General features: G+C 39.0%; 10 protein-coding genes and 2 long non-coding RNA genes across 16 annotated transcripts; 11 read left to right on the top strand and 1 right to left on the bottom strand.

Annotated features, from left to right (window-relative positions):
* The first annotated feature begins 6,263 nt into the window (after positions 1 to 6,263).
* On the top strand, positions 6,264 to 11,311 carry LOC146688081 (uncharacterized). 2 transcript variants are annotated; one of them, XM_085439716.1, is made up of 4 exons: positions 6,264 to 6,611; positions 7,081 to 7,351; positions 8,242 to 8,379; positions 8,971 to 11,311. In XM_085439716.1, exons 1-4 carry the CDS (start codon positions 6,412 to 6,414, stop codon positions 9,238 to 9,240), a joined length of 879 nt encoding a protein of 292 aa, XP_085295842.1. In that variant the 5' UTR covers positions 6,264 to 6,411; the 3' UTR covers positions 9,241 to 11,311. The 2 variants fall into 2 exon arrangements, with proteins under 2 accessions (XP_085295842.1, XP_085295843.1); XM_085439717.1 differs by lacking the exon at positions 8,242 to 8,379.
* Positions 11,312 to 13,570: 2,259 nt separating this feature from the next.
* On the top strand, positions 13,571 to 20,328 carry ro60 (Ro60, Y RNA binding protein). 4 transcript variants are annotated; one of them, XM_085439431.1, is made up of 9 exons: positions 13,571 to 13,698; positions 14,635 to 15,223; positions 15,462 to 15,682; positions 17,551 to 17,697; positions 17,790 to 17,927; positions 18,030 to 18,146; positions 18,417 to 18,533; positions 18,787 to 18,933; positions 19,197 to 20,328. In XM_085439431.1, the coding sequence occupies exons 1-9, from the start codon at positions 13,696 to 13,698 to the stop codon at positions 19,347 to 19,349; spliced, it is 1,632 nt and encodes a 543-aa protein (XP_085295557.1). In that variant the 5' UTR covers positions 13,571 to 13,695; the 3' UTR covers positions 19,350 to 20,328. The 4 variants fall into 4 exon arrangements, with proteins under 4 accessions (XP_085295557.1, XP_085295554.1, XP_085295555.1 ...); XM_085439428.1 differs by having other exon boundaries at positions 18,736 to 18,933; XM_085439429.1 differs by lacking the exon at positions 13,571 to 13,698 and adding an exon at positions 13,836 to 14,150 and having other exon boundaries at positions 18,736 to 18,933.
* Positions 20,329 to 21,288: 960 nt separating this feature from the next.
* LOC146688078 (parafibromin-like) lies at positions 21,289 to 33,177 on the top strand. The gene is made up of 11 exons (XM_085439434.1): positions 21,289 to 21,523; positions 22,057 to 22,162; positions 22,337 to 22,406; positions 22,525 to 22,587; positions 30,256 to 30,308; positions 30,433 to 30,563; positions 31,090 to 31,195; positions 31,370 to 31,439; positions 31,558 to 31,620; positions 31,763 to 31,816; positions 32,052 to 33,177. The coding sequence occupies exons 1-10, from the start codon at positions 21,393 to 21,395 to the stop codon at positions 31,813 to 31,815; spliced, it is 846 nt and encodes a 281-aa protein (XP_085295560.1). The 5' UTR covers positions 21,289 to 21,392; the 3' UTR covers position 31,816; positions 32,052 to 33,177.
* Positions 23,109 to 26,614, top strand: LOC146688079 (uncharacterized). The gene has a single exon (XM_085439426.1). The coding sequence runs from the start codon at positions 24,072 to 24,074 to the stop codon at positions 26,307 to 26,309; it is 2,238 nt and encodes a 745-aa protein (XP_085295552.1). The 5' UTR covers positions 23,109 to 24,071; the 3' UTR covers positions 26,310 to 26,614.
* Positions 33,178 to 33,287: 110 nt separating the features above from the next.
* On the top strand, positions 33,288 to 53,090 carry cdc73 (cell division cycle 73, Paf1/RNA polymerase II complex component, homolog (S. cerevisiae)). Its single transcript, XM_085439433.1, has 17 exons — positions 33,288 to 33,473; positions 34,146 to 34,251; positions 34,425 to 34,494; positions 34,637 to 34,699; positions 34,970 to 35,022; positions 35,482 to 35,570; positions 35,664 to 35,877; positions 38,874 to 38,972; positions 39,409 to 39,487; positions 40,229 to 40,293; positions 46,771 to 46,828; positions 48,621 to 48,656; positions 48,754 to 48,841; positions 49,204 to 49,365; positions 50,466 to 50,566; positions 51,955 to 52,096; positions 52,245 to 53,090. The coding sequence occupies exons 1-17, from the start codon at positions 33,343 to 33,345 to the stop codon at positions 52,279 to 52,281; spliced, it is 1,593 nt and encodes a 530-aa protein (XP_085295559.1). The 5' UTR covers positions 33,288 to 33,342; the 3' UTR covers positions 52,282 to 53,090.
* LOC146688077 (beta-1,3-galactosyltransferase 2-like) lies at positions 39,415 to 42,336 on the bottom strand. Its single transcript, XM_085439432.1, has one exon. It carries the CDS (start codon positions 42,277 to 42,279, stop codon positions 41,005 to 41,007), a length of 1,275 nt encoding a protein of 424 aa, XP_085295558.1. The 5' UTR covers positions 42,280 to 42,336; the 3' UTR covers positions 39,415 to 41,004.
* Positions 53,091 to 58,001: 4,911 nt separating the features above from the next.
* LOC146688075 (complement factor H-related protein 2-like) lies at positions 58,002 to 64,173 on the top strand. Its single transcript, XM_085440416.1, has 9 exons — positions 58,002 to 58,111; positions 58,213 to 58,401; positions 58,913 to 59,089; positions 59,179 to 59,355; positions 60,098 to 60,160; positions 62,664 to 62,686; positions 62,952 to 63,186; positions 63,796 to 63,824; positions 63,932 to 64,173. Exons 1-9 carry the CDS (start codon positions 58,054 to 58,056, stop codon positions 63,974 to 63,976), a joined length of 996 nt encoding a protein of 331 aa, XP_085296542.1. The 5' UTR covers positions 58,002 to 58,053; the 3' UTR covers positions 63,977 to 64,173.
* Positions 64,174 to 67,189: 3,016 nt separating this feature from the next.
* Positions 67,190 to 70,661, top strand: LOC146688074 (complement factor H-like). Its single transcript, XM_085438895.1, has 8 exons — positions 67,190 to 67,313; positions 67,395 to 67,586; positions 68,233 to 68,421; positions 68,933 to 68,974; positions 69,095 to 69,256; positions 69,345 to 69,515; positions 70,263 to 70,288; positions 70,413 to 70,661. The coding sequence occupies exons 1-8, from the start codon at positions 67,259 to 67,261 to the stop codon at positions 70,431 to 70,433; spliced, it is 858 nt and encodes a 285-aa protein (XP_085295021.1). The 5' UTR covers positions 67,190 to 67,258; the 3' UTR covers positions 70,434 to 70,661.
* A 4,921-nt stretch (positions 70,662 to 75,582) lies between these two features.
* LOC146688073 (complement factor H-like) lies at positions 75,583 to 86,872 on the top strand. The gene is made up of 16 exons (XM_085440415.1): positions 75,583 to 75,711; positions 75,793 to 75,972; positions 76,423 to 76,602; positions 76,684 to 76,860; positions 77,989 to 78,030; positions 78,740 to 78,901; positions 79,515 to 79,543; positions 79,644 to 79,674; positions 82,208 to 82,417; positions 82,499 to 82,690; positions 83,337 to 83,525; positions 84,666 to 84,722; positions 84,982 to 85,143; positions 85,237 to 85,398; positions 86,181 to 86,206; positions 86,325 to 86,872. Exons 1-16 carry the CDS (start codon positions 75,657 to 75,659, stop codon positions 86,355 to 86,357), a joined length of 1,887 nt encoding a protein of 628 aa, XP_085296541.1. The 5' UTR covers positions 75,583 to 75,656; the 3' UTR covers positions 86,358 to 86,872.
* A 4,624-nt stretch (positions 86,873 to 91,496) lies between these two features.
* On the top strand, positions 91,497 to 96,962 carry LOC146688072 (uncharacterized). The gene is made up of 4 exons (XR_014916444.1): positions 91,497 to 91,667; positions 93,635 to 93,666; positions 94,490 to 94,515; positions 95,762 to 96,962. It is a non-coding gene; the product is annotated as an uncharacterized LOC146688072 (long non-coding RNA).
* A 2,889-nt stretch (positions 96,963 to 99,851) lies between these two features.
* On the top strand, positions 99,852 to 104,463 carry LOC146688071 (uncharacterized). The gene is made up of 2 exons (XM_085439681.1): positions 99,852 to 103,682; positions 103,843 to 104,463. Exons 1-2 carry the CDS (start codon positions 99,879 to 99,881, stop codon positions 103,951 to 103,953), a joined length of 3,915 nt encoding a protein of 1,304 aa, XP_085295807.1. The 5' UTR covers positions 99,852 to 99,878; the 3' UTR covers positions 103,954 to 104,463.
* Positions 104,464 to 105,305: 842 nt separating this feature from the next.
* Positions 105,306 to 108,925, top strand: LOC146688070 (uncharacterized). The gene is made up of 3 exons (XR_014916512.1): positions 105,306 to 105,694; positions 105,876 to 106,012; positions 106,099 to 108,925. It is a non-coding gene; the product is annotated as an uncharacterized LOC146688070 (long non-coding RNA).
* Positions 108,926 to 118,613: the final 9,688 nt, after the last annotated feature.

Raw genomic sequence — 118,613 nt, 5'->3', positions numbered from 1 at the left:
ACTTTAACTCTGTTAAATTTCATATATTCTGTTTTCATGGATGCCTGGATGTTACACCTGGTAGAGCCACACTGATCATTTTATTAAAGATGAAAGAATTTAGACAGTTTGTAACTCTCAGTGATGCCGCAGAGTTCCTTTGGCTTTGGGACCTGCAGCGGAGTTTGGACCTGGAAATGGCTAATGACATCAAACTTAATGGCAGGATAGCATTTCTATTGCTTATTGCATAATTGTGTTGTGAATATTCATCCTTAATCTGTGAAAAAGCATAAGGTTCAGAAAAATTATAGTAATTACAAAATGGTACATTTCAGGCTAAAATAGCAAAGGGGAACCTGTCAGTAGAGGAACGAAAGAGAAGGAACAGGAATGATCGAAAAAGAAGGAGAGAAAAATTAACAGCCAGCCTGAGTTGAAGAAAGAGTTTCTCATAAAGGGAAGGGAAAGATGGAGAAATAGAGTGAAAGAGGGAAAAATAAAGAACACCAGTGATCTGAAAGAAAGAGAAAAAAGGCAAAAGAGAAGGTTTTGGAAGAAAGCACAGAGAGACAAAAGGAGAGAAAGTCCAGCAGGGTCTAAACACACAACCACAGAGAACTTTAGGAATCAAGGAGTAGTAGGCAGCTACTTGCTGGTGAACTATTAAGATGTAGAACCTGAAATGTGCAAAAACAGAATTGTTATGATGTGTCTTGTGATATTACATAAGGTGTTAAGGTTAAATGGTCATTTTGAAAGAAATAATATCTTGTTTTCTACTAGTGCGTCACCACCGTCAGACTTGCGTCACCACCGTTAGCACCTTGTCAACTCCATAATATGGAGTTTTGGTTTATTTTTCTCTTTTGGAGAACCATATAGTTTCCTCCCTCATGATCTTCCAATAAAAATGTAATTTTCTCAATAAATTTGTAATTTGCATGCTCCTAATTATGAATGTTTCTTATAGAGATTAAATACAAGCTTCTGAAAATATGTATGACTGTAACTTTAATAATAAAAAGCCAAAACAATCTTACTTTTAAATGTGGTATAATTACTTTGAAAACATATGTGCATAAACAATTGAACAGAGAAGCTGCTAATAGTCAAAATAGCTGAAACAACTTATTTAAAATATAAATTTTTGCATTTCTTTGTGTCTGACGGTGTTGATAAAAACCTTGCACTTCTCCAGCAAAAACTTTGTGTAACAATTATATGTAAATATGTTTTTGAAAAATCAAAAAATATATTTTAGAAAATTAAAACCTGTTTTGTCCCTAATCTCAGGAATCACTGCTCAATCACCTGGATCACCTGTTGAGAGAAAAAAAAGAGAAAACAAGAAAAAAAGAGAGCAATATAATAAACAAGATCATCACGATAACCTATGTGAATATAACAGTAAATACTAAATATTGAATATTATTGTGCAGCACGTAGGATCAACAGCGCACAGTGTGCTTTGAGGTAGCAGCCAAAAGAGGTGTACAGGGTGGACCATTTATATGGATACAACGTAATAACATGGCAATTGTTGGTGATATTAAAGTCCTGTTTGTGACACATTAGTATATGTGAGGGGGCAAACTCCTCAAGATGGGTGGTGACCATGGTGGCCATTTAGAAGTCGGCCATCTTGGATACAACTTTTGTTTTTTCAATAGGAAGAGGGCCATGTGACACATCAAACTTATTGGTAATGTCACAAGAAAAACAATGGTGTGCTTGGTTTCAACGTAACTTTATTCTTTCATGAGTTATTTACAAGTTTCTCTTTGTTCACAGCCATTGACATTTCGAAGAGGTTAACACGTGAGGAGCGGATCGAAATTGTGTTGATATCTGTTGAACGCAGTAACCCGGTCATTGCAGCAGATTTCAATGCAAGACACCCTACGAAACCACCCATCTACCATGCTACAGTTAGCAAACTGCTTGCTAAGTTTCGTGAAACTGGTTCAGTGTTGGATTTGCCAAAATGTGGACGCAAGAAAACTGTTATTAATGAAGAAACATCAGTGGCTGTCCTAGCTTCATTCAGCAAGAGCCCACAGCGTAGCACTCGTCGCATGTCACTGGAGAGTGGCATTAGTCGAACGTCCCTTTGGCGGATATTAGCTACTCACAAATGGCACCCTTACAAACTCCAGCTACTGCAGCATCTCAACGAGGATGACCCAGATCGGCGCACAGAATTTGCAGAATGGGCAAAACAAAAATTGGAACAGGACCCTCAGTTCACGCAGAAGATTTTGTTCAGTGATGAGGCAAACTTTTATGTGAATGGTGAAGTTAACAAACAAAACCACCGCTGACACTAACCCACATTGGATGGATCCCTCCAAGACTGTTGGAACAACAAAAGTGATGGTTTGGTGTGGTATGTGGGGTACAACGATAGTGGGTCCATTCTTCATCAATGGAAACCTCAAGGCCACTTGATATTTGAAATTGCTACATGATGATGTGTTTCCCTCTTTATGCACTGAAGCTGGCACGTTCCCTGAGTTTTCCAGCAAGATGGTGCACCACCACATTATGGGTGCCAGGTCCGAGCATTCCTAGATGAACAGTTTCCTGGAAAGTGGATTGGTCGTTGTTGGCCAGCTGAATACCGCCCAAGGTCTCCCGATCTGACCCCCTTAGACTTTTATCTTTGGGGTCATCTGAAGGCAATTGTCTATGGTGTGAAAATACGAGATGTGCAGCACCTGAAACTACGGATACTGGATGCCTGTGCTGGCATTTCTCCTGCTGTGTTGCTATCAGTGTGTGAAGAGTGGGAGAAGAGGGTTAGAAGAGGGTTGCATTGACAATCCAACACAATGGGCAGCACATTGAACACATTTTATAAGTGGTCAGAAATCCCTATCTCCGCCAGGTCAGAGGATGTTTGGACTTATTGGCCAATTTGCATGAAGCCCGGGAGGCGGCGCAAGCTCGGAAAATAACGGACAGACAATGGCCACCCCGGAGCAGCCGCGTCAGCCTCACTTGCCGGATGTGGTTTTGCCCGGCTCGTCTGAGCCATCTGCGGGGAGGAAACCAACCATTCCCATTTTATTACGGTGTATCCATATAAATGGCCCACCCTGTAGTTTGTGTCTGTGAGCACCCGTGTGTACACCTGTGAGCATGAGCGCGCTTCATGTAACAATCTGCTAGAGGGTGTGGGGAGCCATAGCCCCGCCCCCCAGGGCATGAGGCAGGTATGGAGGAGATCCAGGCTCTAGACATCCAGAGACCCCCAGAGTGCAAGAGTCCAACGAAAACCAACTGCGGGGCAACCGTGCCACTCTCTCGGAAAGAGCTGAGGAGAGCCCCAGATGAAGGGTCACCCAGCAGCTGCGGAGCTGAATCCAGAGCGCCGGACACCAAGAACCACCAATGCACCGATGTCTGACGGCGTCAGCCACTGGCAGGGGGAGTGGTGGGGGGAGATAGGCCTCCATACCTTGGGGGGCCTGAGATGTCCCTAGAGAAGTGACGTCTGATACCCAACCTGACATATAGACACAGACAAACAGGCACACACAGATACAAACATCCATTCCCACCCTCATGCTCTCATATCAAAGTCAAGTCAAAGTCAAAGTCAACTTTATTTGTCAATTCTGCCACATGTACAGGACATACAGAGAATAATTTCGTTACTCTCAAACCCTAGATGAAATAGCAAATGAACATTTAAATATAAGAGAGTGATTAAAAAATGCAAATAAAATAATTAAAAAGTAAAAATTTTAATAAATACAATACAATTTAACAAGAAAGCTATGCAATATACAATATACAATATTCAGGTAAGGGTAAATGACATTGAGTGTAAACCAGGCAGAGTAGTGCAAATAGGCAAATAGTGCAAATGGAGATTTAGTAGTGTACGGTAAGAGATAGTATAACAACAAAGTCTTATGAGGTAATGGCAGTCCAATGCTCCAATGGCAGTCCAATTTGCTATGCAAATACTCAGCACTCACCCAACGTGAAGACAGAGATAAATAGACACTGTACACACAATCACACTCCCCAAACGTACTCTATGCCCCAGGTCTAGGTACCTTTGCCCCTAGAGGGGGAAACTGCACCCAGACCCATGTCATTATAGAGCTTGCTTTGAAAAACTGGTGCGCAGTCATGTTGGAACAGAAAGGAACCATCCTCAAACTGTTCCCACACAGTTGGGGGCATGAAATTGCCCAAAATGTCATGGTAAACTGAAGCATTTACAGTTCCTTTCACTGGAACTAAGGGCTCACACTATAACCCCCCCCTAACCAAACTTTACGCATGCAACAGTGCAGTCAGACATGTACTGTTCTCCTGTCAACAACCAAAACCAGACTCGTGGGTTTTTTGTCAGTGGATTACATCTTTAACAGAAAATTTGCAAAACATGACAAAAGAACCCACAAAATCTGTTAAAAGACTGTGATGTGGTCATTTTCTGTGCTATAGAATAAAAATAAAGATGAGCTAAAGTTAATCTTAACCAGGTCAAAGTAAACAAAGTGGTTGTTTTGCATCAATCCTAGATTACCAGAAGAAGAACAGGAAAAGATGGTGGAACGGGCTATTTGTCCTTATGACTTTCTGCTCAAAGCGTTAGAAAGACTAAGAAAGGTAAAGGTTGGAAGAAAAGACTAAAGTGGACTCTAGTAATCCATTAAAAATACTCTCTGCTACAATTTAATGTACATATGTGCATAAAATTAAGTTTAGGGATATTGTGCTCACAAAATAGTTTTGGACGTTAAATCCTTTTGCACATCTGATGGAAAATCCAGTTCTTCCCTTCTCTGTTTTAAGTTGACCTACCTAAGTGAATGGCTCCATAGACTCATGTTTGTCTTTATCTCTATTGACTTTTTCTATTTAATCCTCTATTAAAAGATATTTAATGCAGTTTACCAAATGCCAATGGACACTTCTCCCATTCTTGTCTTTCTTCTTACACCTTTCCCCCTCTCCGAGTGAAGCTATCTCACAGTCTTTTCTTTGTGAAATGAAACACACCAGTAGGCTTTTAGCCAGCAGCAGACTGTGTGGCCAACATACAAACAGTTTATATGTTTGCTGATGTTTGCTGAGCTGATAGAAACGCTGTATTTGTTCCTGCCACTTTATGCAACATTTAATCACGACCAACCGCAGCATCGCACACAGTGCAAGAGTGATGACTTCAGCACTTGTGATGCAGTTTGCTTTATCCTCATCTTCCATGTCACCAGCTGCACCATACAGTGGTTGTGGTTTCAGTTTTAATTGCCTCCCCTGCATTTCTCAGCTTTTGTTACAAGCAAACCTCAGAGCGACTGCAGATTTCCCCCAGCCTTGCAAACCGTAACATTTCCATTACAATCTCTCTATAAAATTTGTAATGTGAGTAATAACTTTATGGTTTGAAACTGTTTTGTGTAACACATCTTTAACTTCATTGACTCTATGTGTCATGGTCCGGAGTCTGTGACTCCGTGTTTATGTTTAGTTTATTATTATTCTGTGGTTTTGTTTATCTTGGGTTTTTGTACTCTTCTGTTTCACGTTTCATGTGCCGATATAGGTGTCCTCCAGTCTGTGTTCAGTCGGTGTGTTTCCTGTTTTACTTTGAAGGTCTCTGTCTGATGTCAGTGTGTTCTGTTTACGTTTCCCCTGCCTCGTCAGCTGTTATGTCTCCCAGGTGTGTTTCCCTCCTGTTTCCCATCCCCTGATTACTGGTGAGTGTATTTATAGTGTGTGTTCCCTCGTCCTCGTTGCTGGTTCGTCTGTGTTGTTCCCCTCCATCTTCCTGCGTATCCATCTCTGTCCATCTCTGGGTTTGGTTTTCGGTTTGTTTTGTTAGCTGTTCCAGTTTCGTTTCTTCTCGCCATGCCGTTTCTGTTTGTATGTCATCCTCCTTACTAAATAAAGTTCACTCTCATCACAAGCCGCATCTTGGGTCCTTATCTACAACTCCACACGTCTGCCACGCTAGACGTGACACTATGGCTTTTTTCATTTTTGATACATTACTTATCTTAAAAATACAAATGTAGGGTGGAGGAGAGAGACTTTGTAACACCCAGCAAGTAAGTGCTGGCAGAGGCTCCAGTACCCCTGCCAATAGATAAGAAATTGCATGAGTGGATAGAAATGAAAGTATAAGTCAGACCAAAGTATAAATGTTTATGTGGAAACTCGTTTTTATTTAAAGAAAATTGATTTTTTTGATGTTTAACTTTCACAGGGCATATAAGAAGAAATAAATAATGGTATAAAGAAATGTGACTCAGAGTTTAGAAACACTTCCTCTTCAGCAACAGAGATGACTCCATACACATACACATAGCTGTTTGCTATGTACCAGAAGTGAAAGTACAAGATACAAGCTTTTGTTCTTTACATCAAAGCAAAGCACTGCAACATCAAGACAACATCGCCAAGATGATTGACAACGACATCGCACTTGAAGCACTGGGGGTGATCTGCAATGCTAAGATAACTTCTGTTCAACAAAAACAAGGAGAAGTTGGCATCGGTTCTGGTCTTCTCGAAGCTTTCAAAAATTTGTTTTTCACAGCTCCTGCTACGCAGCTGCCTGTTACGCAGCTCATTTCTACAGTTGTGGATGGAGATCAAACTTGGTAAATGTTATACTAAACCTCTGATAACAACTACTTTAAATGTCATTACTGAAACAGGATTGTAGGTTTTTAAAAGGATTAGGCTTTAGAATAGAATTACTGGTGCAAAAAATGTTTCAAAAATAATTTAGATGACACTAGTAAAACTGTGACTGTGCCGAGACTCAAAGTCAGGTTGTAGTTTCGAAAACCCAAAGAAGTTTAATCGTTTCACAACAGGATAGAAAAATATGTGTGCTCATTTTTACCTGCATTTCACTTTATATAGTGTAAAAAAAAAAGTCCAATTAAAATCCACCATTTTCATTTTCAACAGCTAAAATTTCAGATTGTTCAGACTTCTGAGACATAACTCATTAACTTTTGTAAAACAGCATGACCTATAAGCCATGCATAATCTGATTTAAAATATATTTAAGTCGATGACATGAAAAGACAGCTGATCTGCTTTGGAACTTTATGCTTACAGCTCGGTGTCACAAAGCAGCTTGATGAGGATTGATGGGCACGTGTCTTCTGGATTGCCCGGGAATATAGGTATTAAAGGTTTTCCAGCAAATAAACATGTATCAAAATTTGAAATAGAGGAAAGAAATGGAAGGCGTTTCATCATCAACGAGGAAGAATTCTTTGACCCCAGATTTCACTACGACTTTACTGGAATGAAAGACACAGATACCTTTTACAGAGGTGACGAAGAGTACTGGCGTCCCTATGGTTGGCAGCGTTTTGCTATCAAGGTAAGTATCCCTTTGAAGCAGCCATGTTATTCATGTTCAGCATTTAAACTGCTATAACTGGTCCTTAAACACTATCAAGCACTGGATGATACTGATACTCACTGAAAAAGATGCATTATGAATTCAATGATACCACCGTAAAAGTTACTTATAAAAAATGAAGTGTATAATGAAATGAAGCATATAGTATATGAAATATATAGTAGAATAAAATCAAAAGATGGTTCACAATGTTATTAATAGATCATTTAGAAGCATTACAATGACATTGATATCAAAATATAGAGTTGGTTTTGTTTTCTGTTGCTGGCTTTATTAGAAACTTTCAACTAGCGGCTGTGATGAACAAATAAAATGCAGACTTTTTTCTCTTGGTAGATACAGTGGAAGGAGGGCTGTGACTTCAATAGATTGTCAAAAGAATTTATATTATATTTCATGGGAAATCAGAATAATGACAATAATAATTTTACTTTTACTTTTATTTGACTTTTTAAAATTTGTGTGTAAAACACGTGTTTAACTTTTGCAAAGATAATCTATGGACTGTCTGAAACAAACAAAAGCAGTTTTGATGACCTCAGACCGACAGACTGTGTCTTCGTACTCGAGCTGCGCCCTCTAGATAGCATCCTCTGCTCTTATGTCCCACTGCCCCATCCATTCCAGCCTCTAGATACAAAACAAACAAACAGATGCAGAAATAACTACAGATAAAGAGATAACTTTTGGCTCTTTGACCTATCAAAAGCGATAGTTTTTTTGTTGTTGTTTTTTTTTTTGACTGTGTTCTGCTATGAGTTGTGCCCCTCAGCTTACGTAACTCTATGAAGCTATCATCTGTTATAACATCATAACAGATTTTCTTGCATGAAAACATTTGATCACAGGTCCTGGATAAGTATGATGGAAATGAATGGCTCGGCACAGCAGGCTATCGCACTCGGTCAGTGTCAGGGGAGTGGCCTGTGTCCTACCATGGGACATCTTATGACTCTGCTTGTGACATCATCAAAGGACGTTTCAAGGTTTGATTACATCATCTCTGGTACTGCAGTATTTTAACCAGTGAAAATATGATACGATGCTTTAATATGGCAATACTTTTTTACATGCCTAGTAAGCCTCCTCTGTCAGGAAGTCTGTGTCTCCATCATCTCCATGATGACTTCCCATGATGCAATGAGCATTTCATCTCCACTCCAATTGCTGTATAGTTATTTGACACAATATCTTAAAATATTTCATGAATGTTTATCTTCTGTCTGTCTGTGTTTTTGTCCTCTTGTTGTTTGTTGGTCTTTCTCTGCTTCTCTTTCCCTCAGCCCCTGATCAGTATCTACTGAAATTTCAATAGATTTCATCTTCAGTAGAAGCAGAACATAACAGAAAAACACAATACGTGTTAACAAAGACTGTGATGTGCTCATTCCCTATGCTGTAGAATAGAAACGTGATCTACTGTTAGTTATTGTACATCTTTAACTAAATAAATAAATAAAATGGTTAAAAATGACTTAAAGTTTATCTTATTCAGGTCAAAGTAAATAAACTGTAACATTCTCTAAATTATCTAAATCTCTAAATTAATTTCTAATTCCTCTCACTTTATTTAACAGCCAGGTCACCGTGACGTCTATGGTAGAGGGGTTTATTCTACACCTGACATCGAAGTGGCCCTCAAATACTGTAAAGATTTCAAGTCCAAAAAAAACGGCAAGACGTACAAAGTGATTCTGCAGAATCGGATCAACCCCAGATACAGAGAGAAACACCACAATGATAAGTACTGGCTGGTTCCCATCAATGATAGAGTATCAAAAGAAGAAGAGGAAAAGATGGTGGCGCGTGCCATTCGTCCCTATGGCCTTCTGTTGAAAGAGTTCTAAAAGACCAAAACGGTCACTAGAGGTCGCAGAAAAGCCAAATAAAGACTAAAGCAGACTCTAGTAATGCTCTGTGCTGCAATGTAATGTGTAGTAAACCCTAAAAATTTTTATTTACCCGCATGCATAAAAATGTTTGTGGAAAGAGAAGTGAAGTTAAGGGGTTATTATTATGCTCACAAAACTGTTCTCACTAAGAAATTCAGGTAGACGTTCAATCCTTCTTTGTTCTTATGAGCTCTGAAGAACTGGTGGATGATTTGTAATTCCTTGATGAGATCTATTACCAGTGTTAGTCAAGTTACTTGAAAAAAGTAATTAGTAACTAATTACTGATTAATACTCCATAAAAGTAATCCATGATACACAACCTGAATAAATAATAGCAACAGACCTTTCAGCCCAATTCTACTTTTTCTGCATAATCCATCAAATAAAATTGAATCTTTTAAAAACTTGTTTTATCAGTTTTAATCTTTTAATTTTATGCACATTGCATTAAGCAAAAATGAAATTATATTCAACAGTCTTTGACTTGAAGAAATTTGTTTAACATTTAAACCTATTTTCTGCATATTCCCACATATAAAATAAAATAATTTTTTGTGTTTACACTCACTCTTTCAAATAGATGCAAGTAAAACACGGCAAAAAATAAATAGAATCAACGCTCAGAGTCACTAAGTCCTGTCGTTCTTAAATCTATTTTCACCTGTTAAGCAGGAGTGGGGCGGGTGGAGGTTTGCCCGGTGCCACAGTAGTCATGTCAGTGGGGGTATCCGGGGGTTTCTCTGTGAATTTCACATTCCTGTGGCAGCGTGCTCGGTGCTTGCTCAGATTTCAAGTTAAATTTTTCGCTGTAGAAAGACATTTTCTTCCCACGCAGAGTGTACAGCGGATGCTCATATTTTAGTCACTTTTTACCGACTAAAGTAATGTAAGTACGTCCAAGCTTTAAATGCTGCATAGTCGTACTCTGTCCTGCACTCCATACTATCCATTGTTGATCTACACAAGTCTGTTGCTGCCACAGGTGTCGCACGTGCTTATGTCATTGTCATGAGACACTCTCACAAACAAAATCACGGTTTAGTAACGCAGTAAAGCGGCGTGCTTACTGGAAAGTAACAGTAATCTATTTACTTTTTTTGCGATAGTAATCCCTTATATTACTCATTACTTGAAAAAAGTAATCGGATTACAGTAACACATTACTGCTGTTAATTCCAGTTCTTTGAATTCTTAGGGCCAAGAAAGACACGGCTCAAAAGTGGTCCTTTTACTTTAAAAATGATCTTTAATTAACATATCCTGGATATGGAGACCTGAACACACGGACACACAAGCTCAGGTCTGAAGCACAAAACAGGAAGCCTAGTCATTTATATACTTGCTCTCTACATCATACCACACTTTAAGTTTCAATCAAACAGCCTAGTTGGTTTCACTTTCACTTCATTCTAGCTGCAAAAGCAGGCTTCTGCAAAAGCATGTAATTTCCTGTCAGTCCTGTCGGCACAAACTGTACTAAGAGTTGGGCCTCTCTTATCCAGAAAAAATATAATAGCAGATAAGCCGATTATATTTTTAAATTCCAACACTGCCCATCTCTGTCTATAATAGCTCTTAATTGCACACGATCACACATTTTTACCAAAATATGTATATATCTAGTTGACCTGCTCCTTTTTTCTCATTTCTCATTTTCACAATTTAAATGCATTAAAAATGAAAAAAAACTCCCCATCATTTATAATATTGCACTTTGATTCATGCTAATTTTATAAATAATGTGTTCCTTTGCTTTACTCTTTTTGAAGTGTGAAAAAAAGCATCTCCAGAAATTATTGTTTGTACTTTTTGCTGCAAAAGTGTTTCTTTGATGCTTGTTGTTCTTGCATGAGGGGAGAGAAAATCTAAAGTGTAAAAATTGTTTAAGATGAAATTATGTACGTTTAAATGAAATGCAAGCTTAGAGCAGAAAATTGTAAAAGGTTTGATATTTGTGCAATTTTACTTCTCAGATTTTGAAGATTTTAGATGTTTGTCACTAGTAAATATGCTTTTAACTATGTATATTGAGTTCCTTTAAATGTCCCAACATTCTAATCAGTCTAATTTGTAAGTGGGAAGTTACTGAGCTCTTTTTTGTCACAATATCTATATAAATATCCAGTAAGCAGGAGTTCACTGGGTAAAAACAGCTTGAGCTAGAGGTCAGAGAAGAATTGCCAAACTGCTTCATGATGATAGGAAGGTCATAGTCCCAAGTGAGAGTGTGTCAGGAAGCGTGTCCTGTGTGATATCTTAAGTAAGTCAAACATGTAGATCATCGAGAAGAACATTTCGATAACGGATTAGTCAGATCTGTGGACAACACCAACAACCTCTGATGCTGTTGAAAGGCATGTTCAGAGGCATCAAGAAAGACGGAAAGGCAAGGATGTAAGGAGAGGTAGAGACCAGGTGAAAGGGGAGCAAAGCCAGGCGCTACTAATGCTCTAGTCCGCTGTCGCTAGGAAGAGAGATAGAGCAGGTGTCATCTTGAAGGAAAAACTTGTGTTTTGGAGGTGAAGAAAACAGAGGTGAAGAGGAGGTGTTGGTAGGTATGATGTTAAGGAGAACAATGCTGAAGAACAGAAGGTAGTGGATCTTGTGAAAAAGATGGAAATGGCCGTGATTAACACTGATGGGGTTTGCAGAATGTACTCCACCATACAAAATACACTGAATCCTGGCAAAGGTACTTCTTGACACTGGGCTGTTAGAAAAATGCTACATTTTCATTAGAATTTCTTGCTTTGTACAAACTAAATATAAAAGTGAAAAACAAGTACATTTTTGCCACCCGCTGGGAAACTAGTCAGGTTTTTAATATATAATTTGGTTACTAGATTGTTACTAAATTTGTTAGTAGATAATTGATGAGATACTAGATTATTAATAGACAGTCAAACACCTTCTCCATATACAGATTAGTATTACAGAAAAAATATAACATTTTAAAATATAAACAATATACTATTAATATATTTATATTAACAATATATATTAGCAGTAGATGTGCAGGGAATGGGAGGGAAGGTGCACGAAAAGCAAAAACATGTCATCGTTTCTGTCACTCACAAACAGGTGAAATATAAATTTAAAAAAAGAAATATCTGCAGGGTGAAAGGTATCGGATTTACAGAAATGTTACCAAGAGACAATGGGAAGGAAAGAAAATGCCTTAAGCCTAGGATAGAACAAGTTTGGAAAGTTGGAAAAGTGTCCCGTTTCTGTGGCCCTTTTGGATACATTGAAGGTCAGTTTGGAATTGATGGACGAAAGTGTGTTTGTTTTTTGAAAAGTGAAAATATGTGATGGTAAATCTATCTGGAAGATTGGCTATATGTTTTAATAGCATTCTTCTCATCTGATAGAAATCAAAATCATCCAAATGTATGATTTATTCCTCATGACATAGACATAGACACATAGCACTCCACTCTTTTTGGCCTCAGGCTTGGAGGTGCTGATTCTCGTTCCTGCTGCTTCACGTTAGGCTGCAAACCTCTCTAGTGTGAGCTGGAGGCCACCACCTGATGAAGTCAATGGAACCACATCATCTGCAAAAAGCAGAAAGCTATTCTGAGGCCAACAAAGTGGAGGCTTTCTGCCATCTGGCTATGCCTAGAAATTCTGTCCATAAAAATTATGAACAGGAGTGACAAGGACAGCCCTTTGTTCCCATTTATTCTACCTGAAACTATTAAAATTGCCATAAACATTCCTAACAGCCTGAAAGAAGATTTGAAACAAGGAGAAAATTTCATGAGAACGCTGGGCTTAAAATCTGTTGAAACAGGTCTTATGGATTGATGATTCAAAAGTTTTTGATTTAAATCAATGTAAGTATGTACGGAGGAGGTTAGAAGAAAGGTACAACAGTTTTTATACCCATCCAATAACCATGGTGTATGTCACAGTTTGTGGCTGGAACCTGGAGCCTGGAGAACTATTCCTAAAGACATTAAAGAAAAAATTACAAGCTTGTAAAACAGAGTTCAGGCTGTGCTGAAAAATAAAGATGGCCATACCAAATATTGACTTTGAAGCTCAATAGAATAGTTTTTGCCTTTTACTGTACATGTGTATTCCCACCTATGTTTGCGCATGTTTCAATAAATCACTGCACTTATTTTCCGTTTTACTGGCAAAATATAGAAAAAAGAAAGGAGGCTCAAGTCTTTTTCAGTGGATTGTGAACCACTAAAAAAAGTGAATGTGAACGTACGGAGAGAAAGCGAGAGGACCCTGGGTGAACGTGCCTGTGTGATTTTACTCCATATCCCGGCATCCACCGCGGCACCGCCCTGTTATCTCATTGACGGTCAGCGGGGAGGCCTTTCCACATCTAGCTACATTAAAAAAAAACCAACAACAACCCAAAAAACTTGAGCACTGTGTACATACCTGATGGTAAGTGGATATCTATGTCATGTTATTTCAACTCGCAAACAGTATATGTGTTGAGTAAAACCAACACAGTTTTGTTAGGGTTAGCGTATGTTAGTAGCAAGCTGCTCATCCTGGACTAGCTGTATCAAAGTGCTTTCCGGTGTCCCAGCCAGAGCGGAGCTCAGATTGGGGAGTTGATAGTTTTGTGCTGACGGCTAACATTAATATCATTACTATGCAGCCAAGTCACGGCTGGGGAAACCGAGGAGACTTGGTCTGGCTATGAGTTGCTACATGATTGGTCATATTCCTAACTTTATTGTTAAATGATTAAAACCGCGTAACTTAATTCACCTTGCCCAGACCGCCCTCCTTTGCTAGCTTAACTAGTTAACTTAGCAAACGAATCTCTACCGGGAGTGTTAGCTAAGGCTGACTAGCTCATTCCGCAGCTAACTTAAAATGACGTGCAGGTAACTTCTCGTACCATCTCCTGTTAACAGACCAGCGTGTCTTCTCTGTCTTATGCGTATGATCGTCTTCTGTAATCGGCTTTAAGCTATTTCTGACAGCGCTCTGAGGCAATGAGTAAGTCATGTTTGCTTGCGAAGTTAACATTTTCATGCTTGCTGGCTGGCCTTGAACTCGAGAGGCTGTTGCAGGGACTCAAACATTTTAATGTGCATTTTAACAACGTAGCTGGATAATATATGTTCAAAGTAAGGTGTGCTAAGCGCCACCTTAGCAAACGCTGGGTGGTTTATTAACACTTGCGTAATCCTGTCAAATCCGAACCATGGTTTGATTAACACTGGGGACGCTTTACGTCCCATTAGTGTTGGTAGTTAGCTTTTATTTCATTTCCACTATACTATAAGATAAAATACCACAATCAAATTACAGTGCCATTTCATTATAAAGTTTACAATTGCTTCATTTTACTACAATCTGTTTCAGGACACCTCAAGTGTTTCAATGGAGCTATCAGGAAGTACCACTAGCAACCATACCCTGAACTCAACAGGTGGTGGTTCATGGGAGATCAGTGACAAGGCCAAGCTTTGTCGCTTCCTCTGCTATGGCTCAGAGGGAGCCTTGTACAGTACCAGAGAGAATGGTCACATCAGCGTGGAGAAGACTGGAGCCCTGCAGTCCATGCTGCAGGAGAAACAAGGCGCTGAGGTGTTGGAGGAAATAAAAAGGTTCGCTCAGGATGGGCAAGCTGTCAGACTAGAGCCCTCCATTTTTGCCTTGGCTTTGTGCTCCCAAAACCCAGATGTGAACACCAAACAGGCAGCGTTCAAAGCCCTGAAGGATGTTTGTCGTGAGCCTGCCCATCTGTTTTCTTTCATCAAGTACAAGAAGGAATTAAAAGAGCACATGAAATGTGGGATATGGGGGCGTGCCCTGAGGAGAGCACTGTCTGACTGGTACAATGAGCAAGATGCCATGAGTCTAGCTGCTGCAGTGACCAAATGTAAGCAGAGAGAGGGCTGGTCACACCAGGATCTGCTCAGACTCTCCCACACTAAACCAGCTAGAGATGGTAAGTATAGAGGCCCACGTCATTTAGCCTGCAAAATGTTATTAGTAATCAGTTGAATAAACGTCTGCAGTTATCCAACTTTCTTCTTTGGGGTTTTATTGGATGTTCTCTTTTCTGAGCATATATGTGCATATTTATAAACTCCCCATGCTGAATTTTAATCAGTACAGTGTAAGTTTTTATTTTGTTTCACTTTAGTCAGTGCTAACATGCAACGCCCATCTCTTTGTGTTTTCAGCTATTGCCTTGATCAGCAAATATGTAACAAAGGGGTGGAAAGAGGTCCAGGTTGCTCATGAAAACAAAGAGAACGCCGAAGAGGTTATCAGGGTGCTTTCATATCTTGAAGTGGTGGAAAAGGTAAAGCACAGTCGGGATGAAACTGAGGTCGTCACTTTAATAGAGGAACACAAGCTTGAGAGGGAACAGCTGCTGACCGAGCATCTGAAGTTTAAACAGGCGAGTCTGTTAAATCATTTTAACCTGGTTGCTGTTTATAACATAGACCGTAGTGATAATTGATGAGATGAATCAGTTTTTACACTTGGGATCTTATTAAAATTAGAAATGCACACGAAATAAGAAGATTTTCAGTGTTCTCAGCCCAAACTGGTGACTGACTGGGCTGAGAACACGTAAAGCAGCGCACACTCATAACCACAGTTTGACAAGTGGGGAAACTGCTCACACTGAGTGACTAGACCAGTGTCCAACGCAGAAAACCACGGGGAGATGACCACAAAAATGTTTAACAACAAATCTAATCACTTAAATCACTTTCACCCAGCTGAACATACGAAGCTAGAAAAGGCAAAGTGGCTAAAGGAATACAGAACTCAGAGAAGGTACAAGCTAGCAGCGTCTGTATGAGCAATCAAAGCTTAAAAATGATTATGAGGAAAATTATGAAGGCAAGTGAAAAACAGATAGGGCTTGTGAAGTTCAAAACAAACTGGGTAGTAATGAAAGCAACTCGTATAGTTTTGTTAAATAAATATATTGTACCTGCTGTTGTTTGGTAAAGTAAAATATGCCATGTAAAGGGGGGTGTACAGCAATTTATTTTCAGTTTAGTTTTTAATCTGTACCTCCTTCCAGTGGTGGCTGTAGAGCAGGTCACTGATCAGAAGGTTGGTGGTTCGATTCCTGGCTTCCCCTAGTCTATATGCCAAATATCCTTGGGCAAGATACTAACCCAAAATTGCTCTCCGATGCATCCATCAGAGTATGAATGTGTGTGAATGTTAGCTATAAAACACTTAGAAAGATGTGGTTGTGCGAATGTGTGTGAATGGGTGAATGCACAAGTTGTGTAAAGCGCTTTGAGTGCTCAGATGAGTAGAAAAGCGCTATATAAGAACCAGTCCAGTAGCAGCACAAATGATAGAAAAGTTTATTTTTTCAGTTCTCAGAAGCTTGTAATCAGCAAAAATCTCCCTCAGCAGTTCACACTAAAAAAAATAAGAAAATTGCATCTTTAATTCAAACAGAGCATTTAGAACAGGGGTGTCAAACATGAGGCTCGAGACCCTGGAAGAGCCTGGCAAAAAGTCCAATCCGGCCCACTGGATGTCTTTGACCCACTGGACTTCCACCTGTATTTTCATAAATTTTACAGCTTGTCCTGCTGATGAAGCCCTCCTACTCAGTCTTACACACTACATCAGATTATTAAATGAACAGAAAAGTTCCTTTTTTCTTTTTGGGTTTTCAGTACTGATAAAAGAATTCCTGTTTTTTACAGTGTGTCCACAGTAAAATAAATAAAACAACAAAACTTTCTGCTTTATAATTACAGGACAGTCTGGTAAATGAGCTACCAGAATTTCTTTATCATGTAGTAAAACTGAGATGCCCTGTTGAAATTGCACCTCTTTATTTATATTGAAATATTGGAGGGATTAAATGTGCAGCTACACGTAGTTACACTGACAGAAAGGGGACTTTCCTAGGTCTGGCCCACTTAGGATTAAAGTTCTGTTTATCTGGCCCCTGATATAAAATAAGTTAAACATCCCTGGTTTAAAAAGTAACTGCTTTCTTGTTTACTACCTAAACACCAAATATCATAAATGATCTTTACTATCTCACGTCCTGAACTGCTAGGACTTTTTTTTTTTTTTTTTTTTTTTCCAGTTTTTGGCGGTTGGGGTGAGCCCCTTGTAAGTTCCTGCTCACTGCGGAAAAGTGTTCCCTGGAGGGGGAAAAAATCAAAACATTTCTTATCTGTAAAACTGCAATGTTCAGGTAGACTGAAGCCTAATGTAAAGAATGTGGGAATGTATTTTTCTACATCTAACAGGATGTGTGGTGGTTGTTTTCTGCAGGTATGGAGCGCTTTGTTGAAGGAAATGCCTCTCCATTCGGTGGTAAAGATGTTAGGTAGGCTGACATCTGGCAAAGTTCTTGAACCGGGAAGCTCAGAAACACAGTTTTTATGTGACAGAATTCAAAGTGAGACGGCACTAAAACAGGTAAGGCTCACAACTTCTACCAGAAATGTTATTTTGTTTTTAATTATGCAGAGTTCAATATTTAGGAATTAAATGTCTCCTAAAATCACCAGGCAAAGATCCACCCTTTCAGTATACTTTTGGCTACAGAAAACTACAAAAAAGGCCATGGCTATCAGGGTAAACCGAAATGGGAAGCAGACCGCAACATCCTTAAAGCTATGGACTCTGCCTTTTACAAGAGCTTTATGGTATGTTGTTGTAATTTTCAAAACTTTCTCCAGTTGTTGCAGAAGATGTCAGCAGCAGTTCTTTAACGTGAATGTCCTGTTCTGCTGTAACTCTGTCCTCAGAATGTGGAGCCTGTGGGTAAATGCTTTGTTGTGGCAGTAGATATGAGCGGGTCACCGAGCAGCATTGTCCCAGGAACGTCGATCAGCACTGCTGCTGCTGCAGCCGCTATTGCCATGGTAAGACTGTACTACAGCCAGATGATGCTATCTGGTTAGTTGGAACAGCTGCATCTTCAAACAGGGCTCAGGCTGCCCCATCTTTAGAGAGATCCTGGGTGATGGCATGGGACTATTGACGCATACTGTGAATTCCCTGAAAATTCCTTTCTCAGTATGTTAGCGCATAGGCCCTAACAGTGGTGTACTGTGTGTGAATGTGCATGCAGGATAAAGGCATTTTAGTCAGGGTAACTAAATGGCTTTCTTTTGACCTTGGCTTTGACACAGATTTTTGCAAGGACGGAGGCTGACACACATGTGCTTGTCTACTCTGAAGAGGCTATGGTACCATTCTCTATTTCTGCTGATATGACTCTCAAAGAAGCAACCGATGAACTGGTTAAGGTAAGGCTTTACAGAACATTAAAGGTGACGAGATAATACGAGCGACTGAACAGTTCCTTTCAGGAATATACAATACAATATTTGTTGCAGACGAGCAACTAGAGGCATTTTTTTTCTTCTTCTTCTTCCACCTTCACATCAAAGTACTGCAAAGCAGTGCTGGTTAGCTCAACTACCACCTGTTTATTGTCCTCTCACATAGAGCACGAGAGAAAGGGGTGCACAGCCATCAGGTAGTGCCTTTATGTTGCAGTTCCAGAGTGAGAGCAGAGACTGCACCGTTCCCATTCAATGGGCCACGGAGAACAGGAAAGCTGTAGATGTGTTCGTCACTTTGAGCAACAACCCACTGTGGACGCTTACTGCCAGCCTGGTGGAGTCTCTGAAGAAGCACAGAGAAGTATGTTTGTTTTTTCACATCTGGGGTTGAATTAAATAATGGCCTTGTGTGGTAAAGATTGTTTTTGATTAACGGGATGGGGTTGTTGTGCTATTTTTATTCACATTGTTCCATAGATGGCTGATAGGGCACAGTTAATTTTACAGCATTAAAAGTTCTCCTTTAAACTCCTTTATCTAAAAGGTTACTTAAAATATGTACTAAGTGACGATGACAAATGTAACATTTTTACAATAAACATGGTTTGTGTATATTCTCAACAGACATCAGGAGCTAATTCGAAGCTGGTGATGTGTATCCTGACTAACATTGGAATTGCCATCCCAGACACAGAAGACCGGGGTTTGCTGACCATCTCTGGCTTCGACCTTGGAGCTTTTAGTGTCATTCGTAATTTGGCCCAAGATCTGATCTGATAAGATTTCTGGGACTTTTCTTGAGAAATGTAATGAGTGTAGAATATGAAGGCAAAGAGTGGACCAATGAGGCTCATTTAGCATGTAGAGTGTCCCAAAACAGCACTAATCCAAAAGATGCTGACAATTTCAATTCCAGTTTTTCTTTGTTTTCTCTTGCTCACCATTCAGTCGACAAAGTGTCCAGCAGGCTGGACAACACTTTGGAAATGTAAAATGCATCTATATTTTGTGAAAATTGAATAGGAAGTGATTAAGACATGGTATGTGTTTGCATATCATGTTTTTAAGAGTCTCTATATGATCAGCTGTTCAGTACTTTGGTGGATTTTGATGGATCGTGATTTAAGTGGGGGAAAAATGAACCAATTCAACATTTGTAGCAAGAGGTTGGCAGGTTAAGGGGAACACTGCAAGAGTCAGTCATAGGGTGTTTGCAGATGTAGGTTTACTTCGGGGGGATTACCTGTAGTTTTCAACATGCATGCAGCAACATGCAGTTAGCAGGTTTGATGTAGAGATACTTAACATCAATGAAAGAGAAACCTGACACAAAGCACACAAAGTCAATGGTAAAACTTGGAGTTGCTTTTTATTCTGTTAATTTCACAGATTTCTTAGATCAGAAAAGTGTTTTTCAAGTATTAACATCTTGGATTCCTTTTACACAGTCTTTGCTTTAGCTTAGCCACAAATTTTAGTTGTTCTAACATTTGTTTGACCCTAAGCCCAGTTTATTGTTTTAAAGCTGAGTTTTCTGTTTTCTTCTCGTGAGGTTATACTTTAAAAGAAATGTGGTGACACTTTTTAGAAAGTAAATTTGGATTCAGTTTTAACAACGCACTAATGCCAATGTTTGGGATTTTTTTTGTTTTTGTTTTTGTTTTTTTTGAAAAGTTTGTGTTTCAGTCTAAATTCTATGCATCAGAATTTACATTTTACTGTAATAAAGTATCTGGAAAGGACCAATCATAGCTCTCTGATACCCGTTACCTTATCTTTAATGTGACATTGTTCGTTCTGAAAACTGCTACCTTTCCAGAAAACTTGATATGAATGAATTATTGTGAAAATTATTTGAATGTACTTTTATAAAACCTGTAATGGTCAATTTAAAAAACGTTTTATATTTCTCCAGACACAGAATAAACGTGCACAGCTTAGAGAGTTTTAGAGACAGGGCCTGTTAATTTTTGAGGAAATGTAAACAAATGATTACAGTGGTGCTTTTCGTTTTAGTCAACAGTAATAATTACTGAGAATATTCAGTAAGCTTTACTTATCACGGTGTCATTTAGTCTTCATAGAATTAAAAGAAAAATACACACTGACCATGTAACTGTGAAGGATGTTTGTCCCAACATGCTGATCTTTTCATTTTTAATTTTAAAGCAACATCCACAGTCTTTTTGGTCAACATATAAAATATTTATAACATGACTGTTGACACAGCGTTTTAGGAGATGGACATGAGATTTGGTCGTTCTCAAGTGTTTCACAACCATTCTGTTGTATCTGTCCTGCTTAACATGTACCTACTGTAGCGGCGATGTAAAGCCCTTCCTAATAAACAACTTGCTGCTCTGGAAATGCGCTTTCATTTTACCAATAACTGCCTGAGTTGTTGAACTGATACATGTGATCAAAGTAAAGTTTACAGTTTAACCTCCTAAGACCCCGAACTCTTCCACGGCATGCATCTTTCATATTTGGGCATATTGGGGCCCAATGAATGTAAAAACAAAGAATTACCAGATTTTTTTTTTTGTTTGTTTTTTAACAAAAATAAGAGCCACATATGAGGATATTCATTAAAATTTCGATAGAACAGTAGCAGTATTATGTCCTTGTAAGTGGATATCAGGCCCTTGTAGAGCAAAATTGAATATTTTGGTCTAAATACCCCAAAATGTGCCGTCCACACATGTGGACGCCAGGTCCTAGGAGGTTAAAGCGGGTCAAGATCAGGCATCTAGAGAGGCCGCACGACGTTGATAACTAGGGGCCTCGCAAACACACTGCTCTACACACATACAACTGAAGATGGCGGATGTGTTGAGTGTTCTTCGTCAGTATAACATCCAGAAAAAGGAGATTGTTGCTAAAGGAGATGAAGTTATATTTGGGGAGTTCTCCTGGCCGAAGAATGTCAAGACCAACTACATAATCTCGGGGTATGTCACGAAGCACCTTATTAATTATTATTAGTGCAACAGGGAGGTCTCTTCCATAGACTATAGAGCCAATTTTACTAGCTTTCATGAAAGTTAATGTATGTCCTTTAAACTTAGCTCGAGAGAGGAAAAGCCAAACTTGTAGTATTGTGTAATGCTAATTAATCATGGACGTAGCTCAGAGTTGTTTCACGGAGTCAGAAATCCAAAGAGTCGAGTTGAAACACCTGTGTGTTTGTTTTTCCTCTTTTAGTCCCTACAGTCATGACTATAAACGTCTTTCTTCACCGTGCAAAAACCAAACTTTGTGCATGTGACGCAGAAACTGAAGTTGCAAGGAGCAGTGCTTTAGCTAGCAGGAGAACCGTTGACAGTGGTTGATAAAGTGACTTTGGCTTTATATTCAAGCCTTAATGCGGTTCACATCAAACCACCTTAAGTGTGCATCACGCAGTAATTCACTTAAAGTTTGTTAGTTGTAAAACTGGACGCCTGCATGCGTTTTAATGTATTTTGCTTCTTTTGATCTTTAGTACTGGTAAAGAGGGGCAGCCCAAAGAGTACTATACCTTGGACTCTATCTTGTTCTTTCTCAACAATGTGCACCTGCCGCATCCATCCTATGTGCAAAGAGCTGCAGTAAGTGCTCTGGAGTTCATATGAAACAGCCCAGAATCTGTCAGTATCAATCCTTCATTGCTTACCAACGTGTTGTTTGAGGACAATCCTGATTCCAGCCCACATTTTGTCATACATGCAGCATCTTGTAAACTTTAAAGAGTGTTGACTTTTATGATTGTGTGTTGTTTATAGACAGAGAACATCCGTGCTGTCAGACGACCTGATCGAAAGGACTTGCGTACATATCTTAATGGCGAGAGCTGTAAGTAGCGCTTGGGCGCTGAGGAGGGGGCTTTCTGTGGCATCTAGTACAGGTGTTGTCATTCCTGGTTTTGGTTCGCTGAAAATTTGCTTCAAATGTTGTTTTTGTCCATTTGCAGCCACGTCAACGAGCATCGACAGAAGTGCGCCCATAGAAATAGGTCTGCAAAGCCGGACACAAGGTAAAGTTACAGCATTTTTACAACATGATGTGGAATTACTACCGTATTTTCATGACCATAAGGCGCACTGTGCTAAAAGGCGCAGTCTCAGTTATGTGTGCCCTTACTGTATTTAACACACACATAAGGCGCACTGGATTATAGGGCGCATACAAGTACCGTATGCGTATTTAAAAATAAAGCGGGAGCAAACCTGAATTCGGTACCTTACTCACATTTCTATTGCCGGTAATCGTCACATCAACAACACACAAGCATACAAGTGTGCAGGGACGTTTTATTTAGCTGGATTTAAAAAAATATTACTCATGATATAACATTGTGCAGACATGGCTGGTAAGGACATGAGGAGGAGGAGGAAACAGTAGGAGCTGTATGAGGCTACTAAAGGCAGGGCTATAACATTTTGCTGTCATCATTTTATTATAGATTAAGTGCAAGAGTTGTTAGGTGTGGATAATTAGATTATAGTTTATTGCAATAGCAAGTTGTGCAATAGCAAGTTGTGCCTTGTTCTCAGATAGACAGCAAGTGGAGAGTGATATATGAAATGATGGGAAGGAAGGAAGAAGAGAAGCAAAGAGTGATTCACAGGCAGAGCCGAGTTTATGTCACAGTTTTTCGTTGCCTTATGGTTCCAAGCGCTGTCACCAATCTTTGCATTTTGTTATTATCTCATGAAACTTGTTTAATCAGCTACCATCTCTCCTGTGGACTTTTTAATGTCTACAGTCTCAGATCAACACAGCCCTGCCCTTCCCATATTAGATTCTTGATGAATGTGTGTTGTTGTTATTCAGCATGGTTCAATGTGCCCCTTTTTAACTTTGAGCACCCGCCCCTTTAAACCTCTCTGCACGTCCCTGATAGAGACAGGTTTTAAAGACTAGAAATGAAAACATGTGAGTCCTGTCTTTAAATAAAAATATATAATTCCCTATATTCCTATCTATTCTTGACATTGAAGCTTTACTCTTCTTGATATTGTGACAAAATACTCTTGGGTTAACCACGAGCTTTCTAAAAACTTGCATATAACAATTGTGCACCATTCATTCCTCATCTTTGCTGCCCATCATTACAACTTTGCTAATGATGGGCAGCAGGTTAGTGTCATGATGTCACCTCAGACATAGTTAAAAGCCCTGTTAACGTAGCTGCTTCTCGCCGGGTGCGGTGGCGCGTGCCTGTAATCCAAGCTACCGGGAGGCTGAGGTTGGAGGATCGTTTGAGCTCACGAGCTCTGAGCTGCAGCAGGCTATGTCGATTAACACAAAATAATTATCCTCATTCAAAAGTCATGTAAGAACCTCATTGGCTTACGGAATGTTGATGTTATTTAAAAAATTCATACAAAAACATGACCTCATTCTAGAATGTCATGTGACAACCTCATTGGCTTATGGAATTGTGATGTCACAGGCTTCTGAATCCATAAATAGGGGTGAGGAGGTACAACTTTCAGTCCGTTATTTGCAGCACTTATGTTAGCAGCATTCAAACGTTCACCAGTAAAGCATTTTCAAACATCTGGATACTTTTCGTACTCACGGTATACAGACTCCAACATGTCTCAGAAAGAGCAAGAAAGACAAGAAGCTGACCCCAGCTCTATTCCATGGTATGAGTCCCTAGACCCTTACATCAGCTCTCTTCCTTGGGATGAACAGGTGGAATTAGAGGAAAAGCGATTGGAAGAAATGGAGAAGGAAAATCTCATGAACAGAGAAAAGATTAAGATCCTGACAGAAGAAAATGAGAGAAAGAGCGCTGAATTAGAAAAATTATCCGACCAGCTTCAGGAAAGGGAAGGTATTATTGAGGAGAAACAATGGGCTCTCCAAGATAAGAAGAATCACGAGCTCCAAGAAAAGCTTGATGAAGCTCTAGAAAAAATTAAAGATCTGCTCCAAAATGAGAAAAAAGAGAGCATTAAAGGGGATAAAATGCTCAAGAAGAATCAGGAGCTCCAAGAAAAGCTTGATGGAGCTCTGGAAAAAAATAAAGATCTGCTCCAAAAGGAGAAAAAAGAGAGCATAAAACAGGAAAACATGGTCAAGAAGAATCAGGAGCTCCAAGAGAAGCTTGACGAAGCTCTGGAAAAACTGAAGGAAATCCACCAAGAAGAGAAGCAACAGTCCACACAGCAGAGAGACATGCAGAGCAAACTCCAAGCCATGGAGGAAAAATACAAAGCTCTGCATGTGAAACATGACAAAACTCTGCACAAAAGTCAACAGTTGCTTCAAGACAAGAAGCAAATGGAAATGAAACAGAAGGAAATTGACTCCAAGCTTGACGAGATGGAGGAAAAACACAGATCGCTCCAAATCAAGCTTGAGAAAACAGTGCACAGAAATAAAGAGTTCATTCAAGAGAGAGAGCAACAAGAAATGCTGGAGAAAGAAACAGACTCCCAGCTTGAAGTCTTGGAGGAAAAACTGAAAATGCTGCAACTAACTCTTGAGGAAACACAGCTCAAAAATAAAGAGCTGCTTCAAGAAAAAGACCAACAGAAAATACATCAGGAAGAAATGGATTGCAAGCTGAGGAACATCGAGAAACAAAATGAAGGCTTGCAAGTGATGCTTGATGAAGCTCTGGAGAGAAATAAAGAGTTTCTGCACGAGAAAGACCAACAGAAAATAAAAAAAGAAGAAATGGATTGCAAGCTGAGGCACATCAAGAAACAGAATGAAGGCTTGCAAGTGATGCTTGATGAAGCTCTGGAGAGAAATAAAGAGTTTCTTCACAAGATAGACCAACAGAAAATAAAAAAGGAAGAAATGGATTGCAAGCTGAGGAACATTGAGAAACAAAATGAAGGCTTGCGAGTAATGCTTGATGAAGCTCTGGAGAGAAATAAGGAGAACCTCCAAGAAAAGAAACAAGAGCCCGTAGAGCAGAGAGACCTGCAGAGCAAACTCCAAGCCATGGAGGAAAAATACAAAGCGCTGCAGGTGAAACATGACAAAACTCTGCACAAAAGTCAACAGTTGCTTCAAAACAAGAAGCAAATGGAAATGAAACAGAAGGAAATGGACTCCAAGCTTGACGAGATGGAGGAAAAACACAGATCGCTCCAAATCAGGCTTGATAAAAAAGTGCACGGAAATAAAGAGCTTCTTCAAGAAAAAGACCAACAGAAAATACAACAGGAAGAAGAAAAACTTCATCTCCAGAGGAAAAATCAAGCACTCCAAGAATTGTATAACGAAACAAAGTACAAATCAACTGTACTGGAAGAAGAAAAGAAAAAGCTGGAAAAACAATGCTCAGCGATGCAGAGTAGCATCAATGAGATGCTGGGAAAAAATACCGAACTTGAGGAACTTTCTAAGACCTTGAAGTACAAAAACACTGAAATCCAGGCGCAAAAGCAAGAACAACAGAAAACACATAAAGACCTGCAGTGTAGACTTCAAGAAATCCAGAAGAGAAACCAGCAGCTGGAAGACATGCACACAGATGTGCACAAGGCAAAGCGAATAGAGGAGGCAACAGTTAAAGAACTGAAAGACAAGCTTAAAGAAAAACAAGAACAATTAGAAGACATGGTGAAAAGATGCAACAAACTTGAGAAAGAAAACGCAGAAACAATCGATGAGCTGAAAACCCTCATCATTGAGAAAAAAGTGCTGGTGGAAGAGTATCTGAAAAAGAAGAAAAAACGCTTCCACTGGTTCTGGAGGAGGGGCACTGCAGCTTCTCACCTGATGTAACCTCGTCTTCCTCCACCTCTATTCCATCTTCATTTCCCCCCTTCCCCTCCCTCCTTTTTCTTTTTTCACCCTCACCCCCCGACCAGTCCCGGCAGTTGACTGCCCCCTCCTGAGCCTGGTTCTGCCATAGGTTTCTCCTTTAGGTGTCTTTCACTTTAAAAGGAGTTTTTCCTATCCACTGTCGCCTGCTGCTTGCTCAGAGGGGATTGTTGGGGTTTTCTCTCATCTCTCTCTTTCATTCTTTCTATCCTTTCCCCCCCTTCTGCCTTTTCCTTTACCCAATAAACACAATTGCCCACATTTTACATTTGTTTGAAAAATGTCTTCATTCAACAATAATTCATCTTAGGTATAAAAACAAGAAATAGGTAATAGCTGCATGTGTGTTTGTGTGTGTGCATAATATATATACTTGTTTCCCAGAAAGATTTAATACTAGATGGATAGAGACCAGGGACGTGCAGAGGGGGGGGGCTAGAGGGGCTTGAGCACCCGCCCCTTTCCTGATGAGTGCCCAAAGTGCCCTTTTGTTGAGGCAACTTTTAAATTTTTTTTATTTATTTATTTATTTATTTTATGTGTGTGTGCGTGCGGAGTCCTGTCTGTGCCCCTCAACAATAATATTTAACTATTAATCATAGTTTTGCTAAATAAAAGGATCTGGCTTGCATCAGTCACATGATCACATTTAACCAATGATCGCCCTCGACGGCAGAACGCGCTGGTTACGAGCCGGGAACGAGCTCACAAAGAGCACGCGCATTTGTTGCGGTCCGGAGCTGTAGGAGAAACACAAGTTAACTCAGAGACACAGACTGATGCGACAAACCCAGTAAGTAGGTGTACAGCGTACACTGTAGTGTGTAGCACCCAGGAGTATTAGCTTATTACGTACACGTTGGTAAGCTGTCTTGTTGCAACTGACGAACTGAAACAAACGAGCGTGCTGTGTGTGCAACAGCGTGACAAACATTACCTGTCCTTTTATTAACTGCACAAGTAGTGCTGGTCATAGCTGCTGGCTACCTGTGTAAGGCTGTCATGGGTCTGTAGCTCTGTCACCGTTTTAGGGAACATATTTAGTTTTAAAGTAAGTTTCTGGGCATTTCCTGCCTTTCTGGAGGGATTATATTTCACTAAAAAAACGATCTAATATGCATGTCCACATAATAATTATTATAATTATAATATATTAAAAAACACACGCTGTATTTTAAAGAACATACATTAAGAAGCAGATTATATTAGATTTATATTTTAAATAAGACAAAAGTTGGATTTTACAGCAGTAAAATGATTGTATCTCTACAGTTTAAAAATGTAATAAGCTTTGCCCTGCACAGAGTGGATAGTGAAACAAATGGAATCATCATAAATACATTATTTCATATTTATTACTTCCCCCTCCTCATTGCTTTATTATTGTAGCTCTAGTAATAAATAATAATGTAAGGATGCCCATAGTATATACAGTATTCTGAAGAAGGTCTAAAATGTCACTGTGTGTGCATGTGTGTGTTTTATTTAGCTGGATTTAAAAAAATATTACTCATGATATAACATTGTGCAGACATGGCTGGTAAGGACATGAGGAGGAAACAGTAGGAGCTGTATGAGGCTACTAAAGGCAGGGCTATAACATTTTGCTGTCATCATTTTATTATAGATTAAGTGCAAGAGTTGTTAGGTGTGGATAATTAGATTATAGTTTATTGCAATAGCAAGTTGTGCAATAGCAAGTTGTGCCTTGTTCTCAGATAGATAGCAAGTGGAGAGTGATATATGAAATGATGGGAAGGAAGGAAGAAGAGAAGCAAAGAGTGATTCACAGGCAGAGCCGAGTTTATGTCACAGTTTTTCGTTGCCTTATGGTTCCAAGCGCTGTCACCAATCTTTGCATTTTGTTATTATCTCATGAAACTTGTTTAATCAGCTACCATCTCTCCTGTGGACTTTTTAATGTCTACAGTCTCAGATCAACACAGCCCTGCCCTTCCCATATTAGATTCTTGATGAATGTGTGTTGTTGTTATTCAGCATGGTTCAATGTGCCCCTTTTTAACTTTGAGCACCCGCCCCTTTAAACCTCTCTGCACGTCCCTGCAAGTGTGCATATTTAAAAATAAAGCAGGAGCAAGACTGAGTTTGGTACTCACATTTTTATTACCAATAATCGTCATCATCAACAACACACAAGCATACAAGTGTGCGTATTTAAAAATAAAGCAGGAGCAAAACAAAGTTTGGTACTCACATTTTTATCATCAATCAAACCCATCGAAGTCCTCATCCTCTGTGTCTGAATTGAACAGCTGCGCTAAATCTCCATCAAACATGCCAGGTTCACTGTCTTCACTGTCAGAGTCACTTTCCGTGCCGTGCGGCTCCTCGGAAACGATGCCGGCTTTTGCGAAAGCTCGAACAACAGTGCCAGCAGACATGTTAGCCCAAGCATCTACAATCCATTGGCAAATTGTGGCGTAACTCGCCCGGCGCTGCCTTCCACTCTTAGTGAAACTGTGGTCTCCACCGGTCATCCATCGCTCCCAGGCCGCTCGCAGCCTTACTTTGAACGGGCGGTTCACACCGATGTCCAGCGGTTGGAGTTCCTTTGTCAGGCCTCCCGGAATGACAGCAAGCTCACAGTTCATTTGTTTCACTAGTTTTTTCACATTGGCTGTGAGATGGGCACGCATAGAGTCACAGATCAACAGCGATGGTGATGCGTGGAAAAAACCACCTGGTCTCCTTACATACTCCTCCCTCAGCCACTCTTTCATCATTTCCTCATCCATCCAGCCCTTTTCATTTGCCTTAATGATGATTTCTGCTGGAAACTTCTCTTTAGGCAAAGTCTTTCGCTTTAAAATCACCATAGGCGGCAGTTTCTGTCCATTAGCATGGCAGCCAAGCACAACAGTAAAAGAAGACTTTTCATACCCCGTTGTGCGTATCGCTACCGTGCTGGTCCCCTTCTTCTCCACAGTGTGACTCACCGGGATGTCAAAAGTGAGCGGGACCTCGTCCATGTTTGTGATGTGGCTGGGCTGGATGTTTTTGTCGCCGATGTGTTTGCTGCAGTAGGAGCGGAAGATGGCCAGCTTTTCCTTATACCGTAATCCGCTGGAAGTTGCTGCGCTACCGTAGTCCTGGTCCGGATGGAAAAATGGCACCGTTTCATAAAACGAAAGCACCAAGACGGACCTCCTTGGAAATGTTCAATGTTCATCTCTTCAGCTAGTGAAACTGCTTTTAGCCGAATGGTGACCGTCGAAACGCTTCTCCCGCTCGTTCTTTGCTCGATGATCCACCGCTCGAGTCTTTCCTCCAACTCGGGCCACCTCGCCTTATGTCCGCGGAAACTCAGCTGCGTTTTCTTGACCTGCCGGAGCTTGTTTTCCAGCTTCCTCCATTTGCGAACCATCGATTCGTTAATCTTAAATTCTCTCGCCGCTGCTCGATTTCCATGTTCCTCCGCGTAGCTGATGGCCTTCAGTTTAAACTGTGCTTCGTAAGCGTGTCTCTTTGCCATTTTCAGGGTTGTTAAAACAACGATGTCCTGCATAATGCACATACCTGTTCTTTTATACAGGTATGTGCGATTGTCCCGGTATATACGATCAACGCCCACACTTCACCCTTTAACGTTCTCATGGTGTTCTCTACTACGTCCTCCTTACAACACATAGGGCGCACTGCGCTATAGGGCGCGCCGCACTTTTTGAAGAAAATCTAAGACTTTTAAGTGCGCCTTATGGTCGTGAAAATACGGTACTTATAAATGCTAGTGCTGATATTAATAATGGCACTGTCCTGTCGCTAATAGTCATATTTTTGCAAATATTTTCTATTGAATAAGTGAAGGAATTTATGTTTCGCACAGTGAAATAATGTTTTTTTTTGTTTCCTTTCTCTTTGTTATTGTTGTTTGTTTTGTTTTTTTTAGTCAGAAGAGAAGCTGATGAGGCATTTTCTGAAGCCAAAAAACCAAGAGTTGAGGTAAATTATGTTACTTCAGATGGCTTATGTGGTTTTTCTGTGTGGTATCATTAGAAATGTGATGCTTCAACCCTCCTTTGATGGCTGTGTTTACCTTGTAAACCTTGCATACATACAACTGAAGATGGCGGATGTGTTGAGTGTTCTTCGTCAGTATAACATCCAGAAAAAGGAGATTGTTGCTAAAGGAGATGAAGTTATATTTGGGGAGTTCTCCTGGCCCAAGAATGTCAAGACCAACTACATAATCTCGGGGTATGTCATAAAACACAAAATCTTTAATTATTAGTGCAACAGGAAGGTCTTTCCCATAGACTATTTTACTAGCTTTCATGAAAGCTAATGTATGTCCTTTAAACTTAGCTCGAGAGAGGAAAAGCCAAACTTGTAGTACTGTGTAATGCTAATTAATCATGGACGTAGCTCAGAGTTGTTTCACGGAGTCAGAAATCCAAAGAGTCGAGTTGAAACACCTGTGTGTTTGTTTGTTTTCTCTTTTAGTCCCTACAGTCATGACTATAAACGTCTTTCTTCACCGTGCAAAAACCAAACTTTGTGCATGTGACGCAGAAACTGAAGTTGCAAGGAGCAGTGCTTTAGCTAGCAGGAGAACCGTTGACAGTGGTTGATAAAGTGACTTTGGCTTTATATTCAAGCCTTAATGCGGTTCACATCAAACCACCTTAAGTGTGCATCACGCAGTAATTCACTTAAAGTTTGTTAGTTGTAAAACTGGACGCCTGCATGCTTTTTAATGTATTTTGCTTCTTTTGATCTTTAGTACTGGTAAAGAGGGGCAGCCCAAAGAGTACTATACCTTGGACTCTATCTTGTTCTTTCTCAACAATGTGCACCTGCCGCATCCATCCTATGTGCAAAGAGCTGCAGTAAGTGCTCTGGAGTTCATGTGAAACAGCCCAGAATCTGTCAGTATCAATCCTTCATTGCTTACCAACGTGTTGTTTGAGGACAATCCTGATTCCAGCCCACATTTTGTCATACATGCAGCATCTTGTAAACTTTAAAGAGTGTTGACTTTTATGATTGTGTGTTGTTTATAGACAGAGAACATCCGTGCTGTCAGACGACCTGATCGAAAGGACTTGCGTACATATCTTAATGGCGAGAGCTGTAAGTAGCGCTTGGGCGCTGAGGAGGGGGCTTTCTGTGGCATCTAGTACAGGTGTTGTCATTCCAGGTTTTGGTTCGCTGAAAATTTGCTTCAAATGTTGTTTTTGTCCATTTGCAGCCACGTCAACGAGCATCGACAGAAGTGCGCCCATAGAAATAGGTCTGCAAAGCCGGACACAAGGTAAAGTTACAGCATTTTTACAACATGATGTGGAGTTTAATATTGAATAAGTGAAGTAAAGGAAGGTGGTATGAAGGCATTTGTTTTGTGCTGTGAAATTGTTTGTTTTTGTTTCTTTTTTGTTTCTTATTGTTTTTTTTAGTCAGAAGAGAAGCTGATGAGGCATCTTCTGAAGCCAAAAAAAACAAGAGTTGAGGTAAATTATGTTACTTCAGATGTCACATGTGGCTGATATTGTTCTCTGTGTGGTATCATTAGAAATGTGATGCTTCAAACATCCCCCACCCCCCAGTCAGGACACTGAAATTGACAAAGTCTGAATATCTTAACTTTTAGAATTTTCTGCAGTTTGGGCAGTTAAAGATGTTTGATATTATATCACATTTTATCCTGTAATTTGCTAATAATGTGAAAACTGCTTTCACCCCAAGGATGAGGAATGTGTGTGTCTGGCTGCCCGTCTAGAGGACCATAAAGAAGGCAATGTGCAAAGCTGGTGATGTGTGGCCTGACTTACATTGGAATTGCCATCTCAGACACAGAAGACCGGGGTTTGCTGACCATCTCTGGCTTCAACCTTGGAGTTTTAGTGTCATTCGTAATTTGGCTGATCTGATCTGATAAGATTTCTGGGACTTTTCCTGAGTAATGTAATGAGTGTAGAATATGAAGGCCAATTCAACATTTGTAGCAAGAGGTTGGCAGGTTAAGGGGAACAATGCATGAGTCACAGTTATAGGGTGTTTGCAGATGTAGGTTTACTTCGGGGGGATTACCTGTAGTCTTCAACATGCATCTATGGTATGAGTTAGCAGGTTTGATGTAGAGATACTTAACATCAATGAAAGAGAAACCTGAAACAAAGCACACAAAGTCAATGGTAAAACTTGGAGTTGCTTTTTATTCTGTTAATTTCACAGATTTCTTAGATCAGAAAAGTGTTTTTCAAGTATTAACATCTTGGATTCCTTTTACACAGTCTTTGCTTTAGCTTAGCCACAAATTTTAGTAGTTCTAACATTTGTTTGACCCTAAGCCCAGTTTATTGTTTTAAAGCTGAGTTTTCTGTTTTCTTCTCGTGAGGTTATACTTTAAAACAAATGTGGTGACACTTTTTAGAAAGTAAATTTGAATTCAGTTTTAACAACGCACTAATGCCAATGTTTGGGATTTTTTTTGTGTGTGTAAAAAGTTTGTGTTTCAGTCTGAATTCTCTGCATCAGAATTTACATTTTACTGTAAGAAAGTACTGTAATAAGCTTTACTTATCACGGTGTCATTTCGTCTTCATAAACAAAAGAACAATAAACTGACCATGTAACTGTGAAGGATGTTTGTCCCAACATGCTGATGTTTTCATTTTTAATTTTAAAGCAACATCCAACATATAAAATATTTATAACATGACTGTTGACACAGCGTTTTAGGAGATGGACATGAGATTTGGTCGTTCTCAAGTGTTTCACAACCATTCTGTTGTATCTGTCCTGCTTAACATGTACCTACTGTAGCGGCGATGTAAAGCCCTTCCTAATAAACAACTTGCTGCTCTGGAAATGCGCTTTCATTTTACCAATAACTGCCTGAGTTGTTGAACTGATACATCACTGTGATCAAAGTAAAGTTTGCAGTTAAAGCGTCATTCAGATCAGGCATCTAGAGAGGCCGCACGATGTTGATAACTGGGGGCCTTGCAAACACACTACACACATACAACTGAAGATGGCGGATGTGTTGAGTGTTCTTCGTCAGTATAACATCCAGAAAAAGGAGATTGTTGCTAAAGGAGATGAAGTTATATTTGGGGAGTTCTCCTGGCCGAAGAATGTCAAGACCAACTACATAATCTGGGGGTATGTCAGTGCTAATAACATCTACAAAGTGCTTCAGTAGGCCTGCAGCTGATGCTCATCTGTGCCTTGTGCTGCTAGTAACGACGGAAGGCTCGCTAGCTACGAAATGCTAACCCAGCTACTTTCCTCAAAAGTTAAAGCACCCTTTTAATTGTTGTTAGTGCATCAGGGAGGTCTCTTCCATAGACTATAGAGCCAATTTTACTAGCTTCCATGAAAGCCAATGTATGTCTTTTAAACTTACCTCGCGAGGGGTTCAGCCAAACTTGTAGTGTTGTGTAATGCTAATTAATCATGGACGCTAGCTAGCGAGCGAGTTGTTTCACGGAGACAGAGATTCAGAGAGTCGAGTTGAAACACCTGTGTGTTTGTTTGTTTTCTCTTTTAGTCCCTACAGTCATGACTATAAACGTCTTTCTTCACCGTGCAAAAACCAAACTTTGTGCATGTGACGCAGAAATTAAAGTTGCAACTAGCAGTGCTTTAGCTAGCAGGAGAATTGTTGACAGTGGTTGATAAAGTAACTTTGGCTTTATATTCAAGCTTTAATGCGGTTCACATCAAACCACTTTAAGTGTGCTTCACGCAGTAATTCACTTAAAGTTTGTTAGTTGTAAAACTGGACACTTGCATGCTTTTTCAAAAATGTTTTGTGCTTGTTTTGATCTTTAGTACTGGTAAAGAGGGGCAGCCCAAAGAGTACTATACCTTGGACTCTATCTTGTTCTTGCTCAACAATGTGCACCTGCCGCATCCATCCTATGTGCGAAGAGCTGCAGTAAGTGCTCTGGAGTTCATATGAAACAGCCCAAAATCTGTCAGTATCAATCCTTCATTGCTTACCAACGTGTTGTTTGAGACACCCCTGATTCCAGCCCACATTTTGTCATACATGCAGCATCTTGTAAACTTTAAAGAGTGTTGACTTTTATGATTGTGTGTTGTTTATAGACAGAGAACATCCCTGTTGTCAGACGACCTGATCGAAAGGGCTTGCTGTCATATCTTAATGGCGAGAGCTGTAAGTAGCGCTTGGGCGCTGAGGATGGGGGTGTTTTGTGGCATCTAGTACAGCCTTTGGCATTTTCCAAAATTGTAATGATTTCTTCCAGGTTTTGGTTCCCTGAAAATTTGCTTCAAATGTTGTTTTTGTCCATTTGCAGCCACGTCAACGAGCATCGACAGAAGTGCGCCCATAGAAATAGGTCTGCAAAGCCGGACACAAGGTAAAGTAACAACATTTTTACAACATGATGTGGAGTTTAGTTTCATAACTTAATCCTGAAATGTAAATTTCAGGAATAATTACTACTTATAACTGCTAGAGCTGATACCAGTGATGCAACATACACTGTCCTATTTTTACAAAAACAATTTTGCATAAGTGAAATAAAGGAAGGTGGGATGAAGGAATTTGTTTTGCATAGTGATACAATGTTTTTTGTTTGTTTTTCTTTCTTTGCTATTGTTGTTTGTTTTTTTGTTTTGTTTTTTAGTTAAAAGAGCAGCTGATGAGGCATCCTCTGAAGCCAAAAAACCAAGAGTTGAGGTAAATTATGTTACTTCAGCTGTCACATGTGGCTCATGTTGTTTTCTGTGTGGTATCACACAGGACACAGAAATCACAGTTTTCCTATTCTGACATACTTAACATTGAATTTGTTTACATATTCTTACTGTAATAAATGTGGACCACTCCCAACACCTGAAAATACTACCACTACTAATCATGATGATGATAATAATTCATTTTTAAAAATAATTCCATTAGGAAAATATTTAAATGAATTAACTTAGTAAACTAAATAGTGGGAAACGCAGCTCATTAAATATTCTTCAGTGTTTAGTGTAACTGAATATAAATGGGTAACTGTGTCATGCATGCAGGTGACACAGTGAGTATTTTAACTTTTACAAATTTCAGCAGTGTGGGCAGTTAAAGGTTTTTGATATATCATTTTTTATCCTGCAATTTGCTAATAATGTGAAAACTGCTTTCAATCTCAAGGATGAGGAACGTGTGCGTCTGGACAAGGAGCGTCTGGCTGCCCGTCTGGAGGGCCATAAAGAAGGCATCGTGCAGATTGAACAGATCAGGTATGATCAGGTTATGAGCTTTTCCTTATTCTGATTACCAGTTCCTCCTAACAGATAGTTCAGCTTATCAAAACGTTTGTCCCTGTCTTCCAGATCACTGTCTGAGGCCATGTCTGTGGAAAAAATTGCAGCCATTAAAGCAAAGATTATGGCAAAGAAGCGTTCAACTATCAAAACAGATCTCGATGATGACATAACACTGAAGCAGAGAAGCTTTGTGGATGCAGAAGTGGATGTCACCAGGGATATTGTTAGCAGAGAGCGGGTCTGGAGGACTAGGACAACCATTCTCCAGAGCACTGGAAAGGTTAGTGTACACTTTATGCCAGACTGTTTTCTGATGAAACTAATGAAACTTTCCTTCAGAAGCAAGAGCCTTAAGACAAGTGTGTTGTCAACTAGCGCTGTATAAATGAATTGTAATTGACTTGACACTATAATGCCAGATGTATCATATCATGTAACCAGAAACCCCTTTTAACCCTACGCCATCACCTGACGTGCACCTCCCTAGAAGTCTGTCTAAAACTTGGGTCGACGCAGAAATAACTGAATGGCCTGGAACATAAAAAGGGGTTTCTAGTTACCTTGTGAGTTATGACATAGATTTCCCACAGAAGTCTAAATTATACATTAGCCTCCGGAACCCTAAGAGACAGTGCATTGGGTTGAGAAAACATTCAAATGGCCCAGCCATGAAAGCACCATAAATGTGTACCAGTACATGGACCAGTGTGAACCACTAGATGGCAGCAGAAGCTGAATTTAAATGTTAGGAATTAACTGATAACTACAGATTGTTGAAAAGATGTGCTCACCTATCAGTTTAAATTTGGCTTATCAAAAACGAAACCATCTTATTTAAAGTCCAGCCATCTTTGTTTTGTTTGTTTTAAGGTTGTCAGATATCTGATCTTATCTTAGTTTAACCTTTTTAAAGCTAAATAGATTTGTTTTGTCAGTCGCTCGATAAACTAATTTATTTAATGTGTCTCATTATGTCTAACTGGAGAGAGATATAGGGATAGGGAGGTAACAGTGCACAGTATTCAGTTAAGTATGAATGCCTGTTCAGATTCCACATGTTTAATATTTTTCTTATTGTGTTCCTGCATATCCAGAGTATTAAATGATAAAAAATCTAAACAAAAACCAAATATTCATGAACAAGAATTTAGAGTTCACAGTTAAATGAAACTAATCCTTCACACCAGTTGTGCCGTTGAAATTTTTTTTTCTTTAATGAAATGTTCAAAGTAAGGCAGCTGTCTCACTTTGTAGACACTGAGGGCAAAACTTGGAATTCCACCTGAACATCTGTTCTGTGGATGGATCGCTTGTTAGGAGAGAAATTGCAGAATCATGCAAAATATTGATTTTAATTATTGTACATATTTAATGAACCTGCTGCGTTGTTTATATGCAACAGCGAATGGACCATAACTAGTGAAATTTGAGCTCCTATTTGAATGTTCTTTTTGTTGTTTACATGCAAAGACTTCAGTTTTCTTGGCTCACAGTTCAAACTTAACCTGGGAAATTCTGTACTGAGGTGGGCATTAGAGCAGGGCGATATGGCCAAAAATATTTATCACGATATATATTTGAAAATTTGCGATAACGATATAACCGACGATATAATTGATGCGAGACAAAATACAACTCCACAACATTACTAGCGCAAAAAGACAACCTTCCATTTATTTTCACTTAAACAAGAAGCTGGTTTTTATGTACATTAAAGCTTTATAAAAATGTAACAGTGCAAATGCAAATTCCTTGCTGAAAGTTTAACCAAAAGGCATTTCCAGTAGAAATGGGCTGACATATCCTGAGCATAACCATGTATAATATCCACTGAAGTTAAAAAGAGGTGCTTTGCAACATTAAACTGCAGTGTGCAGTACGCATTTTTCGGACCATAAGGTGCACGGGATTATAAGGCACATTAAGCGAAACAAAGCAGTCAGATATATCAAACTTTATTAAACTCATTCTTCTTGCTTCCTCCACTTCTGTACCATTGATTCATTAATGTTGAATTCTCTGGCAGCTGTTCTATTCCCATGTTGTTGCAGTATATTAATGACTAACCTCGTATTGTGGATGGATTATCTCAGTTGTTCTCCTGACTGAAGTTTGGTCCGTTTACAGCATCCTGCCATGCGATTGCATTTGTCTCTAACCATGAAGAACCTTCACGTTAACTTTTATAAGTGGAAAAGTGTTAGTGTTCGTCCTCCAGCTTCACTGTTTATGTTATGCTAACATAGCTGTGTCGCTAGCGATCACGTAGCACATCATTATATACCAGCTAGCCCAACTTCAGTAACCCTACAAACGTCACTGCTGTTTAGTTTCCTGTCTTCATTTATGTTGGAAGTGATAGCAGAGCTGTACGTTTGAATTTTTTCAGAAATTTCTCAGTCAGAACATGCAATATCATGCTTAGGTAACTAGCGAAACTAGCGAGCTAACTTCCGCTAGCTTCCTGCTAACTTCTAACTCCGTTAAATGTAATAACTTTTGTTTTCATGGATGCCTGGAAGTTAAACTTTATAGTTACACCTGGTAAAGCAGCAATTCTGATCGTTTTATTAAAGATGAAAGAATTTAGACAGTTTTTAACTCTAAGTGATGCTGCAGTGTTGTTTGACCTGAAGATACGGAGTTTAGGACCCAGATTACTCCCAGATTTAAGAGCATCTTAGTCCGACAAATATGACAATAACAACGGCCGCTTGCATGTTCTGCAAAAAAATGTGCTTTGTTGTGTATCTGACGGACAAACACCAAACCAGTTCCACATCACGGAAGTTGCACCATTTTTACAAACCAATTCTGGTTCATCTGTTTCACTCAACAATCGGCCATGTGCGTATGAAAACAAAGGCACTGCGCATGCGCGTTTTACTCCCATTCTATCGCGATATTTCATTTTCCTATCGTTGCCTAACATTATACCGGTATTACCGTGAACGGTATAATATGGCCCAGCCCTAGTGGGCATGATACGCACACATGACGCTCATCGTTTCTAAACCAAACTAAAGATGTAGACAGACTGTTAACTTAACAGCACACAGTAATTAACTCATTCACTGCCAGCCATTGGCAGTGAATGAGTTAAACCCATTGACTCATTCACTGCCATTGACGGCTATAGACGTCAATGGCAGTGAATGAGTTAATAACTTGTACATTTTAAATGTGTTTTAATTGAATCTCTTCTGTGAGGGAAGTCTCGTTTTTGTTTTTAAAAGGAAACGACTCCTGCTCAACCTATTTTTGTTCCTTTTTCAGAACTTTTCCAAAAACATTTTTGCCATCCTTCAGTCCGTGAAAGCTCGAGAAGAAGGGCGAGCTCCGGAGCAGAGACCAGCACAGAACACAACTCAAGCGGTAAACTGACAAATATCCACTTCCTACAAATTACGTTACGTTATTTTTATTTTTTATTTTTTATTGGACCTTAATCTTTTTTATTAAGTGTTTATTTGCACATGGTTTAGATCTTAATCACACTTTTTTTGTAAATTAATTTCTTTACAATTTGAAAATACAGGAGTAATAAGGACGATTAAGACCCAGTTGATGATTTGTTGGTTGAATAAGCACACACCTTTAATTTGATTAGCTGTTAGTCCTGTTACGTTTGCATCTCATAAATAAATCAAAGTTAAAACTGACATATATTCATCTTATAATGAATTTGTCCAAAGTTATGTGTGCAAAAATAGTCTGTAGGTGTTTGAGTTAGTTGCAAATCCACTATAGTTTAAACTGAAGAGCGGTGTGTTTGTATATACAGGTATTTATTGTTTCGTATCTTTTCCAGGACCCGTCCCTAAGGAACAAGCAACCTGTCCCAGCTGCCTATAACAGATACGATCAGGAGCGATTCAAGGGAAAAGAAGGTGCGTTTTAGAAATGCTTTACTGATCATTTTAGTATCAATCCTTTTGCAAAAGAGTGCTTGTTTGTTTGAGTTAATATAAGTTCACTGATCCACAGTTTCCACATTTAAACCCAGCATCAGTAAACAAATGTGGTCAGAGTATGGAGAGAAATTTGCCACAAATGCATGCGATATGATTCACAAGCGTAAACTAAAGATTCACAAACGCGTACAATGATATGTGTGTAACTTTTGAGAACTCAGACGCACGTGCTTTAATCCACACACACACAAATATCAAGCAATCTGACCACACGTGAAACAATTTTACAAATGCGTTCATCCAAACTTGAATAAATACTGATCATTTATGATCATTTATGCACACTTTATTAAGTTTAGCTTCACGAATCAGATAATGTTCTCTTTCAAAAACATTTCTGTGCGCGCACACATCTAAAAATAATCATCTCTCATGTCCTTCACAAAACCATAAATGCGTAAGCACCAGTCACCTGATACTCACAGACCACGTCACATGCCCACTTGAGATTTTAAGGCAAATTTAATGCTGCTAGCTTCACACAGATTCACAAATGTAAGCTGCTTTCAAGTCCCAGTGTAAAACTGGGACATCTGGGCTTATAAGCGGCGAACACGTTGCATAATATGCAGGTATTAGATTTCATTATACTTATAAAGAAAAAAACCCTCTTTGTTCAGCCAGTGAGCTCCAACTCATAGCATGTTGTTGTCCTAGAAACGGAGGGCTTCAAGATCGATACTATGGGCACGTATCACGGCATGACCCTGAAGTCAGTGACGGTAAGAAATAACTTTTTGCACAATAACTACTAACCAAAACCTCAACCTGTGACGCATGTATACAAGCACGGTTTTCCACAGGAAGTTGAGTAATAAAGTCTGTCAAGTAGTTAAATAACACATTTTAAATGTGCTTATGTATGTAACAGCATTTGAAAAACAGATGCCTGCTGTTCTTTCTAAATAGATTTTACTGTTTCAAAGAAATTCAGCACAAAGTACAGATAACTGGAGACATGTCCTCTGTGTAGGTAATGATGTCGCATCCTTACACGTCACCTGTCACAGCCATTTTTCAAAATAACTTCTTGGACAGTTTAATATGTGGAGATGTTTACTTGCACTGTCTGCTTCAGAAATCTAAAAGTCATACAGTAGCTCTGATTATTACAAAAAAGTACTTTATTTCTGTACAGTGAAGCACAGCGTGTTCTTTCATAAAATAAAACTCCAGTAGTTTGACTCAGACGTAGAAATAGTTCTTATCTCTTTTGTACAAAGTTGGCTAGAGCACTTGATTTGATTTTTACATTTCCAACATTTATGCACATTTTGTGTTGTGGATAAAGTGGGTTTGGATTATAAGTAAAGTCCCTTGATATGAAGTTCAAAAAAGAGGATGTGCTGAGATATAAATCTCTTTTTATTTTGTTTTTATTTATTTATTTATTTTATTTTTAACAGTGAGCATGTGAGTGTAACAGTGTCCTTTCACTCAGCTGATTTCTCTCCAGTCACTCTGTGTAAGTGTGTCCTGCCTGCTCTCTCTTTAAATGCGTTGATGCAGGCGTTTCGCTTGTTGCTCTGAAGGTGATGCCAGTATTTCAGGAGCTCATTGGGATGAAACCCATGTGATGTTATCAGATGGCTGTACTTGCAGCTGGAGTAAGATACTCGCCAGTGGTTGAATAAGAACTCATTTGGTGGTGGCGTGGGTTCGATTCCGAGGCTGGCCAGACATATTCCCACAAACACGTCCTCCAGATGCAGATGGCGGATACGTAAAGACACTTGATAGATTTTCCTTGCGAGATCCCCAGAAAAGACGTAACCAGTCCCAGAGCAAAAGGTGGGATACTTGTCACCTGGGTACAGCTCCGGGGGCATGTACCACTTGCTGTTTTTATTTCGGTTGGGTGCGTAGCCTCTCATGTTGTTTCCTGTGAAGTAGTTCCTCCTGGGCTCCAGTTCAGGCCTGAGCAGCTTAAAAATGAGGTACTCTGTGTTGACGAACATGTCGCTGTCTGTCTTCATGACGTAGCTGGTGTGCGGACAGTGCATTGCAACCCAGTTTAGTCCCATCAGTGTCTTTATGGTGAGGTTTTTGTAAGAATCCAGGAAGTCCTGCTGAATGATATCATGATGCCTCCGGCTCTCTGCTTCTAGCATCCTTTGTTGTAGAAGTCCCAGTTCTCCATCTTTTTTCCCCAGCAGAAAGAGCCGGATAAATCCCAGAGCTGGAGCAACACTCTCGTTCCCCCACGTCTGCCGTATAGCATTCCTCGCCTCCACCTGCCGAGCTTCAGTGGCAATCAGCAACACCAGAAATGGCGCAGCTGTGTTGTCTGCACATTTATCAGGCTCGTTAATGATGTAAGGGTACGGTCCGTGGGTTATCACGGCGCTGAGGTCTGCGTCGTCTCTTTGGCTTGTGTTTGCTGCCAGAACGTTCTGAAAATTTGGGTCTGGTTGAGTTGGGTAAACTCCCTGATTTTCACGGGAGCTGATGTTGGCGTCAGCCTTGAAAGTCTGTTGAGGAATGATGACGAACCTCCACTGTGAATGGCGGGTGCTTGTGTTCCATTTGGCTTTGGTGGTGTGAGCTGCTCCACCTCCATACACCAGAGGATGCCCTCTCCACCATGGCATACCAGTGAGCCTCGGCAGCCACACCTGGTGGACTAGAAAGAACAGCACACCCAGCAGAGAGAGCAGATACAGAAGTTTAGCTGTGTGTTTACAGCAGTGGCGTCGTTTCCACTGCATGGTGTCGACACTTCTAGTCTTGACAGTTGTTACGCTTCAATCCAGTTGTCAGCAGGGTTTCAGTAATATAAATCACTTTGTTGATACCCAGTGATGGCCTAGGAGACAGTGGAAAGAAGAGTATACATTTTCATTGTGAAAAACGAAATTATACTCACAGTTTTCATTCTGATAAGGCTGCAGTTTACAGTAAATAAGCTTGTAAATACCAGCCAAGTTAAGAAAACTTTGCAGCAATCTGGTGAGCACGTTTTCATTTCTTGATTTGGAGAAATACACAACTTGATTGGCCCATCCTGTTGTTTTTAAACATATTTGATATCATATTAATGTAATGAGGGTACATTTCTATAGTCTAAATATAGTTCGTAGGCTTTTATATCGACATTAAAATCTACAAATTACCTGCTTTGACGTCTTCCTCTACCACACTCGTTTGGTTTTAGTTTTCATGTACCGTAATTGTCGGGCTATAAGCCGCTACTTTTTGCACAAGCTTTGAACCCTGCGGCTTTTAGTCAGGTGCGGCTTTTCTATAGATTGTCCATGATTTTTGTCATATCGTAAGACGATTTGTTTTGTTTGTTCCGCTGTTGTACGGCACTACGTTGCCTGGCGGAAGGATCGGGGTTCAAGAGTGGTATGTTGGTCACATGTCCATCCGCCAGGCAACATAGTGCCGTACAAGTAGCGCGAAAAACAAACTTCAAAGTAGCGCTACGCGTTCAGCGGGAGTCGTGGATGATGAGCGGCGATAAACTTGCGAAAAGCAAGTTGTGCTCAACTCTACCGGTGGATTCTGACAGCGTGGAAAAGTGTGCAAACATCCACGATCACCAACGGATTTCGAAGGGCTGGACTGCTGCATGATGAAGAGGAGGACACCGCCACGGCCCTTCAGAGGGTGTTCGACTCCGACACTGACAATGACAATGAGGATTATCTTTGGATTTGAAAGTGACAACGAAGGAAAGAAGCTGAGAGTGGATGACGAAGCCATCCTGAGCCTGTTCGTTTCCGACACTGGAGAAGAGGACTTTGGTGGTTTTAGTGCGCAGGAAGATGGTGGTGAATGACTGACTTTTCTTCTTGTTAAAGCCATGTCACTGCACCTGAGCCTAAAAGGTAGTCCGAATCTATTTTTCTGGTGTGCTGTAGGTTACTGTTATGTACTACATTTGTTACTCATTTATGAAGCACAGCACATGTGCAAATATGTACCCATAACTTGTTTTTCAAAATATTAATAAAAGGGGTGTGTCTCCAAACAGCCATCTCTTTCCTGACAATTCGCTTTGTGCATATTCTCTTACATATGATAAGTCAATATTGAAACACCTGCGGCTTTTAGTCAGGTGCGGCTAATGTATGTACAAAACAGGATTTTCCCCTGATTTTAGCTTGTGCGGCTAATATTCAGGTGCGCTTTGTAGTCCGGGAAATACGGTAATAATGCTAGAATGCTAGTTGTGGCTAATTGTAGAATGTCAACAGACGGTGTAGTTTTTGCAGATGAGTTTTCTTTCTTTTTTTTAAGAAAATTACAAAACAAAGGAGCCTAACATAACAGAGAGGACTTTGAGAGAGTTTAAATTCTCTCCACTGTTGCATGCTTCAGTAGAAATAAGTTTTTCTCCCTTTAGAAAGACACACCCTTTACATCCTGTAAGTTAAACCACAACCAGAGGAGTGAATTATATCAGTCATCTGTTATGACTGTTTTTATGTCGATGTTCGTCTGTATTTTCAATTCTTCACAACATAAACTCACCTTTTTTAGTCTAAAAACTTGTCTCTGTGGTATTCATCGCTGCTGGATAAATTAGTCTTCACACATTCCGACTGGCCTCTCGGTCTCTGTTCCTGCGGTGCTTTTGGCCACATCATAAATGCACACAGCCCCATGTCCTCACTTTTTTTTTTTTTTTTTTTTTCCTGCAGCATATGTCAAATTGTCCTCTTCTTTGGCTGGTAAGGTTTCTGTAGTCAGTCCAGGGAAATTAATTTTTCCAGGTAATCCTAGCTTTTTGCCTCATGCGTGCACAAATGTGCTGCTAGTTCATGCGTGCATGCCTGGCAAGAGCATGTTTGAGCGCTCCGGTGTTGCAGTCTCTCAATCTGCCTTGGCGCATTGTCCCTAGAGGCTTGATTTTAGCTGTGGTGTGCTGCTTCTTTTGCTCATGGCCGAAGAGAGAGCAGACACGGTAGTTGACAGTAAGCTGCAGCCCTGGGTCCTTTTACTGTCCCCGCTGTCATGTTGTGTATATCAAAGCAGGCACGCAGAGATGGGATTCACATCTGAATGATAAATAAGCCTACATGTCTCCGTTCAGCTTTGCTCCCCCTTTCTGTGCTTATCCTAGTTTCCTCTTGTTCTTCCTCTTTGATTCACATGCCCGCTGTCCACTGTGTTTCTCAGATCGTTCAGATTTCGGTTTTTATGCTTATCCCCCCTCCCTATTCAGCTGCCTCTCACACACTGCTCCTTCTAGCTAGAGGAATGAAAGCAACGGGGGAGGAGGAAGATGAACGGAAGGAAGAGCTGTGAGTTGTGAGCTCGCTCTGAAAGGCAGCTCTAGGCTCGGTGGCATTACGCTCTCTCACCACGTCACGCCGTCTTTGCTGCTGTTGCTGCCTGCTCTGTTAAAGGGGAGGGGGTTGGGCTACTGACCTATTTGTATTCACACCCACTCTGAGGAATGAGGAATAAACCATTGTCTCAATTGGCATGCTGTGAGAAAAGGGAAGAGAGGTCATTGTGTACACACTTCCACAAATCTTAGAGGGTCGCTGATTTAAAAGTGGCAAACATCAGCTTACATGTTGTTGACTGAAAAACAGTGGACATTACCACCCAGACCCCAGCAGTCTGTCACCCCCAGCTGTCATCTCACACAAACGTCTTGCATATAGTTAATTAAAATTATCTTTACACTAAGCTCACTAAATCTAATATTTCGCGTCTTTGCCCATGTTACAATACATATATTTTATTTGTGTCTGGTAATGACAGAAAAATAAAAAAACGGTGACTTTTCAGGTGACAAACCACAACTGTGATTCTTAGCAGCACAAAGGCACAGAGATGACTGAAAATGCCGGCATAAGTACTGTTGCTGAAGCGTGAACTAAAATTGTAAGTGACCGTTATGTTTTTATGACTGTTCCAGCAGTAGAAATCCCATTTCTGAATTTTACAACATAATCACAGTTTTCTCATCCTGTGAGAAAGTTTGACTCCACTAACTTTTGCATGTTGGACTTTTATGTTTCTTTTTTCTGGTTTCATCTAAACATATAGGCCTTTGCCATAGCTTAGTACAGTGGTGGTGCAGATTGAATTACAGAATAGATCGATTTATTGTAAGCTATGCTTTAATGTACAGTTATCACCCATCACACCTGCTCCGCTCCACATTTCTCCCTCAGACTGATTCAACCTCACTGCCACAAAGAACCCTTGAGGAAATCATTCCTACTGTTCTCTATAAAGCTGTGTTTAAAACTCTTCATGCTGTGACAGGTGAACACACCTGTCAGGCATAAAATCCCAAATGTACTTTGTATTAAACCTTCATTCAGCTGTTTGTTTGTTTGTTTTTTTAATTTGCTTTTTTTTATGTAATGTACATATAAATTAATGCAATTTTCACTTTTCTCTCAGGCAATGTCAGTCTTACTATTACTGTTTTTAACTACATTTTTACTTTTTTGTTTTTAATCACTGCTATAACTATAAATTCCTGCATAAGGCTTTTATCGTGTATTTCTTTGTTTAATGCGGTCTCTACTATTTTTACTTTTTATGTTTCTGTTCTAACACCCACATTTCCCTTGTGAGGTCAGTAAAGCAGCTATCTGTCTTGTTTTGTAGGTTAGCCCTGACAAGTTTAGCTCTCTTTCACAAGGGTAACTTGTGAACAAACAAATACTAGTGCTAAGCAAAACTACAGCAGTGTAATTAGCATTTGAGAGGTTTAAGGAACTTGCACTCGCACTCAGATGGGGCCTTCTAGTTAACATTAACCCACATTCAGTTCAAGCAGATGAGCTCCAGACATGCAATTTATCTGTAAATGACACACTTTGTTGTAGAGCTTCAGTTAGACGTTACCTTGCAGATCAGAGGAGTTGGAGTATATTTGATACTTGATGCCCACTAATATTTAACTGTTGGTTGATTGTAGTTGTGTTAAAATGCTGAAAACTTTAGAAAACAAATAACAGATCACGATAAGGATGACTACCAGCTGCTTCAAGAGCAGCTGCTCCTGCTGGGTGGCTATCTAAGCCTAAATATTCAACACTGTTCAGTTATTTCACTGATGAAACACCTTGAACAATTTTATTTCAAGTGGCCTGTTGGGCACAACAATCGAAGCTGCACAATTTTTATATTTCTTGTTAACATCAGAAGTTTCTGAAGACACTGTATGATGGGACTGTATATAACCTTGTATTTTTAATCTTGAGGTGTTGCTTGTTTTCTAGGAAGGAGCATCTGCTCGAAAGGCCCAGACCCCTGCACTGCAGCCTGTACCTCGTCCAGGTTAGTGTTGAATTCTAAATGTTCATGTTTAATCATGCATAAAGAATAAATACAGAGTAAAAACCTTTTTTTTAGTTTTTGCCCATCGTGCCACAGAGTGTAAGGACTGTTTCTGTTTGAGAGTTTGTACTGGAGTGATGTTTTTAACAAAGACAGACTTGCACTCTGTACTACTACAATATTCTTTTCTGTGCCTTATTTTTCATATAGCAAGGGAAAACCGCTAAAAACACCCTATAGTCTGTACATGCTCCAGCTGAGCCTGGGCTAGTTCCTTTTTCATTCATTTCTCAAGGGTTACCGTAAATTGATTCTGTCATTTTTTTTTTTTTTTGTCCTCCTCCCAAATCCTGACGTAGTCACATCATGACTGTTTTCAGTTTTCAGTGCTCCCAACACTGCCTGTTAGTATGTGTTGATCAGCTCTTTTCATATATCAGTCACTCGGGTCTCTTACCAGCAATTTCTAAAGGGACTGTATCAGAGCGTTGTGTAATAATAACGGTATTTCTTTTATTCACAACGTCGACTGTTTCCAGGCGTGGCATTTAGACACATGACTGTACTAATAAAAAAAGAAAAGAATATTCACATGATTTCTGAATGAAGCTGCATCGCTAAAATAACCTTTTGTCTGTAGAGAAGAATCACATGTTTGTTTGACTCTTCTACAAACGCTTAGCAACTTCCCATTGCATGTGTGGAAGAAATAAGAAGTAGAACCAGTTTGACCCATTTGACCTGCAGCAGAGGTTTTAAGCTAAAACTTTGTCTTTGAGTGTGACTGCAAGTCTGACAAAAACTGTCTTTTCTGCTTTATTTAATTATACTCCAATTAGCAAAAGACTAAACGTTTAAATATATTTAGTGGTCTTTCTTTAATTTTTGCCACTACTTTTATAAACTATCTAACGGTTCTCCAGTTGCTCACTCCATGGTGGTATTTCACATGGGATTTATGCATTTGTGTTGCTTTCAGTTTTATCTCCAGCTGCTTCAGCCGGTTGGTAGATATTTATTACTTTAACACATTGCAGAGTTTATGCAAATCCACAACCCCAATTCCAAAAATGTTGGGACACAATAAAATGTAAATTAAAAACCGAATGCATCCTCTCCTCTTTCAACACCAGTGCAGACCAGATCATGTGCTGTCTGATGTAGGATTCAATACTTGATGTAATTGAAATATGGGTTGATGGCAAATTCTGTTCTTACTTAGATTTTAAACAAGGTCCCAACTTAAACATCATGAAACTGAACCACAGTTTGATGAAATGGGGAACTTGGAGAATCGGCTACATGTATTTTTAGTCTAACACTTTTTCTTTTTTTTTATCATTTGACACACTCCGTGTATGCAAGCTTTAAGAGGCAAAGTCGGGTTTCCGTTTTCTTTTCTTTTTTCTTTTTCCCCTTTTGGACCTAAAGGGTTCATTTATTTCATTGGTTAAAGTTAGCATTAGGTATACTGATAGACACCAGATTCTTCCAACTATCATGTGGAAGTACCTCCCCTTTTCCAAACAGTTTTTAAGGATAAATTCCAAAAAAAAAAAAAAACCCTTTCTGTGTTCAGGTTTAGTGATGTTCGTTCAGTCGTTGGATATTTTAAGTCTTACTATTGTTAGAGCTTATGAAGAAAATTTCTTGTCAAGGAAGTGACTTAACAAATACTTGACGCATAGGAAGCAGTTTTACTGAGGATTGTTGTTCTTGTCTTTGGACTCAATATCCACATTCGTGTTTGTATTTATTTAAAAATATATTCTTTTAACTGTTTTCTCTCTAGTTTCACAAGCCAGACCTCCACCAAACCAGAAGAAAGGTACATCACATTTGATCAGAGTTAATCACTGTTTTTTAGTAGTACTGACCAACTGAGCTGTAGTTTTAAACCATTTTTAATGTGGCTTTCTCCACAGGATCCCGAACACCAATCATCATCATCCCTGCTGCCACCACCTCCCTCATCACAATGCTCAATGCTAAGGATCTCCTGCAGGATCTGAAGTAAGTACAAATCATTAGTGCCCTTCTTCTTTCTCTAAAGTGTTCACATAATGAATCAACTGCACTGTCTTCCATGCATTGATGTTATTTGGCGGTTGATGTTCTTCAGACACGCAGTAGTGGATTTTTTTTTTTTTTTGTCAAGTTGCTCAACACTAAGTTTAGGGCAGAGATTGAAAAAGAGCTTGGCGTGCCAGCGGTGACTGTCTGTGGTCGTTGCCATAGAGCAACAACTGTTTGGAGGTTTAATGACTGGATTTAATGTTGGCACCTCTGCAAAATGGGCAGTGTTGGCAAGAAAGGTAAAAATTGTACCCTAAGGAGCAGCAGTGAAATGACTTCCAGACTCTGGCCTGTACCAGGTTTATCACATCAGAAGAGAAGAAGAAGCAGGGCATCCCGCGGGACAATGAGGTTCTGCTACAGAGGCGCAAAGACCAGATCCAGCCTGGTGGCACAACACTGAGTGTCACCGTGCCGTACCGCGTCATCGATCAGCCGCTCAAACTGGCTCCCCAGGATTGGTCAGTATATGTATTTTCTCAGTTATATTAGCATTTTACACCATACAGGAACACTATGGAAACAACAAGCCTGTACTCCCCTCTGTACCTTTATCATGAAATGACCATTCATCAGATGACTCAGCTGTTAACGGGGATATTTGAGTGTTTAGCAAATATGACTCATTATTATGCATGCAGCCTGTGTTGAAACCACAAGATGATTATGTTTCAGAGTCTGAGTTATCATATAATGGGTACACAGTACTGGCCGATTGTTGAATAATTTCAGAGGGAAATGGGGGGGAGAGGTGTGTGTTTCCTCTTCCTCACTTCTGCTGGAGCAAGTCTTAAGCCCATGTATAACACCCACTGGTATTGGCATATATAGCACATTACTGGTACTTGCCCAAGGACATGTGGAGCCGAGGATCAGTCCACCAGTTTTCCGAACCACTCCACTTGACCTACAGCCGATCAAGAATTTCAGCATCGGGCATCCTTGGTTGTAAATCCAACATCAGGAAAACACATATTGTCATATTAATGATACCTGAGATCCTTGCCCTCTGCTGCAGTGTTCAGTGAATGTGTTTACAGCTTATTGCACCTTCTTTAAATGCAGGGCTCTAGAGTGTGACCAATTTGGTCGCAAATGCGACCATATTTTTCAGTGGTGCGACTAAAAAAAAAATATTTGGTTGCACCTGTGCGACCAAATGTTCGGTTAGCAAAAAAAAAATAAAAATCTGCAACCTTCCAACAACAGACACATATAATGCCCCTATCGTGGACTAAACCAACGAGAGATAGTAAGGGGCGGGACCTCTCTGATGAGGCCTGATCCTTCTGAAATTCATAGCCAGTGCTCTGACACGGTGTCATCAATCTTTGAATGCTGAAAAAGCACAGTGTATCCAGAAAAACACATTATATTATATAAATTATTATAAAATTTGTGTGCGCCTAACTTTTGTGCCGGTACGCCTAACTTTTTAAAGTTAGGCGTACCGGTACGCCCATGGCAAAAAGTTAGTCTAGAGCCCTGAAATGTTTAATCCAGTTTTTTTTTTTTTTTTTTTTTTTTTTTTTTTTTTTGACAAGCCTGTTTCTTCCTTCAGGGATCGAGTGGTGGCTGTGTTTGTGCAGGGTCCTGCCTGGCAGTTCAAAGGCTGGCCGTGGCTGCTGCCCGACGGCTCTCCTGTCGACATTTTTGCCAAAAGTAAGTAATATTGTGAAGTCTAAATAGACTATTTAGTCTATTTAGTTTCACTGTGTTGAAACGATAGCAGTAAAAAATGGTTGGAGTCGTGATGTTTGGTTTTCCACTCATTCAAAGAATCAGCAAATTGTGAACTCTGTGCCTGTTGTAGACATATTTATCTGTGGACACCTTTCAAAGCACTCAGTGTTACCTTACAACAATAAAATTAACAAGTAGATCAATATTAAAGAGAGATTTAAGTTTGAGATTCAGAAATGTAAAACATAAGGCGTTGATGGTTATAGGTGATATGCTGATACTAACAGGTAGGTTTTGCGCTGTGCTTTTAAGCTGTGTCATAGTTTGGTTGACGGAGTTAGAGGCAGTGAGTTCCAACGATGAGTCTCAGCTAAAGCCTCTAGTGTTAAAGTCTGAAGCGAGGAGCAGTGAGGAGAGCGTGGAGCACGGGCAGAGGTGTGAGGAGATGAGGGTGCCAGGTCATGGAGAGCTTTGAAAGTGAGGAGCAGAATCTTGTATTGGATGTTCTGGGAAATGGGGAGACGGTGAAGCTGGGTGAGAATAGGTGTAATATGATAAGTGTGGGTGATTATTCTCTCTGCAGAGTTCTGTACAATTTGGAGCCAGTTAAGAAGTTTTGGGTGGAGATCAGAGAGAATAGCATTCCATTAATCCAAAGGCATGGATTATTGGAATGCTGTTCAAGGGCATGAACTAGAACTTGTGTGTAGCCTGAAGATGTTAGGTGGACTTGATGTGGGTGACAAAGAGAGTATTGTCCATCTATAGAGACATCAGATAGGGTGTCCTTTCATTCAATAAAATAACTTCATGACGGCTTGCGAGCAGGTAATGAGGAAAGGACGGGCAAAGGAGTTGTCAACGTAAAAATGAAACTATATTTCTGAGAAGAAAGAGATCATTTATAAATAGCAGGGGGTCCAGTACTGATCCTTTAGGGACCCCATGTGTGACCGAGGCTAATAGAGAGCGTACAGTCTTGCCTTGAACTAGATCCTGTCAGAAAGGAAGGATGTAAACCATTCTCGTGCTGTGTCCCGGAGTCCAGCACTGGCTCGTCATTCTAACAGAAGAGGGTGGGAAGTGGTATCAAAGCAGCACTGAGGTCAAGGAGGATGAGGATGGTGAGAACAGTGCCATGTGATGTCAGGAGGGATGTCAGTGGTCTGTCTAGAACGGAAATCGCGTTGAAATGGCTCGTAGAAATTATTGTTAACTAGAGCTGTGGTGCCACCGTGTCTTCCAGGATTTTAGAGATGAGGTTGGAAAAGGATTCAGAGGGTTGAATGTGTAGAATAAACTAAGACGTTGAGGAGATATTACTGAAAAACATCCTTACGGTTGCATGAATGCATTTTCCCCTCCAGTACGAGCTTTTCATTTAAAATACGATGAGGCAACGACTGATCCCAATGTGCAAAAGTGGGATGTGACCGTCCTGGAGCTGAGCCGCCACAGACGCCATCTGGACCGGCCCGTCTTCCTGCGCTTTTGGGAGACCCTTGACAGGTACTTAATTTTTATGCACTTAATTAAATTTCTTAATGTAATTTAATTTCACCTCGATGCACCTTTTTTATTTGTTTTTAATATGTAGTTAACGAAACTTTCTGTAATAAACTCTTTTCCTCGCTCCCTTTTCTTTCTTGGTGAACAGATACATGGTGAAACACAAATCTCACCTCAGGTTCTGAGCCAGGATCACAGCCACAGACACCGAAAATCCCACAAATCAATTCGTCAGCCTTCCCCTTCTAATTGGTCCAACTCCCTCATCCAAGCTGCCAATCCATCTTCCAACATGATCCCCATTTTAAGAGGAAGAGGAGGAGCGATCATTCCAGGGCTTCCTCCAGGACTCCTAATGCAGTCTGCTGGAATTGTTACTTTGGACATCAGAAAGGAGATTTTTGTGTTTTTGTTGTAATTGTTTTCTAATGTTTTCAGGTAGTTAAAGACAAATACCAAAATAAGTTTTATATAAAAGGTAACATGCTGCGGAGATGATTAAAACACAATACTAAGCAACATGAGCTCAAAGGGAGATGCTTGCCTTTTGTCAGCGGTAAACAGGAAATGTGAGCGTTTTAGTCTGATGAAAACGTGAGAATCTCTGGGTACAACTGAGGCAAGTGCTGAGTTTGAGGAAGAGACTTTCTTTACACTTCTCTTTTTTTTTTTTTTTTTTTTAAATTTTGGGTGTTTGTGGTCTGAATGTACATATGTGATCAAATCTGTGAGAGCCAAAACTCCTTGAGCAGAAAGGGGAGTGCAGGTAAATGTGTTCATATGTTAGATTGCTCCTCTGCTCTCACTCAGTTAAAATGATCTCAGTCAAGCAGTCAATCCCTAGTTCAGTTTTTGACAGCTCTGCACACGTCTTGGTCATGCAATGACCTTGTTAAACTCCTTTTTTTTGGTGTTGTGCTAGATGAGAGAAATTATGGAGAGTATTGCTTTAAAACATCACATGAAAATAGACAATAAAGCCTCTGAGAAACAAGTGCTTGTGTGCAGTCTGCTGAACGTGGGTAGTGCTTATTTGATTTGCTATCTCAGTAGTTTAATGTTAGTTTCATTTCTCCATGTCACCTGAAATACATTGTGTGGTTAATGAGGCTAAACAGATGCAGCTGAGCCCTAAAATATCTCTCCAGTTTTACTGTGTGGCTCCAGCACTGTTACATAATGTCTTGTGAAATGTAGCTACTATAAACAATTCTAACACATTTTACTGTTGCAGTTAATAATCTGCTCGTGGTTTGATGACTTCATAATCAAAATACGAACTAAAACAAATCCACGAGTATCAGAACAAGTGATCTGTGACGGCCGTGATTGGCTTCCTAAGGATTAGGAATAACCTCATTGGGACTGGAGGATGTTTAAACTGGATAGAGTGCATGCTTGCTCATGTTCCATCGTATATAATCTCCAGACGCTTTATTAGGAACACCTTAGTACTTCAAGGTTTGACCCCCTTTTTGCCTGCAGATCTGCCTTAATTCTTCATGGTATAGATTCAGTGAGGTGCCGGAAACCATGTTGACATGACAGCATCGCAAAGTTGCTGCAGATTTATCAGATGCACATTCATGATGTGATTTCCACATTCTCCTACATGCCTTCCAGGACCAAGGAGCCGACAGAGGAGCTTTATTAACATGTGAAGAGCCCGACATTTCTGACAGGGCTTAAACAAAGAGCTCAAAGGAAGAGTCGGTATTGGACTCCACCAGGTGGGCAGAAACACAGCAGCACATGAGAAAACAGTGACATAAGTGCTGGTTTCATTTTATTTTACATTAACATTTTAACATAAAAATAAACACGTAATTAACAAAAATCCTGTTAAACCCACTCAAACTCCTCCATAAATGAACTCAAAACCCCATCTCAGGTGGGACAAACACAGGTTCATTGATTTATTTTTTTGTGACCTGAGTTGTCGCCTCTTTAGGCTCTGCCTGTTAATCGTGGTCCCCTGACAGTAAAGCACTTTCGTTCCCACGGCCCTCGGCCTTTCAGACTTCACATAGGGGAATATGCAACATGCTGTGGCAGGTAATTTCAAATGCAATGTTTCTATCAGATCAATAAACATCAGCAAACACACGAACCGTTTGTGTGCAGTTTGTAGCACAGTGTTGCAAGCTAAAGGTCCAGCTGCTGTTTTCACGGGGAGAGAAAAGAAAGGGCGCGAACTTCACTCAGAGATGGAGAAAGATGACAAAGACAGGAAAGAAAGAAGAAATGTTTATATTTAAAGATAAGGACTGATCAGTGGTGTTGGAAATTTAAAGCTTACATGTAAGTCCTCGTTTTTTTAAATTGGATATCGGGTTTGTGCATGTGACAATATGCTTTTGTTCATGTTGTGAAACCTGCTGCAAAACAAACTGAAGTAGACTCGCTGTGGTTTGCTGCACTGTGATGGGTTTAAAGTAAAGAACAGTGTGTGACCGGTGCACAGTGGCTAAGGTTTCATGAAGTTAAACTGATGATGCTGAGATGCAATCACTGAATTCCACCTTCATACCAACTTTATAGTGTCTAATATAAAGACAGCATAAACTGTGTATTGTATAGAGAATGGAAATTAGCCAGAACAACTCACGAGACATCTGCTGACACCTTGTGTCAGCTGATCACAGCCTGTACACTAAGAAAATCTACTGGAGCTCTCAATAGAATTATTGTGTGCTGTGATTCTTTTGCCCACACTGAGCCATTAAGAACGATTTTAGCGTTCCCCCACGTGCTCAATCCCACTTCAGCCCCTGACTGTGCTCATCTTTTGCTTAGATGCAGAGTCATCCTCTACAACGTAGCCAACAGAAAACAGATTTCTTTTCTCTGCTCATGTTCTGCTTCACTGATTCAAACTGAGAATATTTACTAGTATTAAAATTTAGACTAAAATAAAGTTTGTATTTCCATTTCCTAATATTATTTTATTATTACATTAATAAAAAAACAAGGTTCAGTTAGCTTTGCATAGAAGCAGCTGGTAGAAATGTGTTTCAAAGAGCTACTTTTACTCTGAGTACATTTCAGTACTTTTTCACTTTCACTTGAGTAAAGAAGTGGAATCAGTACTTCAACTTTTACTGGAGTATTTTTAAACACTAGTATCTGTACTTCTACTTAAATACAGAATCTCTGTACTTTTTCAACGTCTGGCTAGCTGCAATTCATTTACAGCAAATCCCACTAAGTGTGGGCCTGTCTACCCCAGTATTTCTCCTCCAGCTGTATTGGTGGATGAAACCTACATAGAGGATGCTTCCTAGGTGAATGAGAACCAACGGGGACTTTATCAGCAGCGGTCAGAGTACCCAGTGCCCACACTGTGAGCGATTGAAGAGCTGCTCCAAAGGTTTCTGTCTGACTGTGGTAACACAACATCAAATACGAGGCATCTGGAGTCAATCTGCATTGACCACTTTGTTAAACTTCCTTCAAGGCCGTCTTACATGAACACAAGTTAGAATATTTAACTTTGACCTTTGCCATTCAGTAAACTTCCCTTTCTTCTTTTTGAGCCATGGATTTAAGATTAGTATTATTATCCTACTGAAAGTCTGATTTTTCTCACATAACTATCCAGAGGGAAAAATCCAATGTTTTCTTATATGTTCATTGGCAAACAATTGTTTTGCTGTGCACAGGAGTAGAGTGGCTCCTCCACCTTTTTGGAGGGTTGGTGATTTGATTCTTCAGTCTGAAGTGTTCTTGAGCAAGACACTGAACATCTTATTTTCCTGCTATTCGACTTTGAACATGTGTGATAGTTAGTAAGCGCCTACAAGGCAGAGAATAGAGTGCTGGCTGAAGGAGTGGATGCAACTAGAAGGAAAAGGATTATTGAGTCCGTTTATTCCACCCTAGTGTTCATTTTGGACAGCAAAGGCTGGAACACTTGGAACACTTCCCATCCCAGTTAAATTTGTCTCTTTGTGACTGGAAATGCATGCAATTTGGCACTGAGATGCAGATTTTCCAGCAGATCCTTGGATCAAATTGAAGTGTCTGGACTATTCTTTCCATCAAACTCTACTCGCAATTTATTTTCTTTTTTTCACAGTGAATGATTTTTATTTATTGATTTTACAAAAGTGACAATTAAATATGAACTGGTGATTCTAAATTGGCAAGATGTGAACATCTGAGCGTGTTGGCCCCTCTGTGGCCTTGTGACTGGCTGGTGACCTGTGCGGGGTGCACCCTGCCTCTCGCCCTGCGACAGTTGCGATAGGCTCCGGCCTGTCAGCGACCCTGAATCGGATGCGCAGAAGAAAATGGATGGATGCATGCAAAATGTTGTTTTTGAGTGTCAGCCCTTTCCGCTGGATACAAATATATTTTTCACACATTGTCGATGCTTCTGTGCAACTGGTGTTGTTTTGTTCTCAGCGTCTGTCTGCAGCTTTGAACCCGTTTCAGGAACTTAAAAGTAATGTTCAAATCATAGCAGAGCTTTTTCCATGAAATAAATAAATAAAGGAGTATCCCAAAAAAGCAGCTCAGAGAGTGAAGTTGTGCTCTTTCATTTCTTCTCGTTTTGAAACACCATGTATGCCATTTTCCAGCCCTGAAATTAGAAAGTTACAGATTCATTAGAATCAAAAGTAGTAACAGAAATGTTGCCTGAAGATGTTCCCTGGATCATCAACAGGGAGAAAAAGGGCGATGCGAGAATACAGTTGCATTTAAAAACACTCAAATCAACCAAGAGCATGACATTATGATACATTTATTTTCCTGCCTTTCTTTGAGAATGTACCATCCTAAAATCTCCTCATTAAAATGTAAAGGTGGTAAAGTGCTTTCATTCAGCCATTGTTTTCTATACAAATCCTATCATTGCATCTGCAGGGTCAGCTAACATCAAGTGGCTGATGCTGAGCCTCAGTTTTTGTACTAATGTGTGCAGTTACAGGTCAAGCTCTAGCATTGCTATGCTTGTCCTGAGCTAAGTATTACAGCATTGCACATATATAATATTTAACTGATTAATTTGATGACATCAGTTGAATTTGTTGGAGCAGAAGCAGCGAATAAGGTCAAAGCAGGACAACCTTTACATATGTCATGTGACACAAAATGATGTCAACATATTCGCTGTTAAAAATATTTGCTCTTTTATGGGATGTTTTATGTTTTCTTTGCCATTTGAAATTATAGCCAGAAATCCAATTTTCCCACCAGCACTTTAATGCAGAGCCCATGAAGATCCAGGAGATGGTGATCACACACAAACTATAGGATCGCATTACAGTCATCAGTAATAATCTAACTCTAAATCATTATTCCTCCTTATTTTATAACATGTTTTCACTTTTTTGCCTTTCACCTGTGTTACTCCAGCCTGACCTTTGGCTTGGCTGTGTTTGGTATTTCAAAACAACAAAACCGTGACCTCTGATCACGGCAGTCCGGGAAATCATTTTGAAATGCGCACTCTAAACAAACTGTTGTGAGAGCTGTTCCAAACAAGGCTGAATCCTGGACGATATATAGAGTAACCCAGCCCACCACACACACACACATACAAACACAGACACGCTGGCATTACAGTTATAAAACCAAAAGTCAACATTAAATTAGAAATTTGAAGCTCAAACTAAAGGTGCACAGAGAGTCTGCAACTATAATTGTACAGAAGCAAGTGTTTTTGCAATGCTGGTCAGTACATTCCTCCTCGTACAGTTTTCCTGTGCGTCTGAAATCAATTTGAAGGAAGAAAAAATGTAACTCTACAGGTTTGACTTTTCCCTCCAGTTTACTGGATTTTAGATGCTTGCTCCATTTGGGCATGTGGGCAGAGTTACGGCATGATGCCACAGGCATGGTTAGATTTTGGGGGAATTTCCGTAAATAATTATTAACCACCTCTGATTTTATCTCGTCTCTGTGCTCTCATGTTTGTTGCGTTACTCTGCAGTATTTGAGCTCCTGACAGGATGTGTGCGCGCTATCTTGGATTTGTGCTTCTGATTTGGTTTGCAGGAGTGACGCATGGTAAGAATATTAAATTCACTTCCTGCTATTTTCATACTTAAAAACACACTTTTAAAAAGTGCATTTTCCTCTAGTTGCTTACTTGTTCATCACTTTTTCAGCACAAAATGAAAATGTCTGCAGGGCTCCTGTGCTGAATGGGGGTTATTATGTCCCTGAAAAAGAGACTTACTTTCTTAAAGAAGAGCTCACTTACGCTTGTGATTCTGGACTGAAACCGGTGGTGGAGGGTTGGTGGGCGAGAAGCAGATGTGAAGATGGGAATTGGGTTCATAAACCACAGTGTATAGGTAAGTGTTCAGTAATATCTCAACAAATTTGTTTCAGTTAGACGCTACAAATCTGCAGGAGTGCGAACTTTATTCAATACCATCAGTTAGCTGTTCATTAAAAGAACAATGTGGAGTGATGCTGTTGTATGAAAGAAGTAATGCATTCAGTTTGAAGCCATAAAAAATTATCCTTATTTGTTATTTGTTTTATTAAATTGTACTCTAATATGTAGTATAATATTTAAAAGTACACAGTAATGTAATGCATACCAAACCCAGCAATTACTTGACAGCTTAGTGTGAGTCTGACGGGTGATATTACTTTCTTCTGTTTACAGAACAGGGTCCTAAATCAGAACAATCGAGGAGCGTGTCAGGATACATTTCACTGCGTGTTGTAGTCGTATAACTATGCATGTGACAAATAAAGAATCTTGAATCAATTAGAGGACAAGAATAATATGAAAACAAGTAAAATACAGTTTAAAGAAAGTCATCAAATGAGTTTGTTGTTTTTTATCTTCTTCAGATCAAAATGCCTGCCTCCCCCCAACAATATCTCATGGGAAATATGATAAAGCAGAAGACGGTTGGTACAAAGAACGGGACTCTATTTTGGTACAATGTGACGATGGATATGAACGCAAAGGCAACAGTAGGCCCAGGTGTAGAAGTGGAACCTGGAGCCCTTTGCCTGTCTGTGAGAGTAAGTCTGCCAGATCCCACACAAACAAATCACTTTCTCACCACCTTCGTCAGTCGGCTTGTAATGACAGGTTTTTTTGTTCCTCACAGGAAGGAGGGATTCATGCAATGAGCCTCCAAAAATCTCTCATGCAGTCATAATTCATCAATACAAGGAAGTGTTTTCTGCAGGTTCAGAAGTGCAGTATGAATGTGAAGAAGGTTATACTCGAGAGGGCAACAATATCATTTGTGAACATGGACAATGGACTGCAGGGCCAACATGCAGTAAGTGTGTAAAAAATACCCTTTAATTTTATTTTTTCTCACCTTTCTAAAACCTAAAACAATGTTACAAAAGTTTATAAGGAACCAGTTTCTGTATACGTTCATCAGAAGAGATTCATGCACAGCATGTGTAGAAACTGAATTATTGGCTTTTGAAATTGCAGTTGCACTTTGGGACAGTTTTTTGTTTACTTTTTCCTGGTGCAGGTTGATCCAATGTTGCAAGATGACAAATGACCTGCAAGAATATTTATTTCTGCTTATGACAATAAAAATGAACCCTGCAATCCAAAACAAACAAACAAAACAAAAGCTGCATAATAAATACAACAAGGTCTCACTAAATTGAAAGTGGAAAAAATAAAAATCCATATAATTATCTAAATGCAGTCCAGGTCTGAGAGACATTAAACTTTACTTTGGCAACAGTCTGTCAGCATCATAACAGGGAAGATTTACCTTTTTTGGGGTCTTTTTTCTTCTTTACATGGGCTGCTTAGTTTTTATAGGATGACAACCACACCTTTTATCAGCAGTAACTGAAATGATGTAGGACTTTTGTCTTGTTTGAAAATTTGTATAAAATTTGAGAATAAATCTGATAGGATTGCCACTGTTACTTGAATTGTGCTCTGAATTCATTTGCAAGTCAGCAGGTAAACAACAGTTTATGTGACAGAGCACGTTAGCATTAAAGCTGCTTTTAAGCTGAATAGTCTCAATAATATCTTCGGTTCTGCAGACGAATCATCAGCAGATCAGGGACCCCCTGCATCAGACACAGACGTCCAGCCTGAGGGGGGAGGTACATTTTTAATCTTTTGTCCGTGCACCTCATCTCTGTGTTTGTGTATACTTTAAATCTCATTTTTGATTTAGAAACAAGAATTGCAAGACATGCATTAAAAAAGAAAACGGAAACTAGTAAATTTCAAATGCTTTGCAGATTATTTGGCTTCAATTTTCACCCCAACCCTTATCACAGATCTGAGGAAGCTCTAAATTATCATGTCATTACTCTCCATCTGTCTGTGAAGGTTCTCAGTCATCCAGGTCATCGTAGTCAAAGGAGCTTGCAAAGAAAAGCGTCTGGACTTCTTTAAGTTGCTTGAAGACGTTTCACCTCTCATCCGAGAAGCTTCTTCAGTTCTAAGGTCAAATGGTGGAGAGTCCCAGATATAAACCTAGTGGGAGTGACCCCCCCACAGAGGGACAAAAGGACCCCCTGATGATCCTCTAATCACATGAGCCAAGGTGTGAAACTGGGTGTGGGTCCCAATCAGCCAGAGTTTCGGGTGTGTTCATTGTGAAACCTGGCCCCACCTTATCATGCGAATTCCTGAGATCAGATGGCCCAGGATGTGAGTGGGCGTTAAGGCGTCTGGGAAGGGATCTCAAAACTGGATTATAGATGGCAGAGAGTTGGTGTTGTAAACCCCGCCTCTGTTCAAAGATGGTCGCTCACAGTGGACATAGATGGCTTCTTTCACTCCTCTTTCAAACCATCTGTCCTCTCTGTCCAAAATGTGAACATTGGCATCCTCGAAAGAGCGTCCTTTATCCTTAAGATGCAGATGGACTGCTGAGTCTTGTCCTGTGGAGGTGGCTCTTCTGTGTTGTGCCATGCGCTTGTGAAGTGGCTGTTTGGTCTCTCCAATGTAGAGGTCTGAGCATTCCTCGCTGCACTGTACAGCATACACCACATTGTTAAGTTTGTGTTTTGGCGTTTTGTCTTTCGGGTGAACCAGTTTCTGTCTGAGCGTGTTGCTGGGTCTGAAATACACTGGGATGTCATGCTTGGAGAAAACTCTCCTGAGTTTCTCTGATATACCGGCTACATAGGGGATGACAATGTTGTTGCGTCTGTCCTTCTTATCCTCCCTCGCTGGTGTCTGGTCTTCTTTTCTGTGCATCTTTGCTGACTTTAAGAACGCCCAATTAGGATAACCGCATGTTTTAAGTGCTTCCTTTACATGTGTGTGTTCCTTCTTTTTCCCTTCAGGCTTAGAGGGAACATGTTCTGCCCGGTGGTGTAGGGTCCTAATTACTCCAAGTTTGTGTTCCAGAGGGTGATGGGAGTCGAACAGGAGGTACTGGTCCGTGTGTGTGGGCTTCCGGTAAACTTAAATGTTGAGGTTGCCGTTCTCTTCAATGTGCACAGCGCAGTCCAGGAAACGCAAACAGTCGTCCTTTGTGTCTTCCCTGGTGAACTTGATGTTCTTATCCACAGCGTTAATGTGCGCAGTGAAGGATTCCACTTCTTGTGTCTTGATTTTGACCCAGGTGTCGTCTACATATCTGTACCAGTGGCTGGGTACTCACCCTTTGAAAGAGCCAAGAGCCTTCCTTTCCACTTCCTGCATGTAAAGGTTGGCTACAATAGGTGACACGGGGGAGCCCATGGCACAGCCATGTTTTTGTCTGTAAAAGCCTCGTTGTATTTGAAATATGTAGTGGTGAGGCAGAGGTCTAACAGTGTGCAGATCTGATCGGGTGTGAAGTTGGTCCTGTCCTCCAAGGAGCTGTCTTCTTGTAGTCGTTTTCTGATAGTCTCCACAGCCTCCGTGGTGGGTATGCAAGTGAAGAGAGAGACTACATCAAAGGACACCATGGTTTCATCTGGGTCCAGGGTAAGTTTCTGGACTTTGAAGTCGGTGGAGTTCTTGATGTGGTGTGGGGTGTTCCCCACGAGAGGTGCAAGGATGGTAGCAAGGTGTTTAGCAATGTTATAAGTGGCTGAGTTTATGCTACTGACTATGGGTCTGAGTGGGACAGCTTCCTTGTGGATTTTAGGAAGTCCGTAAATGCAGGGTATGGCATCCCCTGGGTAAAGGCGGTGATATGTAAGGCGGTCAATGATTCTTGAAGGCAAGCTATAACTTTCTTTTTGTAGCTGCTTGTGGGGTCTCGCTTTAAGGCTTCGTAGGTATTGTTGTCACTGAGGAGAGTAGTGATCTTTGTATGGTAATCTGTAGTGTTTAGGACCACGGTGCATCTTCCCTTATCAGCTGTTAAAACAGTGATGTTGTGGTCTTTGCTCACGCCCTTCTTTTCCTGTATTGTGAGGTTGGATGGAGGGACTTTGGCACTGGAGAGGGTGGCGGAGACTTTCATCCTGATTTGCTCTGCTTCTGTCTGTGATAATTTATTAATCCGTATGGCGGTTTCTGTGGCTGTGATGAGGTCCACTATGGGCAACTGTTGCGGGGAAATGGAAAAATTGAGTCCTTTGGCTAATACTCTCTTTTCAGGTTCAGTGAGATTCCAGTCTGAAAAGTTCTTAACCCATTTCTCCTGACTGTCTTCAGGTGTGTTTTCTTCCCTGAGTTGTGTAGGTTCAGAATGAGGGGTGTGTGTTTTTGAAAGCAAGGTGTGAAATTTCCTGCAGTTGAAGGGTGTTTCTCCCAAAATGTACGGCAATATGTCTGTGAAGGTTCTCAGTCATCCAGGTCATCGTAGTCAAAGAGTGTCCTTTTGTCCCTCTTTGGGGGGAAACTCCCACTGGGTTTAAATCTGGGACTCTTCGCCATTTGACCTTAGAACTGAAGAAGCTTCTTGGATGAGAGGAGGTGAAACGTCTTCAAGCAACTTAAATAATTCCAGACACTTTTCTTTGCAAGCTCCTTAGACTCTTCTTATGTTTCTTTTTACTTGTTGTTGTTTTTGCAGGAGCGGTCTGTGTGGTGGATCCTGCTAGATATGCTGGTTATGGTTTTGCAGTAGCTCAACCTGCTTACATGTGGGAAGGAGAAAAAAAATATTTTTCTTGTACTGGAAGAGACAGACATATTTATGTTGAGTGTGCTAACAGAAGAATATATTTGGGCAGATGTAAGTATTTATCTCTTTACATTTTAACTCTTTCAGTTTCTATTTTCCTTTAGCAGCAAACATGTATGAAAATTTCTTCTCTGGGACCTGATACACAAACGAGAGGAATAGTGAAAGAAAAATAAAAAAAATAAACATTTCCCACACAGGAACACACTGAAAGAGCATTGCTGATTTGTTAAAAGCTGCAGCTGATGTTTGTGTATAGGAATGACACATTCACATCATGTTGTTGTATGTAGAGTTGTCCCCAGCTTCCAACAGCCAAACTCATCTACCTGCCTTCGTCCCAGCACATCACACAAAGCAGGAGATTCACTCTTTATCACAGGAACAAAGTGATTTAGTGTGCAGCATCCACACTTGTTCCAGTTGCCCCCAAATCACCACAAAACAGTTTGTTATGGTTACAAAACACACAATGAAGTAACTTCAACAAATGTTAATATGGAATAAAAGTAAAACATGAGGAATAAAAGCAGTCTGGCTCTTTAAGAACAGAGAGGATTTTCCTCTGTAGGTTTATCTTTGAATGCAGTGAATCAGTCCTCACTGATAAAGTTTATGGATCTGAGCTTCTAACTGACAAACTATCTGCTTCTTTTTTAGGCTGTGATGGATATGAATTTCAATATTTTGTAAGTGTTATTCTTTGATTTATTTTCAAACAAATATAGTTTCTTTGAAATAAATGTGCTTGATGTTGTTTACTCAGCTGTTGTTTGTTTGTTTGTGTTTTAATCAGCCTGATTGCAGAAGAATGACCCTACTGACAACACAACCTTTCTGAAACACTTCAACCAGAACCTGCAGAGCAACAATGAAACATGTTTCTTTTCTTTGTCCAGTTTTGGGGCTGATTGTTCTTTAAACACCAAACTGTCCATAAATGATTTGAACTTTTCATGCACTCAGTACATGATGTGTACACTGAATCCATAAAGTGTCGATGGCTGGCTGAGGTCTGAATAAAATGTTTCATCATCAGAGACGTCTTTGTATTGCTTTGTCTGCTAACTGTGTAGAACAGTTCTTTTACTATGTACATCAAAATGTTGTTCAATAAATAACAATAACGGAAACATTATAGTAAGCACACAGGAACAAGTTTATTGATTTGTTTTACTTCATGATGGTGTTGGCTTTGGTTAGTGACCGAGAGAATGAGATTGTGGATACAAGCTGCAGAAAACAGCTTCGTCTGAAGGTTGGCTGAACTCATTTTTACAGATGAGGTGATGATGAGTTGATGCACCACAGTATCACAGAGAAACGTGTCATACACACACTGATCCACTGTTACACAGTTAACAGTTGTCACAGGTTGACATTTTCAAACAGTCTGTGACGGCACAAAAACCCTCATTTGGTGTCCTGGTCCAAGAAACACACAAAAAACAGGGGCAGAAGATTTAAAGAACTGACCATCAGACACAGAGAAAGTTCTTATATCCAACCCAGCATTTGAGCCAAGCCCAAAGATTCTTGTGCTTCACAATATCAAAAGCAGAAAGCAGCTAATGTCCAAAAGAATGAGGGCTGTGATATCTCCTGAATCTAATGTGAGTCACAAATAATTGATCACCCTCAACAAATCTTTTTCAGGAAAAGCTCTGAAGTCTGACTGAAATAGTTGCTGTATCTCATTTGAGAAGAAGTCATAACAAAATCACTTTTCCCAACACTTTTGACATTAATTTACAATTTGTAATTTATGTTAACAGGACAATGATTTCTTAGACTCAGCATAAAGGTTACATTTTATTAGAGTAAACCCTGGATTACTGTATTGTTTAAAAAAAAGCAGGAACAGTGGTTTGACAAAGTATTTTTGGTTTTTTGTAATATTCAACAAACAAACCTGAATAAATACAAAATCCAGTTTGTAAATGACGATTTCATTTATTAAGGGATATAAAGCTATTCAAATCAATCTGCCCCTGTGTGAAAGAGTAATTGCTCCTCTTGTTAAACCATGAAACAGTAATTAACCACATTTTAACCACAAAAGGTGAATTCAGTTTCAAGAAGCCACAGCCTACTTACCTGATTACTACCAGGTCGAGAAATCACTGAAATAGAACCTGGCTGACAAGAAACATGTCATGTCCTGATCTGATGAAACAGCTGAGAAACAGATGTCAGTGAATTTGTTTCTCAGCTGTTTCTTCTAGAAAAGGTTTGTCTAGAAATTGAGAAACGGGTGAACCTTCACAGGAAAGATTTACTCCAATTTGGTGGTTATTGGTGTCTGGGGCTGGGCGCTCAGGTATGTACCGGCCAGGCCTCTTCTGGCCTGTGGGGGCCCTCAGGCCTCTGGGCCTGTGCCTCAGTTCACTCTGGCAGAGCCTGCGGGCACGCCACTGCAGCCCCCTCTGACTTCTACTCCGTGGCTGCTGGGTGACCCCTCGTCTGGGGCTCTCCTCAGCTCTTCGCAGGAGGGTGGCACGGATGCCCCTCCAGTGGTCCTCCTTGGGCTCTCGCACTCTGGGACCTCTGGATGTATGGGGCCTGGATCTCCTCCATACCTGCTTCAAGCCCTGGGGGACGGGTCTATGTCTCCCCACACCCTCTAGCAGATCATTACATGGAGAAACCTTTTGAATAGAAGTGTGCTGATCCACACAGGTGTTCACAGACACAAACTACACCTTTCTTGGCTAATACCTCAAAGCACATTGTGCGCTGTCAGTCCTGTGTGCTGCACTACTCTTATTTACTGTTAGCTAGATTAATGCAATAGTGCTGTGTTTATTATGTTGTTCTCTTTTTTCTTTCTTTTTCTCTCAACAGGTGATCCGGGAGATTTTTTTTTCTTTTTAAGTGTCCTTTCTCACTGTCCCCGTTCCCCTCTGTTTTTATGTTCCTTGCAGGAAGTCACACGAGAACCCAGAACAACATCTTAAGAACTTCAGGTCTCACTTCTCAGTTGAGTTCAGATTCATGATTCAACAATTAGGAACAACTGGGAACAACAGCAACTCAACCACAAAGTGGTAGACCACGTAAAAACACAGAAAGGGCCGGCAAATGCTGAGGCACACAGTCAGCAGAGGTCACCAACTTTCTGTAGAGTTTATCGTTACAGACCTCCAACCTTCATGACGGCTTTAGATCAGCTCAAGAACAGCACGTAGAGGTTTCATGGAACAGGCTTCTTATTCGAACAGGACTGCGCACCAGTGCAGAAAGCAAGGTCCATAAAGACATAGATGAGCAACTTTGACCTTCACAGTCATGACCTCAATCTGACAGAACACCTTTGGGATGTATTAGAGCAGAGAATATGAGTCCAGTCTTACACCTCCATTCACCACGATGCTAGCCTAGCAATTTAATGATGCTCGCTTAAAATAAAATGGTGGAGTAATGTGACTGTATTTACCTCACCAAGGTTCAACTGCATCACTTTGACTTCTTGCATTAATCCTCACATTAGAGTCATGTACACCGTGAATATATCACCCACATTATCGTTGCTACTTACTACACAGATATATGTTTCTTACAGTCATTTCAAGTAGTGTGTAAACTTTGATGGAAACCATAAAAATGTTAGCAATGTTAGATATACCTTTAGAAGCAGCTGAATGAATTGCACAATCAGGTCAAACATACAGCCTCTGATCCATCGAGTCCGGGAAGTGACTTTGAAATTTGGACAGTAAATAGTTTCATTGATTTGATGTTTCAAAGTAAATGATTCTGGTTGGCTTCAGGGAAAATGCTCAGAACTGCTCCAAACATACGAACCAATGTGTAACGAATAAAATCAATGAAAAATAGATGTTGCTGAGATTTTTCCCATATTTCTTTTATTCGTGTTTAAAAACAACTTCAATAAAAAAAATGTGACCACATATTTGAGTAAACGTTTGTGGGAAAACAGTATTTTTTTCCACGTTCTTTCTCAAAAGTTGTTTTGGATGTGTACGAACTTTTTTCCATCCCACAAAATGGGAAGGGCCAAGGTGATTGCACAAACTTTCGGGTGACAGTTGTGATAAGTAGCTGGTTCTCATGTGGATTACCTTTAACTGCTGGTGCTGCTTTGTTGTTGGACGATTTAAAAATGTGCATCAAATATTTTGCATTTGCTCTTCTTTGGTTTCCTGGAGTGCTGCACGGTGAGAACAACAAGTAACTTCACAGAAAAACATTTACCCTGGTTGATAATGTTTTGCACTTACTTCAGTGTTGTGTTTCAGCACAGAGCACCACACAGGCCTGTGATGCTCCCACACTGGACGGTGGCTTCTTTGCCCCAAAGCAAGAGACTTACTCTCAGGGCACCAAGCTGAGCTACACCTGCAATGAAGGACGTACGCTAGCAATGAAGGGTTGGTGGGCAACCAGCACATGTCACAATGGAAAATGGTCTCATCAGCCACAGTGTATAGGTAAGTCCTGCCAATAGCTCTTCTTTCTTTGCTCACCCACTTAAAGAAATCTGGTCGCCTTCTTTCCAAGATCCTTAAACTGCTAATCTTAAAAGTAGAGAGGGTGTCTGTCTCCTCAATCTAAACTGGGAGCAGGTTCCACAAAAGAAGGGCCTGATAGATGAAAGTGCTGCCTCCCATTCTACTTTTAGAAACTTTAACTCTTTATTTAAGACCTTTTATGTCAGAGGAGGAGTGTCAAATTTAATTCTGCATTTTAAAGGAGCCAATAAAGGGAAGATGATACAGGAGACGTATGATGATAGTACTCTTGCTATAGCAATTTGGATTAACTGCAAAGTATCTGTAAGTATCCGGTTGGACACCACAGTCTGCACACTATGATGAAAACTATTGGTCAACCAAATTAATACTGGTCAACACAGAACAAATTTGAGACCAATGCTGTTAATAAAGGCATTTTATGTAATTTGTTTACAGTAGCAGGTCCTCACTTTTCTTTGATCCATAACTCAACTCACAGGAGTTTTTATGATTAGTGTTTAAGGACTGTAGGTTTTGTGGGTTTGATCCTGTGAAAAAGCTACAAACAAACGGCCCTGCTCTGGGATTAATAACGTTTTTGAGTCTAAATCTAATTTTACAGAAAGCATGAATGCGTGCAGCGTGCCTCCTAAAATCCCCCATGCAGTCATCGTTCATCAGGACTACCAGGAAGTGTTTGCTGCAGGTTCAGAAGTGCAGTATGAGTGTGAGGATGGATACACTGCAGAGGGAGCACACAACACAAAATCTGTTTGTACACAAGGAAGCTGGACACAAGGCCCGACCTGCAGTAAGCTGACTGTTTACTGAGATCTGCATTTATGTATTTACTTTTTATGAATTGGCAATAATCCACAGTAAGTTTAAAAACAACTGATCACATGACACTTGTATCAGTGCACAAATGAATGAGAATGTTTAGTGAATGATCAGGTGGTCAGAAATATAATAAATAAAAAATAATAAGTAGTCTGCAATCAATCGAAGTTTACAGTCTACAAATGATGCACGTTTAAACAGGAAGTGGACTGTCAGTGTCTGTTTACAGTCTTTTCTGCTGTTCATAGTGAAATTTAATAAAATACAAAAATACAAAAAAACCAGATATTTAATACATACTACAGTGACTTTATCCTTTTATTTCTGGGTGTTTTTGAGCAGTAAAAGTTCTTGGATGCATATGTAGTGTGTGTAGAACCTTGTTAACATAAAAATGACTGACAAACTGTATAAAATAATAATAGAGAAAATGTTCAAATTGGCCTAATCTCAAAGCAAAATAACTGTTTTGTATCTTTCAGGATCTTCAAATGAGGGAGACACACGTCTTCGTTATACAACAAGTAAATAAGTACATTATTTTCTCCTTGAATTTATTCATGCTGACCAATCAGAATGTTAAGTGCATTACCTCAGCGACAGTTTGGTATGTTTTCAGAAATATTCCTGCGTTTTCATTTCAGTTCAAAGTTGCGGAAACTTTCCTGTTATTGAAAATGCTGTTGCTCAGCAAACTTCACAATACCATTTGACATACCGATGCCAACGTTTGTACAGATTAGTGGGTCCAGAAAGAGTGAAGTGTATCAGCAGTGGCATGTGGTCAGACTTACCTGAGTGCAGAGGTATAAACACATCAATGATAATCATTTTTAAGGATCTCTTAAAGCGTTGGGGAGAAATTTTAATTTGATGGTTGTTTCTTGTGTCCAGTTAACTTCTGTGCTGTCAACACCGATGACAATCCTGCATACAAATCTGTGGGAACTGTGCACCTAGAAAATGGTGAGGAAGAGAGAGTGGAGTGTGTGAAACCACACAGCTGGTCGTTAGAACATTATTCTAAGGTTCGATGCATCAATGGAAGAGTGGAGGCAACTGAATGTAAGTATTACTGTAAACTCTCTATGTTTGAACGTGTCAGTCAGAAAAGAGTTTTCAGTGCTGTGTTGCCTACATGTTAACAAGTTTTTATTACCTATAAGAAAGAAAACTTTTTAATAAATAAAACAACTGAACATGAATCGTTTTAATAACAACTACATTTTAAAAGATCTGAGCACTTAATGTCTCTCAGTGTCGTCAAATTCAAGCAAGCTTTTACAACTTTAAACTCCTTTAAACACACAGAAAAAACTACAGCAACTCTGCTGATTCACTGATTCCTTGTAGCACGTGCTGCAGCCCTGACAGCTTCCCTTTCCCTGCACTAATGCCTGTGATGATTTAAACCTGAAGTTATCCTTGCCTTTTCCACTTGGCAATTTCTAGTGGAATCACAATAGATCTTATAGACCTGATGAATATGTATTTCTTTAAAACATGCAAAAAAGCTTTAAACAGAGTTTACTGTGTGATCACCTTTAATGAGGCTGATAAATATGTTGTTTACTTTGTGCCTCGTGTAAACACAGGGGACTATTTAGTAAACAACCATATCCACTTCTATAGAAACTTCTGCCTCATGCAGTGATTTAAACAGTATCCCAGTAAAGTCGATTAAACAAATTATCAAACCTGATAAAAAAAACTGCCAGCAGCTTGTAGACATGTAGAAAACTGAACACACCTCATCTGCAAATGTTAAGTAACTGAAGTGTTCACACTGAGCTTCTGCATCACTGTTTACAGGTTGTAACAGGGCAGAGCATGCAGTGGTGAGTGTTCCTCTTTAAAAGAAATGCTGTTATTGCTCTGATCTGTCATTTAAAGAATAAGAATTGCATCTTGATTTTTTTTACACTCGTAAATTATTCATAAAACATATTTTCTTCTAACCAGAGGTGCAAAGCACAGCTGTAGCTGAGGATTTGATCACCACCTTGGAGCTTTTAAAGGAGACGCCTGACATATGATCACATCACACCCTGTATCAGCTTTTCATTTTCATCTTTGAAGGTGTCAGAGAAAATGATTTGTGTGTGTGTGTGTGTGTGTGTGTGTGTGTGTGTGTGTGTGTGTGTGTGTGTGTGTCACATATATACAAAAACACCAGTGAAAAGAATAAAGTCTCGGATTTTACCATCAGGACTCCTGCTGCTCTTTATTGTTCTTGTTTGTATCTGAAGAGCACTGATTTTGAAGTGTCAGGGTGACAAGTTGCTAAAGGTTCTCACATGTCGTGTCCTACCTGGAGCCACCAGACACTCAAAGATCCTACAAACTAAAACACATCTTTTGTTTATTTATTTTTCAGTTGTCATTTATTGATTAAGAAACAAAGTTTGGAAAGAAAAAAAAACATTACCACTTTAAAATATTTGGAATATTGAATTCTCAAACAATTCTGATCAAAGTTATAGGAAAACAGTGAAGAAAAGAAAAAATCCCTCTATTTGTTTTACATTTCTTTACCGTTTAACTTTCACTTTCTGAGTGTTTTTAATAAGGTTCTTACACATTTTATTACACTAATAAAAGGCCGGGCGGTCTTTATCCTTCAAGCTCGGGTGCTCTACAAGGGCTTGAGAGTCTCGTGCAGTATCTTAGCTGCGCTCTTCTGGACAGATCTCAGATGTTGTTTCTGGGATCTGCCGAAGTCACTCGTCTAGCTTGGGCGTCGCTGCATGGACTGCTCTGATTACTACACGGACCACTGTTCACCCTCCACATCTTCTCGAGCTCTTCTCTGAGGCCTTGGTACTTAAAGGCAGACCTTCACAGTTTAAACGATCTGTAATTGAAACTAGACCATTTAAAGCTGCTGTCCACCTCGTCCTCATCAATCAATCAATCTTTATTTATAAAGTGCTTTTACATGGTTAAAAGCAGCCCACCCCACCCTCCAACTCACTCCCCACACTCTCATTAACATAAGCGATGTGAATGCACACATACCCCCCCCCCCCCCACACACACACACACACACGCACACACACGCACACATGCACACTTAAAGAGTAAAATTGGGCTGGGTACGCATGAGCCAGGTGAGGAAACACTATAACAGGGAGCCGTCTGCACCGGGAGCCGGTCACAGACCGCAGCCTCCAGGCTGGGCACACAGCAGGAGGGAGGCAAAGAAGCCCCCCAGCCAGGCTGAAAGGACCCCAGAGCCACAGCAGCCACGGTCGATCACAGCCCCGGTGCAGAGAGCGCCCTCCGAGGAAACACTGGAGATATGACACAATAGGATATATACAGGGTAAAACGATAAAATAAATAAGAACGGGATACAATATAAATATAAATAGAGTAAGAAGATTAAAAAATGAATAAGAATAAAATCAATAAATATTAGGTAAAGCCTAAATTAATCATAGAATAACAGGATAGAATAAATAAGCATAAAATAAATAAACGTTAAGTAAAAGCTAAATTAAAAAGGTGGGTCTTGAGCCTGTTCTTAAAAACATGTACGTTCTCTGCGGCCCTGAGCTCCTCCGGCAGGCTATTCCACAGACGAGGACCATACCACTGAAAAGCTGCCTCTCCGTGAGTATGTGTCCTGACTTTAGGGACAATCAGAAGGCCAGTACCAGAGGACCTCAGGGTCCGCGAGGGTTCATATGGTAAAAGCAGATCTGAGAGATAAGAAGGCCCAAAACCATTAAGACATTTAAAAACCAATAAAAGAACTTTAAAATTGATCCTGAAACACACGGGGAGCCAGTGCAGCGATTCTAAAACCGGTGTAATGTGGGCCCGCCCTCTGGTCTTCGTCAGCGTCAGCACACGAGCTGCCGGGTTTTGTAAAAGTTGTAAAGGTGGAATATTCTTTTTAGGAAGACCAGAGAGCAGGGCATTATAGTAATCAATGCGACTGGTAATAAAAGCATGCATCAGCATCTCCGTGTTGACCCGAGAGAGAATAGGCGGGACTCTGGCTATATTCTTTAGATGATAAAATCCAATTTTGGTTACATGTTTAATATGTGGGAGAAAAATGCATTTAGTCAGACAATAACAAACATTACATGGTCACATGAGGTCACATGATATTTTAAATCTTTATACAATACTTTATATATGTTGACAATAAACCAAAAACTTGTATGAACTATAATTTTTAGGTTAAGGGTTTTTTTTTGTTGATCCTGGTCCTATAAATCATTACCTCAGTTTTGAGTGTCTTGGCAAAGGCAGTAAACACTTATGTACATGTTGTGTTTTTGTTTTGTATTTTTTAATAATAAATCCATTTTGGAATAAGAATGTAGCAGAGAGCTTCATTTCCAAAACCAAGCAAAACGTTAAGGATTTAGTTCAAGCTGTGATTGGGGTTATGTCATATCATAATATTAATGATGTTTCAATAAGGAGAGTATTGAGATTATCAGCGTGGGAAAGTGGTAGTGATGTAAAGAATAAAAAAAGCAGCCTAACAATGACTAATGACACTTTCCACTGATTCCTTTGCTTCCTTACCTGAGTGAGTCCTGAAGTGCATTTCTAGACTTCCTTTAAATTCTTTCATGCAGACTTGACATGTAAATTCTTTCCTTTCCTTCACATTTTAGCACTTAACCATCAATCAGGTCAATTAGGTGTCAAAACATGTTTGTGTGTCCCTATATGGAGGACGAACAGAGAACATTCAACAGGTCCAGAGACCATAACCCTGTCCACGTATATATACACACACAAACATCTTATCTCCTTTCACTGTGTGCAGCTGTCACAAAGCAGCAATCAGTGGCTTTGCGATCTTTTTTTCTTGGACCCAACTGGCACCTCTTTCTCTTCTGCTGTGTGCTTCTTTCCTGTTGCCAGATCGGAGCACTTTTTGTCCCTCCACACCTTCCCATTGCTTTAGTGATGTAGGTTGGTAGGGTCGGGGTACCTTCCAGTCGACTGTTCATGTGAGGTGTCACAAGCGGCATCAATCATGTTGTACCAAAGCACCGTGGGCCACCTTTGCGTCTGGCATTTGCAAATGTAGTTGCCAACCATCTGGTCCATAGTATCTACTCCTCCTTTGGTCTGGTTGTAGAAGAGAACTGCTTCTGGTTTTTGCTTCGGGCTGTTTTCATCCTCCATCTCGCTGTGGTGCATTGTGCTGAGCAGCAGAACAGCCGTTCCCTTTTTTCTCCCATAGCTGATCATGGTCACACTGCCATTGAACCCATATTCAGTGCCGTGGACCTCTCTAGACCTGGAAGCCTTCATAACTGGAGGAGTGTCTGGCTTGTTCTGTCGCAAAGTTCCCACAATAGTAAGACCCTTCTCCAGGAGATGCTCTGCAAGAGGCACGCTGGTGAAGACGTTGTCAGTGTTGATGTTGCGACCTGTGTGTCTGAATCCACTACACAACTGATGGACAATGTTTTCCCCCAGATTCTTCTGGATGTCTTCCCCTGGTTGTCTCCCTAGGTACATGATCCCATCAATTGCATATGGGGTGGGTGCATCACACACCCAAAAGATTTTAATGCCATACTTGGCAGGTAGATGTCTAAGGGGGACAGTCAGAGATGCGAAGAATTAAAGGTTCATAGAAGATTCCATAGGAACTGCTCCGGGTCATTTTTGACACCACTTGTGAAAGAGTGAGGTAGTGATACAAAAACTGCAATTTACTTAAATTAATGAAAAAAAATACATAATTATCAAAATGGTCTCATGTCACAAACTCATTTTATGAGGAATACCTGGAATATGAATATATTACACTGGACTGAGGTGAAGCTTGTCCAAGGAACAGTTTAGCAAATATAGAGAAGTATAGCTATAACAAAGGCATGTTAATAATAGAGTCTGAAACTTTTGTCATCATCAAGCCTCTCCAACAGTCACTGGACCCATCTGTAGCAGTTGTCACTATGGAAACTTCAACCACAGATGCCACAGAGGTCAGGTCTCTCTCCAGAGAAGAATCAGTCTACTTGTTCTTATTATTAATGATGCAGAATAATCATATAGAAATAAAAAACCTGAAGTTGTGCGCTATTTGAGCATGTTGCCTGACTGGAACACTAAAGGACTTGGCAAGAGACATCTGTCTCTCCCTAGCAGCACCTGTCCCTCTCCTCCTCTTCAGTTCGCCTCAACATAAGCTCATCATATTCTGTGATATGATTTGAGGTGTTTGACGAGGTTAGTGGTGTTGCCACCGCGTCTTGGCTGTTTGTGGAGGTAAAATACGTCCACACATGACTCCGTCACACACACATTGTTGTGAGTGCGCACGCCAAGGGGCTGCGACACATTTATACAGCCATATTTTGCATATGACTGTGAAATGTGTAAGAAGAAGTAGTTCCTTCTAATTTAGACGATCCGAATGATATAGTTTCTTTCCACTGTGTTCCTGTTAAAGAAAAACTACAAATTTTCCCCAAAGTACTAAAATATCAATATTTTAATACGAGAATCGATTCTAGAACATAAATTACTGGTAAAAAAAAAGTCAATATTTCAATATGCCACTAACGGGCAGCTGACCCAATCAACTCAATATGGAAAATGATAAACGCACATTGGCCCTCTCAATGGGAAATTTGAGTATTTAAAACATAACAAGATGGAACAATCGACCAACATAAAGTATTATGCACGTTGTGCAAGAAGGAATTTTCTTTTCACCGAAGCACCTCCAGCTTAAAATATTAGTGTATACTTACTTATTAGTACATAGTTTTTTTAAGGTATATTTCACAGCAGAGAACCTGTGCTAAAAGATTGAAGAAAACTACACAAATCCTCTTTGAATTTAAGCATACATTCTTTGTGTTTATTCTGCATTTACTTCATTATATTGCATAAATGTCAGTTACAAGCTTAAATATAAAGTTGAAAAAAAATGTATATGCAACCAGGCTGTTGATCAAGTATATGCCATTAATCGTGATTAATTACAGAAAATTGTGAGATTAATTAAGGTTTGTTTTTTTTAATCTACTGACAGCAATAGTTTGTTTATACAACATGTCTAAGAAATATGGACCAGAGCCAGAGTTACTCAGCGCAATGTTTACTGTGTCCTGACTTCTTAGTTCTTTGGGGGAAATTCCCAACAATTATTAACTCGTCCAGCAGAACACGGCTCTTTACTCTGCCTTCACATCGTGCTTTCATTGCTGCAAAATGTGTCTCAGGACTCTTGGATTTGTCCTCGTTTTGTTTCCTGGATTGCTTCAAGGTAAGAAGATTCAATTCTGTTATAGTTTGTAAATGTGAGACTTATGTGGGATTTTAAACAATTTTCTTTATTGTACATCAGCACAGGGTTGTGATCCTCCCAGACTGGTTCATGGTAACTTTCTCCCCAGACAAGAGACTTACTCTGACAGAACCACGATCACTTATTCCTGTGATAACGGATATAAACCTGTAGTGGAGGGTTGGTGGGCAACCAGTACCTGTGAACGTGGGAAATGGTCTCATGAACCGCAATGTATAGGTAGGTCAGTCCCGGGAATGGTGAATTCTTTTACCATCTTTTACCAAAGATGAAAATGAAATTCTGTTCTTAAGGAACAATGTAATTAGTTTAGATTTGCTAAAAAAAAAAAAATCAACTCAATTGAGGAAAAAGAACGATGAAATCTGATTATTTCAGTAAATAAATATAAAAAGCAATAAAATCCAATTGAAGAATTGTGAAGTTTAATTTAATGTTTTTGTGTCAAGTATAAAAAAATTATATTATCGTATTTTTTAAGAATTACAAACTAGGAATTTCAGTCTCTCACAAGGAATAATAACGAAAACTTTCTTCCAGTAATTCCTTGAATTAACTATTCACAACATTTAATGCGGCATGTTGCTGTTCGCAATCAGAAAGTTGTAATTATAGTTACTCTGTAAAATCTCAAAGTGTTGATGGTGACTCTGGTCTGTTCTTCCTCAGATGAAAGCGCCTGTTTTGGACCAACTATTCCCAATGGAAAGTACCCTAAAAACTCAAACGGCTGGTATGAGGATGGAAGTACACTAACGATAACATGCGATGGAGGATTTGAGCACCAAAACCAGTTCACCACCACTACCTGTGGAAATGGAAAATGGTCCTCTGCACCAGTCTGTGAGAGTAAGTCTGCCACATGTTTGACTCCAGTTAGCTGTTCAACACTTTTTTTCTGCTTCTATTCATGGCTTTTTATTTTTACAGGAAGTATGAGTGCATGCAGTGCACCTCCTAAAATCCCCCATGCAGTCATCATTCATGGATACCAGGAAGTGTTTGCAGCAGGTTCAGAAGTGCAGTATGAGTGTGAAGATGGATACACTGCACACACCGAGAAATCTGTTTGTATACAGGGATACTGGACACCAGTGCCAACATGCAGTAAGTGGTCATGAGTTAAAATTCTTGACTCACTATAACATAATATTATAATAATATAGTAGCCACGTAGTACAGCTCAATGGTGTGACTTGATCTTCACGGAAGAGCATTTAGGCACCATTATTGACAAGTTTGTACCAATAACTCCTCTCAACCTGCAGACAGAGGAAGTATTAAACCATTTATTTATTCTCTTTATAAAATATAGATATACCTTGTAGCAATGTTTTGAAAACACTCATTCACACATCTTTCTTTATTTTGACTGACAAACAAGACTTGCAAATCATTAGTTATAGAACAACACCAGTTAGTAAGCCACAAAAGAAATACAAATGAAAATTGGGGGTGGACTCAAACCATGAAGTAGCCTGGGAGAGAAACAGAATAGGAATGTCCTTAAAGCAAGCACATGTGTATAGTGTTGTGGAGGTGAAGAGAGTGTCAGACAGGGTCCATCCATCCATGCATCCATCCATCTTCTTCCGGGGCCGGGTCACGGGGGCAGCAGCCCAAGCAGAGAAGCCCAGACCTCCCTCTCCCCAGCCACCTCCTCTAGATTATCCGAGGGAATACCAAGGCGTTCCCAGGCCAGCCGACAGATATAATCTCTCCAGCGTGTCCTGGGTCTGCCCCGGGGCCTCCTCCTGCTGGGACATGCCTGGAACACCTCACCCAGGAGGCGCCCATGAGGCATCCTTGTCAGATGCCCGAACAACCTCAACTGGCTCTTTTCGATGTGGAGGAGCAGCAGCTCTACTCAGAGCCCCTCGCGGATGGCTGAACCTCTCACCCTATCTCTAAGGGAGAGGCCAGCCACCCTTCAGAGGAAGCTCATTTTCGCCGCTTGTATCCCCGATCTCGTTCTACTACCCACAGCTCGTGGCCATAGGTGAGAGTAGGGACGTAGATCGACCGATAAATTGAGAGCTTCGCTTTTACGCTCAGCTCTCTCTTCACCACGATGGACCGGTGCAGCGTCTGCATCACTGCGGCCGCAGCACCAATCCGTCTGACAATCTCTCGCTCCCTTCTCCCATCACTCGTGAACATTTTTAATCGTTTTGTCCGTGCACCTCATCTCTGTGTTTGTGTATACTTTAAATCTAAAGCATGTTTTTCATTTAGACAGAAGAGAAAGTGGAGCTGGCAGTGGTAAACAACCGGAGGGTAAGTGAAGCATATTAATTAGTGGATCCAGTCATCTCATTTCTTAGACTATTGGAACATTTTTGGACACAGATATTTATCTTTGACTCTCATTTTTGATTTAGAAACAAGACTTGCAAGACAAGCATTAAAAAAGAAAACGGCAACCAATAAATTTTGAGCACTTAGTAGATTATTTGGCTTCAATTTTCACCCCAACCCTTATCACAGATCTGAGGAAGCTCTAAGTTATCATCTCATTATTCTCCATGTTAATAAAACAGCCCTTTGTGCTTCTGACCCATTACATTTTTACTTTTTTTTTTTTTTTTACTTTTTTTTTTACCTGAAAGAAAACCTGAATAAAACTCACGACTTAAATGAGTAGGTTAAAAATATGAACTGTTGCCGTTTGTGCTGTGACCTCTTCTTGTCACCAACCATTGGGGGGAATGGGCAGAGGACAGCACGACCCTGCTGTCAGTGGGGGACAACCTTCAGGTGGAGGCAGGTTTTAGACATAAATAAGATATGAATGAGTGTGTATTTGCCTTGCAGTCCATGTCTTTATGAAATCAATGCAGCATGTACCATATAACTAATGAGTTATCTGCTCTCATCAGGTAGAGGAACCACTGGACATCAAAATTCTAAAAATAATTTTTACTCCAAAAGTTTATTAAAAATACTACCTAAAAATTCTTCTTACTGTTTTTTTATTTTATTGCAGGAGCGTTCTGTGTAATGAATGCTGCTAGATATGCTCATTATGGTGTTGCTGCAGCTGAACCTGAAAACATGCGGGAAGGACAAGATAAATATTTTTCTTGTATAGCAAGAGACAAATATATCCGTGTTCGGTGTACTAACAGAAGGCTAGATTTCACCAGATGTAAGTATTTATCTCTTTACATTTTAACTCTTTGAGTTTCTTTTTTTGTTTGGCAGCAAACAAAATTTCTTCTCTGGGATCTGATACACAAACAAGAGGAATAGTGAAAGAAAAGTAAATAAAATTTCCCACACAGGAACATATTGAAATAGAAACCTAGCATTGCTGATTTGTTAAAAGCTGCAGCTGATGTTTGTCTATAGGAATGACACCCCCGCTTCATGTTGTTGTATGGAGAGTCATTCCCAGCTTCCAACAGCCAAACTCCTCTATCTGCCTTTGTCCCAGCACATCACACAAAGCAGGAGATTCACTCTTTATCACAGAAACAAAGTTTTTTAGTGTTTAGCATCCACACTTGTTCCAGTTGCCCCCAAATCACCACAAAACAGTTTGTTATGGTTACAAAACCTCAAAAACATCAATGAAGTAACTTAAACAAATGTTAATGTGGAATAAAAGTAAAACACGAGGAATAAAAGCAGTCTGGCTCTTTAAGAACAGAGAGGATTTTCCTCTGTAGGTTTATCTTTGAATGCAGTGAATCAGTCTTCACTGATAAAGTTTACTCGATATGAGCTTCTAACTGACAAACTATCTGCTTCTTGTTTAGGCTGTGATGGAAATGAATTTCAACATTTTGTAAGTGTTATTCTTTGATTTATTTTCAAACAAATATAGTTTCTTTGAAATAAATGTGCTTGATGTTTTTTACTCAGCTGTTTGTTTGTGTTTTAATCAGCCTGACTGCTATAGATTCGGAGAATCCTACTGACAACACAACCTTTCTGAAACACTTCAACCAGAACCTGCAGAGCAACAATGAAACATGTTTCTTTTCTTTGTCCAGTTTTGGGGCTGATTGTTCTTTAAACACCAAACTGTCCATAAATGATTTGAACTTTTCATGCACTCAGTACATGATGTGTACACTGAATCCATAAAGTGTCGATGGCTGGCTGAGGTCTGAATAAAATGTTTCATCATCAGAGACGTCTTTGTATTGCTTTGTCTGCTAACTGTGTAGAACAGTTCTTTTACTATGCACACCAAAATATTATTTAATAAATAACAATAACGGAAACACTATAGTAAGCAGACAGGAACAAGTTTATTGATTTGTTTTACTTCATGATGGTGTTGGCTTTGGTTAGTGACCAAAAGCATGCAGAAGATTCAGTAAGAGCATAGGGAGATATTTTATTTTAAGCCAACATGAAAATAATCTCAGGAAATAATTTAAACAGATATTATTAACACATTTATATTTAAACAAAGATTTTTAGTAGATATTTGTCCAACTGATATTTAGGCTTAAAATGTCAGAGGTCTGTGACGGCACAAAAACACTCATTTGGTGTCCTGGTCCAAGAAACAGGAGCAGAAGATTTAAAGAACTGACCATCAGACACAGAGAAAGTTCTTATATCCAACCCAACATTTGAGCCAAGCCCAAAGATTCTTGTGCTTCACAATATCAAAAGCAGAAAGCAGCTAATGTCCAAAATAATGAGGGCTGTGATATCTCCTGAATCTAATGTGAGTCACAAATAATCGATCACCTTCAACAAATCTTTTTCAGAACTATGAAAAGCTCTGAAGTCTGACTGAAATAGTTGCTGTATCTCATTTGAGAAGAAGTCATAACAAAATCACTTTTCCCAACACTTTTGACATTAATTTACAATTTGTAATTTATGTTAACAGGACAATGATTTCTTAGACTCAGCATAAAGGTTGAATTTTTATGTGTAAACCCTGAAATACAGTATTCTTAAAACATGCAGTGCTTTAAAAAATTATTTTCATATTGTAATATTCAACAAAGATATCCTGAGTAAATACAAAATCCACTTTAAAAATGACGATTTCATTTATTAAGAGATATAAAGCTATTCAAACCCACCTGCCCCTGTGTGGAAAAAGTAAAAGCAATTAGATCAGATTAGATGATTGGAGTGGAGCAATGATGTCAGCACTGACTAGGACACCGTGAAAAAGTGGAAGTGACGTGATGAACAGACTAGCAGCCAAACAGCCAAGAAAGCAGACAGATGAACACTTACAGATCGTCCTTACTGAACATACACATGATAACGTAGGTGTAAGTGTAAAAATGTATACAAGTGTAAGTATACTGAATTAAACTGAACTGAATTAATACGCCACAACTGCAGACAGACTGACGACCTGTCCAGGGTGTATCCTTCTCTCACCCTTGGATCGGGCCCAGCACCTCCTTTCTCCACTTAATGTACTCATAACATGTCATCTTCATTCTTTATTATATCTTATCATGGCAGCCTCTGAGTCCTGCATTTGGACCCTAATGAATAAGCTCACAGTGACTAAGATGCAGAAATGTTTCACAGCTCACTTTTGCATGTACTAAATGCGTGGTACAGCCACTAATTTGATGTGACATTAAAGTTTCAATCCCATGGCTGTTAAGCTGTGGCCTGTTAAAGGCATCACGGTGACCGAGTCCCTACTTGAACTTTTTCTAAAATAAACTCGGCCACAGGTTTATAAAATCCAGCACTCAGGCATGCAGACGTCAACAAACATTTGTGAAAGAATGAGTCGCTCTCAGGAGCTCAGTGATAGGATAGGATGCACCACCCGTGCAACACGTCCAGTTGTGAAATTTCTTTGCTGCTAAATATTTTACACTTAGCTGTTATTGGTATTATAACAAAGTGGAAGTGATTGGGAACGACAGCAACTCGGCCACAGAGTGGTAGGCCATCTAAAATGACTTTGAAATTTGGACTGTAAATAGTTTCATTGATTTGATGTTTCAAAGTAAATATTTCGAGTCGCTTCAGAGAAAATGTCCCAAACACAACATCCACTGTGTGATTAATAAAATCAATGCAAAATATGTGTTGCTCTATTCATTCAATACGCACTGAAATAATAAATGTCATGAATAATGTAATTTGAAATCACTATGTTTAAACCAAACTAATCGGCAAAGTAAAACCAACAATTTTCTCTTCATTTTCTGGGTGATGAGAAGTTTTGTAGACATCGGGAAGATGTTGGTGTGTGCATGAAATCAACAGATGTAACGATATGTAACAAAAGCACTGAGAAAAGAAGCTGTGGAAAACCCCAGTCTCGATAAATTAGCTGTAAAAGAAAGAAGTTCATGAGTTTTAGATCAGAGCTCTAACATTTATATATATTTTATTATATATATATATTTATTTATATATATATAAATAAATATATATAAATATATTTATTATATATATATTTATATTTATATATACTGGTTTTTCTCCCGTTCTTTCTCAAAAGTTGTTTTGGATGTGTACGAACTTTTTTCCATCCCACAAAATGGGAAGGGCCAAGGTGATTGCACAAACTTTCGGGTGACAGTTGTGATAAGTAGCTGGTTCTCATGTGGATTACCTTTAACTGCTGGTGCTGCTTTGTTGTTGGACGATTTAAAAATGTGCATCAAATATTTTGCATTTGCTCTTCTTTGGTTTCCTGGAGTGCTGCACGGTGAGAACAACAAGTAACTTCACAGAAAAACATTTACACTGGTTGATAATGTTTTGCACTTACTTCAGTGTTGTGTTTCAGCACAGAGCACCACACAGGCCTGTGATGCTCCCACACTGGACGGTGGCTTCTTTGCCCCAAAGCAAGAGACTTACTCTCAGGGCACCAAGCTGAGCTACACCTGCAACGAAGGACGCATGCTAGCAATGAAGGGTTGGTGGGCAACCAGCACATGTCACAATGGAAAATGGTCTCATCAGCCACAGTGTATAGGTAAGTCCTGCCAATAGCTCTTCTTTCTTTGCTCACCCACTTAAAGAAATCTGGTCGCCTTCTTTCCAAGATCCTTAAACTGCTAATCTTAAAAGTAGAGAGGGTGTCTGTCTCCTCAATCTAAACTGGGAGCAGGTTCCACAAAAGAAGGGCCTGATAGATGAAAGTGCTGCCTCCCATTCTACTTTTAGAAACTTTAACTCTTTATTTAAGACCTTTTATGTCAGAGGAGGAGTGTCAAATTTAATTCTGCATTTTAAAGGAGCCAATAAAGGGAAGATGATACAGGAGACATATGATGATAGTACTCTTGCTATAGCAATTTGGATTAACTGCAAAGTATCTGTAAGTATCCGGTTGGACACCACAGTCTGCACACTATGATGAAAACTATTGGTCAACCAAATTAATACTGGTCAACACAGAACAAATTTGAGACCAATGCTGTTAATAAAGGCATTTTATGTAATTTGTTTACAGTAGCAGGTCCTCACTTTTCTTTGATCCATAACTCAACTCACAGGAGTTTTTATGATTAGTGTTTAAGGACTGTAGGTTTTGTGGGTTTGATCCTGTGAATAAACTACAAACAAACGGCCCTGCTCTGGGATTAATAACGTTTTTGAGTCTAAATCTAATTTTACAGAAAGCATGAATGCGTGCAGCGTGCCTCCTAAAATCCCCCATGCAGTCATCGTTCATCAGGACTACCAGGAAGTGTTTGCTGCAGGTTCAGAAGTGCAGTATGAGTGTGAGGATGGATACACTGCAGAGGGAGCACACAACACAAAATCTGTTTGTACACAAGGAAGCTGGACACAAGGCCCGACCTGCAGTAAGTGGACATGAATTCAACTTCTTGACACACTATAACATAATATAATAATAATATAGTATCCATGTAGTATAGATCAATGATGTGTCTTGATCTTTACAGAAGTGCATTTAAGCACCATTACTGACAAATTTGTAACAATAACTCCTCTCAACCTGCAGGCAGAGGAAGCATTAAACCATTAAACCATTTTCTTGATCATTAATATGCAAATTGTCATGACCATTGATCAACAACTACTGATCAAAAACCATTGATCAATGGCTATGAGTAGCATTCACAGAGAGTTGGGGAATGGCTGCAATCACAGCACTGAAAGATGCTGAAAGATGTACCCTTAGGCTCCCCCCTCAAATCAGAGATGGTCTTTCCCTTTTCACGTAAATGGCCTCCTTCACACCCCACTCAAACCAGCGTTCCTCCTGGAACGCCAGGAAGTGAACCCCCTCATGTCCACTAGCATGTAGGTGTTAATAGACTGCAGAGTCCTGGCCTGACACTTTCACTCTTTGATGTACCAGCAAAAGAACTGTGATAATGCAGGTGGAAAAGTAAAGATGCAACGAATAGAAGTAGTAGTGGAGATACCTTGGGTCAACCAAAATAACAGATGGTGCAAAAGAGAAGTGAAGAAGATTGCATGCAGGGTGGAGTGGGTGGAGGTGACTGTCTTGTAGTGAACTCTGACACAATGATAGCAGCAAGAGAGAAAAGGAAGGTTTACCAGACAGTAGTGATACCAGCTCTGATGTATGGCACTGATAAAAAGACAGGAGCTGGAGGCATCAGAGTTGATTTTCATTAGGAGTGACCAGGAACAAGATTTGACGAAATGAGTGCATCATAGGAACAGCTCAGGTTGCTCAATTTGGAGATGAAGTCAGAGATCTAAGATGCTGAAAATGGAGCTGCCAAGCAGGGAGAAAAGAGGAAGACCTCAGCTCATGGACGTGGTGCAAGAGGAGATGCAGAGGGTTGTTGTGACAGAAGAGGATACTGGGGACAGGATGATTCACTGTGATCACATATCAGGGAGGTACAGCTGGCAGCAGGACTGATTTGTAAGTCAAAGAAGTTTATAAAGTGAAGCTGACTGATGTGTTGTCTGTATATGTGCGTTATCTGCTCTGTATCCTGCAGCATCTTCTAGCACCTCTGATTCAAATAACAGAGACAACAGTCTTATACCAATAAACAGTAAGTTGCTCACAACCTTTCCACTTAATCAGCATATACATCAAATTCAGTTTATATATTTAATTTAGTTATATGAATGACAACAAGCAGCTGGATTGGAGTTAGAAGCCAGCGTTAATGAATGAATGAATCGTTGATCACTGCAGAAATGATTGATGTTGATTGGTTCAGCACGTTGTACAGGAATTCAAAGATTTGGAAAACTAAACAGCTGAGTAAACAATGATCATTTTGTTACACTCACTTTCTTTTATTTTAGTTCAGTCGTGTGGAGCCCGCCCATACATTGAAAATGCTGTAATTGTGGAAGAAGGTCCAATGCATTTGAAATACCAGTGCAATCGTTATTACAAACTAGCTGGTCCAGAGGCTGTGAGTTGTTACAGTGACGCTCACTGGTCCAAACTGCCCACCTGTGAAGGTATCAAAAAAATAATTTTCACTCTAAAAGTTTATTAAAAATGTTCTTAAAATTCTTTTTATGTTTGGTTTTTACTTCTTGTTGTTTTTGCAGAAGCGTTCTGTGTGGTGGATCCTGCTAGATATGCTCGTTATGGTCTTGTAAAAACTTCACCTGAATACATGCGGGAAGGAGAGACGAAGCCTTTCCCTTGTACAACAAAAGACTATTATATCAATGTTCGGTGCACTAATAGAAGAATATTTCTGAGCACATGTAAGTATATAAAGGATCTCTTGTTTTTCTTTCAGTTTCTTTTTTCCTGTAACAGCTAACATACATGAAACTTCATTCTCCAGGATCTAATTAACACATCATTTCAAGAAGAATAGTAAGAGAAAACCAGTAAATAAACATTTCCCACACAGGAACATAATGAAATAGAAACCTAACATTGCTGATTTGTGAAAGGCTGCAGCTGATGTTTGCCTATAGAGTCGTCCCCAACTTCCAACAGCCAAACTCATGTCATGTCAGAGACATTATTAGACAAATATTGAGATAAATATAGAGATATAGGTATAAATACAAACATAAATATATATATAAATATAAAATATGTGTGCAAATATATGCTATGGTGTACAAAAGTAACAGAGTGCAGTTAGGTGTGTTTGTTCTGCATGTGTGGATCTGACCCAAGTGGATGAATTAAAGAGTCTGATAGCAGCAGGAAGGAACGGCCTCCTGTAACGTTCCCCTCAGACAGTGAACTTGAAGAAATCTGTTCCTGAAACTGCTCTTCAGATTGTGCAGTGTGTTATGGAGGGAGTGGGAGTCATTGTCTATGATTGCAAGCAGTCTTGACAGCAAATGATAATATGGAATAAAAGTAAAACATGAAGAATAAAAGCAGTCTGGCTCTTTAAGAACAGAGAGGATTTTCCTCCACAGGTTTATCTTTGAATGCAGTAAATCCGTCCTCACTAATAAAGTTTATTGGGTCTGAGCTTCTAACTGACAAACCCACTTTGTTGCTTTTGTCTCATTATGTTTAGGTTGTCCAACAGCTGACATTTTTTATGTAAGTGTAATTCTTTGATTTACTTTTCAAATATATACATTTCAAAGAAGGATATTAAATTGTGAGTAACATTTACACAGCAGTTTGAAAAATATTGTTTTATTTGTAATTTAATCAGGAAGTGTGCAGAGTATTCAGAGAACCCAACTGACAACACGACCTTTCTGAAACACTTCAACCAGAATCTGCAGAGCAACAACAAAACATGTTTCTTTTCTTTGTACAGTTTTAGTGCTGATTGCTCTTTAAACACCAAACTGTCCATAAATGTTTTGAACTTTGAATGCACTCAATACATGATGTGCACACTGAATCCCTAAATTGTTGACGGCTGGCTGAGGTTTGAATTCAATGTTTCATCATCAGAGACGTCTTTGTTTTGCTTTGTCTGCTAAAAGAGTGGAGCTGGGGGGTTTGTACATACCTAGAACATCTACAAATGACTGTTTAAATATTGAAACTAGTCTTTTAGGCAGTTTTCGAGTAGAGGTTTGGATTGTGAGTTCTACACAATGAACACTTTCATAGATGCTGCAATGTCAAATTCTTCATGTGTGTACATGCACAGACCACATGTGCATGTACATGTACCACAATTTGTTATTCTAATTTTAAAAATGTAATACATATAAATTCAATACAGTTTTTAATAGACACCGTTCAGAACACAGCCTGTGCCTGATTCTCATACTTGTATTCGTTTAGTCATAATGTGGAAAATTTTCAGGAAAAAAGCAGATGAGCAAATCTGTAGCTGCCACCTGTCCTCTAGGCTTCACCTCCGCAAAACCTGTGTCTCTGAACTGCATCTCAACAGTATTTGTGGTCTCATAAGCTCTCCTGTGAATTTTAGTTTGCATACTAGTTTGCATGCTTGGAATTATTATTATTACAGGCTTTTCCACAATAGATATAAAAGTAAAAGTTAGTAAACCTCTATTAAAGTCTGTTGTTTCTTAGATTCAGCAATGAAACTGAATTTAAAACAAAACATAGATGACATTCTGTCACCTCGGCAAACACCATGATCTCACTGCCTAAAGTCATTCAGTAACTCTTATTGGAGAGTGTTCATTAACATCTTTCACTAAATATCAAAGTTTTCTACCTGCCCTAGTTTAAATTATAAAAGAAATTATTATGCATGAGAATCTCTAGAATGTTGAATACTTTTCCATTAAACAGTCATCTTCTACTTTAGTTAGGGTTTTTAACAACCATTTATTGTGTGGATGCTTTAAGCATCCACACTATTGAGTTCCTGTTTCTCTTTATTCTTTATTGTGTGGATGCTTTAAGCATCCACACTATTGAGTTCCTGTTTCTCTTTATTGTGTGGATGCTTTAAGCATCCACACTATTGAGTTCCTGTTTCTCTTTATTCTTTATTGTGTGGATGCTTTAAGCATCCACACTATTGAGTTCCTGTTTCTCTTTATTCTTTATTATTGTGTGGATGCTTTAAGCATCCACACTATTGAGTTCCTGTTTCTCTTTATTCTTTATTCTACTTTATTCTAGTTGCCACTTTTTGTGCTTTTTTTGGCACTTAACTACTTCCACAATTTTCAGCCGATTTTCACCGTTCAAATTTTAAACTATTCTGCTATTTCTGCTAATGTGCGCTATGACTTTTGCTATTTTTTGCTATTATACTTTTTAAAATATTAAGCTTTTTTCCTTTAATTTGTCCCATTGAAATGAATGGAAAACTTCCAAAATTCTGCTAAATTTTGCTTGTTTTTGAAACCTAACTACTTCCTCATACTTTCACATAGAACAACCATTCAAACTTTAAAATGTTCACAAATTATTGGGCTATTCAGGTATGATTCAGCTTTTTCAAATATTTTACTGTTTTACTTTTATGCCTCTTAAAGTTTTGAGTTGCAAAATTGTGATTTTTCACAAAATACATGCGTTGTTATCGTTGCTATGCTCTTGGCTTCCAGTGTGTCACTGAAGGTTTTGCAATTTTCACTTCATATCCGAACAACTGTTTGCTACTTGCTCAATTTTCACTCAACTTCCACAAATTATACATCAAAACGTAGGTATTTTTGCTGGCTTTCAGAAAATGTCACCATCATTGTTGTGGGATTTATAGAATTTTGGCAAATCTCCTCAGACTAACACAAGGTCAGAAAACTCTCCATATAAAGTCAATGGAGAGCTTGTTCAAAATCACCGCTGCATTTCTGTAATGAGAGGCATATTCGAATCGTCATATCTCCTTAACGAAGCAAAGTTAAGACATGAGGCTTGTCCCGGTATATCTTCAGACACTCCTGACGCTCACAATTCAAGAATTTCTTTCTCACCTATTACCGTTCTGAAATGAGTTGGACTTGTTTGAGGGTAGGAAATTCGTCCTTCGCTCAGATTTCTTCAGATTTCAAGCTCTGGAAATGAACCCCTTTTTTCTCTCGTCATAACTTTTTGTTGGATTTCCACAGAGACCTGAAAATTTCCATGACTGTTCACCAAAGCCTGCTGTCTCTTACGGTGAAAGAATGATATCGATACTCCAAATAGATTTAGAGTTACAAAGCGTTGTTTGAGGGCAAGTCAAGGCAGTTTTTGCTTCGCTCTACTCAGTTATGGTGCATTACAAGTCAAATATCTTTAATAATTCATATTTTAATGATAAATTGTCAACACTGGAAGATTCCCCCATCTCTTCTGAACAAAACGGTGTAAGAATGACCGCTCTAGCCCCTACGGTTAGGAAATTATAGTCATTTGTTTGAGGGGAGTCCTCACTATGAGAAATAGACTGGAATAATCCTGTGTCTCTCCCCTTCTCTGTGCAGCCTGTGTGCACCTGTTTTGGCGGGAAAAAGTACACAGCCTCTCTGATTGGTGGATTCAAATTCAGCAGCTCCCAGGCTGACCTAGAAACTTGGTTCTCTCTCCCTGTGTGTGTGTGTGTGTGTGTGTGTGTGTGTGTGTGTGTGTGTGTGTGTGTGTGTGTGACAGAGAGAGAGAGAGAGAGAGAGAGAGAGAGCCTCTTTATGGGATGATCCCAGTGTGTGTGTGTGTGTGTGTGTGTGTGTGACAGAGAGAGAGAGAGAGAGAGAGAGAGAAAGCCTCTTTATGGGATGATCTCATTGTAAGATTAAAATTCAATATGTTTGAATTGGATCTTGTGTGTGTGTGTGTGTGTGTGTGTGTGTGTGTGTGTGTGTGTGTGTGTGTGTGTGTGTGTGACAGAGAGAGAGAGAGACAGAGAGAGAGAGAGAGAGAGAGAGGCTTTTAATAGGATGATCTCATTGTAAGATTCAAATTCAATATATTTAGACTGGTTGACTGAATTGGATATTGTGTGTGTGTCTCTCTGTGCATGTGTGTTTCCTTATGTGTACATATTTGTGATTGTGTGGCTGTTATAGATTTTTTTGCAGATATTTTTCAATTAACAAGTATATAACAAGTATATTTGAGGGAACCTCAGCATGTTCAGCATTTTTTCAGCTGTCCATTTTGCTTTTCCGATTTTTCTGTTTAACTTATTACTATTGTGCTAAATCATACTATTTCTGCTTTTAATAGGATTTGTGCTTAATATAGTATTTCTGCTTTTTATAGGATTTGTGCTTAATATAGTATTTCTGCTAAATGTAGTATTTATGCTTAATCATACTATTTCTATATATTTCTGCCAGGCAGCCAATCCTCTGTGAGGACTCAGAGACATATCACATATCAGGGCCTGCACGGCTTCCCAGTCAGCCAATCATATCTGAGGTCTTCCGTTTCCTCTCTCGTCATATCTCAGTGACGGTTGTACATAGAGCAATGAAAATCGCAGTCAAAGTACACCAGTGTTTGAGTTACACAACGTTTTGTAACTGCAAAAAATGGGGTTTTCCGCCTCTCACCGCGATCTAATTCGGACTCCTCATCACCCTGTTTTTCAAAGCGGCTCCTCTCTTTCCAAGTGGCGCAGTTGGTAATGACACGGGTCTGCAAACCAAAGGTTGTGGGTTCAATTCCACCTTGGTCAACATGTTTTTTTCCCTACAAATTAATACACTGTCACAGACCAGTAATTCATATTCATCATTTATTACAATTCTGCAAACTTTTGTGATTTTACCAGCTTTTCTAATATGGACCTGACATTCTTGTTAACACTCCATGGCACAAATACTCTTCCCTTTAGGCTATTTCTCCCATTTTAAAGTATTACTCCTCCATAATTGTAATTCTGTTAAATCAAAGTACTTTTACTACATCTTAGTACTTCTTCTCAATCATAGTATTTCTGATAAATCATAGTATTTCTGCTACTTTTTGGTACTTGTGCTAAATACAGTATTTCTGCTAAATCATACTATTTCTACTATATTATATTTTTCTTTCTAAATATAGCATTTCTGCTATATAATTGTATTTCTGCTATGTTATAATATTTGTGCTAAACCAGAGTATTTGTGCTGAAACATAGTATTTCTGCCAAATTATAGTATTTCTGCCAAATTATAATATTTGTGCTAAAACATAGTCTTAATTTAAAATTACAATATTCATAGTTCATCACAGTGTCTCTGGTAAATCACAATATTTCTGCTCTGTTGTACTATTTTTCTAAATCATAGTGTTTCTGTAATGTTTAAGTATTTTTGGCTAAATATATTCTTTCTGTTATCTTATACTATTTCTCCTAAATTCTTGTATTTTTGAGAAGTTATCATGTTTCTGGTAAGTTACAATATTTCTGCAAAGTTCTGCTATGCTATTGTATTTCTGCCAAGTATTATGTTTCCTCTAAGATATTGCAGTTCTGCGAAGTTATTACATTTTAGCAAAGTTCCTTTGCTTCTGCAAAGTTTTTACAATTTCTGCAACTTTTCAGCTTTTTCAGCTAGTTTTAGCAGACAGCTTCAGCTTTAAAGCAATTCAGAATTCATGATTACAACCAATATGTAGTAGAATAAAAGAAACAAATGTGCAATGAACATATCAGGAGTCCCTGTTAAAAAGTCTCATAGCAGTGGGGTTAAGGGACCTCCTGAACCTCTTGAGTCCTGCAGTGGAGTGAGATGAACCTCTGCAGCTCCTACTGTGAGGATGCTTAGGCGATCACCAACACCAGCTCCCTGGTGTTGGTGTTCAGCAGAAGACTGTTCTTATTACTGCAGTCAGTTAAATAAATCTATCATAATAAAGTACATTTTAACATAATGACCTTGTGTTTATTTATGTCTTTTAACCATTATTTCAAATTCAAAGAATCCTGTTTTAAACATTTATTAAACTTATAGAATTAAATTTCTGCTAGTTGCTTTTTGTTGCAAAAAAATCTAGTATAATAATATTTAAATTTACATATATTTTTCACGTTTTCCATGCCAATTTTGTGTAATTGCGGAGTTTCCCACTACCCGTGAATGCCTCTTTTTTTAACGTCTCTGCCTGACTCCTGAATCTCCGTCCACTCTCAGCTCGATCCCCACCGGTAAGCGCTGCTTCTCTGTCTCTCTTTTCTGAAATGAAATGTCTATAAGCTGTATGAGGGATTTACCCAGTTGTTGTTAGTGACTTATGAAGCCAGTCGTGTTAAAGTAACACAATGGCTGCTTTTTTAGTGAAACGTTGTAATTTTACTATTTAAAAGGAGTGTTTGGTATGCTAGCCCTAAGTGCTAACGCCTAGCTGCTATAGGCCCAGTGTGAAATTAATATGGTTCATTTGATTGTTTATTACAGTTATTGTGTTGTATTTGGTTCATTCGGTGTGTTAGTGTTTCTGAGTCTGTTAGGGAAGCTGAAGTTAGTTCTCTTCACAAATCAGTCAGTTAAAAACGGCCTCATTCTTTCGGTTGTGAGGTAATGAGCCGTCATTTTAGAACCACTGATTAGCTGCTGAAGCAGCAGGGTCGGCAACTTCAAAGGAGCCATTTTACCGCCATTAGCTGTGTCCCAAAACGTCGGCTGCATCTTTCGGAGGACCCGGCCTTCGCGGTCTACGTGGACCGAGAAGGCTGTGAAACTGGACGGTCTAGCCTTCAGATTTGCGTCACCGCTGGAGTTTAATAAACTCGGCGTCTGCTCCTTGCTATTTAAAATATAACAGGACACTGGCGTAAATTCTCGACCGTTTAACGTTTATTGAGCTATGTGAAAATCCCGGAGGAACCCACCGGATGGATTAATAAAGCTTTATTTAATCTAATAATCTAATAACTTTGATCTCAGCCAAACCGATTTACTCCAGAACAAATAAAACACAGAAAAAGGCAAACAATTACATTTTTAAGTTATCAGAGTGACTTGTATATCATGTTTAACCTGAGTAGCGAAAGAGCGGGGGTCTGAACCCCCCTCCCGGCTTGCCATCGAGCCGGTGGGTGACAGACGTCTCTGAAAACGTCGGCACACTTTTGCAAATATGCGATGTCTTGATAAACCAAGCAGATATTTGCAATTTACACCGCTACTTTCTCGCCTAAAAATATGTTAAAAGTTTATGAAATGAAGGACTCATTTGTCGGCCGCATTTGAGACAGCCTTCGTCGACTGGCTGTGACATAATCGGCCTTCAAATGCGGCCTCCGGAGGATGCAGCCGACATTTTGGGACACAGCTACTGATTGAAAGCCGGGAGAAGAAGAGTCACGTGCCTGTACCGGTGTGTTTTTGTGCTGTGGGTTAATTAACAGAAGGGAGAGAGAGAGTGAGGATGAAACACATAATATAAGAATAATAACATCTCTTAACAAGAAGTTTTTTTTAATTAGGTAATTTTAGTTTTTTAGTTAAATTTTAAGAACTGTTTAACAAACACTTGTTTGTGCAGGTTGTTTTTTTTTTTAAATAAAACCTTCACCTGCAGTTCTGTTTAACTTCTCACTTTGTGAAAAACTAACGAAATATAAAAAACGTCCACCTTCAAATAAATAAAATGCAGCAGTGCACCATTAATATTATAAATATGATATGTAGATATTTAAAACAACAGCATATTAAATGATACTGTGTGCAGGTGATAATATTTTTAGGAAGCAGAATTTGAATGCAGACGAACTCAAATGTTGAAGCCTACAAAAATATCATCCAAGCTTTCATTTATGATTGTTCATGCTTTGAAATTGTGATGTCAGAATTTGATAAAGTGTGCAGAGCTAGGTGTAGTAAATCATTGCTTATTAAATCTACTGTGTTATCTAATAGCACCAAACTAATAGAGCTATCACATAACTGAGAAACGTGTGTGGCTTATTACAAATGGATGAAACCACATTTTACCTTAATAAAGACGTAATCTTTAATAAGGTGTAGAAAAAAGAGGTGAGTTGTTTGTTGCTGTGGTAAACAAAGAAGTGTACTGAATCTTTTGGACTACACAGAGTGATGCAGTATTGACTGTGATGCTGATTTGAGTTGTCTTATTCTGTGTTTTTGTGCTTTGTCTTTTGTTACACAGAGTGAAAGAGATCTTTGGTTTTGCCTTTGCTGGTAAGTAAACAGTGATTGTAACTGAAGCAGTATGAACCTGGCATTGCGTAGCACATTTGGCAACTTACATACAGTAGTCTGACTTTTTGTGATATGTTTCCATTTACTGATTGGCAAAAACACAAAGTCATAATGAAAAACTAAGAGAACCAGAGGTGTGAGTGGACATTGTTAGGTACATTACAGCCAGTGTGTCTAATTAGTTTATCACTTATTTGGTGAATATAATGTGTTTTAAAATTAAATAGAAAAGTTGCCAAAAAGGTACACTGCAAAATACATAAATATTCCTAGCAACGGGTACAATGAGAGGACTTTTTAGTGTAAAAATTTAAGACATTTAATTTTAATTACAAAACATGGTGCACCTCTGCTATTGTAACATGTCAATATTTATTTTAAAATTTACATATTCATATCAGACATGATGAGGTTTTCTGTTGCTTCTGATTTATATAATTACTTTGTATCTAACATTTTTAAAAGTTTTGGTTTTCACACTTTACTAGTACTGACCTGTTGTAGAAAATGTTGGAGCCACAAAGCTTCTGTGTAGGAAATATTTGGTATATCCTGCACTTGTGCCAACAAATATTGGTGGCTATTCTTTGTATTTCTGTAGTAAAGAATGCTTTTATTACACTTGCTATAGCCATGTGAGACGCTGCAGTTCATTTATCTCCTCTTTAGACTACAGTAAGCTCATAAAGCCTTAAATAAATTTACTAGTTAATTTATGTCACAGTAAATTGGATTGTGTGTGAAGAGGCTCAACAGTCTGAATCATCAAACAGTGATCTGATGAATTGTTTCCTTTCTCTAGACTGCTGATCTGATCGTCTCAGTCTGGTAAGTAAAGGTTTGTCTGAGGTGCAGTTCTGGGAAATGTTTCTCATTATAGGAGATTCAGTTTAGTGCAGTGAGTCAGCACAGCTCTTGGGAATAATCAGATCATAGAAAAGTCTATGTAAACATTTCCAGACTTACAGATCTCTCTTATCATCATAGTACATTTTTAATTAGGCCCTAATATCGGCCATGCTAAGTTTATTGTAGATTTAGTGGAGTGTGTATTAAACATGCCCCAAATTTGACTGAAAAATGTAGAAACTGCTGTTTAGGAGTCATCTGTCTCCAAATTTTTCATTTTGCCAAAAGTCATACTGAGTAAATTATTTTTTACTTTTATGTTAACTGCTCCCCAGACATTATGATATACTGTTGTACCAGGTAAGTACACACAGAAACGGGAATTTGAGACCTTTGGGCATTTAGGATCATGTGAGTTGAGTGCATGTGAAGTGTTTAAAGCAGGTGGTCTGAAACTGTCTGCTCTGACTTCATTGTGTGGGTTTAGCTTGACCATATAATGTTTATAGTAAGTTACTATAGCACCATATCTTGGTTTACAGACTCTGTTTGTTTTTATTGTGTTAATAGAATGCGAAAATGTCCTTAGAAATGTTCCACCACCATATGATAAACATTTTTATTCAGTTGAATCTAATAATGTACTGTACAACTCTTCAGTGTGTAATGATATATATGTTCTGTATTTTTCGGACTGTAAGGCGCACTAAATTCTAAGGCACATTAAGCCAAACAAAACAGATAAGTCAAACTTTATTCAACTCATTTACAATAACTCTCAAAATTGTTCAGTTGTAAGACATAAAATACAGAACAATACACTTACTTTTCAGGATTTATGGACTGATGAATGTGGATTGATCAGTTTGAAATCTGCTACATAAGCATGGCTCTCAACAGGTGCCAGGCCCTTATACACACACACCATATTATGTTGAAGCACAGTACGAATTACTCTACGAGGGTGCTGACTATGGTAGCCATGCTCCGACGATACATCAAGTGGTGCTGCTTTGTAGCTTACCAAAGTCATACTAAAACATTTGACAGAGTGCCGTGTACCACATAGAACTGGTTTGAAATCAGTAAGCACAACCATACATAAGGTGCACTGTCTATTTTTGAGAAAATTAAAGGCTTTTAAATGTGCTTTATAGTCTGAAAAATACGGTAAAGCCAGGTTTATTGGAAGTGTGTCTAATTCCACTTTCTTTCTGTCTTACAGGTGACCTGCTGCAGAAAACCCTCTCCCTCTATCATTAACAAGCCATTAACAAGCAAATTCAGTCTGTCCTATCACTCTCCCTCTCCCTGCTCCATCTTTTTTGACAAGCCATTCTATCTTCTATCATTTCTCCGCCATGTACTCTATCTAATTTTGACAAGCATAAGCCCTAGTTTGACAAGAAACCAAGTTTGACAACAAACCAAGGTTGACAACAAACCAAGTTTTTGGAAATTGAAGTTACCGCAACTTCGACGATCTGTTTTCAGAAATCTGAGAGATCTCTGCTCTCACTGCTCCTTCTTTCCTGTCGTTAAACTCTCTCATATCCACTCATTTTACTGGAAATTACAAGTAAGAAGTTGAATATACAGTACAGTAGAAGTCACTGTAGAAACTATTTACACAGTCCTAAATTTGTCATTTTAATTTTGCATTACACTTTGGAATAAACATTGATTGGCTGTTTGGCTTACAGGTGCAATTACTTTGAGAAATTATATAAAATATACACCTCTTAAAGGTTTATTTGTAATAAGACAATCTGGTTATTTTGTAATATATACATTCAGACTGCTCTATTTAGATAAATATTAAATTAGATTCAAATACATTTTTCAAGTCTGTTTCACTGGCTATAACATTTGACTACAAGTTTAAACTATTATTATTTAAGGACAAACCTTTTTTTTGTCACTCAGTGTAAGTATTCAGTTACAATTGTCATCTAGAGGCTGCCCTGAGAACCCAGACTTCCTGTTTCCTGACTGCTGCAGAACATCCAGCTGAAGAATCCTCATCGCCTGTCATCTGATCACTACACCACCACAGCTCCTTATATTTGCTTTAGATTTTAGATATCTGAAAGATTTACACAAAGTCTACTTTAAAACTAAGAGTTTTATTATAGCCTGTTGATTGATTGTTGAGATTTATTCTGCATATTACTTCACAGAAGTATAGACCTATTCATTAACCAGTCTGGTTAAAAAAAAAAAAAGTATAATATACAGTTTTTGAAAAAGCTACAATAAAACTTTTTAAAGATCTTTCAATAACTTTTATATTGAGTTTGTATTTAAGTCAGCCTTTTACATCAATTAAACAGTTATAAGAACACTTTACCATTTGTATAGTTTTACATTTATCCATTTAATAGAAACTTGAGGAGTTTTTCAGTGTTTACAGGTTGATTTTTGTATACATTTGTGTATAAATACATATAAGGTCCAGTTTGTACTTGCACAAAATGCCAAGGAAAGGTCAAAGGTCACAGTCCCAGAAGCTTAGATGGCAAAAGCAGAAGGAACAGGTAAATCTTTCTCAGACCGGTGAGCAGGTAAAGGTGTCTGTTACAAGTATTCCCAGTCCAGAAGTGCAGCTCAGCGTTCAGACAGCCGCAGTGTCTTATGCAGATGTGGTAAAGAGAGGTGTTTGCTCATCATCGGTGCCAAATGCTAAAGTACAGCAGGTAATCCAGACTGAACCCCAGCTAACTGTGCAAACGCAGCATGATGGAGAAGCTCCAGGACCGTCTCATGTACAGGTTACAAACAGTGAAAGTCGTCCACGAGTGAGTAGCATCTGTGCATCCCGAAGCCAGGCCAATGCTAAGTATGGAAAGTACCGGAATCAGCAATGCATGGCGAACAGTTTGGTTTTCCTGTCATTCTTACACGAGGATGAATTCATTACCAGAGCAGATCTTAACCGTGTGTTGGACAAAGGCCATGCCGTGTATTCAGATGCCAGAAAGAGGTTTGTGAACAGCGTGTTTCTAGCCTGTGATGAACTTCCCACTGTGATCATCAGCCGCAGACACGAGTATCAAGTCGACATGTCTCAGTTTGCTCTTTATGGCACATTTGACGGTACAGATCATCTTCCGAGCCTTGAACAGGGACTACAGTGTTTGGCTTCAGACATTTGCTATGCTTTGCTAGTCATGGGAGGAACAGCCATCGCAGTTTCCAGGCTGACTTCAGGTGAATATGCATATTTTGACCCTCACCCACGTAAGTCTACAGGAATGCCATTGTCGCTAAGTGTAAGTGGTGGAACTGCAGTTATGTTGAAGTTCACACGTCTTAACGACATGATTGACAGGATCAAACGTTTGTACCGAATGTTTAGCATCGCACCAACCTGCACTTATGAGCTACAGCCTGTTGAGTTCCACAGTGAAAACGCTGCTGACCAAAGAAATGCTGATGAAAACAGACAAACAGCTACAACTGTTCCAGCACCAGCTTTAAATGAACCTAAATTTGAAACCCCCAAATCCACTGAGAAAACACAGAAAACTGTGGCCGACACTTTAGCTACTGAAGTGATGTCATCCAGAGTGGATTATTCAAATGAGCCAGCTGCTGAGCTGAACAATTCTGATTATTTAGAAATAGAAACCTCTGCATCTTCTGTAAGAGACACTCAGGTAACAAAAGATTCTGTTCCTCTGAATGATTTAAACACTGCCTCCTGTTTAACTAAGACAACAGATGAACTCTCACATAAACTGTTGAAGCATAATAAACAGCAAAGGAGAAAGATTAGGAGACGACTGTTGGTCCAAGAAAAACTACCACAGAGAAAGGAAAATGAGAAAAAGAAAGAAAGACAGATGTACACTTTTGATGAAAGCTTTAAGGCAAAGAAAAAAGATTCTAGTAGAAAGTCTCATGATCCTGATCACAGTAAGAAAAAGAGTGTGTACAAAAATAATCTGTATAAACTCAATGCTACATATAGAGAGAAACAGAGAGAACATTTTAGAAAAATCTATAGAGATAGTGCTAAAATTAGAGAGAGAAAAAGAGAACGTGTCATAAGGATGTATAAAGAAGATTCTTTATTCAGAGAAAAGCAGAAGGAACGTATGAGAAAAACATATAAAGAATCTTATAGACAATCTCCTGTGTTCAAAGAACAGCAGAAGGAACGTATAAGAAGAACATACAGAGAATCTCCCGTGTTCCGAGAAAAGCACAAAGAGCGTATAAGAACAATATACAGAACTTGTGCCGAATTCAGAGAGAAACATAAAGCTTACATGAGGTCATATGTTTCTAACCTATATAAAGAAAGTGTAGAATTTAGACAGAAAAAAAAATGTTACATCACTAAACGTTATGGAGAAGAGAGACAATTTCAGCAACAACACAAAGAGAATATGAGAGAACGAATGAGAGTAAAATATTGGAACGGTTTTTCTTTTAGACAGATGCATAATATCAGATGTGCAATGAACATAAAACGAAAATATCGTCAGATGCATCGACCAGCTGAAAGTTTACAGTGTCATCCAGATAACAGTTTAATGAATGAGGCCATATCTCGTTTCAGATCAAACATTAAATCAGCACCATCTTATGTTTGTACTGTTTGTCTAAAAGCTTCTTTTCCTAATCAGGTGAAAATCTGCAAAAGAGAAAATTACTCAAAACACCAGACTGTAGCTCAGCAGTGTCTAACTGGTAAATTTGTTCATGTGTGTGATGAAGCATGTAATGATCACTGCAGTTTTCCCGTTGAGAGAAAAAAGGAGTATATCTGTCACACGTGTCACAGTTCCCTCAAAAGTGGACGCATGCCAAGACTTGCTGCTGTCAATGGTTTAGAACTGCAGGATATTCCAGCTGAACTTTGTGATCTCAACATTCTGGAGAGACATCTGATTGCCAAATGCATACCATTTGCTAAGATTATTCCACTTCCAAAGGGCAGACAGAGACTCATACGTGGTAATGTGGTGTGTGTACCATCTGAGGTCCAACAAACAGTTGACAGTTTACCGAGGATCAGAAGCCAATCACAGATCATGAGGATAAAGCTGAAAAGACGACTGTGCTACAAAGGCCATCAGCTGTTCCAGACTGTCACCTGGTCTAAACTCATTCAAGCTCTGCGTAAACTGAAACAAATTCATCCACAGTACACAGATATTGTTATTAGAGATGATGCATTGCTTTGTGATCCAACGTTACCTGATGATGACAGCAGTGATGAAGCCAGCATGGCAAGTGATGATTATAATGAAGAAGATTTAATGGAAATTGACAACTATGAAAAAGATGCCCTTTTGTGCGAAAACGAGTCTGAAATAGAACAAGATATTAATATGGCATCCTGTGATGAACAACCAGAGGAACAAAATCCAGAGGAACCAGAAAGTGATTTGAACAATGGAGGTTTTGCTCTAGAAAGTTGTCTGCAGCCTGTAGACATTTCAGAAGAGATTCTCTGTTTCAGTGATAACACATATTGTGTGGCTCCTGCAGAAAGAAACAATCCTGTCAGCTTCTTCAGAACTCCTCATTTGGAAGCCATGGCATTTCCTGTGCAGTTTCCTACTGGTCAGAATACACTGGATGAAAAGAGACTTCTTAAACTCACACCAAGTGCTTACTTCAAGTCAAGGCTTTTCAACACTGATGCAAGATTTGCTAAAGACACAAATTACCTGTTTTTCTCACAGTTTGTCACTGAAATACATTTGGCTAATTCCAGCATGACAATACAGCTAAGGAAAGGTAAAACTATGACCAAAGATGGACGCAAAATCACATCAGGAATGTTACAAAGTAAGACAGAAGTAGAGAAGCTGGTAAGAAATAAAGATGCAATCAGATTTATGCAGCCACTCAGAGGAACTCCAGCTTACTGGCAGAAAACTACCAAAGATTTATTCAGTATGATTCGTCAAATAGGAACACCTCAGTTCTTTGTCACTTTCTCTGCTGCTGAGATGAGATGGCCTGAAGTGATTCAAGCAATAAAGAGACAGCAAGGTGAAGAGGTTGATTTTGAAGCCCTGGACTGGTCAGAAAAGTGTGAAATTCTAAGATCAAATCCAGTAACTACCATGCGAATGTTTGATAAACGTGTTGAGGCTTTGTTCAGAGATTTGCTTTTTTCTCCTGCACAGCCCCTTGGTGAGATCATTGATTACTTTTACAGAGTTGAGTTCCAGCACAGAGGTAGTCCGCATATACACATGTTGCTGTGGATTCGAGAAAAGGTAGAAGCAGATGTGGATGATGACCAAACTGTCTGTGACTTTGTGGACAGATACATCTCAGCTCAACTCCCTGATCCAGAAAAACAACCTGAACTGCACAAAAAAGTCTCTGAACTACAAAAGCACAGCAAGAACCACACAAAGACATGCTTTAAGAGTGTGAACTCTGGTTGTAGATTTGGGTTTCCAAAACCACCATCCACAAGAACAATGATTGTGAGACAGGATGAGGATTCAGACACTGAAGCTGCAAAAGCCAAACTCAGACCTTTGTTGAACCTGCTGAAGGAACCTGAAGCTGCTTCCCTCACCATAGAGCAGATTCTGTCACGATGCAACTTGACAATGAATGAGTATGAACAATGCCTCCAGAACATAAACAAGAAAACAGCTCTGATTCTGAAACGTGACCCAAAGGACTGTTGGATCAACAATTACAACCCAGATCTGCTTGAAGCCTGGAACTCTAATTTAGATGTCTCATTCATTTTGAATGCCTATTCATGTGTAGAATACCTCTGTAAATATATAACAAAGAAAGAATCTGGCCTCTCTGAATACCTGAAGACAGTTATCGATAACTCTGATAAGAACACCGTCAATGAATGTGATGAAATGAGAGCTGTGATGCAGGCTTACTCAAAAAAGAGAGAGATCAGCGCACAGGAGTGTGTGACTCGAGTCTGTGGCCTAAAAATGAAAAAATGTTCCCGCAGTGTTGTATTTGTACCAACAGATGATAACCCAGTAAAAATGAGTCGGCCCATGAGCTTCCTGGAAAGCACAACACATGACAGCTGTAATATTTGGATGACAAGTTTGAGTGATAAATACAAATGCAGACCTGAGACCCCAGAATATGAGGAAATGTCGCTGGCTGATTTTGCTGCCCTGTGCCGGTTGGTGAGTGGTCCAAATGAAGGAAAAGATGTGCTTCCTCTTCTAAACCAGCTTGGATTTGTACAAAGGCGAAAGAATGATAAACCAGCTATAATCAGATATTACCACTGTTCACAGGAAAAAGATCCTGAGCAATATTATGGTCGACTGTTGAGACTTTACCTTCCACACAGATCAGAGCAGGAACTGAAACCACAATGTTTCCAAACCTATCAGTCCTTCTACAACTCGGGTTTTGTGCGACTTCCATGTTCAGACCACAGTGAGTCTGTGAAACGGATTGTGAAAAGAAATAAAGACAAGTATGAGAAGAACTCTGAGGATATTGAGAGTGCACTGGAAGAGTTTGAACAAAATAGGGATGTTGTGATCGATGAATGGTGTAATCTTGCTCCTGAATCTGAAGTTGTGAGGCTGCAATGTGATGAGAATCTTCCTGAGAGACATTCTGATGATGAGAACGAACAGGAGAATGTCCCCGACTACAGTCGTCAGTCTGATGCTGTAACAGAGATCAGAGCCATCAGAGAACAACCTGCAGTCGATCCAGCCGTGGTACGTGTAATGTATCAGAATCTGAACCAGAAGCAGGCCTGCGTGTTCTATACTATAAGAGACTGGTGTATTCAGCGAGTTTGTGGTTTGAACCCAGATCCATTTTTCTTCTATATCAACGGTGGTGCAGGAACTGGAAAGTCACATCTGATTAAATGTATTCACTCTGAAGCATCAAAGATCCTGAGCAGACTGCCTGCTAATGCAGAAGAAGCTGACATATCAAATCCAACTGTTTTACTTACTTCATTTACCGGGACAGCAGCTTTTTCTATCAGTGGCTCTACGTTACATTCTCTACTGAAACTACCCAGGAGTCTGAAACCACCCATTCAAGGACTTGGTAACCAACTGGATGAAGTCAGATCTGAGCTGATGAATGCAGAAATTATTGTTATTGATGAGATTTCAATGGTTTCAAAACCCCTTTTTGCTTATGTGGATGCAAGACTGAAACAAATCAAAGGCACTCAGAGACCTTTTGGTGGAATGTCAGTTTTAGCTGTTGGAGATTTTTACCAGCTGCCACCAGTGCGACAGTCTAAACCTCTCTGCGTTTACGATCCAGAACAGATTGACCTATGGCAGGAACATTTTCAGATGATCACTCTAACCGAGATCATGCGTCAGAAAGATGATGTGGCCTTTGCAGAGATGCTGAACAGGATTAGAGTGAAAGAAAAGACGGATGAGCTTTCTCAGTGCGACAGAGATTTGTTGTCACAGGCTGTGACTGCACCAGAAGAATGTCCAACTGAGGTCTTACACATTTATGCCACCAACAAGAATGTGGAATCCCATAACACAGATACCCTGAAGAAGCTTCATTCAAACATCATAATCATCACTGCAGACGATTTCCAGAAGGATAAACGTACAGGCAGAATGGAACGAAGAGACAAACCATTTACAGGTGGGAGAAATGATTTACCTGACACTCTGAATGTTGCTGAAGGAGCTCGAGTCATGCTGACCAGAAACTTGGACACACTAAACGGTTTAGTCAACGGTGCTTTTGGTATACTGGTAAAGGTGGTGAGATCTGAAAATGATGGACACATAATCAAACTGGGGCTCAGAATGGACAACCGGCAGCCTATGAGACACAACCGCAGTGCTAATGCAGCATCTGATGATCTGGTTTACATTGAGAGAGCAGAGGAGAGTCTGAAGTTTAAAGGAGCGGTACGCAGACAGTTTCCTGTAAAGCTAGCATTTGCCTGCACAATTCACAAAACTCAGGGTCTTACAACACAGACAGCTGTAGTTTCAATGAAGAACATTTTTGAACCAGGTATGGCTTATGTTGCTCTCAGCAGGGTGACGTCTCTCAGTGGACTCTATTTGCAGGACTTGGATGAGAAAAAGATTTACTCCAATCCCGAGGTAACTGCAGCACTCCAAACCATGAGACAAGCCAGCGTTGAGGAAATGATGCCTCTTCTTCAGGTCAGAGAAACAGCCAGCAGACCTGACACTCTTACACTGATCCATCACAATACGGAGGGTTTGCCATCTCACATCAGTGACATCAAGAGTCATCATGAAATGTGTTTAGCAGATGTTTTGTGTCTCACAGAGTCTCACCTCCAAGGCTCCTTTGTTGCAGACAGTCTTCATTTGGACGGCTACACCATGTTCAAACGCAACAGACATGTGTCCTACACAAACTTTCCTCACATGGCCAGCAGAAGTGGTGGTGGAGTTGTTGTGTATTTGAGGAATCATTTTCAGGTTCAGGTAAAACAGTATCTGCATAATGTCACTGATCTTGAGTTTTTAGTGTTGAAGGTTCAGGCTCCATTCCCTGCACTCATTGCTGTTGTGTACAGACCCCCTGACTACAGTTTGACACCATTCATGCAAAACCTGGTAAGTCTTTTAGATTCCCTTGAAATAATGGACTGTCACCCAATCATTGTGTGTGGAGATTTTAATGAGAACCAGTTGCAGAGTGGAAGAAAACAGATTCTGGAGCAGTTTCAGTCGAGAGGGTATTCACAGCTGATCACTTCTGCCACTACAGACAAGAACACCCTGCTTGACCTCATTTTTATTTCTCAGCCAGATCAATGTCTCCATTCCGGTGTTCTGAGATCATACTACAGTTACCACAACCCTGTGTTTTGTGTCCTGTCCTCGAGCCAATCATGAAGTCGTCTGGTGAGTTTTGAAACAATTACAGATCATGTTTGTTACAGAGTTTACTGATTGTAGAGTATGAAAAATATTTTTCATTGGAAAAAATTGTCTTCCCTACTCTGTCTATAAGAAGACCCTTTCTTATTGCAATGTTATTAATCATGTCACCAAATCATGGCTGTACTTCATGCAGAGCCGGGAGATCTGCTTTCTGTTATCATGCACCTCAGATCTGAAATATACTGCATTAAACGGACATAATTTATTTTTTATTCTCATGTTTTAAATGACTAAATCTACTTATACATTTTTTCATGGATGTTAATTGTCATCTCCTTTTTTGATACTTTTTTTACTCTGACGTATGTATCTCAATAAACGAGATCTTCCCCTCCAAGATGCTTTCAAATATGAAATAGTAAATAAATAAATCACAGATAAATGCAGGTATTTATTATGGGTCACATGAATAAATACAGACAATTATATTTTCTTGATTATAGTAAATTTTGTAGAATCAAATGTTTTTGGGATGAATGAGGTTTTGCTTATCATGTTTTACAGGTAAATTTTTTTTAAAGTTTTAAACTATCTTCAGGCTAACAGAGATGTCTATAATTATACATTATGTAGAGAAAAACATTTTTACAGCTTACAGAATTTGTATAAAAACTGATTTAGAAGTACATGGAAAGTTTCTGCATCCATTTTCTGACTTGGCCTTTATCTGGGTGGGTTTGGGTTTGGGTGGATAAAGGCCAAGTCAGAATTCTCTGAGCAGCTGGAAAAAGCTGATAATAAACAAAGACATCAGAAAGCGGGGGCTTTAGGTGTAGCCCCCGCTTTCTGACGCACTAATTAGATTTAGTAACTGACACCCCATACCAGCATTATATAGACACTTGGGGGCAGAGATGGGTGGGTGGTGTTAAAAGCACTGTATGTTTTGTAGATGTATTTTTTTCAGACAGGGCACACACAGTCCTGTTTCCTTTGTGGGAAAACCTTCAAACTTCACCATCCTCAGCTGAAACAACAACATCTTAACACCATCTTCATGAACTGCTAAGCCAAACCTGATCCATCAGTGCTGGACTGCACAGATAACCACATGCCACACAGAGACTGCTGTTTTATGAACTGCTATACCAGTGTGTCTTCAATGGAGAAGATGACACACCCATCACCTGACCTCCTGCCTGATCTGGAGACCGTCATGATGCTGCCACACTACACACCTCTGAGACCATGAATGATGACTCCTACTGAGGAAACTATTTCCTGTCAGAGATGCTCAGTGATCCTCAGAGCAGAGAGAGGTATGATTCTTTATCTTTGATAAAAAATGGCAGTGTTTTTAATTCAATTAATTAATTTAAATCCTGTTTAGTGCATAAATAATTCCACACTCAAATGATTATACTTGTTGACACTTTTTGAGTTTTAATTCACATTACGGATTACAAATCTATGCTTTTTCTACTCTGTCTCTCTGTGCAGGTATTGCTGTCTTCTGAGTTCTTCAGTGTCCCAACTGAGACATTCAAACCTCATTGCAGAGCTCATGTCTTTCCTCACCATCATGTGACTGTGAGATTGCTCTGGATTCTGGTTATGTGGCCTGCAGCACCTATAAGGTATTTCAACATTGTTCATTGTATAACTTATTTGTAGTTTTTAGGCCTTAACACAAATAAAATGTTCCTTTTTCTGTATTTTTTAGAACAAGCTCGTCCAGTGTGCCTGCATTCCAGCTTCTTAGACTCTACTCAAGTGGACAGAGTATCAGTGTTTGGCCACTCTTACAGACACCAACTTCTGTCAACTCACTGCTACTGATCAGGCACCTCACTCCAGGAAGACACAGGGCTGCAAGCCTGTCATCGTTTCCAGTGTGGCTTTGTATTCTTGGGGTAGCATCAGATTTTTCCCACAAATATTCAAAGGTAACACTTGTTTTAAGCTTAGTTATTAAATCAAAAGTCTTCCCTTGTGTTAATTTTTTTTATTTTATTTGTTTTTGTTTTCTTTTAGATTTATGTGCACTGATCGGATGTGGTGGAGCTTTGTTAACTGTGTGGAAAACATCTGTTTGTGATGATATTTACAATGAGGCTTTAAGGTGACAGTTTCCATGTAATTTCAATCCTTTTACTAAGCAAAAACATGTTTGCAATTAACATATTTTTTTTAAGTTTTATCTTCTGGATTTCTGGTTAACATTCCTCTGTGACAGCAAATACTAAACTGGTCCAAGTACCCAGCATATCATTGGTCAAAGGCAAAAAGGACCACATGTCACACTAGCAATGAATTATTGACTGTGTTTGTGTCATCAGATTTAACTAACAATATCAGACATATGAAACTGAACTCTGGATTAATGTGCAGATTTTTTTTGTGTTTTTTTTTATTGTTGAATAATTATTTTGTAGAACAAACCCAATCTATTTACCCAAACAATGTAACTTGTTTGGGTAAATAGTGGATTAATATATCTAAGTCTATAAGTATAGCAAGCTGAATTCATACAGACACACAGCTCTAAATCCTGGATTGTAGGATGTACAAAAATGATCATGTGATTATTATGGACATTTAAATAACTATATCTATTGAACCATTACATGTATTCTTTTTAGAAATTACACAATCTCAAAATGTGAAAAAAGAAAGTGTTTAAGAGAATAAATAATGTGTGTTTGTATGAATCCTGCCTTAGTATGGGGTGTCAGTAACTACATTAGTATAGAGTAGGTCTAACAGTGGTTTTCCACATCTGCTCTAATACAGCAGTCCCCAACCTTTTTTGCGCCACGGACCGGTTTATGCCCGACAATATTTTCATGGACCGGCCTTTAAGGTGTCGCGGATAAATATAACAAAATAAAACTAGTACCGGTACTGAAAAAAAGAAAATTTATTCATAACACACGTGAAAAGACCCAGGAAAACCAAGTAAACGATAAAAACGATAACAAAATAACGCTGAAAACCGATAAAAACCCTGAAAACTATACATTTCACACCTGAGCCTCATCTCTCGCGGCCCGGTACCAAACGACTCACGGACCGGTACCGGTCCGAGGCCCGGGGGTTGGGGACCGCTGCTGTAATATATATAGATAATGGGTCAGACATATAAAGTCATTTTGAAAAGTTCATAAAGGTCATTTATATGTGTTCCTCTTTATCATTTTATATCAGGTCAAACAGCTGACTTGAGTTTTGATCAGAGTAGAACCATGACATTCATGCTAATGGTTCTACTGTTTACAGTTACTTTATGATGGATTTCACCCTGGTCACAGCACTATGTGAAAAGCTGTTAGAGGTAAAGTTAAGCCAATTAATACCTCATCATAAGTCACTCTCTAACGCAAAGCAGTGATTATTTTTCACTGTAATTTATTCCACAACGATGTTCTTTATTTGATCCTTGTTTCTTTAAATATGCAAATCGATTGTTCAGCTGTGTGACTCTCCACACCTCAAATATATCACAATGTGGACTTCATTTTGACAGTATTTTGTAGATTGGTACCATATTTATCATCAAATCAGGAAACTGTAAACTAATTGAAAAAATTAAGCTTATGAAAATTTTAATGTGGCATAGGAACATGTTGTTTATCCTTGCCAAATGGTATTTACACAAAACTCCAGCAAATCAGAGGATATATTTTTGTCTCTCACTTGCTATATATGTGTATATTTTTGCAGTTAATAGCCTATCATGTGTCTGCGCATCTTAGGGCCATAAACATAAACATGGCAAACAAGGATATGTTCACAATTCCAACAGATGCTTCAATTGTTTGTATAGATTTTAGATCAATTTGATTTGCATTTTCTATTAATATTTTTCTGTTTGTCCCAAATGGTATTTTTATTTCTTTATGCCATTATTGTAATCATTGGAAACAACTGAGTAAATATTTTGTATCATATGTTTCTAAAAATATTTGAATGTTCTACTTTTCTACTACTGGTTTTCTACTTTCTAAACTTTCTGCCACTTTTTGGCATTTCAATAACATTATTTTTGGGTGTTTTAATTTCTGACCGCAGCATCTTGTGCATTTATTACCTAAATGTTGTTTGTGTGGGTCTTGCCTTTGTTATGTTTTTTTGCCATTTTTAGATTTCACCAGCTGTGCAAACTCGCAATTTTACCTTGGTTTTGTTCCACATTAGTTTATCTGCCGGCACGTTTTCTTCCTTTTCTAATGTTTTTGGTAATTTTTCACAGTTAAACAAGTAACTTTGAGGTTACTTCAGCATTTTCAGCTGTTATCTGTTGACAGTTTTGCCTAATTATTACATTTCTGCAAATTTCTAGCAGTTCTGATAAGTTGTAATATTTCTGCCAAGTTTTTAATTTTCTACTAAATTATATTATTCCTGCTAGGTTACACTACTTTTGTTTGTTATGTTATGTTAAGTTATGTTATTCTAAATTATTGCATTTCTGCTAAGTTATTACATTTTTCTTAACTTGATATTGTTCTGCAAAGTTATTAAAATTTCAGCAACTTTTTAAACACTGACTTTGATTTCTTCAGCTTCTTCAGCTATTTTCAACTATTTTCAGCAGACAGCTTCAGCTTTACAGTTTCCTCTAAGTGATTGCAGTTCTGCTAAGTTATTACATTTTAGCAAGTTTCTTTTGCTTCTGCAAAGTTTTTACAATTTCTGCAACTTTTCAGCTTTTTCAGCTACTTTTTGCAGACAGCTTCAGCTTTAAGCATCCACACTGCATTTTCGCAGGAAATGCAAATTTTTCTAGTTATTATTATTATTATTATTCTTAGGACTTCCGTACACTTTTCGCCGTTAAACTACTTCCACAATTTTCAGCCGATTTTCACCGTTCAAATTTTAAACTATTCAGCTATTTTTGCTCTTTCCGGCTATGACTTTTGCTATTTTTAACTATTATACTTTTTAAAATATTCCACTTTTTTCCTTTAATTTGTCCCATTGAAATGAATGGGAAACTTCAGCAATTCTGCTAAAATTTGCTTGTTTTTGAAACTTAACTACTTCCTCATACTTTCACCTAGAACAACCATTCAAATTTTAAAATGTTCACAAATTATTGGGCTATTCAGGTATGATTCAGCTTTTTCAAATCTTTTACTGTTTTACTTTTATGCCTCTTAAAGTTTTGAGTTGCAAAATTGTGATTTTTCACAAAATACATGCGTTGTTATGGTTGCTATGCTCTTGGCTTCCAGTGTGCCACTGAAGGTTTTGCAGTCTTCTCTTCATGTCCGAACAACTGTTTGCTACTTGCTCAATTTTCACTCAACTTACACAAATTATACATCAAAACGTAGGTATTTTTTCTGGCTTTCAGAAAATGTCACTATCATTGTTGTGGTATTCATAGAACTTTCGCAAATCTCCTCAGACTAACACAAGGTCAGAAAACTCTCCATATAAAGTCAATGGAGAGTTTGTTCAAAATCACCGCTGCATTTCTGTAATGAGAGGCATATTCGAATCGTCATATCTCCTTAACGAAGCAAAGTTAAGACATGAGGCTTGTCCCGGCATATCTTCAGACACTCCTGACGCTCACAATTCAAGAATTTCTTTCTCAACTATTACCGTTCTGAAATGAGTTGGACTTGTTTGAGGGTAGGAAATTCGTCCTTCGCTCAGATTTCTTCAGATTTCAAAGTCTGGAAATGAACCACTTTTTTCTCTCGTCATAACTTTTTGTTGGATTTCCACAGAGACCTGAAAATTTCCATGATTGTTCACCAAAGCCTGCTGTCTCTTACGGTGAAAGAATGATATCGATACTCCAAATAGATTTCAAGTTACAAAGCGTTGTTTGAGGGCAAGTCAAGGCAGTTTTTGCTTCGCTCTACTCAGTTATGGTGCATTAGAAGTCAAATATCTTTAATAATTCATATTTTAATGATAAATTGTAAACACTGGAAGATTCCCCCATGTCTTCTGAACAAAACGGTGTAAGAATGACCGTTCTAGCCCCTACGGTTAGGAAATTATGGTCATTTGTTTGAGGGGAGTCGTCACTATGAGAAATAGACTGCAATAATCCTGTGCCTCTCTCTGCTGCGTGTGTAAAAAGATGCACCTTTTTTGGCGGGAAAACGTAAACAGCCACTCTGATTGGTGGATTTAAATTCGGCAGCTCTCTCCCTCTGTGTCTGTCTGTGTGTGTGTGTGTGTGTGTGTGTGTGTGTGTGTGTGTGTTTAGTGGGAGAGAGAGGACCCTGCCCTTATTTGGCAGCATGTCATTGTAGGATTTAAATTGAATATAGTTAGACTGATTGACTGGATTAGAGCCTGTGTTTGTGTGTCCCTCTCTGCATTTCTGTTTCAATATGCCTCCATATTTGTAATTTTGTAAGTTATTGCTATTCTGCTAAATCATAGTATTTCTGGTACTTTTCGGTACTTGTGCTAAATACAGTATTTCTGCTAAATTATAGTGTTTCTGCTTTATTATACTATTTGTGCTAAAACATAGTATTTCTACTAAATGTAGTATTTCTGCTTTTTATACTATTTGTGCTAAATTATAATATTTCTGCTTTTTATACTATTTGTGCTAAATTATAATATTTCTGCTTTTTATACTATTTGTGCTAAATTATAATATTTCTGCTTTTTATACTATTTGTGCTAAAACATAGTATTTCTACTAAATGTAGTATTTCTGCTTTTTATACTATTTGTGCTAAATTATAATATTTCTGCTTTTTATACTATTTGTGCTAAATTATAATATTTCTGCTTTTTATACTATTTGTGCTAAATTATAATATTTCTGCTTTTTATACTATTTGTGCTAAAACATAGTATTTCTACTAAATGTAGTATTTATGCTTAATCATACTATTTCTGCTTTTTATAGGATTTGTGCCTAATATAGTATTTCTGCTTTTTATAGGATTTGTGCTTAATAATATAGTATTTCTGCTAAATTATAGTATTTCTGCTTTTTATAGTATTTGTGCTAAAACATAGTATTTCTACTAAATGTAGTATTTATGTTTAATCATAGTATTTCTATATATTTCTGCCATGTCCCCAGGCAGCCAATCCTCTGTGAGGACTTAGACATTCAAATTTTCAAATCAGGGCCTGCACGGTTTCCCAGCCAATCATATATGTGTCCTGAGGCATTCAAATTTGCATATTGGGGCCTTCATGGCTTCTAAGCCAGCCAATCATATCTGAGGGCTGAGGAATTCAAATCCACAAATCAGGGCCTGCACGGCTTCCCAGGCAGCCAATCATATATGTGGCCTCAGGCATTCAAATTTGCATATTGGGGGAATTCGTGGCTTCTAAGTCAACAAGTCATCCATGTCGTATATCTCTAAAAATTCACATTTTAATGATAAATTGTTAACACTGGAAGATTCCCCCATCTCTTCTGAACAAAACAGTGTAAGAATGACCGCTCTAGCCCCTACGGTTTGGAAATTATGGTCATTTGTTTGAGGGGAGTCCTCACTATGAGAAATAGGCTGCAATAATCCTGTGCCTCTCTCTGCTGCGTGTGTAAAAAGATGCACCTGTTTTGGCGGGAAAAAGTACACAGGCTCTCTGATTGGTGGATTCAAATTCAGCAGCTCCCAGGCTGACCTAGAAACTTACTTCTCTCTCCCTGTGCATTTTTTTGCTGATTTTTTCATTTAACAAGTATATTTGAGGGACCCTCAGCATGTTCAGCATTTTTTCAGCTGTCCATTTTGCTTTTCCAATTTTTCTGTTTAACTTATTACTATTGTGCTAAATCATACTGTTTCTGCTATTTCATAAGATTTGTGCTTAATATAGTATTTCTGCTTTTAATAGGATTTGTGCTTAATATAGTATTTCTGCTTTTTATAGAATTTGTGCTTAATATAGTATTTCTGCTTTTTATATGATTTGTGCTTAATATGGTATTTCTGCTAAATTATAGTATTTCTGCTTTTTATAGTATTTGTGCTAAAACATAGTATTTCTACTAAATGTAGTATTTATGCTTAATCATACTATTTCTATATATTTCTGCCAGGTCCCCAGGCAGCCAATCCTCTGTGAGGACTGTTGTACTATTTTTCTAAATCATAGTGTTTCTGTAATGTTTAAGTATTTTTGGCTAAATATATTCTTTCTGTTATCTTATACTATTTCTCTAAATTCTTGTATTTTTGAGAAGTTATCATGTTTCTGGTAAGTTACAATATTTCTGCTAAATTCTGCTATGCTATTGTATTTCTGCCAAGTATTATGTTTCCTCTAAGATATTGCAGTTCTGCTAAGTTATTCCATTTTAGCAAAGTTCTTTTGCTTCTGCAAAGTTTTTACAATTTCTGCAACTTTTCAGCTTTTTCAGCTACTTTTTGCATACAGCTTCAGCTTTAAGCATCCACACTGCATTTTCGCAGGAAATGCAAATTTTTCTAGTTATTATTATTCTTAGGACTTCCGTACACTTTTCGCCGTAGAACTACTTCCACAATTTTCAGCCGATTTTCACCGTTCAAATTTTAAACTATTCAGCTATTTTTGCTCTTTCCGGCTATGACTTTTGCTATTTTTAACTATTATACTTTTTAAAATATTCCACTTTTTTCCTTTAATTTGTCCCATTGAAATGAATGGGAAACTTCAGCAATTCTGCTAAAATTTGCTTGTTTTTGAAACTTAACTACTTCCTCATACTTTCACCTAGAACAACCATTCAAATTTTAAAATGTTCACAAATTATTGGGCTATTCAGGTATGATTCAGCTTTTTCAAATCTTATACCGTTTTACTTTTATGCCTCTTAAAGTTTTGAGTTTCATTTTTTTGATTTTTCACAAAATACATGTGTTGTTATGGTTGCTATGCTCTTGGCTTCCAGTGTGCCACTGAAGGTTTTGCAATTTTCACTTCATGTCCGAACAACTTCCTGCTACTTGCTCAATTTTCACTCAACTTCCACAAATTATACATCAAAACGTAGGTATTTTTGCTGGCTTTCAGAAAATGTCACCATCATTGTTGTGGGATTTATAGAATTTTTGCAAATCTCCTCAGACTAACACAAGGTCAGAAAACTCTCCATATAAAGTGAATGGAGAGCTTGTTCAAAATCACGGCTGGATTTCTGTAATGAGAGGCATATTCGAATCGTCATATCTCCTTAACGAAGCAAAGTTAAGACATGAGGCTTGTCCCCGAATATCTTCAGACACCCCTGACGCTCACAATTCAAGAATTTCTTTCTCACCTATTACCGTTCTGAAATGAGTTGGACTTGTTTGAGGGTAGGAAATTCGTCCTTCGCTCAGATTTCTTCAGATTTCAAACTCTGGAAATGAACCACTTTTTTCTCTCGTCATAACTTTTTGTTGGATTTCCACAGAGACCTGAAAATTTCCATGATTGTTCACCAAAGCCTGCTGTCTCTTACGGTGAAAGAATGATATCGATACTCCAAATAGATTTCGAGTTAGAAAGCGTTGTTTGAGGGCAAGTCAAGGCAGTTTTTGCTTCGCTCTACTCAGTTATGGTGCATTACAAGTCAAATATCTTTAATAATTCATATTTTAATGATAAATTGTAAACACTGGAAGATTCCCCCATCTCTTCTGAACAAAACGGTGTAAGAATGATCGCTCTAGCCCCTACGGTTTGGAAATTATGGTCATTTGTTTGAGGGGAGTCCTCACTATGAGAAATAGGCTGCAATAATCCTGTGCCTCTCTGTGCTGCGTGTGTAAAAAGAGGCACATGTTTTGGCGGGAAAAAGTACACAGGCTCTCTGATTGGTGGATTCAAATTCAGCAGCTCCCAGGCTGACCTAGAAACTTACTTCTCTCTCCCTGTGCATTTTTTTGCTGATTTTTTCATTTAACAAGTATATTTGAGGGACCCTCAGCATGTTCAGCATTTTTTCAGCTGTCCATTTTGCTTTTCCAATTTTTCTGTTTAACTTATTACTATTGTGCTAAATAATACTATTTCTGCTATTTTATAAGATTTGTGCCTAATATAGTATTTCTGCTAAATTACAATATTTCTGCTTTTTATACTATTTGTGCTAAAACATAGTATTTCTACTAAATGTAGTATTTATGCTTAATCATACTATTTCTGCTTTTTATGGGATTTGTGCCTAATATAGTATTTCTGCTTTTTATAGGATTTTTGCTCAAACATAGTATTTCTACTAAATGTAGTGTTTATGCTTAATCATCCTATTTCTGCTTTTTATAGGATTTGTGCTTAATATAGTATTTCTGCTAAATTATAGTATTTCTGCTTTTTATAGTATTTGTGCTAAAACATAGTATTTCTACTAAATGTAGTATTTATGCTTAATCATAGTATTTCTATATATTTCTGCCAGGTCCCCAGGCAGCCAATCCTCTGTGAGGACTGAGAAATTCAAATTTTCAAATCAGGGCCTGCACGGCTTCCCAGCCAATCATATATGTGTCCTGAGGCATTCAAATTTGCATATTGGGGCCTTCATGGCTTCTAAGCCAGCCAATCATATCTGAGGGCTGAGGAATTCAAATCCACAAATCAGGGCCTGCACAGCTTCCCAGCCAGCCAATCATGTATGTGGGCTCCAGGTATTCAAATTTGCATATTGGGGAATTCGTGGCTTCTAAGTCAACAAGTCATCCATGTCATATATCTCTAAAAATTCATATTTTAATGATAAATTGTCAACACTTGAAGATTCCCCCATCTCTTCTGAACAAAACGGTGTAAGAATGACCGCTCTAGCCCCTATGGTTAGGAAATTATGGTCATTTGTTTGAGGGGAATCCTCACTATGTGAAATAAACTGAAAGAAGCAGGTCTATGTCTCTGTGCTGCGTGTGTAAAAAGATGCACCTGTTTTGGCGGGAAAACGTAAACAGCCTCTCTGATTGGTGGATTCAAATTCAGCAGCTCCCAGGCTGACCTAGAAACTTAGTCCTCTCTCCCTGTGTGTGTGTGTGTGTGTGTGTGTGTGTGTGTGTGTGTGTGTGTGTGTGTGTGTTTAGTGGGAGAGAGAGGACCCTGCCCTTATTTGGCAGCATGTCATTGTAGGATTTAAATTGAACAGTTAGACTGGTTGACTGGATTAGAGCCTGTGTTTGTGTGTCACTCTGTGCATTTGTGTTTCAATAAGTTATTACTATTCTGCTAAATCATAGTGTTTCTGGTACTTTTCGGTACTTGTGCTAAATACAGTATTTCTGCTAAATCATACTATTTCTGCTTTTCATAGGATTTATGCCTAATATAGTATTTCTGCTAAATTATAGTATTTCTGCTTTTTATAGGATTTGTGCCTAACATAGTATTTCTGCTAAATTATAGTATTTCTGCTTTTTATAGGATTTGTGCCTAACATAGTATTTCTGCTAAATTATAGTATTTCTGCTTTTTATACTATTTGTTCTAAATTATAGTATTTCTGCTTTTTATAGGATTTGTGCTTAATATAGTATTTCTGCTAAATTATAGTTTTTCTTCTTTTTATAGTATTTGTGCTAAAACATAGTATTTCTACTAAATGTAGTATTTATGCTTAATCATAGTATTTCTATATATTTCTGCCAGGTCCCCAGGCAGCCAATCCTCTGTGAGGACTGAGACATTCAAATTTTCAAATCAGGGCCTGCACAGTTTCCCAGCCAATCAAATAAGTGTCCTGAGGCATTCAAATTTGCATATTGGGGCCTTCATGGCTTCTAAGCCAGCCAATCATATCTGAGGGCTGAGGAATTCAAATCCACAAATCAGGGCCTGCACGGCTTCCCAGCCAGCCAATCACATATGTGGTCTCAGGCATTCAAATTTGCATATTGGGGAATTCGTGGCTTCTAAGTCAACAAGTCATCCATGTCATATATCTCTAAAAATTCATATTTTAATATTAAATTGTCAACACTTGAAGATTCCCCCATCTCTTCTGAACAAAACGGTGTAAGAATGACCGTTCTAGCCCCTACGGTTAGGAAATTACGGTCATTTGTTTGAGGGGAGTCGTCACTATGAGAAATAGACTGCAAAAATCCTGTGTCTCTCTGTGCTGCTTCGTGTGTAAACAGATGCACCTGCTTTGGTGGGGAAAAGTGCACAGCCTCTCTGATTGGTGGATTCAAATTCACCAGCTCCCAGGCTGACCTAGAAACTTACTTCTCTCTCCCTGTGTGTGTGTGTGTGTGTGTGACAGAGAGAGAGAGAGAGAGAAAGGCTTTTAATGGGATGATCTCATTCTAAGATTTAAATTCAATATATTTAGACTGGTTGACTGAATTGGATCTTGTGTGTGGGTCTCTCTGTGCATGTGTGTTTCCTCATGTGTACATATTTGTGATTGTGTGGCTGTAATAAATTTTCTTGCAGATTTTTGTCATTTAACAAGTATATTTGAGGGACCCTCAGCATGTTCAGCATTTTTTCAGCTGTCCATTTTGCTTTTCCAATTTTTCTGTTTAACTTATTACTATTGTGCTTAATATACTATTTCTGCTTTTATAGGATTTGTGCTTAATATAGTATTTCTGCTAAATTTAGTATTTCTGATTAATTATAGTTTTTCTACTAAATCATAGTACAGTATTTCTGCTTTTTATGGGATTTGTGCTAAAACAAAGTATTTCTACTAAATGTAGTATTTGTGCTTAATCATACCATTACTGCTTTTTATAGGATTTGTGCTTAATATAGTATTTCTGCTAAATTATAGTATTTCTGCCAAATTATAATATTTGTGCTAAAACATAGTCTCAATTTAAAATTACAATATTCATAGTTCATCACAGTGTCTCTGGTAAATCACAATATTTCTGCTCTGTTGTACTATTTTTCTAAATCATAGTGTTTCTGTAATGTTTAAGTATTTTTGGCTAAATATATTCTTTCTGTTATCTTATACTATTTCTCCTAAATTCTTGTATTTTTGAGAAGTTATCATGTTTCTGGTAAGTTACAATATTTCTGCTAAATTCTGCTATGCTATTGTATTTCTGCCAAGTATTATGTTTCCTCTAAGATATTGCAGTTCTGCTAAGTTATTCCATTTTAGCAAACTTCTTTTGCTTCTGCAAAGTTTTTACAATTTCTGCAACTTTTCAGCTTTTTCAGCTACTTTTTGCATACAGCTTCAGCTTTAAGCATCCACACTGCATTTTCGCAGGAAATGCAAATTTTTCTAGTTCTTTATTATTATTATTGTGTGGATGCTTTAAGCATCCACACTATTGAGTTCCTGTTTCTCTTTATTCTTTATTCTACTTTATTATTCCAGTTGCTTCCGTACACTTTTTGGCACTTAACTACTTCCACAATTTTCAGCCGATTTTCACCGTTCAAATTTTAAACTATTCTGCTATTTCTGCTAATGATCGCTATGACTTTTGCTATTTTTTGCTATTATACTTTTTAAAATATTCCACTTTTTTCCTTTAATTTGTCCCATTGAAATGAATGGGAAACTTCCAAAATTCTGCTAAATTTTGCTTGTTTTTGAAACTTAACTACTTCCTCATACTTTCACCTAGAACAACCATTCAAACTTTAAAATGTTCACAAATTATTGGGCTATTCATGTATGATTCAGCTTTTTCAAATCTTTTACCATTTTACTTTTATGCCTCTTAAAGTTTTCAGTTGCACAATTGTGATTTTTCACAAAATACATGCGTTGTTATGGTTGCTATGCTCTTGGCTTCCAGTGTGTCACTGAAGGTTTTGCAATTTTCACTTCATGTCCGAACAACTTCTTGCTACTTGCTCAATTTTCACTCAACTTCCACAAATTATACATCAAAACGTAGGTATTTTTGCTGGCTTTCAGAAAATGTCACTGTCATTGTTGTGGGATTTATAGAATTTTGGCAAATCTCCTCAGACCAACACAAGGTCTCAAACCTCTCCATACAAAGTCAATGGAGAGTTTGTTAGAAATCACCGCTGGATTTCTGTAATGAGAGGCATATTCGAATCGTCATATCTCCTTAACGAAGCAAAGTTAAGACATGAGGCTTGTCCTGGTATATCTTCAGACACTCCTGACGCTCACAATTCAAGAATTGTTTTCTCACCTATTACCATTTGGCCATGAATTACGTTTGTTTGAGGGTAGGAAATTTGTCCCTCGCTCAGATTTCTTCAGATTTCAAACTGTGGAAATGAACCACTTTTTTCTCTCGTCATAACTTTTTGTTGGATTTCCACAGAGACCTGAAAATTTCCATGATTGTTCAC

Source organism: Copadichromis virginalis, linkage group LG18 (assembly GCF_057382275.1).
Source record: "Copadichromis virginalis isolate Kocher_CV1m ecotype Utaka linkage group LG18, C_Virginalis_male_GT1.1, whole genome shotgun sequence".
NCBI lineage: Eukaryota > Metazoa > Chordata > Actinopteri > Cichliformes > Cichlidae > Copadichromis > Copadichromis virginalis.
The sequence above is the reverse complement of the archived record's forward strand: the minus strand, read 5'-3'. Positions and strand labels throughout refer to the sequence as shown.

What these genes read in the sequence shown, in the direction of transcription:
- LOC146688081 (XM_085439716.1), top strand. Translation starts at nt 6,412, where the DNA reads ATGATTGACAACGACATCGCACTTGAAGCACTGGGGGTGATCTGCAAT. An exon ending in GGCAGCGTTTTGCTATCAAG is followed by an intron (nt 7,352 to 8,241) that starts GTAAGTATCCCT and finishes ATTTGATCACAG; the next exon opens with GTCCTGGATAAGTATGATGG. An exon ending in TCATCAAAGGACGTTTCAAG is followed by an intron (nt 8,380 to 8,970) that starts GTTTGATTACAT and finishes TTTATTTAACAG; the next exon opens with CCAGGTCACCGTGACGTCTA.
- ro60 (XM_085439428.1), top strand. An exon ending in CACTAAACCAGCTAGAGATG is followed by an intron (nt 15,224 to 15,461) that starts GTAAGTATAGAG and finishes TTGTGTTTTCAG; the next exon opens with CTATTGCCTTGATCAGCAAA. An exon ending in CCTTTTACAAGAGCTTTATG is followed by an intron (nt 17,928 to 18,029) that starts GTATGTTGTTGT and finishes CTCTGTCCTCAG; the next exon opens with AATGTGGAGCCTGTGGGTAA.
- LOC146688078 (XM_085439434.1), top strand. Translation starts at nt 21,393, where the DNA reads ATGGCGGATGTGTTGAGTGTTCTTCGTCAGTATAACATCCAGAAAAAG. An exon ending in ACCAACTACATAATCTCGGG is followed by an intron (nt 30,564 to 31,089) that starts GTATGTCATAAA and finishes TTTGATCTTTAG; the next exon opens with TACTGGTAAAGAGGGGCAGC. An exon ending in ATATCTTAATGGCGAGAGCT is followed by an intron (nt 31,440 to 31,557) that starts GTAAGTAGCGCT and finishes GTCCATTTGCAG; the next exon opens with CCACGTCAACGAGCATCGAC.
- LOC146688079 (XM_085439426.1), top strand. Translation starts at nt 24,072, where the DNA reads ATGTTAGCAGCATTCAAACGTTCACCAGTAAAGCATTTTCAAACATCT.
- cdc73 (XM_085439433.1), top strand. Translation starts at nt 33,343, where the DNA reads ATGGCGGATGTGTTGAGTGTTCTTCGTCAGTATAACATCCAGAAAAAG. An exon ending in ATATCTTAATGGCGAGAGCT is followed by an intron (nt 34,495 to 34,636) that starts GTAAGTAGCGCT and finishes GTCCATTTGCAG; the next exon opens with CCACGTCAACGAGCATCGAC. An exon ending in TCCACCAAACCAGAAGAAAG is followed by an intron (nt 48,657 to 48,753) that starts GTACATCACATT and finishes CTTTCTCCACAG; the next exon opens with GATCCCGAACACCAATCATC.
- LOC146688077 (XM_085439432.1), bottom strand. Translation starts at nt 42,279, where the DNA reads ATGCAGTGGAAACGACGCCACTGCTGTAAACACACAGCTAAACTTCTG.
- LOC146688075 (XM_085440416.1), top strand. Translation starts at nt 58,054, where the DNA reads ATGTGTGCGCGCTATCTTGGATTTGTGCTTCTGATTTGGTTTGCAGGA. An exon ending in TCATAAACCACAGTGTATAG is followed by an intron (nt 58,402 to 58,912) that starts GTAAGTGTTCAG and finishes TATCTTCTTCAG; the next exon opens with ATCAAAATGCCTGCCTCCCC. An exon ending in CCCTTTGCCTGTCTGTGAGA is followed by an intron (nt 59,090 to 59,178) that starts GTAAGTCTGCCA and finishes TGTTCCTCACAG; the next exon opens with GAAGGAGGGATTCATGCAAT.
- LOC146688074 (XM_085438895.1), top strand. Translation starts at nt 67,259, where the DNA reads ATGTGCATCAAATATTTTGCATTTGCTCTTCTTTGGTTTCCTGGAGTG. An exon ending in TCATCAGCCACAGTGTATAG is followed by an intron (nt 67,587 to 68,232) that starts GTAAGTCCTGCC and finishes CTAATTTTACAG; the next exon opens with AAAGCATGAATGCGTGCAGC. An exon ending in ACGTCTTCGTTATACAACAA is followed by an intron (nt 68,975 to 69,094) that starts GTAAATAAGTAC and finishes TTTTCATTTCAG; the next exon opens with TTCAAAGTTGCGGAAACTTT.
- LOC146688073 (XM_085440415.1), top strand. Translation starts at nt 75,657, where the DNA reads ATGTGTCTCAGGACTCTTGGATTTGTCCTCGTTTTGTTTCCTGGATTG. An exon ending in TCATCAGCCACAGTGTATAG is followed by an intron (nt 82,691 to 83,336) that starts GTAAGTCCTGCC and finishes CTAATTTTACAG; the next exon opens with AAAGCATGAATGCGTGCAGC. An exon ending in AAGAATATTTCTGAGCACAT is followed by an intron (nt 85,399 to 86,180) that starts GTAAGTATATAA and finishes CATTATGTTTAG; the next exon opens with GTTGTCCAACAGCTGACATT.
- LOC146688071 (XM_085439681.1), top strand. Translation starts at nt 99,879, where the DNA reads ATGGCATCCTGTGATGAACAACCAGAGGAACAAAATCCAGAGGAACCA. An exon ending in AAATGATGCCTCTTCTTCAG is followed by an intron (nt 103,683 to 103,842) that starts GTCAGAGAAACA and finishes CCTTTGTTGCAG; the next exon opens with ACAGTCTTCATTTGGACGGC.